General features: G+C 38.0%; 1 protein-coding gene across 1 annotated transcript; it reads left to right on the top strand.

Annotated features, from left to right (window-relative positions):
- The first annotated feature begins 61,112 nt into the window (after positions 1 to 61,112).
- LOC128016938 (leucine-rich repeat-containing G-protein coupled receptor 4-like) lies at positions 61,113 to 110,471 on the top strand. Its single transcript, XM_052601901.1, has 19 exons — positions 61,113 to 61,424; positions 61,593 to 61,875; positions 83,793 to 83,864; positions 90,026 to 90,097; positions 90,954 to 91,025; positions 97,871 to 98,086; positions 100,336 to 100,407; positions 101,693 to 101,761; positions 102,577 to 102,648; positions 102,754 to 102,825; positions 103,236 to 103,304; positions 103,533 to 103,604; positions 104,232 to 104,297; positions 104,423 to 104,494; positions 105,115 to 105,186; positions 105,441 to 105,566; positions 105,859 to 105,956; positions 106,111 to 106,167; positions 106,875 to 110,471. Exons 2-19 carry the CDS (start codon positions 61,685 to 61,687, stop codon positions 108,245 to 108,247), a joined length of 2,913 nt encoding a protein of 970 aa, XP_052457861.1. The 5' UTR covers positions 61,113 to 61,424; positions 61,593 to 61,684; the 3' UTR covers positions 108,248 to 110,471.
- Positions 110,472 to 144,179: the final 33,708 nt, after the last annotated feature.

The following is a 144,179-nucleotide window of genomic DNA, read 5'->3' as shown; positions in this document are numbered from 1 at the left end:
AACGTTTGGTGCAAAATGAAAATGAAAATGAAATTACATCATTTTCATTTGCCATTTCCTACACCAGTTTTAATATGTTAAATGAATATTAATTTTTAACGCTTTATAAGTTGCAAAATGAAAATGAAAATGTATTACAGAAACGATTAGATATGTCTAACACGTTCAAGCAAAAACTGTGGCAAAATGATCATTTAAATGCTATTTTTCTTAAATGCATTAACACTCACAGTCAAGACACTTGCGATTGCATTTTCATTCAATGTCCCGCAATGAATGTAGCAAAACTCAATGTGCACATTGAAAATGCATTCCGAGCCGATCACATCTCCGCCCCCTCCCGCCATGTCAATCAATGCGTGAACAAGGCGGGGTTTACAGAAGGTCAGAGACTCACATCTCAAGAAGATGATTCAAGTGAGAGAACATGGACAAGACAGTGGCCTGTGTACGTTTTGATCATTTCGGTTTATGGCTTCAATATTTCATTCGCACTTGTGGGCGGAGCTGAAACGCTGCTTTCATCTGATTGGTCGAATCGCTCCGCTTTCAGCCAGGTCTTTTTATTATTTAAGGCAGAATAAGAGTCAGTGCGAGTGAAGCACTGTAATGTCTGAAACCACCGCTCACTGTTAATTAGCATAATATTTGAATCAGATATAGTAGCTGGGCACATAATTCGTGCTGTCGAGACCTGCAAATTATTTCTATGTTGTAGTATTGTATGAATATTGTCCCACTGATAAATACAGTGCAAATATTTCTATCTCTTTGGATAAAAGTTAAGTGGAAATAAAAATCAATAATAGACTGAACAGTTCCATGTCTGTAACATTTACCACTCTCATCTTTTAAGTCATAAGGAACTATGTGTATGTGTGACAATAATAAATAATTGTAAAAATTAATATAGTTAAATTTCTAAATAAAAATAGTAAAATTAGCTCTATGCTGCTCATTGCTCTTGTAGCCTACCTCAGAGCGCCCTCTCGCGGCTGTAGTCGGTAATGTTTTCTCTTGGTCCTGAATAAATGCGACTTATAGTCCAGTGCGACTTATATGTGTTTTTTTACTCGTCATGACGTATTTTTGGACTGATGCAACTTATAACATTTCGCCATAAACCGAAATGATCAAAACATACACGGGCCACTGTCTTGTCCATGTTCTAAAAAGACCTAGCTGAAAGCGGAGTGATTCGACCAATCAGATGAAAGCAGCGTTTCAGCTCCGCCCACAAGTGCGAATGAAATATTGAAGCCATAAACCGAAATGATCAAAACGTACACGGGCCACTGTCTTGTCCATGTTCTCTCACTTGAATCATCTTCTTGAGATGTGAGTCTCTGACCTTCTGTAAGCCCCGCCTTGTTCACGCAGTGCTTGACATGTCGTGAGGGGGCGGAGATGTGATCGGCTCGGAATGCATTTTCAATGTGCACATTGAATTTTGCTACATTCATTGCGGGACATTGAATGAAAATGCAATCGTAAGTGTCTTGACTGTGAGTGTTAATGCATTTAAGAAAAATAGCATTTAAATTATCATTTTGCCACAGTTTTTGCTTGAACGTGTTAGACATATCTAATCATTTCTGTAATACATTTTAATTTAAATTTTGCAACTTATAAAGCGTTAAAATTAGTATTCATTTTACATATTAAAACTGGTGTATGAAATGGCAAATTCAACTTATGTAATTTAATTTTCATTTTCATTTTGCACCAAACGTTGCACAAATGTATTGGAAAATGTAAATGTAAATACAGAAATGCATTGCCATTTTACATATTGCATTGTCATTTTGCATATTACATTCCAAATTGAATAATGCTACCCCTATGCTTCCATAGTCGCGGACATCCCACTCCCGAGTCGAATGCACAAAGTCTGAACTACCGAGGATGCACGTCCAAAATCTGCATACTTTGTGCAGACCTACGTCACCAGTCTATTTGCCTAATATTCCCGGTACTTTACACCGCGGTGGAAACGATAAAAGCAAAAAGTCTGGGGGAAAAAAAGTTCATGGGGAAAAAGTTTCTGGTTCAAATGTTCCGGGTAATTTTGGTAGAAACGCAGCATATTTGTCCATCTCATTCTGCACCAGTACAAATACATGCACGCATTGCACGTGTTTTGCTTGGTCGAGTGTTACTGCATTATATGAGTGGTTTAGGAATATAAATCGCAGCACGTTTCAGATAAAAAATAAATAAATAAATGCAACTTCTATTTGTGAAAATAATACAGTTAGGAGATTTATAACGAGTGATTCCCTGCATTAAAAGCACATGATTACAGCACTAAGCCGCTGCAGTGGAACAGCTCTAATGCTATTAAATTAAAGATGATGAACCATAGAGCTAAAGAATGAACAAAGACTTGTAAAATTCATTTTAATGGGCATAATTAAGTGTGAAAATAGCAGAAGGGTATACATTCAAACCAAAAACAATATTCAGAGATATGTATTTTTTTAAATATATATTTTTTTCAAGGCACTATAGTTATGTAAGTGAGGATAGCAAAATAAAGTAAACTGTGACAGATAATACACAAGAATTCTTCACACTAGAGTGGACTACCAGTAAAACTGATACAAATTTGGGACCAAAAATTATTCAGATAGAGTCTGGTAAAAAAAAAAAAAAAAAGAGCAAGAGTGAGACCGCAAAACTGCACAGGACTTGCTTGAGAAGAATGTCTCCAATGAAATGTGTTTTTGAATGTGAGAGAAAGATAACCTTGTTTAGCTTTCCAAAGAACCCAGCGATAAGGGAACAGTGGATGCAGTTTGTTTTTCCGGGACAGCAACGGAGTTTCGACTAGGTATGTTTGTTTCCGTCATTTAGGTGACAAATGTTTTATAAACAAGGACCAGTTCGACGCTGGATTTACAGACCGTTTAATACTGAAAGATGTAATGTCCCAGTAATAGAATATCCCGGTCATGAGCTTGAATCACAGGCAGAGAGTAAAACCCAGCGTAACACACCATGTTTACACAAACATTGATGGAGCTTACATTGCGACCCCCTCCCCGATCTGGGACAGTCTGATCACCTTTCTTTGTTTCTCACACCTAAGTATTCACCCCTCATCAGCCGTGTGAGGCCATCAGTGAGGACCATCAAAGTGTGGCCAACTGGAGCAGACTCTTTACTTCAGGACAGATTACAATACACAAACTGAAGTACGTTTGTTTCTTAGGCTGCCTGTTGCTCACACACAGACATTGATATCTATACCTTCTCTGTACTGGATTACATCAACATCACCACTGACAGTGTTACAACAGACAAACAGATCACAACTTACCCTAATCAGAAGCCATGGACGAACAAGGATGTGCGAGCCGTCAGATCAGATGGCACTCAGGCCTGCAGCAAACCCAGGGCTAACCTGAGGAGGGGCATCAAAAAGTCCAAGTACTGCGACAAGCTAGAAGGTAGAGGAACGCTTTTCCAACTATGAACCCTGATGCATATGGTAGGGTATCCAGGTCATTAACTTCCTCATGCACAAAATAAAAAGCAAACATAAAATATTGCCCAGGCCTGGTCCTCTCTCGTCCTTCACGGTCATCACTCCAGTTTTATATCCTTCCATCTCCTACGTGGGACTTGAGACAGGTGGTGGGTCGCAGGTGTAGCTCATCTCCAATCACTACACCTGGCCTCACTCCTTGTTCCCATGTCTCTTGGCCCCGCCCACTCGTCACATACCCCCATCGCCCCTTGCAGGCCGGGGGGTACCCTCGAGACTGCGCTCTACTCCCCCCCCCCTTCCCTTCGGGGGGGCCGCTCACGGGGACCTGCGGGAACCTGGGGGTAGGACAGACGAGGCGAGAGAAAAGGAGATGGAAGGAGGAGCGACAGGGACGAGAGAGGGGAGAGAGGAAAAAAAAAATTTTCGGTTCCCAGACGCACTGCTGCTCGGCCCTCCACCAACTGGGTGATCTCTTCCGCGGTGCCTGGCGGTGGCACTGGATGGCCCTCGGCGGACGGCACGACACTCCTCCGCCGCCCGGTGGACGGCGACGGCTCCTCCGGTTTTGGGCAGCCTGCAGGAGTCCCCCGTTCCCTGCTCCTCCGGATTCCTTCACGGAGGCAGCAGGTTCCGGCCCCCTGGCGAATGGCGCCGACTCCTCGCTCCCTCACGGACGGCAGCCGCCCCTCCATATCGTGGGCGGCCGGCAGCGAGCTCGCCCGTCCCCGGCAACTCGCTCCAGCCCACCGCCTCGAGCGTCCATGGCGGCACACTCCTCGCCAGCTCGATGGCACCGTGGATTCACCATAGCGGCGAGGGATCTTCAGCAGCACGTCCCTCCTTCTCCTGGGTTTCGGCACCACTGTAATAATATTAACTTCCTAATCATCCGGAAGAAGGAGGCGGGAACCGGCGCACAATCAAAATGAAACTTTAATAATCACAAATAAACAAAACAGCGCACCAGCCCCTCACGGACGACTGGTGCGCACAAAATAAAAAGCAAACATAAAATATTGCCCAGGCCTGGTCCTCTCTCGTCCTTCACGGTCGTCGCTCCAGTTTTATATCCTTCCATCTCTTACGTGGGACTCGAGACAGGTGGTGGGTCGCAGGTGTAGCTCATCTTCAATCACTACACCTGGCCTCACTCCTTGTTCCCTTGTCTCTCGGCCCCGCCCCACTCGTCACATACCCTATTGTTAATTACTGGACTATTTAGCTCCGCCCACAGCATGAGTCCAGAAACTCAGCTGTTTTCAGAGAGAACTGTATCTTCCTTTTAAAAATCTGATAAAAACTAGAGGCTTCAGAGATATGAAGGATGCATTATTACTGCACAGCATTCAGCATTCAATACTTAAGTGCATCTGCTACTTCAAATTATTACTTGAGTATGACTGTACTTTATTCGATTATACACTAAATATTATGGAGATATAACCAAACAGTGAAACACAAAAGACTAACATCACTGCACAATCACTCCAAATTCTAGCCTGGTAATACCAAACCAAACCAAAGAGTTTAAAAGGATTGGAATAATTTACAAATTTCATGAATTTATGTTTTATTCATAATAGAATATATATAACAAATCAAATGTTGAAAGTGAGACATTTCGTCCCCTTGGAATTATAAGGTTCTATCTGACATTTTTGTCAAAATTGAGTTATTCCCCTATTGTTATTCTGTGACAATTTATTTACATTATGTGATAGATTATTTTATGTTGTATAAATTATGGGATTTTTATTTAAAAAAAAAAAACCAATAAGGTTCTATCTACACAGTCGAATGGAATGCAAAAACTTTGAAGCTCAATATCTCAAAACTACTAGGAATGCAGATAGAACCTTATTATTCCAAGGGGACGATTTTGAAATGTCATGCCAAATATAGGCTCATTTTGGATTTCATAGAAAAAAAGAAGCTACACATTCCAAAAACGTTTGGGACAGGTAGCAATAAGAGGCCAGAAAAGTGAAATGTACATAAAAGGAACAGCTGGAGGACCAATTTGCAACTTAATAGGTCAACTGGCAACATGATTGGGGAAGTCGTGGCCTAATGGTTAGAGGGTTGGACTCCCAATCGAAGGGTTGTGAGTTCTAGTCTCGGGCCGGACGGAATTGTGGGTGGGGGTAGTGCATGTACAGTTCTCTCTCTCCACCTTCAATACCACGACTTAGGTGCCCTTGAGCAAGGCATCGAACCCCCAACTGCTCCCCGGGCGCCGCAGCATAAATGGCTGCCCACTGCTCCAGGTGTGTGCTCACAGTGTGTGTGTGTGTGTGTGTGTTCACTGCTCTGTGTGTGTGCATTTCGGATGGGTTAAATGCAGAGCACAAATTCTGAGTATGGGTCACCATACTTGGCTGAATGTCACTTCACTATAAAAAGAGCCTCTCAGAGTGGCAGTGTCTCTCAGAAGTCAAGATGGGCAGAGGATCACCAATTCCCCCAATGCTGTGGCGAAAAATAGTGGAGCAATATCAGGAAGGAGTTTCTCAGAGAAACATTGCAAAGAGTTCGAAGTTATCATCATCTACAGTACATAATATCATAGAAAGATTCAGAGAATCTGGAACAATCTCGGTGCGTAAGGGTGAAGGCCGGAAAACCATACTGGATGCCTGTGATCTTCGGGCCCTTAGATGGCACTGCATCACATACAGGAATGCTACTGTAATGGAAATTACAACATGCTCTAAGGAATACTTCCAGAAAACATTGTCTGTGAACACAATCCACCGTGCCTTTAGGTCAAAAAAGAAGCCATATCTAAATGTGATCCAGAAGCACAGGCATTTTCTCTGGGCCAAGGCTTATTTAAAATGGACTGTGACCAAGTGGAAAACTGTTCTGTGGTTAGACTAATCAAAATTTGAAGTTCTTTTTGGAAAACTGGGATGATCCAGACTAAAGAGGACAAGGACAACCCAAGTTGTTATCAGTGCTCAGTTCACAAGCCTGCATCTCTGATGGTATTACACATCTGGATAGGCACCATCAATGCTGAAAGGTATATTCAAGTTCTAGAATAACATACTGTATGCTCCCACCCAGACATCGTCTCTTTCAGAGAAGACCTTGCATTTTTCCAAAAATAACAATGCCAGACCACATAATGCATTAATTACAACATCATGGCTGCATAGAAGAAGGATCTGTGTACTGAACTGGCCAGCCTGCAGTCCAGATCTTTCACCCATAGAAAACATTTGGCGCATCATAAAGAGGAAGATACGACAAAGATGACCCAAGACAGTGGAGCAACTAGAAGTCTGTATTAGACAAGAATGGGACAACATTTCTATTCCTAAACTTGAGCCACTCGTCGCCTCAGTCCCCAGACATTTGCAGACTGTTATAAAAAGAAGAGGGGATGCCACACAGTGGTAAACATGGCCTTGGCTCAACTTTTTTGAGATGTGTTGATGCCATGAAATTTAAAATCAACTTATTTATCCTTTTAAATTATACATTTTCTCAGTTTAAACATTTGATATGTTATCTATGTTGTATTCTGAATAAAATATTGACATTTGAAACTTCCACATCATTGCATTCTGTTTTTATTCACAATTTGTATGGTTTCCCAACTTTTTTGGAATCGGGTTTGTATGTGCAGGTAAAGATGTCTTTGTTGATGTAGTGTTCCCATGTCTGTTTCGCTGCCCTCAAGGCAAGGAGCTTATGTTGTGTGTTGTGTAAGTCCACTATGTATTAAAGAGGCTCTGATAAAATCCTCATTTGTCCGTCTGTAACCAGCATCAGCCTAAGATAGCTTTTATTACCATACCTTCTCTCTGTCTCATCTGTCAATCTTATGTGTAATTGAGCTTGAAGGGGAGAGAATGGAACACAGAAAGAGAGAGAGCACATGTGGTGATTAAAGTTCTTTAATGCATTACTTATATACATCAGCCTTAGGCTTTTATCCTGAAACTAATTTAGTCCTCTCTCACACACAGACCTACCTGTAGGGACCTACCTGAACCACTTCAGATGCAAATAAAGGCAGTCATCCATCATTGAGTTTATAAACGTGAGACTTTTCACTATTCCTTTCACCCAGTTTGGGTATTAGTGGTGGGTATTAATCACAGACTGTAAAAAAAATAAAAATAAAAAATAATACACATGAATGTAGTGTTCTTGTCGCCCCCCATAGGATTCTGAAAAGCATTTTATCTTTAAGTGGGCAGAGCCAGCCGTTGCCGTCTTGGATAATCAAAGACTTCAGGATAATTGGAAATGGGCAAAGAGGCGGGACATGGGTGAAGCTGGTTGCTAGCTAGCTAAACTATGCCAGCTTATAGCTCGACTGGTGGTCGTAAACATTGTAAACATTCTTTGCTGCTGTAAAGTTAGCCATTTTAACTTGGGGGTCTATGGGATTGACTAAGACAGTCTCTAGCAGCCAGGCGATGAATTGAAGTTTAAGTAATTTCCGTGTTGGATTCAAGAGAGAGACCAAAAGGTTGCTGCTTGGTATTAATCTGCAGACACTTTCAGCAGGTTACATGAGAAGCGATTCATTCAAAATCACAGGTTCATTTAGGAATGTTTTTATGAATAAGTTATTGAATCTTTCCCTCAAGCATTTTGTTCAAAAGCTGAATCATACAGGAATGAAATACATCGCCATAATAAGTCATTAAATCATTCATTCAACTGATTCCTTCAAAAATACTGATTCATTAAAAAAAAAAAGAAAGGTCCTTGGTCACTAAAATATTAGCTTTCTAAACTTCAAAATCCAAATATTGCCCAGCTTTTTAATTTACAATTTTCTGACCAAGAGTGGCAATCTCTCAGCACATATTTCAGATTTGTATATATTAGCTGTATATTAGATTTGTATATCTCTGTTATAAGTTATAAGAGGTTTACCTTTTTTTCCCAGAATTAATTGTTGAGTTGCTCAGTGAAGTTATTCATGTATAACGCAACAATACATTTAATTTTAGAAACACAATTTTTTTTCTAAAAATAATTATAGAAGCAATTCTGAGTGCATACTTCTGAAAATACCTGCAAGTTGAGTGATTTTATTTAGGTTTTACCATGATACTGTGCAAGGTAATTTATAAAAAGTTGATTATAGGGAACAATATGGTGGGAACATGATGCCTCTTCATTGCAAATAGTAAGCCACACCTACCTACTTTTTCATTCCCCTTTATGGATTATATAAACAAGGAATCACACACCTGGTAAAAGTGACCATAATAGTAATCACATCATATTATTTGTAACAAACGGTTTTATTGTAATGATGATGATGTCATTTCACGGCTCTGCTAGAAGGCCGGGCTTTCCTCTCAGATCTACCTGACACTGTGTAATGAGTCATATTGGGCTTGCTTGCAACACTGCATGCAGAAGGGGTGGTCCTGGCTCTCACCAGCTAAAGAACATCCACCCACACAGAACATTTCCAGGCATTTCAGATATTCACATATATATTCCCAGAACCTGGCACGCAACGCCATTTTTCAAAGATATCATTAAAAAAGCTACATAGGAAATAAAGAGTTTTTTTTAACACTCAGTGAATGACTAAGACATCCAGACGAGCACAAAGAAATATGTTATTTTAAGCTTGAACATGCTGTATAACTTGATAAATAGGAAGTTTTAACCAGTGTGATTTTACAAACCCATTTTTGATAAATACAAATTTGAGAGTAAAAAAAAAAAAAAAATTAAACACGGATTCTAACTGAAAGAAATAGAAAATGACTTTTACACACTGACTTTTAATAAGGTGAATGGTTTCTGCTTCTTTTCCACACTCCCCCAAAACATTTGATGATGTGATCAACATAACAGAGCCGATCTTTCAGTCTAGACCAAAACCCAGTAAAAAATGTGGATAAAGACTCTGCTGACCCTTCTTTATACAGGTAGGTCTTTTGAGTCAGTTGTTACCTTCTCCATAATCTGCTGGTATGGGTCCATCACTGTACAACAACAACAACAACAAAAAAACTCCCTTACGAGGTTGATTAAGGTGCAGCAGTATCACAGGTTATACGCAAAAAGGTCTGGAGGAACTTTATCAGAAGTAGATGTTAAGAAGGGTTGAATCTATACTGCTAGATAATTCTTTAAATTTCATATGTTGCCATCGGGATTACACTTTAAACTCCCCAAATTCAGAACCAACAGATATAAACACTCTTTTGTGCCTCAATTCAATAAAGAACCACAGATAACAGGGATTTTCTATTTATTGATTGTTTATTGTTTTTATTATTTTAACCATGCCTGCATGGTAGGCAATTTTTGCAATTGGTTTTGTGTGTGTTATTGTGTGTTTTTTGTTATACTATCTGTTGCACAACAAATTGCCCCATTGGAGGACAAATAAAGAATTTGAACTATTGAACTTGAACTAAAAGAATTTCTGATAAAAGCTATCTTAAATTTGCCTTGATATGTGAATGTATAAATTTAATTAATTAATTAATTTTATGCATTTAGCAGACACTTTTATCCAAAGCGACTTACAGTGCATTCAGGCTATCAATTTTACCTATCATGTGTTCCCAGGGTATCAAACCCCCAATCTTGCACTTGATACCACAATGCTCTACCAATTGAGCTACAGGAACACTATATGAATTGTGAAAATGACTCACTGAGTGTACTTATGCATATGAACTTGTTGAATATACGATCCTCATTCAGAAGTGGGATTGGGGAAATGAGTCATGTTGTATTGTTTTATTTATTTGTTTCCATGTACATTTTCCAAAAACATTTTAAATTATTTTCATTAATGTTTTCGTCTATTATAAAAAAACCTGTTACACCTTAAATAACCAATACAGTATTGCACTCCATCTGCAGCACACTGTTTTTTTTCCCTCTTTCTGTTGAAGGTTATCCAGTGACCTGCTGATGCATTATTCTTGTACTGCTCAAATCCAGAGAAGGATTTCTGATGCCCTGACTTGACGTCATAGCTTTCAAAGCTTTGAATCAGTGGCAGGCGGGTCTTGATGGAGAGATACGTGTCTGAGGAAAGAAGCAGTGCTGAGGAAAGAAGCGGAGGCCATCCAGACTAGACAATAAAAGGCAGCAGCTGCTGTGAGTTTGGAGTGCACTTCAGTGACCCATCAAGAATGGTGGCCTGCTCCTGGCTTGTAATTACCTGTGCTCTCTGCAATGCTAGCGTGAAGCTGGGCTGCCCCCGTGGGGTGCAGTGAGACTTTTTCATCTGAAGAGAGCATGACTGTGTGAGTGTGTGTGACATCTATTTTCTTTGTTCCAGCTGCCATAGCAGATGGGAGTTGGTGCTGATGCAGAGTTCAGGCGAAGTCTCAGATGTGCTGCCAACTTCTGATCTTAACTTGGTGAATGATAATTTTACCCTCTTGTGATCATTTCCACAACTGTGTTTGATTGTGGAAATGTAGCAGCTGCCTTCAGGGCCAAACTTCAAATGGTTAATTTATTAATAGCTACTCAATTAACATCCTGCATTCCACATTATATGTGAAGTGTGGCGTTACAATGACTGAACACATTTATAAGGAAACATTACACCAGTACCATCAAAGTGAAGTGCGTTGCTGTAAATAAGTGAGGTGCCTTAAATAATGTTAAGATTTTGTCATTTACTTACCCTCACATTCTTACAAAATCATAAAGTTTTCTGTGAATGTTCCAGGTCATTAGTACTATTCTTCTCATTTGTGTGTTGCTTTGAATAAAAGCATCTTCTCAACAAATAAATGTAAATGTAAAATGTAAACATGGGAAGAACAGACCGACTGCACTGAAAATAATCCCCGTCCACTCAAAATCCCATTTGTAGTTCATATTCATTCAAAACATGTCACTTCAAGGTTTGATTCCATTGATGGCCAATACCATAGGCTCTTGCTTGTTTTTGACACAAAGTTAGAATGTATATTTCTAAATGAGTCATTGAATAAATAACAAAATGATGTCTACAAGATGACTGAATAAGTCTTTTGAATCAGTTCTTGCAAAGAAATTGGTAGATTCAGTCTGAATTATTCAGATGGCTTACACATACACTGAATCATTAGGAGCGGATTCAATAATAGGGCAGAGAACAAAACATTGCTTGATGATGTAGCTATTTAATATAATAAAAACAATGAAACTATTCATATGTGTCTGTGCATTTATGTATGTATTTATACATGTATTCCATCACAATACTTCAAAATGTTTGATTAGCTGTCAATAAGGATGCTTTCTGCAGCCGGACGGTGCAGTTATAACATCTAGCAGCAAGGAGGGGGGTGATTGTTATTATAGATTAACATAATAATAATAATAATAATAATAATAGCATTCTATTATATTTGAGTATAATATAAATAAGTCAAATATATTGTTTAGCATTATTCAAAGATGGTATTACAAAGGATTGTTACTAATTTCACCAACATGACCTTTTAGTGGTGCATTGAGAAAAAAAAAAAAACCTAGACCACCACATTTCCATTATGAGACTGCACTTATTCATTGCACATCATTTCAATGTGTTTGATTCTCCACCTTCATACAAGGTCAGTCTGCCCAAGGTACTTATTTGGCCTATCTCTTCAGAAGCAAGCCAGGCAGCCTGTGGAGATCCCCATCATTCCTTCCAAACAGTGACAAAAGGCTCCTGTCCCTGCTGAGAGCATTCTTCTGTCTGCAAACTAACTATTACGTCAGGTTGATGATTTAACCTATAGTAACTTGACTAGCATTATCCACATTCCCTTCTTTGACTAAAAATAGCCACAAATTGGAGGAGAGCCATTTTACTTAAAAAAAAAAGAAAAAAAAAAAAAAAAACTGGAGAAAGTTAGCACATGAATCATAGCTGAGCTGCCAGATCATTGCCCAAAAACAGGCATGGAAAAAGGTGTCATAGCTAGTGACTTCAGGGGAGATGCATATCGAGCATTCCTGAGCCAGCGATAGCTCTTCCATAGTTAGGAAGAGGAACAGTTGAGGACATTGTGGACCAATATAGGCCTACACTTCCCAGTTTCACTCAGTTCTACATCAATACCTCACACTAATGTTGACAGGGGTGCGTGTGTCAGGCCACGAACCACATACCTCACCTTGTTCTCACAATGCTCAACATGCCATAACAAAATGTAATGAGAACACACACATACTGTACACACACTCTCTATTTCTCATCCACATCCTGTACTTCTCTCCCTCACACACAGACAAAAGCGTAAAAAAAAAAAAAAATTCCATGCTGGATGTATTTATTCTGACTAAGAATTTTGTCAATATTTACTATTTTTTTATGCAATTCACTTCTGCCTCCACTTTTTAAAGTATGTTCCATACGTAGGCTACAACATCTCATTAGGAAGAACCGATTGTGAATATATGAGTAAGCTGAAATAATTCAATAGAACCAGTTTTTAGGCATGCTTTGCAATCGGGCAGACTACCTTGTCTACTTTGTTTGATCAAAGAGAGTATAATATTGTATGATGCTCCACGACCCAAATCTTAAGTCACATGGTGAGCAGCCAATAGAAATCAAGCGTATGGAGCCACAATCCCTAAAGGGAGAGCACCCAAAAATAAAAGAATGAAAGAAAGCTGAAAGGGCATCATAAAGTTATTGTCTTTCTTAAAAAAAAAAAAAAAAGTCTGTCTACACTGTCTAAGTGGACATCCTGCAAAAACTTTAACCCCCCTCAAATGCTGAAGCTCGTTTGTGTGGATAACATGTCAACAAGCCTGGGATTTCTGTGAAAGTAAATTTGGTTTATTTTCACTTCCAAAGGATGAGGCTGTGAAGAATCTTTGGTTAAAATTCATCTTTACTTTGAGACCACAGTAGTATAATCACAACCTTTTTCTGTGTTCCCATCATTTCTCTGACGACTGCTTCCCCAATCTCCATGAGTTTAATATGGGATTCGTAAACCTGTAGTCTTTGAAAGATTGGTCAGTGCCCAGTTTGTTTGGACCAGCCTACACCTACCCAAACACTAAACCTACTCTTACAGTAATGCAAATACAGTAATTATGTGTTGTTCAGCGTGTGAAAATTGACACAATATTGATGTGTAAGTCCTGGTAGGACAATCTGATGGGTAAGATGAAATGTCAGATCAGATCATGGAAACTGAAGTGTAAATGGGTCCTAAGAAGCAATGTGAAGCAGATGTGTCAGAGGATTAAAGAACTAAACTGAATTATTATTAGGCTATTTTTTTTTATTTTATTGTAACGTTTATTATCCAAAACCCACGATCTGACCCGAATGTTTTAGCCTATTTAATAAAATGTTATTTAAATCATTTTGAATTTTGTTGCTGCCTTTAGTTTGTGTAAAACATCTAGCCTATAATTCATTTGGCGTATTTGCACAATAAAATCTTTACTGTTTTAACGGTGTTCATTGAACAGTTTTGAATGTAATTTGTATTGTGATTAGGAACAACTTTATTATGTTATTATTAAGTAATCAGGAAAAAATATATATAATAATTTGAGGCATCTGAAAATCTGGAAATTGAAAGCATGCATTTCACTGAGCAATATTTTATTATTAAATAAAATATTTTTTGGAGGTGTATTGGTGAGGGTCAAGGGGAATGATGATGCCAGCGCAACATTGTGATGTCTGTCAGCCATCGGCAATGGATGATGGCATCATCTGTAGGCCCAACCCTAGTATCCACTCAGTGCAGCTCCGGCTAACTCACATTATTGTTCTGCTAAACAGCAGCCATGATAAAGGATGGAGCAATACATTGGTTTACAAACTGCAGTGAGTTTTCCAAACTCATGTCTGTAATTAGTTAACACATAAACCACTATTGTTTGGGTTTTTATTAACCCCCAGACTGCAAGACCTGAAATGAGTGTGTCAGATATAGGGAGATATACAAAATGTGAGGTGCTGGGGTGCTTGCAGGACAGATTTGAAAACCACTGCAGACTGGGTCACACCAGACTGGGTCATCCAATCAGAGCAGAGTAGCGTCACACAAAGGAGAGGTTTGGAATTAAAATTATTTGCACAAATTGTTTTGGAATCATAGAGAAATAACTTAAAATTAAATGCATATTATAAAAAAGACACAGTGTTTTGAGAATGAGGAGAAATGATTGCAAAGCTCCTTTGTAACAACACTTCTCAACTTTGCTCTCACTCCATTTCGCTCAGATACTCTGCTCCCAAAACCAAATTATGAACCTCTCAATTGGCATAATAGTGGCACTTTAAATTCAAGTGTCCTACTGCATGTCCCTCTAGTTATAAACTTTAGTCAATAAGTGTGTAATACTAAACTGATCATATGATGCTATTTTCAAAGTTCATTATTTTGTGTATTAGGTTCAAAATATGCATCATTTTTCATGTACTGTTCATTATTGCAGATCTTCTATGCATAGTCTTTTTAAAATGTGTCAATTTCTACAAAGCCTGTAGGGAAGTTTAAACTAAAGTACAAAAAGAAACACAAGGAAATAAACAGACTTACATTTACACACGAACGCACACAAAAACAGAGTTCTGGCATGAAACTCTGATGGTGCAGTCTGATAGGTCTAACTCAGTCTGTTGAAATGACATCATCACATGGCATAGCTGATTGGTTCTCTCCTGTATTAGTAACCAATGAGCTCGCTGCCCAACATTCAACTATATGAATAGAGCTTGCCGTAGTAGTGCAACTTGTTTCAGAAACCCTCCACCTTCCCCAGCTCCACCTGTACACCTGTCCGCTCCACATCTGCTAAGAGGTGATTCATGTATGCTGTGGGGTTATTTCATGTATGTAACAGCATGTTAATTAAATTAATAATAATTCTTTACATTTATATAGTGCTTTTCTAGACACTCAAAGCGCTTACATAGTCAAGGGGTATCTCCTCATCCACCACCAGTGTTGTGGATGTATTGGCAGTAGCAAGTTTAGGTACTTGCTCTGCTGCAGCAGCGTAGCAGATCTATTCTGCCAAGACCAAATACATTAACATTGTCATGTGTACATTACCATGCCAATCCCTCCTAGAGTTATTACAGAAATATGTAAAAAGGTTAAGATCAGGACTTGACTGATACACATTCATTCTCTTTTCTCTCCTTACTGACAGGAGATATTGGAACTTTCTAGCTCACCATGCTCTGTGATTGGTTAAATTTCCTTAACATCGCCACTCCCAAACTGGGCATATTTGTTTCTGAATCTAAGTTGGCAGGCTGAGCCTGTTGGTTTGATCAATCTCCAGTATGTTAATGAGATGGGAAACAGGCCGTGTATATATTCAACATTTAAAGTTAACCTCTTCAGACCTTACAAGACCATCCGCTCCAGGGAAGCTCCTGACTACTCTCCTGATCAACCAGAGGGCACATGGTAGCTGGGAGTCAGCCAAAATTACATCAGATCCAACTGCAACAGTTTTAGTCTCTGCATCCCATTTCTGTCGCAACTGGAAGTTAGGCAAGTAGTGTATTATGAAGCTTGCCCAGAATTGATAGGTGAGAGCTTGGCTCTCCATCTGTGTCGTCCTATGAGCTCATTGACAGGATGTGTCACTTGAGGCAGAGTGCTGTCTTGCCGCCCTATGGGCAGGAGATTTGGGGTAATTGGATCCAAGTTAGCTACGCTGGAGGAGACTTATCCTAGGGGCTTACTACTGAGAATTCGCTCTCAATAAGCAATGTCTGAAGCACTTCTTCTGTCACTGTTTGTGCACCTATTACTGTACGGAAAGCACTTTTTAGGGATCAGATCTCCCTTTCCCAAAGCGGCAAAGTGGGGAGCATTAGGAGGGTTGAAGAGGAATGTGATTTTTTTTGTTGGGTGAGATGTTGTGGAAGCTCTTTTCTACAATTTGTTAAGACCTCTCTCAGCTCTCTCTCTCTACCCTGGAAGTTTGTGCCCTGGTCAGACAGCAGTTCAGATGGGGTGCCTCTGTGTGCAATAAATATTTTCAGAGCCATAAGGAAGGAATGTCTACAGTGTCTGCAGCTGTGAGGAGCTCAATGTGTACACATCGAGTCATGAGACACTTGAAGATTACACCCTATCTTTTTTTCCAAGCATCTGCCTATTTTGATTTGGAAGGGCACAAAACAATCCAATAAAATATGTTTTCAACATTGTTTTAAAAGTTACAATAGAAGGTACAGTGACAGCTGATTCCAAAGACAAGGGTGGCAACTGTGTGTGAATGAGGGAGGACTAAGAAAAGCCCTGTGAGAAGATCTTAAAAATCAGGAGGATGAAAGAGTAGTAAGAAGATCTGTGAGATAAGATGGGGCTTGACCATTAAGAGCTTTAAAAACAAATGCAAAATTTTTAATTTAAATCTTTAATGGACGGTGTAACACTATAAACGTTCGTAGTCATGGGAAGAAGGAGGCGGGAACCGGTGATTATTTCAAATGAAACATTAATAATTAAATAAACACAAAACTGCGCACAAACAAAATCAAAACACAAAATAAAATCCAGGCCTGGTCCTCTCTCATCCTTCACTTGTAACTCCTCACTTTCATCCTTCCAGAGTTCCTCCATGGGACTCGAGACCGGTGAGTGGCCAGGTGTCGCTAATTTCCAGTTACTCCACCGGCCTTGCTTCGTTCCCACTCATCACAGACAGGCAGCTAGTTTATGGAGGCCAAAATTTGTGTAATATGATCAATTTTCTTTGGCCTTGTCAACAGCCTTGCAGCAGCATTTTGTACCATCTGTAAGTGTGCAATGGATGACTGAGGGAGACCCAAATACAGTGAGTTACAATAATCAAGCTGAAAAGTAATAAAAGCATGAATGACCTTGTATAAGTCAAGAAAAGACAAAAATTATTTCAGTCTTGAGTTATCCGTAATTAATAAAAACTACTGGATAATCCACAAGGCAGGCTAATAAGACTTCAATGGTAGGTATCATCAGCATGTAAATGAAATTAAATAGTACGCCTCCTAATAATATCTCCCAAAGGTTGCATATATAAATTAAAAAGATGTGAACCTACGATGGATCCTTGAGGTACTCCACAGATAATAAGAGCAATAGGTGAAAGATGATTACAGGCAGCTGTACGATCGAGAAGCACCAGAACTGCATTTTTACCACCATCAGCAGTGAGTAAAATGTCATTAAGTAAGACAGACACAGTATTATTATGGGCAGAGAAGCCAGTTTGGAGAGTTTGTGTTAATTTAGCTACTTTCTAAAATGAAATCAATTGTGAGTATGCAGCATTTTCTAAAAGTTTTCATAAAAACGAAAGCTTAGAGGCTGGCCGATAATTATTAAGGCAAACTTCATCCATACCCTGTTTCTTAAGCAGAGGTTGAACAAGAGCATGCTTAAAACATTTTGGGAATACCCCATCAGCAAGAGATTAATTAATCAATGACTTCATGGCAGTAACAATTTCAGAAAAATATGCATAAAAAATCTCTGCAGGAATTACATCAAGAAAAGAGGCAGATGTCTTAATCTTGCTGACCAAATCACTGAGCTCCTTTAGAGAAATGTTTTGAAAGCAAGAAAATAAGCCGAACTGGTCAGCAAAAACAGTGACAGATCTGATAACTTCAAGGTAAAAGAGGAGTGAATAGCTAACACTTTATCAGAAAAAAATACAAACCTTAACCCTTTTTCAGTTGAGGGTTCCACATGAAACTGACAACTTGGATTAATTGTTGAGTTAATTGTGGAAACTAAATCCTAGCTCTATGAGAGTGCATAGTTATCAAATCTGAAAAATACTTTGAACTATCTGAATTTGCAGCATTCTGAAAGTTAGTCAAACAGTCTTTAAAGAATTATGCTTGCCTGCCTAAGACAGCAAACATTATCATCCAACCAGTAATACTATTTCTGGTTGGGCAATTTCAATTTAAAAGGTGCAATGGAATCTAAAATATTAGAACAGGATAAATAAAAAAGAGAAGTCAGTTCATCAGGCCTAGTGGAAAACTCAACAGCATTCAAAATGAAAACTTCAACAGCATTAGCAAGATAAATTTCACTAAACTGAGAAGATCGACGTAGACAAATTTATGCAATGTATAATAATAAAAATCGCTCCTTTGTGTCTTCATGGTATCAGACTTGTGACTGGCTTGAATATAGTGTCAAAGCTGATGCAGCATTCTGCTTCCCATGACGAGTGTTCAATAGTGCGCACGCCGTAGTAGAGACGTTGAGATCATACGGTGAAGTATTTTATTTGAATAATTGAACAAAACAAGACTATTGTGGTCTATTTTAGTTATAGCCTAATATGGGTTGTTGTTATGGTCTGTCTCAGATCATTAAAAAAAGTGTGCCTCCCTATGAAAATTAAATGCCCCCCCATTTGGTTTGTTCTGGCGACGACCCTGTAACAGTGCCTCCTTTCGTTTTCATTTAAACATAATAACAGCATAACAGCTGCATAAATGTACTTAGTTCAGGGATATGTGTATATATACAGCCATTACAATGAAACAAAATATTATATAAATTTGCCTTTTTTATTTTAATTTTAACATATAGATAAATTGAATACAGACCAAAGATAATCTGTTAGATTTACCCAAAAACTAATGATATTTTATGTTTAACCACTAAAGACACATCAAAGCCAGCGGCACATATCACAAGGTCTAGCCGAGGTGAGGCTGCTCTCTCTGGATACATGAGCACTGAGCTCTCGCTGATCGTGTGGAGCTCACCGTCTCCGAGAAACACATTTTTAAATAGGCGCTGTCTTTATAAATAAACCACAGATTTGAGTTTTAAACAACTACATTCTCGCCTGAAATACTTTTAAAATTACATTTCATGACACAATAACAGTAATAATTTGAAAATGATCTGCGTGACCTTGGATGTTTAGCGCCTAAGTCCAGCCCCCAAAAGTTCCGGAACATTGAAAAAATACCACCTCGTCAGCAGGGACTTTCTGAGGGGCATTTTTTTACCCGGAACTTTATTCTGTTCCTTGTTCCTGTGGTGGAAACACACCGAGTACCGGGCCAAAGTCCCTAGTTCCTGGGTAAAGTTCCTGCGGTGGAAACGTGGCATTAGTAACAGCCTAGTGCTGTACAAGCCGCTAGATTTACTTTCGCCAGGAAGTCGTGTATGGCTAAGGTTGAAAATAAATTATCTTTATAGTGAATGCCCCTATGGTCTTATTTTTAGGATATAGTTTAAATCCAAATGATATATGTGCTAAGTGAGTGAACATCAAAGATCTCACAACAGAAGCTCTCTGTCTCAGCTCTCTCTCTCTCTTTCTCTCTCTCTCCCTCCCTCCCTCCCTCCCTCCCTACCGTTAAGTAACTTGTGTATTGTTTTACTTACTTGTTTTTGACGTATCCGACCAAACTAAAAATCTTCCAGGCATGAACGGTATATTCACTCAACAGGCTTGCGCATTTCTGTCGCTGCATGCTCAATCCACTCAGCGTGCCTTATCAGTTCAGGCATGTCAGCTCTACAGGCGTTAATACTGTATGTTTATCATTAGATTTATTGCATACATATACTTCGTAGACATCCTTTATCTCTAATAACTCCATTCTGCTGTCCGGGTCCTAATTAAGAAATAAAATCCTTTCTCTCAAAAAAGGCAAAACGCAATATGTCATACCAGCAGCCTGATGTCCTGTGGCGGTTGTCTGGATAATAGCTGAAGATAAATAGGGTTGATCCTTGCCAGTACAGATGGGAGACCACTGTGGATTTTTTTTTTAAAATAATGCAATCTCAGGACTACAAATCAAAAAAATAAAAATAAAATAGCATTCTACTAAGCTGGTTTGCTATTAAGCTGATTGGTCCAGGACCATGATAAATCTTCAACAATAATGGCTGAGAAATGTGAAGTGGAAAAATTCTACTTTAGTACTTTTCCTAACCAACACATATGCTTCCAATAATTTAATAGAAGAACAAACCAAACATCAGCAGCTTGATGATTGACAGATACACAGCAGTGCTTAACACATACCATTATTATTTCAAAGTACCAAAGCTACAAACTGACAGAACTAATATAATACTCTTCTAAAAGCTACCAGTAATAAAAGCTATCAAATGTTTTGGACGGTCTACCACAACAGAAGCAAGAAAAATCCATTCTCTAAACAGTACATCACTACTTTTACTCTCGGGAAGCCACTGCTTGCTTTTATGGACTCCCTTAAAAACACATGGAAGAACCCTGCTTTGGCCAATAGTAAAAGTAGTGAAAATAAACTGTACATGATGCATTTCAACAGCAATGGTACAATCAAATCCATCACATCTAGAATTCCAAGGACATTGTTGACAAAGTCTGGGACCCAGAATGGAAACAGATGAGACAGATGGTGTTCTACAATGTCACATCACTGTTTATATGCATTCCAGCAAAAGAGGCGGTGAAAATCATGAAAAACAGCTGTGACAAGACAGCACCCTGAGAAACATAGCATCCTGTAACTCAGGCTTAACTCTCTGGCTATGTTTAAACTCTAAAATATAGTTTCTGCAGATAGACATGAAGGTTTGAAATTGAATTACTAGTGTCTTTGCATTGCCCTCTGTAGGATTACAATGAAAGAATTGGAATGGAACAGCCTAAAAACCTGGGGAATAAAACATTGCCATCAGTAATGGGACTCAACACAGAAGGCCGAACCCCATGTAGGCAAGACTAAGCCATATTCCTTCAAGGACAAGAATCACATATTTATGGTCAGTATTGTGAAGATGATGGATGAGGTTTTTCATTTATTTCAGTAATTCAACTAAAATTGTGAAACTCATATTGAATAAATTAAATGCACACAGACTAAAGTAGTTTAAGTCTATGGTTCTTTTAATTGTGATGATTTTGGCTCTCATTTAACAAAAACCCACCAACCCTCACCAAATCAATCTCAACAAATTAGAATATGGTGACATGCCAGTCAGTTAATCAACATAAAACAACTGCAAAGATTTCCTGAGCCTTCAAAATGGTCTCTCAATTTGGTTCACTAGGCTACACAATCATGTGGAAGACTGCTGATTTGACAGTTGTCCAGGAGACAATCATTGACACCCTTCACAAGGAGGGTAAGCCACAAATATCCATTGCCAAAGAAGCTGGCTGTTCACAGAGTGCTGTATCCAAGCATGTTAACAGAAAGTTGAGTGGAAGGAAAACGTGTGGAAGAAAAAGATGCACAACCAGCGAACCGCAGCCTTATGAGGATTGTCAAGTGAACTTCAGAAGGAATGGACTGAGGTTGGGGTCAATGCATACAGATGCGTCAAGGAACTCGGCTTCAGTTGTCGTATTCCTCGTTAAGCCACTCCTGAACTACAGACAATGTCAGAGGCGTCTTACCTGGGCTAAGGAGAAGAAGAACTGGACTGTTGCCCAGCGGTCCAAAGACCTTTTTTAGATGAGAGCAAGTTTTGTATTTCATTTGGAAACAAAGGTCCTAGAGTCTAGAGGAAGGGTGGAGAAGGTCATAGCCCAAGCTGCTTGAAGTCCAGTGTTAAGTTTCCACAGTCTGTGATGATTTGGGGTGTAATGTCATCTGCTGGTATTGGTCCATTCTGTTTTTGAAAACCAAAGTCACTGCACCCGTTTACCAAGAAATTTTTGAGCATTTCATGCTTCCTTCTGCTGACCAGTTTTTTTTGAAGATGCTGACTTCATTTTCCAGCAGGATTTGGCACCTGCCCACACTGCCAAAAGCACCAAAAGTTTGTTAAATGACCATGGTGTTGGTGTGCTTGACTGGCCAGCAAACTCACCAGACCTGAACCCCATAGAGAATTTATGGGCTATTGTCAAAAGGAAAATGAGAAACAAGAGACCAAAAAATGCAGATGAACTGAAGGCCACTGTCAAAGAAACCTGGGCTTCCATACCACCTCAGCAGTGCCACAAACTGATCACCCCCATGCCACGCCGAATTGAGGCAGAAATTAAATCAAAAGGAGCCCCAACCAAGTATTGAGTTCATGTACAGTAAATTATCATACTTTCCAAAAGGCCAAACAATTCACCCATATATTTTTTTTTTTTTATTATTATTGGTCTTATGAAGTATTCTGATTTGTTGAGATACTGAATTCATGTTTTTTTTTTTTAACTGTGAGCCAAAATAATCACAGTTAAAAGCACCAAAGACTTAAACTACTTCAGTCTATGTGCACTGAATTTATTTAAAACACAAGTTTCACAATTTGAGTTGAATTACTGAAATAAATTAACTTTTCCATGACATTCTAATTTATTGAGATACACCTGTACATACCTATTGATACAAAACTCTGAAAGCTGCTGGTCATCATCTAGTAAACAGCAGATATTTAGCATGATTTGCTATAAATAATACTATACATATACATCCAATATAATCTTACTATATTCTCTCTGTGTTTTTCTGTTCATACAACACACAGACTGACTTGGGTTGAAAACTCATCTTGCAGTTTAAAAAAAAATAAAAATCAGCCATCATCTCTGTGTCCGACTTTGACGCAGGGTCTGTGCAATCTCTTTTAGAGAAGGGCATGAAGGATGATTGACAACTGCTGAAAAGCTGCATCTAGGGAAATGTTGCTCACTTTTACATTTGGTTCTTGGCGGACATTCAAGAAGGTGGATATAATAATGTGGAGAGAAATAAATTCTGTCAATCAGAAAATGGTCTGCACCAGGTCTAAATTCAGTCATGGGCACCTTGTCTTCCTTCTGGTTCCCTTCCCATTCCAAGTTAATTAGAGTCTAACAGTAATTCTGTGGCCTGAATGGCCTCACAAGCCAGATTATTTCAATTTCACCAATGTTCTGCTGCCGATGCTACTGTATTATTGGCTTTTATCATTGGCTCTTTGATGCTGAGCAGTTTTAGGGTGCTTTTACATTTGGTTCACTTGCCTGGTCCGAACCCGAGTTCAGTTGCTCCCCCCTCCCCCTGCCCCCGCTGGACTGTGTTCATATTATAATATTTGAGTCCGAACCACGGTTCGCTTGTGTCATCAAGCCAGCAGCTGTTTACCCCATTGCTTGGTAAAGACAGCGCAGGAGAAGACAGCAAATGCACAACAGTACTCTCTGCACTTGTATGTATTATGTTTTTGAACTGTTTGCTTTGTTTATAAAGTTTCAGTACATAACAGCGCTTGCGTCTGTCTTACGAATGTACTGAAAATGCTCTAAAGAACATTGAAGGCATACAGCTCTCTGCTTGCAGCGCGTCAGTCACACTCATCAGGAAAGTGAGAGAAACACACACACAAACACACATTTTCATCAAATAATTTGTCATTAAAAGCGATCCGCGATTTGGTACGATTGCATTCACATAAGCAGTGAACCGTACCAGAGTTCACATGAAGCGTACCCCAGACCACCATTTTTAAGCGGACTCGGGTACGGTTCGCGGGTACGCAGCCGAGTACGGAAGACAGCATTCACATAATCCAAATGAACTGAACTCTGGCGTCAATCGAACCCGGGTGTGCACCAAAAGTGCTAGTGTGAAAGCACCCTTAAAGTACTCTGACAGAACTGGCATATCATTTAGAGGTTCCAAAGTGTTCCTAGTTTGGAATTAACTTGAGTGCATTTGGCCTTGCTTCCATAGTTACCAGATGTTTCTAGGAAGTGATACATGATGTGTCTAAGACTGCAGGTGATGTTGTAAAAATGGAAATGACCCTCTTGACATTATTCTGGACTGTGGCATGACAAGGCAACATCTGTTTAGCAAACAAAACCATGTGATTTTATTAGCATATCAGATGTGCTATACAAGGAACACAGACAAGAGCTTTGAAAGACTCATCAAAGTATCAGAAAACGGTCTTGTGTCTCAGTGAATAATCGGTGTAAGCGATCTCAGAGCAGGTCGATATGGTTCTGATCTTATCGCGGGACTTTCTCCTGGTGCTGTAGTTTGAATTGTCCTCTACTGATTGTTTTATGTAAAGGTTCTTTTATCTCTGAGTGCCACAGAACGATTTTGTCTCTATTTTACGCACACATCATGAACATACAAGGGTCATTCACATTTGCCAGTTAACAAGCATCATTTCCTTGTTTAGGGTCAGGGACTATCTATGCCTTTAATTTGAGCCAATCAATATGTTTCCAAGTGCTTTAATCTTATCTCGTTAATGCAGTAATGAATCTAACTTGCGTTAAGGTTCACAGACAATACAGGCCAGTCTGTTGATTGGTTGGTGTGGGGGTGGGGGGGTTCGTCTAATATCTATTGATTTTGTGTCTCTAATGTTAGTCCTAGAGATAGCTTTGTACACTTGTAAAGGGTCGAAAATGTCAGCATGGATGTTCACTTCCTGACACCACAAAGACAAACATATACAAACAAAATATTGCAGTGACAAGTACATATAATATGCGCTCAAATTCACACATACATTTTTTAAATGCATGCACACTGAAAAGAATGCACTCACATTTCCTCAAGCACACCCACACACGCTCACTAATGGAACAGTCTTCAAATGTTAGTCTTCAGTGCCAACTAGTGGTAGTCTGTGAGAATGCAGTCCAGTACTTTAGGCCTGAGGTTGAAGATGCATTGAAACCTTTGCCCAGAAATCTTTGCTCGGTTCTCAAACTAGCCAAATTAAACCTCTACCTTAAACCTAACTCTTACACAGACCAGTAGATATCAGTCAAACTGAAGCAAAATGATGAGCCTTTGAAATAGTGAGGAGCACTTCAAATGTCAGGTTTTGACTGAAATCACTATATTTTTGCAGACGTTTAAAACATCTAACTCCCAAAATATAATCAGACCTTTACACACTGAGAGAGAGAGAGATAGAAAGAGAGAAATGTCCACAATATGGCTAAACAAGAGAAAAAGTTCCTGTTTGACATGAACGAAATTGCAAATTATTGCAATTTACACTCTCATTTGTCATAGTGTAGCTCTAAGCATGAAAAAATTAAGCAAATATGTACTGAATTATTACAACCTGAATAAATGACACTGTTAATATGGACCTTCTTAGGAGAGAGAGTACTGCTTCCATAATTAATTGCAACAGTGAGCACAGAGACAGCTGGTGACAGCAGCTTGGCCAGGCTTATAATGCTTTAGTCAGTGTTGTGCTGTTTTTCATTGTGTTTGCTTGTTTGTCATATGCGTACTTGCTTTTCTGTCTCTGATAAAAGTGTGGAAATGTTTCCATTCAGCGGCTGAATCATTGCCTTAGTTCAAACTACATTTTCATTCAGTGTCATTGTGTCCTTACTTTAACTAACATTAGCCTGATATCCAGTAAAAAGCTTTAGACGAGACAGTTTATACAAAGGCCTTATATTTATGGTTATGTTTGAGAAAGAGTGGAGAAAGTACATAGTAGAAAGTAAAATGTGGCATGTCAGAGTAACTCAAACTAAACTTATCTGGTTCTACCTAGCAATTTTTAGTTTTCATGTGACGTTACACACTTAGAACCTTATTGATGATGCAGACTTGGTACTGGAAAGCAGATGAACCAAGAATATAAACACAACGCATGAGTTTCCAATGTAAACATGAAACATATGCCATTACCTATATTGTAGTACAGTTATGGAGGCCCTTCATAATGCAGAGGTCAACTGCTTGTAGTTAGCACTGGCCCTAAAGTATGTAGTGTTTCGTAGCTTTCTTAGCTTTGTTTTCAAGCTTTCTGAAAACACTTTTGTATTGTTCAATTATTTATTTTGTAAACCAATACACCATGAGTAAAAGCAGCACACCATGAATCTCCTCCATACTGCTTATTGTGTTGCACAAGAATGATCCTGTCTGTCACTGACAGAAAGAAGCAGTCACCAGACAGATTTGCCCAATCCTCACGGTACTTTAAACTGGAATGATAAAGAACAACATATTATACAGTTGTTTACTTTGTTAGGAAAATTCCATATACATAAGAAAAAGTGGACTCAATGTAAACCAAATTTTGCACATTTTATAAATGACTTTAAATTGTATGTTAATCTCTTGAAACAAACAAACAACAAAAAAGCATACAAACATACTGTAAGTATAATTCAGCCTTAATGGACCTTTTATTTTCTACGTGGACTGTAGAGAGCACCTCAATAGGAAAGCAACACAAACACAAATGGATAAAGTAAACCTTTGTTTTTCAAATCTAATTGGATTGCACTGAGTTAAACTGAGTTATGAACATGAACTGTGAACTTGCATTAGATCTTATTAATATTTAATGTAAACTGAACAAGCAGCACTTTTTGTGTCCCATTTTCCATTTCTTCATAAATATAATTATCTCAAATGGATGTTTTCTTCATCTCATCTCATTTCTGTGTCTCGAGAAGGTGATTGAGTATTTTGTGTCTAAATCACACACACACACACACACGCACACACACACACGCACACGCACACACACACACGCACACACACACACACACACAAAAGAGTTTCAATGATTGCTCACAGGCAAGAACCAGGGTCAAGAGGAAAAGGAGGATGGAAGAGCAGGATTTCAAGAGGGTCTCAGTGAGCAGAGGCCAGAGACGGAGGCACTCACTAGGCCAAGAAATATCTCACATGTCACATGTGTTTGTGTTTATTCAAACAAATTGATTTCCTAAAATAAATAAAGAGGGAAAAAAATAGATGTTGCTGCTTTTTCCAAGATATAAGAAAAACTGTTGCATCAGCATTATATGGATATGCAATAAGTGCTGTAAGTCTCAGCATATAAGAAGTTTGAAAAAGCATGCCACAGCAATAAGACAAGGAAGGAAGTCAATATAAAAGTCAATTTAGGGGGAGGAAAACTCAAATGCAGTCTGTTTTTCTGTATTGTCTTCTTATCAGTTTCCTATCCAACAGACTTTTTGTGGGATCTGTAAAGACAGACAAATGCAAATCATTTTCAGTTGGAGAGCACTGTAAACGAAACTTTCTGGGTTTGTTGTTGTTGTTACTGTTCTTTCTGAATAAGTTTTCAACCAGAAATCCTCTGTAAGCTTGTACAGCTCAGGCAGGCTTGTGCTTTATGGGGTCAGGGTTTTGGAAGCCACAATCAAAAAAGAAAAAAAAAGTTTTGTTGGCTTATATGGTTCATGTCAACACTGACTGAGTGTGACAATGTTACATTGACCACTGGATGAAGCTAGGTGCAGTTTGACTTGACAGGCAAGTGTTGAGGTTCTTAGAGGTCAGGTTATAAAAAAATAAACATAAAATTGAAACAAGAGGACTTCCTAAATTATCTTTAGAATCAAAAAGGATGGCAGTCTTTAAGCTATAGCCTCGACATTTTATTGCTACAGGTAACTAGACACTATTTGAACAAAAAAACTCTCTACCTTACCTACATTTCATTGGGGTTTGTTCCTACAGGCATACAGGTAAACCAGGATCTTATGAGTGATGTGTTATTGACTGTTTTACCGACATTTTGACAAGCTTTCAAGACAGCAGTATCACAGCAACTGCAAGACACTAGATTTTCAAAACCTTCAAGTGAAAGCAGCATTGTCTGAATCACAGAAGATGGAGGGCAGGCTGTTCAGTTTCACAATGCCAGAAATACGAAAAACTGATGCAACTTTAATCTTCAGAGAAGTCCCAACCAGTGGCAAGTTTGACAAATGACTGCAGAACCCAGAATAAATGAATAAATAAATAAATAAACACTGAGAAAGGGTCTACAGCAGAGGAATAGGCTAGAGGGAATAAAAGCTGCAGACAGACACAAGACACACTGCTAACTGTAAGGAATGGATTTATTTATATTAGAAAAGATCAAGTGCCATATTCATTATATATATATATATATATATATATATATATATATATATATATATATATATATATATATATTTAAGTGAAACTATTTATTTTTTTATTATTATTTTATTTGATCCATATTTGATATTTGACATTAACATTTAATTATTGTTATTACTTTGCAAGAAGTACCTTATAGAGTTGCTATTGTTCATGTCTTATTATTTGTAAATAAGATTAATAAGTGTCTCAGTATTTTTATTCGTCTTAACTCTGTTATTCTGCTTTTCTCTCTCTCTGTCTTTCCTTCTCTGCATTTCTTTGGAGTAATAGTGCAGCATGCAACATATTGCCAGTGTATGGTTAATTTGGTAATGGTCTCCCATATGGCAAACCGTTAGATTACAGTTTTTCTCAGTCGCTTTGGTACATTTCTCGAATCATCCTTGAGATTTGCAAAACAGTAAGTGCATTTCTCAAAACAACTCGTACAAATAGCAAAACACAATGGATTACCTGCAAAAGCCAGTCTCTTGCTCAAAATCCTTAGTTCATCTCTCAAAAATAAATATCTGTGTCAATAAACATGTCAGTGCCATCAGAATGACAAGTCCTTGTGTCATCGTTTACGGATAAGACAGTCAAATCGCTTAGTCATGTTGTCAATATCACTGATGTATGTTCTGATGTAAACTACTAAACCGTATGCCATCTGCCTATGTATGCCATATATCCATTTCAAAAGTTCAAAAGTTTGTGACAACTAGATTAACCATTTTGCATTTAATGACCTATACGATGAACTTAAGACTAGATGTTTTAAGGGGTAAGACTATTGCACAGAAAACTGTATAATACATTTTGAGCAACATGACTTTAGCAAATGATAATGTAGGAAACCACAGATAAATATGCACAATCAATTGCATGAATGTACAAAAACAATCGCAACTTGTTCAAAAGAATGAGAAACTAGTTTTATGATGTGTATAAATGACTAGATGATGTGGAGGTTGAACGAGTAGTTTTGAGAATTTCATTTCTGATTTGAAAAATGCACCAAAGTGACTGAGAAAAACTGTAATAATCAATAAGGCTTACATGACAAATGCGACATTTTCCTTAACTTTGAAATGTATGCAACACAGAGAAAGATACAGAAAAAAACAAGCATAATTAACTAAAAGGATGAAAGGAGATAAGGTATTATAAAATGATATGTGTTGAAATTAGACTCACATAGCTGAAGATGAATATAGAATTAGGAGTCAAGTCACTCTTTGTGAAAATGCAAAGGTAAAAGAAGGCTGTCTGTTTGCATGTGAGTGGAAAAAGGACAGACGGATGTGCTGTTTTAATGGATCTGTAGATGCGTGTTGGCGTCACAGTGTGGACTCACAGAGTCAACGGGATCAGTTCTGAGCTGCACAATGCTGACCTTGAAACTGGAATTAGTAGGATGACGCACAGGCCACAGGTGTGAGAAAAGAAAGACAGAAAGATAAATAGAGCTAGAGAGACAGACAAAGAGAGAGTGGGATCAGCCATTGACTTTTAATGAACATGCAGCACACAAGCACACACACACACACACACACACATGTCTTTTCCATCTATTCATGTGCATACGTTCTTCAGGGGCTGGATGTAAAACAGAGGGAGGAGGGGTAGATGAGGAGAGAAAGAAAAGGGAGCCATGAGCCTGGTTGAAATACATAAACCAGCCACAACTAATATAAAAGAAAAGAAACGGGACAGAGCATATTTATGCAATTACTGAAAAATTAAGACATAGGATTTAAGGTCCATCTTGTTCCATTTTTCCCATGTTCATATTTTACTGTGTTCATATTAGAGGTTATGAATATTTAATAAGGTCAGCATGGAAGCGTTTTATTATTGGTTGTCTTTAGCTAAATAACTCACCATAAAATTCTAGCACTGTATTGTAAACCTGTTTATTTTATTATATTTGTAAAGTTATGTGTGTAGATGTGATTGTGTGAGTTAACATGTTGTGGTAACAATTTATTTTGTGTTTCACATTTCTAGTTCATTAAAATTTCATTTTGGCAGATCCTTTTTTTTTTTACCAAACTAACCAACATGGATGCTATGAAAATTTAATTTCTGCCAAACTTGGCACACACAAACGCAACACAAACCACTAAGCAAATTACCTAAGTTACTAAACTAATTTTGCCATGCTCTGAGAAATCAAATACCATCAAAGCTTGTTTCCACCATGGATCTCGCAATTCTAAGTTTACATCTCAGAATTCTGACATTTTTCTCAGAATTGTCTGAGATTGTATTTTTTACCTTATTTTGCTCATATTACTAAAACAGCTATATAAATTCCCATCTCAATCATCATTACACGAAATGTCAGATGAATTTTAAATCGCAGATTGAACATTGCCTAAAAAATGCATCTTGACTGCATGTATGCATGTCTAAAAAATGCATCTTGACTGCATGTCTGCACAATATCTGCCTCTTTCTCTGTCTATATTTATATGCCATTTAATCTGTCATGACCCCTCACTCAAGTCTGTTTAGAATGCCATATCTAAGCACAGCCTGTGCTTGTTTTGTGCTTTACCCTTTCATCTTTTTGTCCTGTCATGCTGGACAACACCTCCTTGTTTGTAGTGAATTAGTCTCTGGATTTTTATCTGAAAATTTGGATCTGGGAGAGTTTGAAAACATCCCCCACCTCCAGCATTCACATTGCTCTTCAGCTATCTGTCAATAGATGAGTCACCGAACCTGCACAGACACAGAGGGAGGCTGTGGAAAGTGAGGGAGACAGAAAGAGAGTCAGCTAGACAAAGTGAGAGATAGATGAGAGAAAGCAGAGAAAAAAACGATGATCATTATATATCCATCCGAAAAGCCTGTTCACACAAAGGATGATAACTATAAAGTTAGAATAATCATTCTAATTGTATGTCAATAGTGAAGTCAACACAACAGCTATAATAGAGAGGAACAATATTATTGGAATCACTTTCAGAAAGAATATATATATATATATATTTTTTTTTTTGAGGTGATAAATGATCGAAACATGGCCATTCAGAGCTAAAGCATTTAAAGTGGCCCGTGGCATAACTGCACCAAGCGCTTTTAATAAACAAAGCATTATCGTCCATTGGTGTGGATGCTAATATAGTTATCGTTCTTGATGAGAATGGATCTTAAGAGAGGGACATTTGCTCTCACAGCCTCATTTTGGTCATCTCCTTCCTTTGCTCTGTCTTTTCATGTATTGTTCTTCATCAGTCTCAAGTAAAATGTGCCCTCAATAGACTAAAAGTTTGATACCTCCAACTTTTTCTCGGACTCACGCACACACATAAATGAAATTAAATGAATAAAAAGCAAAACAACAGTCATAAATCCCACTTAAAGTGTGGCTTTAAATATTGTATCTTTCAAAATTAGCTGATATATCTTTCAGAATGTTAGGGCTCAGCCTTCCTTTCATAACCTTTTGAAATTTGCTTTTAAAACTATGCACAAGCACTAATATAATTAACAAAGGCTATGTTCAAGGCTGTTTTTATTGGCTTATAAAGAATAAAAATATTCAGAAATAAAAGACATGCAAAATGAGAAATCTGAATAAAATGAAGAGTACATGAAGTTAAAATTAAGCTCACATAGTCGGTAAAAAAATAATAACTTGGAATAGATAATTGAATGGAGTTTACTGAGCTACGTTCACTAGAGAGTTCTACATTTCAATGGATCTGAAACATTCAATTCACAGTCAGTAGTCTAGCCAACGTCATTTGAAGCCCACACATAGGCACGTAGTATTAACAAATTCATAATATCTCATAACTCTCCAGCCCTTGCAAGCACTCTAAATGAAAATAAGATTTCAAATGCACGTCAGCCTGCTACTTTGGCAGGGTCTCACTGCAGAAATGAGAGTGTCAGCAAGTCCCTGCAAACCTACACACACACACACACAATCATTTAAAACAAACACGTGTTCTGCTCTTTCTGTTATCCCCATTCGATTTTGACACACTGCAGAAAGTTAAATTTTTTGAAACATTTTTAAAGACTAGCAAGATTTCTAAACTGTCATTTCATCTTTGATTTTACACCAGTCACAGGAACTGAGCCTTTGCCAATTTATTTGCACTCCTTCAAAGTCCCTCTAAGGTGAGTCATTTTACTCAATTGCCATCTTGGTAACACCCCACGGGCAACTGTTCTCTATGTAGGCACTAGGCAGCATGCATCTGCGTGAATGGAAACAGTTTGTTAATATTGTGTTTAATTCCTTAATTCCAGTTGTTATTGCTAAACTTGATTAAAAAAAAAAATTGTGAATAGAAAGAAAGCCAAAATAAAACAAAATATAAACATTAGATTAAAAAAATATATAAGCTTAAAAATTTAACAAATTAGAAATGTGGCATTTGTTACGTAATGTGCTATATAAAGTGCACAAAGGAGATTCTTCCAAAATAGTACTTTTATTACAAATCCACAGGGAATAAACACAGGAGTTCCACAGCATTACACATACTGTAGCACAAACACAAAGGTAAATCAAATAACTGGCAGAGAACAGAACCAAACTGGGAGTATATATAATGGGTGAATTAATAAGACACACCTGAAACTAATTCTTAGCCAAGGAAACTAATAATGACAAGTTCATGCTGGAAATAAACAGATGTGTGTTTCCCAAAAGCTTTGTTAGCTAACTATGGTCGCAAGTTTATGAATGAATGAACTCCTTTGGTGATGACGGAACTTGCATCCACATGGATATCATGGGGCCAGATGTGGGCCGGTTCTGGGCAGAAACTGCTTGCTGTCTGGGTAGTTGCTTTTGGGAAATGCACCCCAGGGCAAGAGAACAAGGAACAAGAAAACTAACTAACGGAAAAAAAGTGTAAGTACTAATGAATCTTGCCGATATTTGACTGAAAGTGTAATCATATGTTTGGGGGCGGGGCAAAATACATTAACAAGAGTCAAGTCAGACATTGGACTAAAATAATTACTGATGTTAACACACAGGGAAAATGTGTAACAAACACCTTGTGGATATAAATGGGGTAAATAATGTTTTATGTTTTGATTAACAGCCCACATAGCAAATGTCTTCTGGCCCAGATCCGGGCCACACAATGACTTTTCCTTCGACCCAAGTACTGCAAGAATGCATTTCAGTTGCAGTCCACTCAGGCAGAATATAATAGAATCGTGAGGAGCAGGGTATAATTTAAGTTGTTAAATGCTGAAAATACTATCCCCATTCACTCCCTCAAAAGGCGCGCATTTCTCATTCAAAACACGCATCACCAGAAACACGGCATGTCGCAATCTCTGACAAAATCGACAAAAGCCAAAATGAGCATTTGATATCGCTGCCGTAAAACTTGTTGTAAAACTTCTTAACAGCACATTTTTAAATAGTTACAATAGCTACAGAGGAAGGAGATAAATATCGCCAATGAATGAGATTTTAATTTGGATCTGTTCCTCACGCCAAGCATCAAATAGATACAGGATTTAAATAAAAATACTTTCATTCTGTTTTGACTTGACATTTCAAAGACTACATTTTAACAATACTGTACATTAAAATGTATGTGATCATTTAACCATTATCATGCAATATTGTATTTATCTTGTTTATCATGGGTCACATAATATGCTGGCAAATCATAGCCTGATTTGGGCCACATATCACCTGACTGATCTGGGCCACACTCCTCCCATCAACAATCGGCCCTCATGTTGTTTGCCGGTGTGGTGAGAAATCCAGTCCCCCCGCGAAATGACACCGGATCCCCGCCGTGCCGTCATTGCCACACATGGCCCAGCTCAATGGCTTGAAGATGAGTGTCCCAGCAAACATTGGTCCGACGGCAACGTCGTGTGGCCGGCCAAAAATAGTCGCGGTAGGACGGCATAAATCGGTAGAAATATGTAACACAGAACATTTCCTAAAAATGCATTCAGATATGTTTGTACACGTTTATAGTTATATGGGGTTTCATGTATAATTGTTTCTTTGACTTTTAGATACGTGTAGTTCAATATTTACCCGCGTTGTGAATCGGTTGTGAGAGGACGTCACCTAGTGACGTCATTTACACGTGCGTTACACGTCCATCATGACCCTCTGTGAAATCCTTGTGGAATATGCAAAAGCTGTGCTTACACCTTGATTAATACTGGAATAATTAATTAAAGTGCACCAAGTAGTTTTAAAGAGGTTGTGAATAGACGTCCACTGACTTCTTTTACACGTCTCGTCATGGTTTGTGAAAAGATGTCCAAGCAAGACTAGCAGGAAAAAAAAATAATATATAAAGTAAATATATTCACTTTATCTTGTTTAAAAAATATATAATCACAAGAGCCCAGTGTAGTTAAGTGGTTGCAAAGCAATGCTGCAATTTAGTCATTATTTCAACCTGTTTTATGTATTTGTTGTTATTATTTTTATTGAATCTATGCATATACATGTAAAACAGATATATACCCGGTCACAATATCGGTCTGAGTTGAATGTAATTGCCAAAACGCTGCTGCCAAGATGTAGACACAAAATATACTAATATATTTCGTGTAATTACAAAATCCCGCGATAGTATAGATTATCTCGCGAGATCTCGCTTTCCGGAAGTTCCGGTATATTGAGCAGGCAACCACGAGGAGGAGAGGACTCGAAGAGGACTGAGATGTATCGATATAAATTATATAAAATCTACTGTTGTGTAAGTACATTTTGTATTATTTGATTGACTTGCTTGGGTTTTACTTGTTTGACAAAAAGGAACCGAGAGAAATGATGCCTACATTGTCAACTGAAATTCACTGAGTATGGCTAAAATTAGCTAACGTTAGAAGGCTAAAAGTTACTTATATTGATGTAATTTTTATTGGTACGCTTTAATTAATTATTCAGGGGACATCACAGCTCTCCTGTCTTATCAGAAATGTCCTGTTCACTTTCTCACAGTTACACTGTGAGTGTTTCTCAAGGGTATCACATTAAAGCATTACACCTTTTGTACAATACAAATAAAATTTAATGCTTGCTGATTACCTTTTTTTCTAATGTTTCATTCATGATTCATTCATCTTGGTCAAAGGTTTTTTTTTTTAGCTGTAGACTATAAAGATATTTTGAAAATAAGTGCATGTCATTTATCTCAAATGTTTTATTTTATTTATTTTAAAAAGAAATGTATTCTCTTCCCTCAGATGCAGTGAAGAGGTGGAGACTCTGATTGGGATGCAGCGATGGCAGAACACCTGAAGCTCGCTCCAGGAAGAGATGGGGGTGGAGGTTACAAGAAATGAGCCAAACAACTGTAGTTTGTTTTTAAGGGATAGTTCATCCAAAAATGAAAATAGTCATAATTTCCTCTAGGGATGCACCGAAATGAAAATTCTTGGCCGAAACCGAAAACCGAAAAAGAGAAAACCAAGGCCGAAAACCGAAACCGAAACACCGAAATAAATTATGCCAATTATTAGTACCATTGCATTTATTGCTATGACCGTGTACTAACTTTACTAAAATTAAGACATTGCAATTGCATAAATTAATATTAAAGTTTCAAAGATAATTACAATTACATAACTTATTAAAAAAAAACCATAAAAATACATAATTACAAATGATGTAAATATTTATTAAGCACATTGCAACAATGCACAGTATAAAATAAAATTCAAACTAAAAATTTATCCCACTCATGTGTATATTTAATAATAATGTACAGGCCTACTGGCCTGCAGAAAGGTTTTAAAATGAACTGTTCTCTCATAAAAACAAAGTGCATTTAGGTGAAGTGCATTTGAAATTTTTCTATGTAGGACTAGAAAGTGCATCACTTCTCCAGTATAGGCAAGACTGTTATCACTTCTGGGGATGGGGACTTCAGACAGATAACCATCTAGCTGTTGAGCAGTTGAGCTTGTCATCTGCCTGACATTTGAGCCATATTTGAGAGAGTGTATTTAAATAGGGCCAGGGCATAAATAAACATTTTTATCAAATTAAAGCAGAAATCTAGCAGAAAATCTAGCATAAATATGGCTACAATCTGATATTATGTATGTATATATGTTTGTGTGTGTGTATAAGAACAAAATACCCAACGTATTATTATTATTTGAGGCACTTTCTTGCAGAATTCCACTGAACATATCAGACAGCGATGGTGCATGCCACTCGTCTGGTGCAGAGACGAGTCTTTTTTTTCTGCGCTCTGATCTGTCTCCTGCGCTTGGCGCTTCTCCGTCTCATCGCGGGTTCTCCGCATCCAGCGCGGCCTGGATCATTTCTCGTGCGCGCTGCCTTATTTCCGCATCCAAGTAATGTTCTTTATAACGCGGATTAAGCACATTCGCGATGAAGTGCAGAGGATCCGAAAAGATCTCAATGAGACGTGTGCTAACAAACTCTATAAGACTGTACTTTTCTTTGTTTTTACTTCGTGGTCCGTCTTAATCTCTTTGTTAGGAGACGTTTTAGTGCTGCGAATAAAGGAATACGAAGAGAGACAATGTTCTCACTGGTGTTAAATGAATGTCGCGTGGAGCTCGTGGTCTTTGCTATGCAGGTGCACGTGCAGGTCGCGGTTTCTGTTTGCGTCATCACAACATTTCGGCCGTGTTGTTTCGGTGATAAAAGTCTATCGGCCGAAAACCGAAAAGGCCATTTTCGGCCGAAAATTTTCGGCCGCCGAAATTTCGGTGCATCCCTAATTTCCTCACCCTCATGTTACGATCATAATAATTTTTCCTACAGTGGCAGTTAATGGATTGTGAGATCTGCTTGGTTACAAACATTCTTCCAAATATCTCTGTGTTTATAAGACAACTGTGTAAGTCAATGACAAGATTAAAAAAGAATTTATAAAAAGAAACCATCTTTTAACATTCTAGTAGAAAACATTCTCAGAAATGTAATATTTTAATTCATGTCGGTTCTATACAGTTTAAAATCATTTACACCACTTTGATTTCATAAATAGAAATGATTTCAAACATATTTTATGATGAGGGTCTTATGTTTTATGATTTTCTTGTCACATGACAACAATGGCTCCTGAAAGGTGTTTATGCCACATGTTCAAATATTAATAATATTCTTAATATTATAAGATTAAAGTATTTTAAAATAAATGCAATTAATATTGATTTATAATATTATATATTAAAAACATTAATAAACAAACACTGTGCAAATATACATTTTTAACAATAATAATGGACTTTAAGATTGAGTATTTCAGCACTTTTTATTCAGTGATGCCCCTCATTAAATCATATTTCTGATGAAAAAAATGGTAGGCCTGTAAACTTATTTCAGAAATCCAAAATGGATACAAAGATAACATTGAAAAACACATTTTTAAATAGATTATCATCTTGAAGATTCTTATTTGTCATTGTCCCAGTTAGGGATGTCAAATTTCGATTATTTCCATGATCGATCGTCGTTTAAATTAACGATCAATTAATCGATTAATCGTTAACCATAATACTGCAAAATGAGTCTATTGTAGGCACGCAGTCAGCGGTATGACAGGATGTGCAAAAGCCACACACACACACAAAACGCTTTCTCACTTGAATTAAAGAGGTTTTAGTCTGAATAAAATGCTAGTAGCAGGATTATAAAATGAATAGATGCGATTATGATCATTTGATAAAATGAAGAGAGCGCGCCATACTTTTGAGGTCATTTTACTTTGTTGACAGTTTCCAATCCTGCACGGAGAACGCTGAACGCGCCTCTTTAAATGGTTTTGTGGTGCTCGTTGTTGTATTTTAAAGCACAATTGCAATGTTTTCAACTGACATTATTGTATAAAATTATCCACCAAAACACAGTTGCTCACATTAATTTGATCCTGCTGGATTCTGTCCTAGAAAATGTCAGATTTTTAAAAATCCGGCATACAGCGCATTAGATCGTCACAGTGCATGCGTGCAGACGAGGATGAGCGAGCGCGGCTTTGGCTAGATTTATTTGGAGGTTATTGCTCATGTCTCATTCGGCACAAATCGAAATGTTTCCATATTCGCAATGTATTTGAATGTTAAACTATTATTTATAATGTAAACTAGGCTTGTACTTAAAACGCATTCGCATATAGACGGAAAAGATGATCCTCTTCATATGAGCAAAAACGTCCTTGGCATAACAGCAGAGTGGACCGGTATACTACGGTCTATTTAAATTGACCAGTGTAACCTTTTAATGTTTAGTTGACTATTTTATTTTGATAATGAACAGACTGCGATGTAAGTTTGAATCGCTAGAATATACGTGTGCAGCAGGCTCCGGGGCGATCGAAACAGCTGAGACATTAAAAAAAATATATATTTTCCGCAAAAGTGTTTACTTTCATTTGTGCACACTCACAATAAAAACAGAAGATTTGTGCTCTTGTAAAATAAAGCAAACAAACAGAATGCGTTGTCATCCTTTTTTTTTTTTTGTGAACTTATGGAGCGCCCACACTTCTGTTTTAAATCCGTTAATCTTAATTAGCCTATTTAAGTCGGATATATTTCGCATAGCCTATTTAAAAAAAAAAAAAAACATGAAAACAAATTGTTCTTTTTATGTTGGGCCTATTACTTAGTAGGCTATAAATTTTCCTTAAAGCATCCCATTTTGTCCCAGGGCTTAGAACCTGTGCCCTAGTCAGGTCCATGCAGAAACTTGTGAACGATGCTCGGCGTCACCGTTTAGTGACAGCAGTGAATGCTCCAGGAATGTGTCGGTCACAGCGCCTATTAATCGCTGTTTTGAATCCAGCAATTATTTATTTAGAAATGATAAGATCTGATTATGACAAGTGTGGTATAAAAGCTTTGTTTATTAGAGGAATAATGGGTTAACTGGAAAATGTTAGATCACGACCATGCTTTTGGACCCCATAGTCTTCATTTACGCGGCTTTGTTCTGGTTTGCCGGTTGGTCACGAATTTCCACAAATTCAGTATATTTAGGCATTGTTTCTTTTCCTAAATCTTCATAGTCTAACCCTCTAATTTCCCAGGTTTATTTTATTATCTTTCGCTTTTAATAACTGTTTTCGCATCTCTTACTGTGGTAAACATGGGAAGGGAAATTAAAGATTTCATGAATTAAGAATTCGTTCGATTTATTAATTTGTTCCCTTATTTCACTTAAATCATGGGTTATTTAGGGAACAAAATTAATGAAACATGGACAATTGCCACATTAATAATTCGTAGGAATGAATTAACAAGTTGTAGGAATGAATAGACTACCTGTTCTGTCACTGTGTCCCGCAGCCCTGCAAAGCGCACGATATAAAACAGTTATCTGATGAAATGATTAGTAACTACATTTCTATTGCATTTAATGTTTAAGAACTTTTATGTTGTTTCTATTTTAATGTACTTTAAAGTTTAAATCACATTAAAAGCTTAATTTGTACATTGTGAATGAATGATGATGCTTTTATATATCGTCACCGTCACTCACAGCCGCTCGCACGTGTTGAGTGCGCATGAGCCGCACGCAGCCCAACATTGAATCGGTTAACCGACCATCGATAGCCTTGATCGATTGCATCTCTTATCGACAATTAATCGATCATCGATTAATCGTTGACATCCCTAGTCCCAGTAAAGCAAACATGAAAACAATATGGTCAGAACACAGAAAGGTATACAGGTTTGAAACATGAGTGTGAGTAAATGAAAGAATTTTCCCTTTATATAATAATTCAGTATTTTGTAATTAGTATTTTAGTTTGGTTAACAGATGCTAAACTGTTCAAAAACAATAAAATGTGCTAAATCAGAACATGCTTCATTTTTTGGATATGTCCACAAATAATGTGTTATTGTTAGTGATGTACACGTGATTGAGATGTTTTATGGACGTTCATGTCTGACTGGACCGATCTTGAACTTTTGTCAAGATGTTTTAAACCTTTAAGACATAATTGATTGCCTTGCACCATGTTATACAGTGGGTGTGTGATTATTTTATATGCAGGCTTATATATATTTACACTTAAACTATGCAGCAACGCATTTAAAAATCCAGAAGACAACGACGTCCAGAAATAGGCGCATTTAGACGTCCAGAAGACGACACATTTAGACGTGCAGTTCACGTCTAGAAGACGTCAAAGACGTCGGTTCAACTTTCATTTTGGAACTATTTTTCAACCATGACGGGACGTCTCGGATGGACGTCTTTTCAACGGTCAAAAGACGTCCGAATGTTTGCTGGGTAATAATATATTATAGCGCTCATTATAACGTTAGTATAAAACGTTAGCAGTTAAAGTTCTGCATTGCTGTTTTGAGCTGCGTTCGCTGAAGATTATGGAGGAATTATTGAGTCAGATTATAAACTAAAAGTCTAAAACTAAAAGTCTAAATTTGAAACTTAAAGTCCAAGTCGAAAATTAATGGAGGCGTAGCCCAAATACTGGAGGCTGGGTTTGAAATTGCTGGTGCGCAGAGGCACCTTATGGACAGCAGAGGGAGCTCCCAGTGCTAAGGAGCACACTGTAATGAAAGTAATGTAATTGTAATGTAATTCTCTTTCTTTAATGAAACCGAGCGAGTGAGCGGCTTGAGCGAGGACTGTTTGATAACTTCAACTTAATGACAGCTTTGTAACATTTGTGGCCTCAAACACAAAATCACCAGTGAAAGGAGGGCTATTGGTCTGACGACGAGAAAGCAGCAGACAGTGCAGCAGGTAAGATGCTAAGATTAGTTACTAGTTATAGAAGCTGATATTGCTAACATGCTTTAGTAGGGTATTATTATATTGGGACATGCTGTTTTGTTTTTTAAACTGCGGTTAACCCCTCTGACATTAGTAGATACACTTCTTTCACATTGCCACTAGATGGTCTTGTTTCTGTTTTTTTGTTTTGCTATATAGCCTATATATATTTTATAAAGATTGTGAGAGAAAATAAATTAGGCTTGTTCGACTTGAACCAGCGCTGCACACTGCAAGACTGAACGATTTATGACATCAAAGTACTGTGAGAACGATTCAAAAGCATAAGGAACGTCTACTCTCTTTGATGTCATATGTCGTGTGTGTATGTCAGACCGGCCCGTCTGGCACCAAAAACCATGCCATGCTCAAAATTGCTTAAATCACCTTTCCATGGGGCTAGGTGCACAAGATGGCGCCGGTGAGCTTCAGCGACGCGAGTGTGTGCGTACTTATTTCCGGTCTTGCGACGCTCGCATTGACTGTATAATGGAAACTTGCACACGGATCTTGGCTAGATGTATATAATTAATGATTTTCAAATTTAACAGCCGATAGTGGTATATCAAAAACATGGGGACACATCCTCCCTATATTTTGCGTACCTCTGTGTGGAAATTCATCAAGATACAACGCGGAGATTGCTTTATTCTTCTGTTGATTATGTGGATCAGCGTCAGGTCAGGACCACAGGGATTTCTTCTTTCAAACACAAACCTCTCAAATATGCAATACTTTTCATTTTGAAGAGCAGGTTTTGTTCTGTTATGTAAGATAAATGTTTCTGACTGTCAAACAAGACGCACAGAGATTTCTGTTAAAGCATGTTTTATTAACTTTATTTGATAACATAATTTATAACTAACTGTACAATTAAACGTAATATAATTATGGTATGTTTGCATTAAATAAAAGATCGCTGTTTGCATTCATGTGTGTTTTTATTTGTTTTGTGAAAGATCTGTAGCATAAATCATTATCTGTCTATGTATATTGTTATTGTTTTGCATTAATTATCAGATTAAAAATATTAAAATTAGTCACGTATTTTTTACTGTGTAAAATAATAAAATATGTTGTGAAAATGAAACAGACTGATGTATGTGTACAATTGAGAAATAGATATTTCTGAAGATAAATCGCAGACCACGTCTCACGAGGTAAATATTTAATATAAAAATAATAATAATAATGCAAACATTTTCGAGAAATAAGTAATTTGTACATTTACATATTTGGTAAGATAAAATACATTATATAGCTGTGTATACACGCCATGAGTTCAACTTTCATTTCGTGAACAGTAGTGAACATTAGTGTATTTAATTCATTCACCGGACCGAAACATACAGGTTTCAAATCCACTGGCTCAGTTAACATTTGTAGTATAGTGATAATAGCAGTGTATATCTTATTTGCATATGAAGTGATATTATAAATCCTGTAAACATATAGAAGGTAATATTTGGACTTCTCCGGTTCTCTGCACTGACTTTAAGCACAACCGGAAATACCTACGCACACACTCGCAAGACCGGAAATCCAAGATGGCGGAGATATGCAACTAGCCCATTCTGACATTCAGTTTGGAGTTCAGGAGATTGTCTTGACCAGGACCACACACACCTAAATGCATTGAAGCAACTGCCATGTGATTGGTTGATTAGATAATTGCATTAATGAGAAATTGAACAGGTGTTCCTAATAATCCTTTAGGTGAGTGTATAAATACAACATATGACATCAAAGAGAGTAGACGCTCCTTATGCTTTTGAATCGCTTTCACAGTACTTTGATGTCATAAATCGTTCAGTCTTGCAGTGTGCAGCGCCGGTTCAAGTCGAACAAGCCTAATTTATTTTTTCTCACAATCTTTATAAAATATATATAGGCTATATAGCAAAAAAACAAAAACAAAAAAAAAACACAGAAACAAGACCATCTAGTGGCAATGTGAAAGGAGTGTATCTACTAATGTCAGAGGGGTTAACCGCAGTTTAAAAAACAAAACAGCATATCCCAATATAATAATACCCTACTAAAGCATGTTAGCAATATCAGCTTCTATAACTAGTAGCTAATCTTAGCATCTTACCTGCTGCACTGTCTTCTGCTTTCTCGTCGTCAGACCAATAGCCCTCCTTTCACTGGTGATTTTGTGTTTGAGGCCACAAATGTTACAACGCTGTCATTAAGTTGAAGTTATCACACAGTCCTCGCTCAAAGCCGCTCACTCGCTCTGTTTCATTACAGAAACAGAATTACATTACAATTACATTACTTTCATCACAAGTGTTATCCTTAGCACTGGGAGCTCCCTCTGCTGTCCATAATGTGCCTCTGCGCACCAGCCATTTCAAACCCAGCCTCCAGTATTTGGGCTACGCCTCCTAATTTGCATACACTCCTCAATCCTAAATCCCCAAATGCCCAATCCTAAATGGCTAAATGATTAAATGCCCAATCCTAAATATTCCCAATCCTAAATCCTAAATGGCTAAATGACCAAATGCCCAACACTAAATAGAAAATGCCCAATCCTAAATACATAATGCACTATCCTAAATACCAAATGCCCAATCCTAAATACCAAATAAATTTTCGACTTGGAATTTAAGTTTCAAATTTAGATTTTTAGTTTTGGTTTAAGACTTTTAGTTTTAGACTTTTAGTTTATAATCTGACTCAATATTCCTCCATAGAAGATGACCAGTAGAGTGACGCATTTGATAGCAAGTTTTTAATCAATGGGATTCAACTCATAATTTCATATAGAATACGCTTCGTTATTTATACAATATAACGTTAATATTAAGACTTAAAGGCTATTTGCAAAAAGTGCCCGAATGCACATGAACATATCTGCGGGGCAAACTCATATCTGTATGCAAACTCCTTTTGTGGATGCGTTCTTCACGAAACAATGCGCAGAAATACGGCAGCTAAACTCAAAAAATTCACAGCGTTTTAATATAATGGTCTTCTCATTATAATAGTATCTATATAACAGTCATAGTTATTAATAATATTCTGCATTGTAATTTGATCTGCTCGCGTTGTGCGCTGAAGAGATATCACTGTAGTAGTAGGCTACTACAATGAAGCGCTTGACTCAAAACCAAATGCATCTTATATCAGGTAAATAATATATACATGATATATACAGGCCTACACCGGCTGAAATGTTTTGAAATCACTTATACCCTAACTGTTCAAAAAAATCCAGTCTCTGTCTGTGTCAGTTTGAATCTTGGTAAAGTTTGAAATCCCTGCCGCCAATATGCTCTTCTGTCGGTCACGGATTATGCGAGTGAAACAAAAAGCTCACTTTAAAATATTAATTTAAAGCTTCTTTCTTTTCAGATTCTTACAGCTTCATCATTATAGGCTCAATAATAACTTATTGGGATAAAACCGGTAGTTCTATGTGAAATCAGACATCTGAACTCCCCCATATAGTCAAAATCGCATAATCAATAACCCGAATGTTCGACTGTTAGGTTTATAGTCGAATCAGGCTCCTTGAATCACAGCATCAATTCGTCGAATATTCAGGGTCACCCCTAAAAGATACTAATAAAGACGATAAAATAAATAAAAAAATTAAAGTGTACTATATTAGTACATAAATAATATTAAACTAAATTAGAAATGTAAAATATCTTTAACTTAAATAACACTAACATTTTCATTTTTTTTTTATATTTTATATTCAATTTTATTATTGTTATAACAATGACAGCAATGGTAGCATAACATTATGGTAACTGAGGAAGTCATAAGCAACAGTGAACCCTGGGAGCTTTTTAAGTGGCTCTGCTGGAAGTGACACCACAAGCTTCGAATGCAGTGAAGAGAGAATATACAACAAGGCAGTAATCAAGAACCTTTGTCGTCTTGCTTTTTTTTTTTCATACAAGGATAACAGAATGTACTGAGAATTACAGTCTCACAGCGGCTATTAAAGGTTACAGTTTCAATAATATTCATACATTTTGCTGATGCTGTTTGCTTCTATGTATCCTTTCAATCAGATATATAAACCACATTTCCCAAAGCCCCACATTCTCATTCCAGCTTGGAATATGTGTGGCAGAACATGATGTATAGAACTGATCTTCGTGTTCTCTCTCTCTCTATTCTCCCCTCTGAATTTTCATTATACCTCAACAGTGTATGTTGTGAATGGAAGCAGAGTGAGCGTGATGTGGTGAGAGAGAATGAAATAAAGCATTTGGAAGGTGAGTCATACTCAAACTCAATAGCCTTATACGAGTGCAGCATGGTGGGTGAGAATGACGTGCAGACTCTATTCTAGAATCAGCTGTGGCCATGAAAATAACATTCCAGGGTCCCTGACTAAACTGGTCCTCTGCTCTTAAAGATTCACACCTCGAAGTGATAAATTGTTGGGCTCAGATTAAGATGTTGCTTTCCTTTCATTGGATACACATACACACACACACTCTCTCTCTCTCTCGATTGCATTGTGCATCTGCTGTTATTATTGCCTTCAGTTTGGGTATACAGTTTTCCTGGGCCTGAGATCCTGAACCAGGCCCATGAACCAGAACATGGTTGCATTCCAATTGTATTAGGGGCAATGATGTGATGCTTATTTGTTTTGTTCCATCTATTCAATAATGCATTAAACACTATTAAATCACACATGCAATGACCTCTTTTAAAATTCTTATATGATAAGAAGAATTTATTTTGGGTTTTCATTTTATTATTAAAAAATGTTGGGTAATATTGTCCTGATTGGTTATTTTAATGACAACAACAACAAAAATCTGTCCTCATTAAAAGGACAAAATTCTTAGAAAAAGATTGTACAGGCTATATTTTACCAAAAATCATGTGGAGCAATCTACATTCAGAATGCAGAAAAAAAAAACAGGAAATGATATCATTGAGAGCACCTCTGTAGACCCTGACTGTGAGCCAAGGTTTGATGAGGTAAAGTGTAATGCGCTTCAACTCCCAAAACAATAATTATAATATTTAATCCTGTAATACCCAAATATAGAAAAAATGAGCAATATTTTTTTTACCTCTCAGATAATGTTTTAGGAGCCCTCTGGTGTAGAAATTAAAGATTTTTTTTTTTTTTTTTACATTTGAGTAAGTTTTTAGGGGAAATATTATTCCAGCGTTGACCCTAGTTAGGAGCAGAATTTCTGTTTTTGTACTCCCTTTGTCAGAACAGATATACAGAGCATTTAAGCACACATTTGCAGGGTTGTTTGCTTATTTAGCCCCATAACAGTATATATCATGAGTAATAATGGCACAAAAATCATATTTTATTATGAATAAACATTCATTAATACAAATATTGAAAACAAATGTATTTATAAAACTTTTTCTTCTATCACTTTCAATGTGGTTTGAATGAAGCCTGTGTTTACATGCAGTGATAGTACCTAAGAGGCACAGGCAAACATTGCACTTGCTACAGTGTGTTTGTGTATCCATTATTGCAGTGTCTGCGGCATCCTCTCTTCATCTTTACTGTGAAATGTGCAATCATGTCTTTGCGTACATCCAGTGGGGGGTGGTTCCCTAGAGCTCTTGGCTGGGGGACTCACATCTGTTGAGGATGGTCTGTTCTGAGGATCCAAAGGGCTCCCTGATGTCTCCTTCTGTGTGCATGTGTTTGTCTTCCCTGAAGATGGTCACCCTTCTTGGGTGTTGTGTTGTGTGTGTTCACCAGGATGAGAGAGAGGTTGCAAGTTGTGCCTGAAACTGTCTCCTGTTCAGTATCTCTTTCTTAGTCATCTTCAGAGCTTTACAGTCCAGCTTGTAGAGGAGCCAGGCATTAATCACAGCAAGGATGATGGTGCGCCAGAAGATGTAAATGTACCAGCGGTGGCATTTCATGGGGAACTTGTACTTGGCAGAAAAATGATTCCAACAAATCCACACCTCCCATGTGTTTGTTGTAGGTACCAACAATGTAAGGCCTCTCAACATCACTGATGGTTTTGGTGGCTTTGTCCCAGCGCTTAATCTTCTGCACAGATTCTGGTCCAGCAAAGGATGACACAAGTGTGACCGCTTTGTTGTCATACCATTTGACAGTGCAGATGTTGTGGTTTCCTTCCACTCCGACATCAAAGCTTCCTCTCCCCTTTTTCTTCAAGCTCTTCTCCTCTTCAAGGTTGCAGTTGGGTAGGTGTACCTGCTTCACTGCTCCCACATGATGGGTTCCACGCTCAAGGAACTTGACTACCACTGGGACACCGGTGAAGTAGTTGTCTGCGTAGATCTTGTAGTTTTGACGCTCTGGAAGTGTGGAGGCGAGCTTCATCATCACAACATCACCTGACGGTCCAAGTTCAGATTTGGCTTGTCGTATTACATCTACACACCCTTGGTACACAACAAAGTCACAAAGCATGCCAGAGATTCCAGTTCTCACGCACAGTTTGAACCCCCATGGGTGTGGTTTTCCCCCCAAAAATCCAAAACATTCAGAGCCTGTTTTTCTATCTTTTAATGCTCTAAACTGCTACTTGGGCAACACTCATAAAAAAATCTCAGGATCATTTAGAAGTTAAAAAAACAAACAAAACAAAAAAAGCTACAAAGAGACAGTGAGTTTCAGATACTGCTCTAGATGGAGTTTCAAATGCCACATACAATTCATTCCTGTGTTTAATTATGGTCTAAGCTAAATTAAGTACAAATTTAACAGAAAAGCACATTTATAACTTATCATCTAACAGTTTAAATTTATATTTCTGACCATGTGAGAAGTGCAGTGTCCTTATGTAATGTGTAAGGAGCACAGGCTATTTTGACTACCACTCTGGCCCAACGTTGTAAAATCATAACATAGACTTAACAAGTTCTAAATCAAATTTGATTAATGTTTTCCAAAATAACTAAATATGTGTGTGTTCTAGACATTATATATATATGTGTGTGTGTGTGTGTGTGTGTGTGTGCGTGTGTGTGTGTGTGCGTGTGTGTGAGAGGAATTTCTCTTACTTGAATCTTGACAAATCCAGTCATGCCAAACAAGGAGATGAGCTCAATGCAAAGATTGCAGTTAAGGCAAGGCAAGGCAAGTTTATTTATATAGCACATTTCGTACACAATTGAATTTCAAAGTGCTTTACATAAAAGAAAAGAAAATAATCATGAAGAAAAATAATAACAAAAATAAAAACAACCAATTTTAAAACTTTGGAAATGATTTAAAAATGTACTTATTTAAAATGAATTTAAAACAGAATAGAAAAGGTTGAGTGAGTTCATGGCCAGATGAAACACTTCTATCCTGTGAGGACAAACAATAGAACACATTAACTATGTAAATTTGGTCTTGAGAGAGAGAAAAAAAAAAAAAACATTTTAAGGCCTTTTTTTTAAAATTGATAATTAGAAAGTGATATTGTAATTCTGCAAAAGTGGCCTTTACAGGCAGGGTTAAATAAATACATTTAATAAGTTTTATTGTCATGTTTCAACATTATATATATATATATTTACATCTCACCTGTGTTGGTGAGATGTAAATGTGATCTCTTTGCTGTGAAATGACTGGGGAGGTCAGTCCAGATTTATTCTGTTTCTGTTGAGTCGAGGAGCTGTTAGGCTGTCTCTGTGCATTAATGAGCAGGATTTGGCCAAAGCCCTAAAGATCTCACCCTTCTGCTGGTTAGTCAAAATGATTACCATGATATCTTCGTAAATTACAAAGGCACAGCACTCACTCACAAAGCAATATATGGCACTGTAATATAGTAGAAAGAAATCTAATGGAAATGAAATTTCAGATTCAAAATCTGAAGAAACATTATAGATGTTATGCTGCTGCCCTTTCTTCTTTAGCCCATAATGGGTTATGACTACTACAGACCATACATGTGACATGAAGGACATCTTCTCCTGGTTGGTGACATGCCAAGGCTCCAGTGAACTCCCTCTACTTAAACTTGTTAAAATGAGAATTTAGTGTTGGCTTTCTATAGCCATTGACTCAGGTAGTTTCATGGCAGAACTATCAATTAGTTGCTTCACAGGGTCTTGTTAGCCTGTGTCTTCTCCAGCCATCATTAAAGTTCTGACTCAGAACACTGTGTGTGCCTAGAGAGAAGAACATCAAGAATAAGAGCGCACTGCACTGTAAAACCCAATACGTGAAGGTAACTCACAACATTTGATGAAACCAATTGCCTGAAAACTATTTACACTAACTAATATTTATGAGTCCACAGTATTTCATAAAGTGCCCCTATAATGCTATTTGAAAGGTTCATAATTTGGTTCTAGGAGTCCCCAAAAACAGGTTTATGCAAGGTCAAAAAACACATAAATTCTATTATAATATACATTAAATTTTAAGTGGTTTTTCAACAACTCAAACTCAAACATTTGTTCAAAGATTCATCTTTCCAAACCCCTCCTCTGTGTGACGCTACTCTGCTCTGATTGGTCTGATGACCCAGTCTGTTGTGATTGGTCTACTGTAACGCATGTCAGAAATGTAACATAGTGTAAAGACCCACACATTAATGGTATATGCGTCAGCCAAACACAGAAGTGGAGTACAGATAAATCACTGCAGTTTGTAAACCAATATATTGCTCCATCCTTTCTCTTGACTCCAAGTAATAAGAATGAGAGACATTCTATATTAATCAACGCATTTATAGACAAAAGCTGATTAGCAGCACTATAATGTGAGTTCACAGGAGACCTACAGCTGTACTATACACAACAAAACTACAAATGTTGCACACTCAAAACATTAAAGCAACAATTATTCATCATATTTACTGGTTATGATTCAGAGGAGCAAGATGGGATTCAAATTACAAACGACTCGTTTCAGAGTCAACTCTTTCTTTTGAGAGACAATAACTTCATTTCCAGCTTCCGAATGGAACCCAGGGTATTTTTTTCTGCGATGCCACGCAAGCACACAAAGGAAATGGTTGGGATCTGGATGCAAGGGTGTAGGATGGATGCAAAAATGTGTATCAGCCAAACTGTGACTGTGTTTGTCAGGGTTTTGGTAAGGGAGGAACTCAAGTGCAGACAGGGATCACAACACACAGGGTTTATTGAAGACAAAAGGGGAAAACAAAACCCACGAGGGGGAAAACAATAGCTAGGGAAAAGACTAAATAACCAAACAAGACTGGGCAGACAAGATAAAGACACTTAACACTAACTATAAACAAACACTCACGGTATTACAAAGACTTCTTCAGGGATGACAAGGATTACCTCACGAGGCTGACAGGTAGCAACATATATTTGGAACAGTTTGGGGAAACAATCACAAATCACAGTCACAAATCTCAGATTACAAATCTCAAACGTGGAACAATCATAAATGATGAACAATGAACCGACGAAAGACAGAGCACACTGGGAGATCTAAATAGGGGAACTAATCAAGACACGACAGGTGGCACAGACAGGACAATCACGACAAGACTAGGATAACAAGGGGGGCGGGGCAAGGGAATGAGACAACACAAGCACATGGCCCAAAGACAAGGCCATGTGCTTGAACACAAAACACGGGTCTGCCATGATCCTGCCTCAAGACTAGGAAAAAATCAAGGACACGAGGGCAGAATCATGACAGTGTTGTGTTTTGAGCGCTTCGGTTTGCCCTTCGGAGGAAATTGAATGCACCAATAATGTGCTGCACACAGGACACAGAAAAAAAAAAATTATAATTAGGTGGCAAAGTCATTTGACTGAATTCCAGTAAATGCAAAACAATTGTAATGCTCGGGTTTTCGCCAGTTATAACCAGTGAATGTGGTTTACAGGTTTTATAGAAAGAGAATGATGTGTGCTAAAATGATCACTGTAGAAATCTAATAATTAAATGGTTGCTGACGAAATAGCTCAACACGAGAGCCATCGAAAATGCAATGATGTGAAAGAAAACTTTTGCTCAGCAAGAAATTTATTTTTTAAAATTTTTTTAGCTGCTGTTTAAAAGTAATTGTGCATGTGCTAGGACAGTGTTGCAGGGTGGCTTACCTTGATTAGAAAATACTTTTATGCAGTAAAAATACCTTTTTTTAAATGTCACGTTGAACAGCTGCATGGAAATTGTCAACACTTAGCACCTTAGCGATGTAGTTCAACAGCTTCAGAAGAGGAGCCAGACCACATCATAGAGAGTCAGAGAGTCTCCAAAAAGAAGATGAATGCAATCCCAATAAGGACCCTTACCTTACTGAAAGCTCATGTCACTCATAAAGACGTAAAAGCAGCCACACATTTCCCAACAGAAGAAAATCTGCTGGTTCTTCTAAAGGACTCCAGTGGGAAGTTGTCTGACTTTAATTTGTGATTATTAGATGTCTGAAACATGATGCTAGGTTAAGAGAGTATGGGAAGAGACGGAGCATCTACATAAAATCTAACCTTCATTGCCCTGAACTTGACACACCTCTGCTCGTGTGATCACATGAGGATATCCAGTGCTCCTTATTGCACACCTGGCTCATTTCATATGAATTGGACCCCCAGGAAATTACGATGCACCTGCTCAAACAGGCCATGTGGATTCTTGCTCCCTCTAGACTTGAGAGATGCAGTTGTGCCTGAGGCCCACTGTCACCACACCACTCTTATACCCTTTATTTCTCTGTGCTCTTCTACCCTCACACCAGACATGGTGCTTCACACACATTCTGCTAGCTTAGACATGATTATAGATGTAGTGCATTAGAGAGAAAAGTGTATTATCCACAAACACCTATGAAATCCCCTTGTTGTGATAATTGGTATTAAACTCCTTGCACAGCTATTTCAAAACTCAGAGTACCTTAGGCTTGTTTCTAAAGATTAATGCAATCTAGCTGTCATTATGTCATCAACATAATAGTTTCACATTATTAAAAGGGTAATTTACATCCATTTCTCATCTTAAAAAAAAAAAATGATACAAGCTAATAATTTGTTTTCCAGTGCGTCTTCCTCACAGAATCCTCAGATGGGATAGGTCCTGTCCCCTTGCTTGTTTAGAGTGAAAGCAAAAGTGACATATAAAAAATCTGTAACATAGCTGGGTTTTCGACAACGCAAATCATGCTTTTAAGATCATCTTAACACTCCGTTTCTGAATCCAGTTTGATTTACTTTTTATTAATTAATGGATAATGTGCAGTCAGTCATTATTGCAAAACAACCCAAACAGGTCAGATTATTTTATTTAAAATTTTGATTAAATTAATGAAACAATGTTGATAAAATAAATTAAAATAAAACACACCTGCCTTGTGCAGTTTTGATAAATTAATAAATTGACACAAATTATTGAAATATTTTGTTAGTTTACTTACAGTGTATCATCCCAGAAAATGGTCATGATATCAGACATTTAAACACTAATACTGTGGTTGGCCAATCAAAATAAAGTGTTCCAATGATCTACCTATAGAACTTTTTTTTTTCATTCCATTATGTATTGTGTAATTCCAGTTACTCTGATAATCTATTGAATAATCTGTTTAAATTGCAAATAATAGACTAACAGTTGGTCCTTTGTTATCATTAATTTAAGAACATTCCTGTGTGCTACTTAAAGAATAACACTTATGGGAAACATGCCATTAAGATGAAGTACTGCTTGTGTGTTACTAACATTCTACTTTCAAGTCTTCAGGGAAACAGGTAGGTTATTATCAGACAGAGAATAACAATTCATGCGGGATTATGCAACACAGAAATTCAGGTTTTTGTACACCTCTTACACCACTAAAAAGATTTCTCACAGTCTGGCACAAGGATCGGTCATTTTGATGGATGCGAGAGTTAAAGATAATCCGTTCATGCTCCCACGCCTATTTAGAATGTTTAATCCTTTGTGTTCCCAAAATAGCAATGCGTTTAGTATATTATACACTGCAAAAACTAACTTGCATGGGTTGAGGTACAATGACATAAAGAACAGAAGTGAATTTATTGTACCCACTCAATTTAATGCTGATTGCAAGTTGTTTAAAAAAAAAAAAAAAAATTAAATAAAGTGTTTCACCAAGTGGTGGTGGACAAGAGGTGATGAAGGGCTGCTTTATCTCTCAACAGAGGCATAACTCACAGCACACGTGGTGTCCATGACCGAGTTAAAAATGTAGTTATAAATGTGACAATAAAAGCTATTTATCCAAAGATAATTGACTTCAAAAAGTTCTCTGACATTTCAATCAGTGTTTTATTCCCTTGGAAACCCAATTTATGGTAGTAACATTTACTAATGGTCTTAAGAATGATATAATTGGTAACTTTAGAAACACAAAAGTCACAATATCTCTTTATCATTCAGCCAACAGCAGTTTCTTCAATGGCCTCATTCATTTGTTCTTGGAGGAGAAGAGAAGAGAGAGAGGAAACCAACACGACCACAGTGCCTGATGAAGTATATTTGCATAATGTCTGCTGAGCAATGTGACAAGTGTTCTGCGGTCAGCTACTTTTATGGCCACTCTCCTCCTTTTGAAATTTTTAACAGAGTGATTTGAAAGGCTCTTATGTCTGACATGTAATTGTTCATTTCTGCCTTGCTCTGTCTCTGATACATCCTCAAATTCCCCATCACCAGGCTGGGGACAATGACAGCTCTGTGAGGATATGACATGGTCTGACTGTCTGTCAAATATCTTGCTGTTTCTAGGGTACTTGCATTTGAGAAGTGGATGAGCGCCATCTAGGACCGGATGCTCCTATGCTCCATTAAATGTTCTGCCTTTTCAAACATCATTACATATTTCCTAGCTTTGATCATAAACATCCGCTGTCTTTCGCCAGTAATTCTCTCTTTTTTTTTTGTAGGATTTACAGTACGAACAGTTTTGAGATGTCAGTCACATTTCTAGACACTTGTTTTGCTGTTTTGAGACATTTAGGATGGATGGGCCTGGAGGAGGGAACAATGAAGCAGGATGATGGGGATTAAATGCAGGGAATGGAGACGGGTTTATCTGACTTGATCAGGCCCAGAGAAACTGTGGAAAAAAAATAGAGAGAAAGCCTAAGAGACAGATGAAATGAGAATGAGATTGGCATGAGGTGCTGCAAGACCAGACATGCATACAAATCTCACACTCATCCATGTAAGTTAATGCATGCCAACAAAAATCATGTGCTTGAGTTAAAATGCATTTGCTTAAATGAGATATTATACTACAGCAAAAGAATAATTATCAGTAGCCTATCAAATATACTGATAGTGGAACCTTGTTTATTTCATTGTATTTAATTTGTACATATTTATCTTCTAATATTTAACTTGTCAAAATTCATTTTAAAGGAGAGAGGGTCTAATGTGCTAGAGCACAGAAATGATCAAGTTTAACATGCTTGATATATTACTAATTATTAAAAATAGTAGTCAGCAATGTAAGATTTCATACAATCACTGCTGAAAAAAAAAAAAAAACTGAATCCAGCCTTAGCTGGTAGGCTGGAGTTCAGCTGTCTAAACAGCAGCTCAACATCAGCTTGGCCAGGCTGAAAGACCAGCTTAAAACTAGCTAAGACCAGCCAACCAGCATTGTTTTTATCAGTAGTGATATGCATAAAGACCCTACCATTTTACAGCAACTTTAGTTCACAAAAAATGTAAGTTTTTCATAACATATGATTTTCATTTGCAATAAACAATTCTAAGATTTGTCTTTAGTCACTTACTTTCCAGTCAGTTCCTCAGCAATTCAGTCTTCTGCACTTGCTTCCTGTTCTTGGCTTGAAACTTCTTTTGAATAAGTACTTGCTTGATAACTGTTAAAAAGAAGTATGTTCTCTATAGAATGAATGTGTGCAGTGTGAATGCAGTCCGGATGTTCTACATCTTTCATATTGTTATTGTCATGTGACCTACCCAACACCAGCTGTGTCACTTCACTGCCATACACAAACCCTCTCCTGTAGCCTCACTGTAATTTAGACGGTCACTTCAGAATATCCTCAGAAGTTGTAGCTCATCTACCTTTTGCCTACTTTTTTGGAAAGATAATTTTCTTTAAAATGCAATGTGATGAAGTAAAAGATCACTCAAATTTAAATATGTTAATAACGTAGATATACTGTACTTAAAATTTATACTTAGAAATTTATCAGGAGGATACTAAGATGATTTTAAATTTGACAGCTGTTTTTGTCATTGACAGTGGTGCTGGCTCATGCTTTTAGTGCTAGATTTATTATTATTATTATTATTATTATTATTATTATTATTATTATTATTATTATTATTATTATTATTCTTGCTGTGCAAAACTTTTCTCCATTGAGTGGACATTTCGGCCCCTGAGCAAAAACATTCTTTATGCCAGACATGTACAGCGCACACACAAAATGTGAAACTTTCAACTTTAAAGTGACAATTATATTTAATTTGACCCTTGATGTTATTAAATGATGCACATGTTAAATTACCTGAGTAAACTTTTTTGACAGTGCTGTGTTGCCAATAAATTATATATATATATATATATATATATATATATATATATATATATATATATATATATATATATACATACATACATATATATATATATATATATATATATATATATATATATATATATATACATATATATATATATATATATATATATATATATATATATATGTGTGTGTGTGTGTGTGTATATATATCATCCAATCTCACTCAGAACAGTTAAATTCTTTAATTTTAATATAATATAAAAGTAAACTGAAAAATTTAAGCTGTTAGAACTGAACTGAATTGAACAGAAAACAAACTGAAACATTTAAACTGGGATCTGTAAGATAAACATAATATATAAACATAATATACAACTTGAACAATGTAAATTCTTACAGTTATCTACATTACATTTAGCTGACACTTTTATCCAAAGCACCTTACAATTGCTATATAGGTCAGAGGTCACACGCCTCTGGAGCAACTAGGGGTTAAGTGTCTTGCTCAGGGACACACTGGTGTCTCACAGTGGATTCAAACCCAGGTCTTTCACACCAAAGGCATGTGTCTTATCCACTGCACCACCAACACCCTAAACATCTAAACATCTAAACATCTAAACATCTCTATGTAGCCGGCTAGAGTTTGCACACTACCTGTGTGTGACTGTAAATGTTTACCATGCATCTTGAGACAAAACAAAGGCACTGATATATTTTAAGATCAGTCAGAGCAAGTTTATTTCAGTTTAAATAGCTAAAATTTACATTTTGTATCTGGGACTAGGCTTAAGCCTCATCTGAGAAACTGGGGGCAAATGTGGCTACTGAGTGTGGGTTTGTGTCTCAGTGACATGTAGTGTCTTGCAGTTGACTGTAATTATGGGCGGTACACTGTCTGTGATCAGTAACTCATCACAAATTCATTATAATCTGTAGTTGCCCTGACACTCAGAGCATGTAGTGGTTTGTTGTTTGGTATGGATAATGCCCGGTTTGCCAGAAGAACATTATGTGGTGGCTCTGTGGGCATCTGCTGTGTCTTTTGAGGATCTGGGTTTTAGGAAATGTATTTGTTAGTATTTGAGTAGTGGTTGTGGTGTACTATGCACTCCGTTGCAATTTCATTGATACTGGTGGGTATTTCTGCATTTTGATTAAGTGCTTGTAGAAACTGCTTGTGTGGGTAGGAAAAGCATGACGGTGTGCATGTACAAACAAAATTATGTGTATACAATGTGCAGAGCCAAATTATAATGTGTTGAGAGAACTCTGAGACTTGTTTTCATTTCCTACTCAAATTGGCAGAATACTCAGGTGGTTTATGTTTGCACCTTGCCTATAAGTTAAAAGGCACAATTCTCTGTAAAGCTCTTTTTTTGGAAATATATCTTATATATATAGTGAAAAGTTACAAATAAATTTGAATTTAATATAAAACGTGTTTTACCTGTTTGCATGTCATTACTGTTGCATTACTGTAATACTGACTAGACAAAAGACACGATGTGATATTAATACAATGTAAATACTTACTATGCAGGTATTAATTGAATATCTTCTGTTGGCTTTAAACCAATGACAATTTAATAACCAGTTGTTTGTTAAAGGGTATTGCCTTTTTAGTTAAATAACAGGCATCTGATATCTCTGTTATCCTTAGCATTAAAAGGTTTGAAAAACCCTGTCTTGTGAGACCACCAAGTGTGAGTGTTTCCACTTCTGCTGCCTTTAAACGACGAATCAAACGTCTGTACAGTCCCAAGATGCAGTTCTGAATTTACACAAAAGATGGCGGTAAGTGATCGCTTTATAACCTGATCTCCTGTTTTCGCTTGCTATATTGAAGGATCAGTGACATTACTTTCAACTAGGCCGTCTGTTTCTTAGCATTACACGTATTTTGAATATGATCCATTCTACAGTAATTGTTGCAAACCACTGCCAGGGCAGCTTAACACGCTCAAAACTGTGGAGATGATTGTGGACTTCAGGAGAAACCCCCCTGCACTCCCCCCACTCACCATCATGAAAAGCACTGTGACTGCAGTGGAGTTATTCAGGTTTCTGGGCACCACTATCTTTTAGGAACTGAAGTGGGCCATTCACACTGACTCCATTGTAAAAATGCCCATCAGAGGTTGTACTTCCTTCACCAGCTGAGGAAGTTTAACCTGCCACAGGAGCTGCTGAAACAGTTCTACTCCACCATCATTGAATCCATCCTTTGCACTTCAGTAACTGTCTGGTTCAGCTTCTAAATCTGACCTCAGAAAACTAAAGAGGGTAGTCCTGTACTTATCCAGAGTGAGCAAAAGGGCTGGCAATTTCACTCTGGACCCCTCACATCCAGCACACTCTCTCTTTGAACTGTTGCCATCTGGTCGACGCTACAGAGCTCTGAACACCAGAAAAACAGAGACAAGAACAGTTTTTTCCCTCAGGCAATCCATCTCATGAACATTTAACAATAAACACAACTTATACACTTATTTATCTAACACACATACTTAGTGTACACTTACATTTTGCACATAATATACCTGTACATACATAACTGCTTTTTTTTAATATACTGGTCACACAATTGTCAATTTGTATATTGTCACTCCTTACCTACAGTACTTATTTGTATGTATATATATATATATATTTTTTTTTTTTTTGTATTTTTTATTATTTTATTATGTGTTTTTTGTTCTGTTGCTGTCATTCTGTTGCATTGCGGAGCTTCTATCAAAATATATATATTTATATTTTGCACATTGCACTTCTTTTCTTTTTTTTTTTTTTTTGTCCAGGAAATTTAAATTTGTGATTTGATTCTGCTATGAGGGTTTGTTGTGAATTGTGTATTTTCCTCAACAATTTGCATTGGATAAAAATTTCAGCTTAATTGATAAAATTAAATAAGATTAAGATTAAATTTTGACTCTTGTTTACTTATCATTTTCATCATTTATATAATATGAAGTCTGAATAATAGTCAGGAGAGAAGTAGTTTTTTCAACTATTATCTTTAAGAATTTTAATTATTTAATTCATGATTTTATTTTATTTTTTATTTTATTGATTACTTAAAAAAAATTCATAAATAATAGTAAAATTGTGTATTTTATAATTCCACATGCTGTCTGTGGAATTGTGTGGAACGTGGTCTTTTTAGAAGACTGTAATTTAGGCCTTCGCTGTTTGCTAGTTCTGTATGATCTTTGGTGATTATTGGTTCTACCTTCTTTTACCACCACTTGTGTTAATTACAGTGTTTGGGTTTCTTGCAACAACACATAGTTTCTGATTTGTTTTAATGTATTTTTACATTGTAATGTCATGTATTTTTAATCATTAAGCTCTTAAAATTATGACAAGAATGATGGTCATATAATGCCAAATGTAGTACCGTTAAATTAATCTCAAATTTTCTACATTTAATTTTTAACAAGGAATCTCGTTTTTTATCTGTTACTAAATCAGATTCTGTCTTTCTTTTCCCCCCTCATTATCAGTTTTCTTTTTTATAATAAATCGTTATAACAATAGTTGATACTGTATTTTGTGTCTATATCTCCCTCTCCCCATTCACTACTTTGATAACCCTGTTTTGATAGTCACTGTCTATTTGCCGTGGGATCTTGATATGTGCCATTCAAATGTGCTCTCACCCATGTCATTTCCTCTTTGGGTCCTCTATCACAACAGGCTGCACAAGTGCCTTTTCACTGGTTAGTTGTCACTTTTGCTAATGCAAATAGTATTTGCATGAAAACTCATTGCCTCGTGGGCCTTTCCTGCCCTTGAGACTGAGACTGTTGCTGCTGCTGCACATTCCAACAATCAGATCGAACCCCTGAATCAAAATGATGGTCCAGGCCATCAATTATACTATGCATGTCATATTTCCACACTCACACAATCACTTAAAGAAAGTGATGACAGGTTTTGACAAAGGAGCTGGAGGAGCTCCAATGCTCATCTGTTTCCCAAACATGCAAACTTGATGGTGGCTGCTGACATACAGAGCATATGAATTCAACATACCTTATAATTATTCACAGACCCAAAGCAGACATAGCTCTATTAGCGACTAAATCAGAAGAACATCAAAACAATATACTAAAACAAAACATTAATTTGCCAGGGTAACGTCATAAGTTTGACAATGTTAACAATATGGGAAGATTTAATTTTACCCTGAGAGGAGTGCCAGTTCAGTTCAGACCATTTGTAGTTTACTTTTGGTCAACCTAAGGTTAAATGCAGCTCCATAGAAAACTATGTCCCTGTAGGTATCTGGGCATTACAGAAATTGTGATAAAAACACTGCAGAATAACATAGTCAAATGCAATAGGATGATAATGGTGTGAGGCGTAGGGTTTGGCAGATAAGATAAAGAGCTACAGTCTGGACAAATATCTGCCTATAAAAGCAAGCTTTAGTGATTTCAGATAAACCTGACGTCAGTGGAGCTTGTATCAAGGAGGTAACATGGAAGAACTTACAAAGCACTCTGGCCAAAAAATTTAACTATATTTTTTTCTCTGTCTCTCTCCTTTTACCCTCTTTAGTTTATGAGTCAGCGCCATGTAATGCCATGGGTGGTGCTGCAATGTGTGTAACTGTGCAGACATTTATGAAAACTTTATTATGGCTTATAATGCTGAGAAATACAGGAATATTGGCAGACTAAGATAGTTTTTCTCTTATGTTATCACAGACAGTTTGGGCTATTATGCAGGCAGAATGGGTAAAGTGTATATTGAATTCTCTTAGCCTTTTCAAATGCGACTTAGAAGACTAAACTTTGAAAAGTTCAAGTGGTGAAATATACTGTTAATATCTGCAAAAGATGGTTTTAAATATACAATACCTTGCAAAGGTATTTAGACCCTTTTCATTTCACTAAATTATAGATTCTGCATCTGATTCATTATTCTCTTAAAGCTCTTTCACATAAAGCTTTGAATTCTTATTATATCTTAACATTTTATACTAATTCTAATATTTCTCTATTTTTATATACATATGCTCTAACTTTTGTACTCGTCTTTGCTTCTGAAAAGCAAAACAGGCCAGTGTTATGTAGTGCTGTCAGTATGGTTGGTTGGTGCATCTTTTCTTTCTGTGGCTCAAATAGTATAATAGAGCATGCCACCATAGCAACGTCATGGGTTTGATTCCCAGGGAAAGCAAGCACTGATCAAATGTGTATCTTGAGTGTAATGTAAGTCCCTTTGGATAAAAGCATATGCCAAATGCATAAATGCCAGTTTACCTATACTCTGTTCTCAGCAGAACTGTTTGCGTTTGTACAGCCTTTATTCCTTTTAGATGTATTTTGGTTAAACTACCTTGAGATGGTAACTTTCTGAAATTGAACAAATAAGACCAGCTGAAATTGGAACTGGAACATTCTGATTGTGTACTCTTCTCTTGAATAATAACAGTTTTTATTATTATTGTTATTATTATTATTATTATTTAATCTGTTTCTTGTCACCGTATATAAATAAAGCTTTTGAATATTTTACAGTCATAAGTTTTCTTGCCTTCAGTTTCATACCATACAGATGAAAAATCATTAATATGTAGGTTCGTATTAACATATTCAGCACCTCACTGGCTGTCCTGCAGAGTGAAAGAGAGAGACAGAGAGAGAGAGAGAGAGAGAGAGAGAGAGAGAGACGTGTTTTCTACAGGAAACAAACCAGAGAGGGAGAGAGTGAAAATACTGTTGTAAGCGCCGTGTTTCGTCGCGGTTTTGTGAGTGTTTTCCTGGAAGCCGACGCTTAGCGAATCAGGACAGTCTGGGGCCCCGTTTGTTTAGACCCGGGAATCCAAGCTAAAGGTGTTTATTTGGTGTGTTTTTGGAGGCGCGAGGCTCGATACTCCGCGCAGAATGACCGTTGACTGGCCCAATCTGCTCATCGTTCGCGGGCATTAGGTAAGAGCACTTATTTACACCGATCAAGACTGAAAGAAAAGCAGGTAGCATAACGTTTCCTTTGGGGCACTATCAACAATAAAAAGTGCTGTAGCTTCATTAAAGTCCGTTAGCTCGCCCACATCACGTCTAAGTCTTCCGAGAGTCTGATATCATACTTGTTTTTAGGTAAAAAAGCAACTATCAACACCTCGGTGTGCTGGCGAAACAAACACCACGCATTTGTTTCGAGGGTCTTTTGGGTGGAAAGGAGGAGAGTAATGGCATTGCTGGCCGCCCGGATGCTTATGCTGGGGTTGTGGTGTTGTGCTGCTGCTGCTGCGGGAGAGGGACCGTCCACTCCGGCCACATGCTCTCCGCTGTGCCGCTGCGACGAGGACGGAGGAGCGGACTGCTCCGGACGAGGACTGACCAGCGTCCCCACCGGTCTCAGCACGTTCACATATTACCTGTAAGTCACCACAGTAACGTTTAACAATCAAGTGCATGCTGGGAACAAGTGCATACTGTTTGTATAAGCCTAGAAATGTTTGGCTCCCTTTTCAAAACGGGTTTCAGTGTCCATTATGTTACACGCTTCTATAACGAATTACTGCAGAAACATCATGTAGCAATCCCCCAAAATAATGACACATGCACTTCATGCAGTTACACAAACTAACAACAACTTGTCTTCAACAAGTTTAAAATTGTTTTCCAAAGTCAAGTAAGATCATTGATCATGTAATATCAAACCACGAGAAACTGTCCTGTGACTCAGAAACACACCTGTTTAGACTACACTTTCATACACATGTTTCATACACATCATAGCTGTAAGAAAGAATGTAACCAAATATTAAGGATTAGAGGCGGAAATCCACATTGAGAAGTACGATTGTTGCATTTAGATAAACGTCTTCTATATGAAAAGTCTGGCATTTGTTTTCAGACTGAAATTCATTTGAGAGATTTTTGGCTTTGTAGCTCAAAGTCCATCTTGGGCTGCTTTTGGGTACTTTGTGTGAGCGTAGCAGACTGAATGAGGTATGACCCAGACTGGTAATATAGAGAGGGCTGTTCATCCATTATTAACTACTGGCAGCCTTTAAAACCTCACCAGCCTGCTTTTAAACCCATGCAATATAAAACGGTAGATATTGTGCCAGTTATTTATATTTTGAGGTGAGTTGGGGTGCTTTTCTAGTGCTGTCCACAAATGACTTTCTCAGCAGTCTGAGTTTATTTTATATAAAATAAAACACAGCAAAGAACAAGTGTCTTATCATTTATTATACTTCACAGCATTAAATTAAAATTAAATTAAATGTATGCATTTAGCAGATGCTTTTATCCAAAGTGACTTACAGTGTATTCAGGCTATCAATTTTTACCTATCATGTGTTCCTGGGGAATCGAACCCACAACCATGCACTTGATAGCACAATGCTCTACCAATTGAGCTACAGGAACACGATTATACAGCATTATACATCACCATTTATCCGTGACCAACAAAGTTGATCTGCCGTGGTACAAGTCATTGTGGAGATTGAAAGAATTCCATCTTCTCTTGTTCCATTTTAATCTCCTTTTTGTAGTTTTAAATAATGATTTAATGATTTGATATTTATTTGCCGCCGTCAAGGCTATAATGTTTCTCTGACGAGCGGCTTCTTATTTGGCTTTTGTCTTGGTACTGCAGGTTACATTAGCAACATGACTAGCGGTCTGCATGTGTGCTGCACGTCAACGTGGACAACGACGCAGAAGTATAAATGAAAACTGATTCATAGCCTACGGCGTAGGTCAGACACAGAAGTATAAATCATCCTTTAAGGTTTAATTCACACACGATAACTATAATGCTAACTGTATTAGCGTCCACATAAATGCATGGTAACATTCTTTTTGATAGTATAAGCATTTGTGCCATCTGCAGTTGTGCCATCTGCCAAATTAATTGCTCAAACTCATTAAACTCATTAAAGGTGGATTCTTTCTGATTGGTTGTCGTGTGTTCATCAGCAGGACAAAAATTGGTATGAAACTCAGTGGCATCGTTTTTCTGTGTTGTTATTATTACAGCTGGAGTGTTGACTTCTCTATTCTTATAGAATTAGAATGATTTTTAAAACTTTGTAGTTATCATTATAGTTATCATCCTTGGTGAAATGTTCAGATTGCGTTTGAGAGGGGTGTCTTTTCACTGTTGCACTGTGGCGAGGACACAGCTGTACGTGTCACTAAGTGTGAAAGTTCCGAAACTGAAGCTGTAGAACTAGTAGAACGTGATGAGACAGAACTCGTCCACAATATCCACTGACCACCACACATATCCACCGTCTGCTGCCATCAGCTCCCATGCCTCACACACATGAGAGCGACTTCAGCGCTAGATTTAGCAACTTTCAGATGCTTTTAGTGGCTTTTTTCCATATAATGTATATACTGACAAACCTAGTGACTTTTTTGGATAAACCTTATCTATGATTCAGTTAGAAGATGTCATGATTAATAATATGATCAATAAATTAGTACAAAACACCGACTGACTGTTTGGAATTATAAATATGAGCATAGATTGTCTGTTAAGCATAGCTTGTCTGTTGTCTGTTTTTTTTTTGTTACTCAGACTCAGGCAGTGTGCTGCATGAGACAAAAAGTAATATAGCCAAAACCACCACCGCTCAACATGCATCTACTGTATATGCATGTTGATTTTATCAGACAATGCCACGATTATAAATGAGGTTAACATGTAATAATGGGTCGTATTTTGTCACTATTTAGAGTGGAATTTTTAAATGATATTCACAGTAAAATAGGGCATTCTAAGTAAATCTACTGCAGTAGACTATTTCCTCTCAGTCAGTAGAAAATGTGGTTTACACCTGGTCATGCACGGAAAAAATAAATAAATACCGTCATATACAGTGAAACTGGTATAATTTTGAAAAATGCCTTGATAATAATTTTTGGTCATACCGCCCACCATTAGTTTGATGTCTCCCTGGTTGACTTTGAGAACTTTTTTATCAGAATTATTCTTATCAGTTTTTTCATCTGTCTTTATACAAAAAGACTGGTTTATTGCTGGGCTGAGCCAGGGCCGCTGTCTGTGGCATGCGTGAATCACATCCCTCATTACACTTTACCAGCATTTATTGTGTTTTCACTCTGTTGTCATTAAGTGTGGTACTTCTCTGCCAAAGAAAGAAACGCGTCTGGAGGCAAGTGTTTACTCTGCAGCTCTCTCTTGGAGCCCGTACATTTTCAAAACAGCTTGACCGGGCTCTTGAAATATCTCTGCCAAGCTGCAGCATGTAACCCAATGCCAAGCTAAGTCCAGTCTGGAGAAGCGATAAAGCCAGAAATAAAGCCACAGAGTTAACACTAGTGGTGGCAGTGGCCATCCTTGATATCAGTGAATTATATGCAAATGGGGACTGCATTAATAGGCATCAGCAGGATGCTAACCCTCCGGGTTTTTTTTTTTTTTTAAACCTGTGAAACATTATCATTATTAAAATCACGTTGGTGTGCTTATTGACCAATATGAAATATGAGGCCACATACATTATTGTATTGTTTAGAGTTGGCATGAAATTAATTTATTTTTCTTTTTTGGATTAATTTGTTACACAGATGTGTCACAATGTGGAAAAAAATCTGTCACTACTTCTGCTTCATCATGATTTGGTATGAGAGTTTATTCTGAAAGCTATTTTAGTGATGAACATTGTCTGTATGTGAACAGTTTGTGTTTTAGCAGAGCCCTGTTTTTCATTAAACGCACATTACTGATCAATCCATGGGTGATGTTGAGCAGATGACAGGACATCTGTCAGTCAGTCTATGCAGTAATAGTCATGAGCTGTGAAATGTGCTGCCACCGTTCCAGCCGCATTTCTGCATCCGGCTGCATGGGCCCACTGCACGCTTAACTGCATTTCTGGTATTTATTTCTGTAATTTATAATAGTAGGGCAGTTCTCTCTGCCCGTCCTCTGGGTTGCTTTCAGCTGTCCCCACACTGTCTCTCCCCGCAGAGAAGAACAGAACTGGAGAATTAGCGAGAGAAAGGACAATAGAGGGAGGGAGTTGAAGTTTCAAGTTTATAAAAGTGTTAGAGAAAGAGTGTAGACACAGTCTGGTTGATCATTATTCTCCTAGTCCTGATAGCAGCCCTCAGTCTTGTGGGGTTAGTGTAGTTTGCTCACTTCAACAGGTTGTTGCGCAATGCTTCAGGTTAATCATACTCTGTTCAGGCAGAGTATCGAAGCAGGGCAAGCGAGAGACTTAGCACCAGCTTAAGAAACAAATATGCACTGTAGTATCGCTCCACACCAGAGAAACTTTGACCTTGACTGAGCTGTATGGGCGGATGTAACTATATACTTAACTCCCAATGCAAGTGGTTCGTAGCTTATTACACTCTACTTTCGATCAAATGGCCTTCATAATGTTTTAACAAGCACCTCATAAACATTTATCTTATGTTGTATAGGGAGAGAGGAGATATGCGTATCTGATGTTGTTGAAAACGTATTACTTGAATTTATTTGATAATTTTTGTCTTTTTATTTTATCACACCCTTAAAAATGAAAATTCTTGATTGCTATTTATGGTTCCTTAAGGAACCTTTAACATCGATGGAACCTTTTCATTCTACAGAAGGTATTTTACAGTGGAAAAGGTTCTTTAGATTATTAATATGTTATTTTAAGAACTGAAAGGTTCAGTAGATGTTAAAGTTTCTTCATGGCGCTATCAATGCCAATCAGGAACCTTTATTTTTAGGAGTGTATATGGCATCATTGCAAAAACCCCTTCTGAAACCTTTATTTCTAAGGTTGTAAATGTCTTAATTTTTGTAATGGTTGTTAGTTTTTTGACCTCTGTTATTTACTTTATCGGCATAAAGATACAGTAACCTTGTTACTGACTAAAATGATCATAAAAAATAAATACAAATATTTTTCCTAGCTTTTTCACTTCTTCCATTACTTGTCTTGTCCTTAGGAATTGTGGGTGGGGGTAGTGCATGAACAGTTCTCTCTCCACCTTCAATACCATGACTTAGGTGCCCTTGAGCAAGGCACCGAACCCCCAACTGCTCCCCGGGCGCCGCAGCATAAATGGCTGCCCACTGCTCCGGGTGTGTGCTCACAGTGTGTGTGTGTGTTCACTGCTCTGTGTGTGTGCATTTCGGATGGGTTAAATGCAGAGCACAAATTCTGAGTATGGGTCACCATACTTGGCTGAATGTCACTTCACTTATCTAGTAAGTTTAAGCTATGTATTTTTTTTTGTTCAGATTCAATGGCATGTCCTTCGTAGTTCTTTACTTTTGGTCCTTGATACTTTTCAGTCTACCTTGCCTGTTTTTGGTGTCCCCTCACCCTGGCTGAAAGAATTTCCATTGTGTATGTGTGTATGTGTGTGTGTGTGTGTGTGTGTGTGCACACTGGTTTAGTGCAGTGGGGATATCCCCCCTTAAACTGTCCACACGGCATTAGCCCACTCTTGTCTCAGCCTCAGTAAAGCCCTTCAGCATTGAGGAGCTGGAATGTGCCTTTGTGTCCCATTAACAAAACAGAGACGCCATGTTCTTTTCCATCTTAAAGGCTGTGAGAAGGGTTGCATGTCTACAAGCTCAGTCAGATGGAACCGGCTGCCCAATTTTTCCACACCTTTCCCTGTCTGAATGTATAGAGCGATTAGTGATAGCTTTTTTTCACATTCACCTCCAAAGACAATACATTTCTGTGCAGTCGGGGTACGTGACAGTAAGCGACTGTAAGGTTTTTTGAGAGATTTAATATGAAACAGAGGATAAAAGTTTGTCTATGGTCTTTCTTTTTTTTTTTTTTTTTTGAGAACACCACCAAAGAAAGTCACACAGTTTTGTCGAATCTGTCAGATAAAATTACTTGGTGAAAATGTTTAGTTGAACCAGAGCAATGCTTTATCTGAAGATGTATGCCTCAGTGATGCACAGATGATTTACAGCACTGATGTTATGAGATGAATTGGGATAGTTCAGGATAAAGGTTGTTTTATGTACATGAACACAGGCAGCCTTCAGTCATACCTGCCGCGCACACACACACACACACACACACACACACAGGTAATGAGAAAAACTCTGGAGGAGAAGAGGGCCCTCTGTGTTCAGAGTTCTGGCAAATAATCCCTCAGCCGTTAAAAGTGAAGCCTCATGAATGTCTGTGACTGCATTTTTTCAAGAACAACGTTGTGTATCCATTTCGAGTTCCAGACATTTAACTTACCAGGGCTTGAATTTCGGCGCAGGATTGTGGGGATTGCACTTAATTCTACTGATTCCCACAGTTTCCATTCTTGTCAGATCAGAACCAGAAAGAGCTTTATTGCCAAGTATGCTTGCACATACAAGGAATTTATTTTAGTGACATAAGGTTCCAGTACACAGAGATAACAGCAACACACAGAAAAAAAAATTACAAATATGTAAATATAAAGATAAATATTGCTAAATCTAGACAGGCTGGTGTAACCCCATCTGGGCCTTGTGCCTTTCTTCTTTTGTTGTTCCTGAAGACCTTTCGCACATCATCCTCGCAGATTTGAAGAGCAGGAGGTGGGGAGAGGGGGATTGCAGGAGATGTTAACGGTTGTGTAGAGAGATGGTCAGAACGGGTATGAGGGGTTTCAAATCTACAATAAAACTCATTCAGGTTGTTAGCAAGTTGTTGATTTGCCTTGATTGTGCAGGGGTATGGTGTCTTGTAGTTTGTGATGGTTCTCAGACCTTTCCACACTTGATTCATTGGAAGTGAACTGATCTTCCAACTTTTTAGCGTAGGTCCTTTTAGCAACTCTGATCTCTTTATTCATTGTGTTCCTGGCCTGATTGTACAAGACTCTGTTCCCATTTCTGTAGGCATCTTTTTTGGCCTGACGCAGATGTCTGAGTTTTGCTGTAAACCATGGCTTATCATTGTTGAATGTTAATTGTACGTCATTGATACGCTACAAACGCCATAATTATGCGTTGAAGTAGGCGGGAACGAGAAGAGCCTCTCACATCAGTATCCCGACGCCATGGCCAAAAACCTTCTTTTTAATTTTCTTCTTAAAACGAGAAGATTGTAATTTTGCTGGCTCCGTTGGTGAAATAACTTTAATATTGCAAAAAGAGCTCCGGTGTTGACTACACTGTTGTTGACATCTATGTTTAACGTTAACTACTTCCGCTAACAACGAGTGACGTCGTTCACCGTTGAGTACTCTTCTGCGCATGCGGGTCACTTCTGGGTCATTTCACGTTCACACAGGAGATCACAAAAGGTCGCATTTAATTGGAAATGTGAACGGCCTTGCAAAAAAATCAAATTTTTTCAAAAAATCGGAATTGAGCATTAAGCCCTGCGGTGTGAACGTAGCCAAAAACACTCAAATCAGTGAGGTCGAAACAGGCTTTTAATGCCCACTCTGTTTCGTTGGTCCATCTCTTTACAGTCTTTACTACAGGTTTAGCAGATTTAAGTTTTTGCCTGTAGGTTGGTATAAGATGAACCAGGCAGTGATCAGAACGTCAGAAAGCTGCTTGTGGAACAGAGTGAAATGCATTCTTTAGTCTAGTATATTACTGTCTCTGATGGGACATGTACCATGCTGTCTGTATTTTGCCAGTTCACTGGAAAGATTTGCTTTATTAAAGTACCTAAGAATGATTAAAACGGAGTCTGAGTGTTGTTGTTCTGTCTCTGTGATCTGATCAGCGAGTTTCTGTAAGGCTGAGCTCACGTGCGCTTGCGGAGGAATGTAAACACTCACAAGACTGAATAAGTGAAACTCCTGCAGAAAATAGTACGGCTTGCAGTTAATGAATAGCACTTCTACATCAGGACAGCACATCATCTTTAACACAGTTACATCTGTAAACCACCGTTCACTGATGTCAAAGCATGTCCCGCCGCCGCGCGATTTCCCTGCTGATTCTGCATTGTGATCTTCTCTAAACAGCTGAAAGCTGGGCAGATGGAGCGCGCTGTCCAGAATGGTGTCATTTAGCCAGGTTTCTGTAAACACAGAGCAGCAGACTGTGAGAAATCTTAATTTATCGGAGAGAGCAGCAGAAGTTTGTTTATTTTGTTGGGTAGAGAGTGGAGATTTGGCAAAGGGATTGTTGAAAATCCTTAGAAATTTGTGTCAGCAGCTCATAAATAGAAGGCGGCAGCAGTTTATTGTCAGGGATTTTTTGTGTCATGTCATGCCACATCCAGTGTAGACAGCATCACTGACTATAGTGAGTTCTATTGACTGATCTATATAATGAATCTCTATTATAGATCAGTGATTCTATATTATTTTATTGCACCGTGCTGTTCGCATTTGGTGCAGACATGGTTTTAGGAATCATTAGTTGTTTTCCCTAAGGATTCACACTTCGGACACACCTCCCCCCTCACCCCCACTCGCCACTGCCGATGTCATCATCCGTCATTCATTTCCAATGGAGAGTACGGGAGCTGCATGGATGACAAACTGTAGCATCATGCTACATAAGACAATATGATTTATATTCCGCTTTTACTCAAAACTCACTTTAAAAAAAAACACTATCGAGGGTTTGCAACAAAAATCAGTAGAAAATAAATAGAAATCATGATTCTGACATCTGAGCAATGCGTTTTAAAATTAACATGCAAAAGTGTAAAATGTAGCCTAACAGATGTGTAAACTGAAGACTTTTTAAGCTTTATTAAAAATATTTGCACAGATGTATTGTGCTGGTTACATTTTGTTCCTTTGTGCACGGGCTCAGGAGGTGGGTCTTTTGAGTTTGTGTAAACATCAACAAACATTTTTTTTTTTTTGATAATGTAATTTTGTTAAAATTGATTTCATAAAATTGGTATTGAAAAAAAGTATAGTTCAAAGTCAAGGTATGGGTATCAGTTTTGATATCGAAACATTTTGAACGATACCCAGCCCTACTCCAGTGCACTGCGCCAGTCTGTAACATCATAACTGATCGCTGCTCGATCGCTCTGTTTGGCCGGAGCAGCATCTCAACCCTGAAAGCCGACTAACCCCAAATAAATAAACAAACACCCAAAAAAAAAAAACAAGACAAAGACAGCACATCAAAATAAGTGCAGTGTGAATGTGTGAAATGTCCAGGGTTATAAATACTGACAGAAGGACAGAAGGGAAGAAATGTTTCAATATGTCCATGTGTCATCGGGATCACCTGCTCCTCCAAAAGCAGAAACAGCAGCAGGGGAAATGAGAGTGGATGGTGAATTGTGTGTGATAAGGCCAGCTTTGTTATAACCCCATTGCTTAGTAATGACAGTGCAGAAGAAGGCGGCAAAATTGCTAGCATTGCTCTTTTCACTTTTATATTTATGTCTGCCTTATGAATGTACAGTGAATGCTCTAAAGAACGCTAAAAGTGAACATAAATGAGATGTACAGCTCTCTGCTTGCACCGTGTCAGTCACACTCGTCAGAAAAGGTACCCCAGACCACCCATTTTAAGCAGACTCCGGTATAATAATTCCAGAGTTTGAAAGACAGCATTCACATAATACGAACGTACCAAACTCTGTCATCAATCAAACCCAGGTGCGCACAAAATTGAAATCACCCTATTAGAACTGAAAACTTTAAGTGGAATTGAAGCTGAAATGGTTGATCTTTGTGATTGACATACCTAATAAAATCTGTCGCTCTCTGTCTTTTCCTTCTTGGTGCCTTGGTGGTTTTCTTTCTCTTCCCTCTATGTTTGATGAGCATGAACGATGACTTATGATGATTAGAGAGACTCGTTACTGCTTTTCTCTCACTCAGAAACGGTGGGTGTGGGACAAAGAGAGAGACTGTTAGGCTGCCAGAATTTCTTAAAGCATTGGGAATGTTTACACATGCAGCACTCAGACCTCAAATCAGGCCTTATTGGCCATGTCCTTGTTCCGTGGATTTCGTCCCATGTGGAGAAAATATCCACCAAATGTCCGCTCTGCTGTGAGGAATGATGAGGACTGGATTAGTGGACTGACAAGTAGTCCTCAGTAGGAGTCAGACCGGAGATGAGCTCTAATCCAAGGTTTGAATGTGTTGTGTTCGCCGGTGGTTATACTCCTTGAGAAGAGTCCAGCAGCTGAAGAAGTGTGGATGTCTTTTCTTTCCAGCTATTCCAAGGAGTATTTAACATGGCACCTCTCCTCCTCGCCGAAAGTTTGAATGTGTGTGGTCCTACGCAGTGCCACTTGGCTGGCATTTCCTCTCTGTCCTGTGCATGACTCACAGTGATCTTGAGTCACAGGGTCCATCATTGCTCTATAGCCGCACACTTCCTGACCTGTAGATGACCCCCTCGGGTCCCCTGCATCTGTCCACACGCTGCCCCTGCCAATGATTTGTGTGTGTTTATGAGTGTGAGAGAGACAGAAAAGCAGAACGTGTTGAATTTATTTATACTGAGCTGATGATACATTATTTCTAGAGGGCAGTAAAATAAACATTTATTCCAAGTTCATCATTTTCTTCCTCATTTCAAAAACCTCTGCTGTCTCCTTGTCTGTGTGGCATGTCATATTTAAGCCAGTCATGCTTCATTTTGTGTTGCTATTTTTAAGAGTTTGCAATATTGTGTGTGTGTGTGTGTGTGTGTGTGTGAGAGAGAGAGAGAGAGAGTTATGTCAGGACTTTAAAACTTTTTTGTCAGAGTTTAAAACGCTTAAGGTATGTTCACGCTGACAACAGCCAGCGTGCAATAATAAAACAGTCATTATTTTGTATGAGATTTAAGTTGCAAATCTACACACCACACAGAGGGGGAGATGAATGAGCAACATACTACTGCAAGAATTATATCAGCTACACACAGAAAATATATTTTCTTCAAAAAAAAAAAAAAAACTGTGTGCACAGTCAGTATTTCACAGATTTATTTATTTATTTTCAGTTGACCATGTCCATTCAGCAGCTCTTTATAATTACAGGATGATTAACTGAGAAAAGTACAAAATACAATTCCATACAGAAGTCTGAAATCAGTACTGAATTTTCTATCAAAAACAGTAATATTTTAAAATGTTAGTACAATAAAAATATCTATTTTAAATTTTTTATAAATTGTAAAATGTCATTTATTTCTGCGATGGTAAAGCTGAATTTTCAGCAGCTTTACGCTGCTGTGTCACATGAAATCATTCTTCAATGCTCAAGTAACATTTCTAATTAATATAAATTTGAAAACCTTGATATTTTTACAGTAACTTTGGTGTATTTTTTTTTAAGATTCTTCTGTTCAAAAAACATAATTTATTTGAAAATTCTTTTTTTTATTTGAATTATAAATGTCTTTCACCCGATCAGTGTAATACATTATTGCTAAATGAAAGCATTAATTCCTTTAAAAAAATATATTTTAGAAGGATAGTGTATATTGGTAACATTTTATGAAACTTTGAATTGTCATTAAAAAAAAAATTTTTTTAATGCTTAACATAAGTGGTTTATAAAAAATCAAATACATTAAATTTTCAAGGCATTTATAACTTGAATGCATTTTAACTTATCATATGTGGTGGCTCATGAATATTTATTAAGCTGCTTAGTAATTTTCACTTTCAATCACTCACACTTAGTTTAATAGTTTTAGACTTGTCAAAGGGTCCTAGAGAGTATGTGTAGAGAAGGCAGGACAGAGCATGTAGTAAGGCAGTGAAGAGGCCCCTCTGTAATTGATTGAAGTGCTGAATTCTAGCCAAAGCCAGTCTGATTCACTGTGTTTGGTCTAAACCAGGTGAGAGACCTGCAAGGACAGCCGGACACTCCCTCCGACTCACTCCATTCACACGCTTGAATTCATCTCCCTCTTCCAGAAATGAAAGGTTGTAGGTGTTCGGAGAGATGGTCATGTGATTATTTAGAGATCGTTCATGGTCGATAGTGTTGTTGGGATGCAGGGAGGTTGTCTTGGCAGTTAATGGGTTTGTTTAATGTGAGCTTCCCGGTGAAGCCTCGAAGAAGGCCATCTGCTGCGTCAGAAACGCCTGTCTCCCATCACATCGTCTTTTTCCAATGGATACCAGACAAATGACAGGATGGGGATCAGTGGAAAGAAATGAAGTGGAAGGATGGACAGAGAAATAGAGGGAGAAAGATGGGCCGAACGATAAACAGAAGGGTATACTGAGTGATATGAACTGGGAAAGCACTGAGTCACGCACACACAGGCCTACACATTCTGTCTCTTAGTGTCACAACACACACAGACACGCAAATAGGTGCAGCCATAGACAGGTCTGTACACACACTCTCACTGGAATGTGAAATGGCTTCCCAGAAAACTGGTTTTATTTGGGTTTTGTTCCCATCAAGCTTCCATCCGGCTCAGCTCACCTCTCCAGAGAGAAAGAGAGGGAAGGCATGGACCAGTTTGTGTTGGAGTACTGTGAAAATGAACTGGCTGGCCATAAGATGTGCTGGTTTTTCTAAATGGTGTCAGTATCCAACCCTTATGAGAGGCAACTTACATTAAGGTGGTGCTGTCAAATTCTGTCTTTGACATCTGGACAGCACTAACTGCCAAACATTAGCAAGCATTTTATATTAAACAACTGCTATTTTAAGCGGCTTGAGTTATCAGCTGATTAATGTCAGAAATTGGCAAATATTCTGATAGCTTATCCTTCGTTAGTGGAGGTTTCCTTCTCACCCGTTTGTTTGTTTTTGTAAATGTAAAAGTACATTTTAAATTTTTGTAGCAGACTGACGTAGACTGTTAACTTGTTTTGATCGTACATACAATGAACTTGCATAATTTAGATCATTGCAGATTATTATGTTTTAATAAGAGTACTGGAAAATTGCGGGATTTACAGTCAGGAAAAGTTTTGAATGTTTTATGTTCATTTTTGAGATTGAAGAATTCCTAATTTACTTTGGAGACTATAGTAAAGAAATAGGTCACCCAATAACTCTGTTATCATTTACCACCTTCATCTCAATCCAATCCAAAATGTTTTTTTTCCATCTGGATGTGGACGTAAAAACATGAGCTGTTTTATTATCACTGCTGGTTTGGTGTTCAAGGAACATTTCTAATTATTATCATTGTTGCAAACGTTTGTGCTGCTTGTGAAAACCAGAATTTTCACCATTCTTTGAGAATCCTCCTCAGGATCCTTTCTAAATAATAATGTTCGCATTTATTATTTATCACTGGTGTATTGTTTTTTATTTTTACTTTTTTTATGATGGTGCTTTTTTGTTATTTTTGGAGCCATTTATAACCAATGTCATTAAATGGAAAAGAGCAGCCTGGATATTCTGCAAAACAATTTAAATGGTGTTTCTAACAATAAAGAAATTGAAATGGGCTCAGATTAAAATGAGGGCGAGTATATTATGACATAATTTGGATTTTTGTGTGGAATATGCTGTTAAGTCTGTTTAGTTAATTCTGATTGGAAAATGTAATGTATTTGAGAACACTTTAGTTTGCATTTGAGTAAAAGTGAAGAGTTTACATTTGGATGGTTTCCTCTTGGCAAACTTTGCAGTCTGACTCCAGTGTGGATCAGTGGTGTGTTCAGCCTTGTCCATATCTCCTTACAGATAAACTATCAGCACAGCCCCAACACACTTACGGCCATGGTGTTCCTGTGGAATTAGCGGCTTAATACACTTCCTTTCTCGCATTCCTGCTGTCTTTCTCTTTCTGTAAATCCGTTGCTTTCCCTCAGACTCAGAATTGTTTTTATGGGTTGACATGTTTGCTCTCAAGGCTGAGTGTTTGTGTTAGAGCTCACGTGAGGGAATTGGCTTCTTGCTCTGCAACTCCAGAACTGTAGCGCTTCTTTGAGCTGCCTGTGTGTTAATGAATATATTTAATTTTTTCTGTTTTGATTTATTTATTTATTTACTTATTTGTAGGCTATAAGTTATGCATGCCTGTGTGTGGTCATCTTCTCTTCTTTTAGTATTGGGCAAGTCTGTAGTTTTTTAGGATCTCAGGTAGTTTAGTTCGAAGAGGGTTTAGACTGGAACTCATTACTCAGAGTTTAAATCTCATGCTCTGCGTCAGACGGCACTCTTTTCCCAAACATTTTAACAAAAACATTTAAGTGCTGTTTTCCCAAACATTTAAAGATCCAAATGCAGTGTTTGAATTCATATACAGCTTATATGAGGCCATCACGCCTGTCTTTCTTAAAGAAAAAGTCCCTTTCACTGACCTTGTGGACCAATCTGTTCACTTATCTTCCCGCTTTTATTTTTTGTAGCTTCATGGTTCAAACCATACAGTTGTCTACTTGAATGGCAGACAGTTTGCCGGAGCTTAAATATGACTCAGACTTCTCTCTTGTGTAGAGAAGGAGAGGAATTTGTCAGGCATGACCTCATCCAGTGTTTAGTGTTCATTCTCTACTGTATGTAATGCTGAAGGAAAAACAAATCATCAGGCTTGTGAGAAGAGACTATTGTGCTTCAAATTTAGGGTGGGGGTCCTGCTTGAAAGAACAAAACCCTATAACTATAAACAACTCAGGCCTTGCAGGATAGAAAGTATTGCACACAATTTTAATCAATCCCACAAGCTGGGCATTCAGAGGCATTCTAGCCAAGCAATCTGTCTTATTTGGATTATATTACATTTCTATTGAATTATATACAAGTGAATAAATAGAAAGAACCCTATGAATTGGTTGAATAAAATGAGATGTACTGTAGTTCCTTGTGAGAAACATTTAGATAAACTAGGACAGAAAGTGTCTTTATTTCATGAGCACACGTCCATGTTTAATGCACACACCCTTTTTAGGCTTGAGCCTTAAGAGACGTTTGCAGGGCTGTCAATCAAAATGGAGTTGTCACAGAAAGCCTCGCCTTTCTTGGCCTGAAAGCCAGCCGGTGAATGAGACCCACCCATGCCCCGACACACACACACCACATCTACAGGCCTCATCATGGGGCAGGCTGTGGCTGGGAGCGGGCTGGCCCTGCTGTGATGTGGGGCCCTGTGGGCAGCTGCGGCCACCGAAAGGCCTGCTGCGGTGCTGGTGTGGTTTGCCGACACGCGGATGCTCCCATGTTTCACTGATGCAGTGGAAATGTAAAAGTTACCCCTCAGAATCTTAGCAGAGGAGTTTAGGAGCCCACGGAGAGCAGCTACATTTGAATACTTTCCTGCAAATGCTCAGAAACAGGCTTTGCTTGACCATTTAACTCACTGGAAGTTGTGGCCTAATGGTTAGAGGGTTGGACTTCCAATCGAAGGGTTGTGGGTTCTAGTCTCGGGCCGGACGGAATTGTGGGTGGGGGGAGTGCATAAACTGCTCTCTCTCCACCTTCAATACCATGACTTAGGTGCCCTTGAGCAAGGCATCGAACCCCCCTAACTGCTCCCCGGGCGCCGCAGCATAAATGGCTGCCCACTGCTCCGGGTGTGTGCTCACAGTGTGTGTGTGTGTGTTCACTGCTCTGTGTGTGTGCATTTCGGATGGGTTAAATGCAGAGCACAAATTCTGAGTATGGGTCACCATACTTGGCTGAATGTCACTTCACTTTCTAATTACTGATCTTGTCGGTTGTTACTAAGTAGAGATATCAGTAATCCTTTTTAATGATAATTTCGTATGCTATTTAAATGTTGTTGTTTTTTTACATAATCATTTTCATATAAATATGTTCTCTAAAGAATAAACCCAAAATATTTGTAATATTCATTAACTGAGAATAAATGTTTATTCAAATTAATTGGTATATTATTAATTAATACACTGATTAACTGAAGAGTATTGGGTAAATTATTATATACACACACACACACACTAGTGCTGTCAATCTATTAAAACATTTACTAATTGAACACACTTTTTTTGTGATTAATCCCACCTAACATAATTTTTTTTTAATATACATTTATATTGCAATACTTTTACATTCACTCTTCAAATTAATGAAGAAACGACATGAAGAAAGTATATATTTAATATTTGTTTAATGCCATTTTTTTATGATCGAAGGCGAGTATCCCTCATAGCAATACTACTGATGTCTACAGATCCATTGACTATACCCATTCAGAGAGCTATACATTCGAACATTTATTAGACTTTACAAAATAACAACTTTTAATTTAAGTAAACTTAAAACAGTCTTCACATAAATCAGTTATAATAAATTTCATATTTAGCTATCTGTGACCTTCAGCAAGTAGGAAATAGACAGAAATTAAATAAGGTTATCCAACACTAAATCCTAAATTAAATATAGACGAATCCTTAAAGCTACAAAAGTTATTGATTTCCTCTCTTTTCTTTTCTTTTGTTCTTTGATGAACAGACATCTCAGCAGCTGGTTATTAGGTTATTATGGCTACTTTAAGAGCCGCCCCTGCCGAACATGACCCGGCTCTGACACTCATTGTATTTTCTCACAACTCTTTACCTTTTCTGACCCACCTCAGGTCTTAAAGTCTCTACTCTTGAGCTGAAGAGTTGAATCGGGTGTGTTAGATGAGAGAGACCGTTCTGAGCTGCTCCAGGACAGTTTTGAAAACCACTGCATTTCAGACACATGTTTTTAAATGTGACTCGTAGATAACAGATACATGCATGCATGCTTTTAAGACCGCTTTAATCACCTTTTTGGTAACTTACTGATTTAACTGACGACATAATTAAGACATTGCATGCTCGTAGTTTCTTTTAATATGAAATGATATAGACATACATTGCCGCATTTGTGTGTGCAATTGAAGAGCACATTTGCCCCTGAGTGTTCAGTCAAAGACAGACAGGCTTGTTGTGCTTCTTTCAGAGCGATAAAGACAGAGCATTTCAGGTTAAGCTCTGAAATAATACATGTTGTTTTAGAAAAAGGGAAGGAATCTATCCTGATAGAAAATAAGGCTGTCATTCATAAATCAATGTTCTCTGTCCTATAGCATGAGTTTAACTAGGCTTCTGTCTCTTTCCTGCTCTATTTCTGTTACTCTTGCTGACAGGAAGAAAATCTGCAGTGCTCTGTTGAGACTTGACATGTTCCTGAGCTCTCCTAAAACAAGGCTTTTCTTCTTCCTTCCATGTTTGTAGTATGCATTTTCCATTCAGTCACGCTCCATCTGTAGCGCTTAGGGTGGTCCTTATTTGTAGTCCTCAAGTTAGCATTTTAATGACAATGCCAAATTGTATCTGCCTTTGCTAGCTGAGATCTTCGACTGTTTGAGCATGTTGCAGGATTTCACCTTCACAATACCGAAAATGTATATTACATTATATTTCTGTCCTTCAGCTTTAAAACAAGAGTAGAACTTGTCTCACACAGTCACAAACACACAACTCTTTAAGAGCACAGGCTATCAGACTCCTAGGATAGAGTTTCCATCGGTAACGGCTCCAGTAGGCCTCTGTCTCCATCCCTGTCTTTGTCACTGCAGTGCGGCCCCTGGCCCCTAATGAGGAAACCTGCTACTCGGGGATAGAGATCACATTTGCAGACCCAAACACACATACACATAGTCTTCTTTCTCTCTCTCTATCTCTCTCTCTCTCGCTCTCTCATCCTGCTCCCAGGCACCTCAGCCAAAAGACTGAGAGAGTTTGTAGCAGGGTGTAAGGCTGCAGGCATGGAAGAGTGTGTGTGTGTGTGTGTGTGTGTGTGTGTGTGTGTGAGTGCGTACAGGAGGAACAGGACTGTCAGTAATACATAATGTATCCAGAGGACCACCGGGACCGCTGCACAAATAGGGGCCCAGGGACACCACCAAGAGTGAAAGAGAGGGAGAAAGAGTGAGTGATAAGGAGGAGTGTTCTGGTGGTACATGGTCCATTGAAAGCTGCCTGAAGGGTAATTGGATAGGGCAGGTAACCTGTGGATGCCCAAAAAAAGTTAGCGGAGCGATGGAAGGTCATAGCTGCAGGGGGGCAGGGAGGCCCCTTTCGGTGTGTGTGTTTGGGGGGTATTCTGATACACATGTGGCCAGAGGCCCTCGTGCTCATATATACGCTCTCAAAACTCAACAACAGCACTTGCTTTGAAATCCAAGATGGCGAACGATATCTTCTCCTTGTTTTTCTTTTCCTCAAGGGGTGGGTATTTGCCTCATTAGCTATTGTAGCATGTTTGTTGGGCTCCATCGTACCCAGTCTCCACATCTACTGTTTGTGGCCCGGCTTTTGAAGCCGCGTATAATGGATTCCTAATCAAGATCTCAGCCTCAGCTGAAAAAACCTGCCCAGGCTTCAGTGCATCTCCAGAACAAAGAACAGAAACATGCACACACAATTCTGGCTGGAATACGGTACAATAAATAAACAAGAGGGCTGAGCTGTATAACAAGCAGAATGCCACATAAAAACATACTTATTATGATTTACATGCACTGGTTCTCATTTCCTCTCTGCGTGTTTGTGTTGTGGCGTCTCTAACGGCGGGGTGTTTTAAGGTCAGTGTTCTGACCTCTCTCGCTGTGGATCTACCATTTGCTTTTCTAGCTGCCCACACACTTCACCTTTCAGCCCCAATGGAAAAGAGAAAGAGAGAGAGAGAGGAAAACACTTTGTGTACTGCCTGCATTTTTGTCATGCTGCTACATGCTATCTCTCTGTCTCCTTGACAGCCTCCGCTCTCTCTCTCTCTCTCTCTCTCTCTCTCTCTCTGTCTTTCTCTCTATGCTCAGAGCTTCGGAGCCTTAGGGAGAAAAGGAGGGACCTATATAGTTTTAAAGAGAAGAAAAATTGAATGAGGTAAAAACTTTGAGATTTTAACTTCATTAAAGAAATAGTTCACCATTCTTTACTCACACCAAACTCACTCACTCACTGAATGATGTTCATTTTTCTGTAGCAGTTTAGCAGAAAATGTATGTTACTCTTTTCCATTCAATCAAAGTGAATGAAGATAAGCGATCAACCTTGACAAATAGCCCATACAATTCTTTTGAAGCCCCTGGATCACCTTAAACTTTCATTGTATAGATAAGAGCAACATTACCATTTTCCCTAACATCTCTAAAAAAATTAAAAAAAGCTTTGTGAAAATATTTGTCCACCTGTCTATGCTATACACATTTGTGAAGCCACATGATAGCATGATATTTGTAACGTACAACACTGTTTTAAAAATAAATCAGTCAGGCTTGACATATGCGCAGTGACAGACATACAAACAGCACTTTGTTCAGAAATCTGACTAAATTCAGATTGTTTAGCTGTATATAATGTACATTTTGAAGTGTCTGTGTAAATACATTTCAGTGTGAATTTGAATCACCTCATTAGATGTAAATTAGGTTTCATGATGATCAAGTTTGTAATAGTTTTCAATAACCGTTTTATAATTCAAGGATGTTATTAAAGGGATATACCTAATGTGGTAATACTCAATGTTTAACTTAATTATCCAGATATCACTGGCAATAAACAGCTGGGGTCGCACAAAATATGTGCACAATGTAAATAGATTGTGTGTTATTTAATTTGGCAGTAAATGACAGTAGTGTAGATCAGAGGTTACAGAGGATGATGGGTGAAAATTGATTTGTAGGTGGAAATTCGTACATTTCCTGCTTTTTAAATCACCATCTCCGAGAAAACACTTGTAAGCCTCTGATGTCATACTTGCACGATGAGAAGTAAATCACCATAGTGCAGTGCTGATGACATTAAATAGATTTAGCTTTCTTCTGTTACTGTTGTACGATGCTTGATCTCACTGTCTGATCTGAATTCAGGTCTTATCAGTTGTCACAGACATACAGATCTCTGTTTGGACTTGTAAAGCATGGACATCAGCTGTGAGAGGGACCACTCAAAGAAATGTATCAAATGTAAATACTGTATGTTGCTTCATGACGGGATTTTGAGTAGTTATATTTATAAGTTGTGTTAGAGGGATTTCTACTCTTTCTTTTCCATTTGTTGCCAACTATATTTTATACATTTACAGCACTATAATAATATACTTAAAGAGGAGGTCTAAGGCTATTCTGATTTATTCTGACTTATTCAGAATTCTAAGGAGTTGGATTCTCATGCTAAACATGACCAAAGTCTCAAATAACAAGTTGGACATATGGAGTATTTCTGTTCCAAATACACTCCTTCAGGGTTTGTATAAGGTTTGGAAAGATTTTTAATTTTTTTATGTAGTATGGCCTTGTATTACTTCATAAAGGGTGGAATTCTATGGATGGGCGCTTCTCCCGGAAGAGCGCAAGCACACATCAACCAGAGCAAGAGCAAGAGCAAGAGCAAGAGCAAGAGAAAGAGCAGCCCATCAACGTGTTTCATTCAGGTTACAGAAGTCATCGGCGGCCCTGCGCAAGACTCGCTCGAGATGGGTTTTACATTTTGCTTTTGATCACAAATTCAACAGTCACCAAAGAAGTCTGTTTTTGGTGTTGATGGAAAGATAACCTTGTTCAGCTTCCCAAAGAACCCAGTGTTAAGGGAATTATTTATGTCGATCTCAAAGCTTGCAGGCGGTGCCTACCCAAAAGCTGCATTTGTTTGTGATTCTTTAGCTCTGCCCACAGCACGCTTCCAGGAACTTGACTGTTTTCGGAAAGAATCGTAAAGCTGTATTTTTCTTAAACGAACTTTGTAAAACCAAAGACTCTTCTTCGATATGAACGCTTTACTACTATATAGGTACTCGAGATTAAAGAGCCAGTAAGATGAAAATTCTTAGCTTCCTATCACTGTTTATAAGTCCTGTACATTAGTTTTAAATCCATCCAAGGTTAAAAAACATTGTCATTTTGTCAAAATATCATTTTAAAATTACCTCAATCCTCAGAGATCCCCAAACGGTTCGCGCGAAGCTGTTCAAAAGATTCAGTTTCCTTAAACCCCACCTTTCGGTAGCATACTGTGTTCTGATTGGTCAACTAACATAAGCAGTTTGGATTGGTTGTTCCGCACACAACTTCATGGTGAACAATGCGTTAGCATCTGTTTGGGGTGAATTATGTCTTATTCCTTTCACCGCGGAGCATACAGTAAAATAAAAAATTTGAACAGTCTCGCTGCTTTTTCTTCTGTGGGTGTATTCAAGCCGCGAGCTTCAGTTTGAATCTGAATAGCGCGTTCAGCGCGGGGGCGTGGTCACATTAGAAATAACGAAGGGAGACATGAAAAACAGACATCGCGTTGTTTCATATGGATTACTTTATCACAGAATATCTGTTTTCGGCAGCACTTGTTTAGTTTTAAAGTAGACATGTCAAGCTTTCTATAGATATCTCTCTCATGTCTCTTCGTTGAGTATTCAGGGAGTTACACTTCATTTTAATGACGTGTTTGTACATGACGATCAGCGCAGACAGCACACATACTGCTAAGACGCTCGGGAGAAAACAGACACATAACTTCATAATCATACTTCGCGTTGTGATTCGGAGATGCTCGTTGTTCTAAATAAAGTTGGTAATTAACCATCTTTTATGGCCAAACGCTTTGAAAATCCCGCTGTACTCACCGAGTACTGATTTTCATTCTTTGGCAGTGAAAATAAAACAAACTTGCCTTTACAATTAAAATCACACTGTCTCCTTGACATGATGCTATCACACCAACCAGAGCGTCTGTGTGGGGGGTGGGGCAGCTCAGAGTTCCGTTTCTCTCAAGATGGTAGGCGGAGATTATTATGCAAAGTGTTCCTAGTGACGTACATTGAGATGGGCAAAAGATTTGAAATCTATAACGACTCGTTTCAGCGATTCAGAGTTGACTCCTTACTTTAGAAGCCAATAACTTTATAAATCGTGTACTTTTTGGTTTAATTATTTGCACATTGTTTACACTGATGGACAGCTATATCATACACTGTAATTCAGGTAATTTTTGATTTCCCATCTGTGTGGCTCTTTAACATGAGATTAGCAGAATCTGTGTTATGCCCCTTTAAAAAAAAAAAAAAGAAAAGAAAACTAGAAAGCTTTTAATTTTTGTGGAGGTTTCAGATACTACATGTATGTTTTCTGCAGTTTCACATGCCCATTTTTTACAGTTTTAGTTTTAATAAATTGTCTTTTTGGATTGGAGAGGGAGCACCTTTGAATAAATCATATGACCATCAAATCTAGAAAATAGAAAGCTGTGGCTGAAATGAGTGTCTGCACATGGCCAGTTTTAGTTATGTTGGTAAGTCAACTCAAACCCAAAGCAAGCAAAATCACAATATGAAATCCTCCATGATCTCTTCTCTTCCATGCGAAATGGAGATGCAGTCAATGTAAACAATGTGAACCAGAAATGTGAATCCAAACAGAAGTGCATCCAAACAGCTCTTTTCTATAGGTTTATCTTGTGTAAACCTATAGAAAAGGTACTACTCAACCACTGACTATGAGCATTTGTTCTTCTGTTTCCGTAGGGACATCAGCATGAACAACATCACTGAGCTGCCTGCTAATGTCTTCAGAAACCTGCCCTATCTGGAAGAACTGTGAGGATGATTTCAGTTTTCTCTATCTTTCACTATTTCCCCTCATGCTCTGTCTTCTTCTTCTTCTATATGCTCTCCATGATGATTTGAGCTGATCTTTTGCTCTGTAATCATTCTTGAATATTCTTGTCTATTTTGAGATTTGAAAATGTTTATAGAACTGCAGAAACAACTTTAAAGCTAAATCCACATGGCATCCATTAAATCACTGCTGGTCTCATCACCAGCTTGTTGGATAATGTGAGCTCCATTGTCTTCATTCTTTTAATAGTCACTACACTGTGTCACTGTCCATTTTCATAAATTAAAGTCTGCTAAACAGTGTTGCTCATGTCACCTCAGATTGCCAGCTTTCATTAAAAAAGGATTGATTTCCAGAAACTTGAACTCTGCGATCATTTAGTGCTGTTCTATGAGGCTTCAGGCTCATTGCCATAGAAAATCCACTCAGGTCAATATTCAGTACAACGGCACTATTGCAAGAAGAACACAACTTATTTTTCTGTATCAATAAAGCCATATACAATACTGGCACAAAATAATGTTTATTATTTAAAATACATCAACATTAAAATAAAAGATGAACTTAAAAACTTAGATACAATAATTTACAGACAAACAATCTACACACTGCCTATAAGAGCTTGAAAGTTCCCTTAAAAAAAAAGTGCCTTATTAGAGAGAATAAGCCAGGACCAGATATGGCCACCCACAGCACCATCAGTGTGGTGCAGCACATCTGGCACTGTCTCATAGCTTACAAAGTATTGTTAGTCACAGCATCTCAGGATGCTTTTGAAGCTACGTCTAACTCGATCAGAGCATGCTAATGACATTAAAGGAACAAACACAGGCTGTTTTAGACCAATTTGGAGTGGCTGAATCAGTATATCTGAAGCACATTCTGAACTCTCCTTGGGTTGGGTGTGACAGTCCTTTTTCTTTGTGTTTGTCTTTTCTTTACTCCTTCACTCATCCCCCGTCTGCCCATCTGCGGGAAGGGCAGATAACATCTGTCTAAGTGATATCAGGTACCAGCGCTTCCAGACGGCTGAAATGACCAGCTCCCAAAGTCGCCTCCCCCTTGCTGTTCGCTCTTGTCCTTTTTTTTTTCTTTTTTCGTTTGATTGGAGTGTGTTTTCTTACCCTCTGTGTCTTTCATCCACTCCAATCTCCTCAGCTCTCGTTCCCAAACAGTCCTCCAGTTCTTTGTCAAAGGCCAATTTGCTTTTCAACGCATTGTGAGAAGGAATGCATGGCAGGAAGAAGGAGGGCAAAACAATGGTTTCCGTGACAACTGGAGTTTTCAGAAGCGTGTGCTATCTGGGAATGGGGTGAGGGGTGCGCGAGGTCCCCGGGACCTGTACAGCACTGTATTGAGCCAGATGCTCTTTGTCAGGTTGCTCATGGTTCAGTGGTCACAATGGGTGTGGTTAATCAGAAGGGTCAGGAGTTCACTTACTGGGCTTAAATGTATTTGTAAACACATCCTGGACGGTTTTAACCACTCAGCAGTAACATTTACATTGCAAGATCTTCAACTAGACTGTATCCATACATACAAGAGGAAAACAATACTGGGTGAAATAGTAAAAGTTATAAGCCTGCAAAGGAAAAATACTTTTGTAATCATAAAAGTAACTCAACTTGCTAATTAAAAACCTAATATTTTTCCTAAAGAAAACATTTCATTTGAATGAAAAATGTGCACGCACAATTTGGAGGGGGAATTTTTTTTTATTATTTTAATTTTCAAATATTAAACCAACAGACATTTACCCTGACAGTGCAGCAGCAGTGATGTGCATCTGTGCGCGCGTGTGCGAGTGTGTGTGTGTGTGTGTGTGTATTGGTGTTGGTGTGACCTGTGGGTGCTGTCTGCCAAGAGGAACATTCTCTGCCTCAGAGTCATGCAGTCTTCTATCACAACCACACACACCCTCACCTCTCTCTTCAAACATATCCACCCCCACTGACAGATATAGAGCTGTCAAATATTAATCTTCTCTAGATATGTGTGTGTCTCTGGCTTAACAAGTACTGTACGTGTGAGCATGCCAGAGATTGTGTTTGATAGATATTTTTTTATTTTGTTTATAATAGTTCACCCAAAAATGAACATTCTGTCATCATTTACATCATCCTTCACTTGTTTCAAACCTGTATGTGTTTCTTTCTTCTGTTGAACACAAAAGAAGATATTTTGAAGAGTGTTGGTAACTAAATAGTTGACGATAGCCATTGACTTCAACTGTAATTTTTGTTCGCAGCATTCTTCAAAATACCATATTTTGTGTTCTGCAGCTGAAATAAATTCATACAGGTTTGGAACAACTTGAAACGAACTAAATGATGACAGCATTTTCATTTTTGGGTGAACTATCTCTTTAAAGGTCCACTTAAAATATGTATATTATCATTTTGTATGCCTGTGGCCAAAACAGCTGCTTTATGATAATATATTAGGCATTTCTATCAGTGGCCTGCAGTACAATTGCAAAGACTGCAATTATTTGTAATTAACTTAGTTTTGAACCTAAGGAAATGTGTTAAACTTGAGCTAAAAGTGCACCATTAAAGCTCTTGACCTGGGAAACATTTCTGCATTCAGAGTCTGTGGTTTCCAAATGATGTCACTTGGAACAATCTGAATCCAGCCTCGCTGGATGTGTCCTAAACAATACAGTAGGAAAATTTGACAGTGCCATATTGGATATATTGCACTGCATTGACTTATTAGTTCATTTGTAATTTGTTTTATATAGGTAATTCTGTCTTGGCTGAACCCTTCAGAAGGTCACATGACCGTTGCCGTGCTCACTGAAGTGGTTGCTAAAGCAACATGCCGGAGAAGTGCTACACAGCTTTGGCAACACACTGACCACAGAATGAGACTTAGATTAGTTCCAGACAAATAAAGATCAGGGGTGACATCTCCCCCCTCAGTGCATCAGACTGCTGAGTTGTGACGCTGAGTGTGTGCTTAAGAATCAACCCATGGAAGTCTGGACAAATCTGGTGGCTTTGAGACACAGCCAAACCAGAACGACATAGAGAGAGAGAGCGAGAGAGACATAGATCGAGAAGTCGTCTGTTTTTCCCGCAGGCTAACTCAACCACATTGGTGTGCCACAACAAATGTGTTGATGTAAACTAGACACAGTTAGATGGCAGTTGATTGTGTAATTTGGGGTTTGTGTCGTGGTTGTAGAGAGACAGATACTCTTGTCAAAGCCTGTGTGTCGGTTCATAATTTGTAACTTTTTAGTATCCCAGCCGTCCTTTTCAGCATCTTCATTCTCCCTGTGTTTTTTCTCTCCATCCATCTCGTTGTGTGTGGCAATATTTCAGCACTTAGAAGCTGAACCCCTATGATCCTGCAGACTGATAAGCCGCCCCTGTCATGTCCTCACCAGCATAATTCCAGCTGTATTATCCAGTGTCACATGTTGTTTTTCCCCTCTCTTTCCTTTTCTGTATGTTTGTCTTTCTCCAGGTTTGTGGGAGAGTAATGGAGACACGGTGCCATAAGTTATCCAGAGACTTTCATATATACTTTGGTATTATGGAGAATGTAAAGGGGCTTTCACACTAGCATTTCTGGTGCGATCCCGGGTTCGATTAACGTCATAGTTCAGTTTGTTTGTATAATGTCTTCTGAACTCTGGTGCGCACCTGTGAACAGTACCCGAGTCCACCTAAGAAGGGTACTTCTCCAGTGCGGTGTGCTTCTGATGTGAACACAATCGTACTAAATCACAGAAGCAAACCGCTATTAATGATGTATGAATTGGTGAAACTGTATATTTGTGTTTACTCACTCAAACTCTGTGCCGTGCTCCGTTTCACATCCAGTTTTGTTTTGTTTCTGTTTTTTTGTATTGTTTTGTTTGTCATTGTTTTTGTTTTGACATCAAAAGCAGCAGCCAAGAAAGCATGGAATATTTCAAGCTATCAAGTCCTCTAAAAATAGCACTCGCAAACCATCTGCTTTAATATAATAAAAAATTCTGTTTAAGTGTTGCTTGCAAGATTTTGAAGCTTTCAAATATGTCAATGGAAAATGAGTCTAGATGATATCGTCATGGAGAATTCAGTGACAAAAACTAAATTATTTAATGCACCTTTATATTGGCAGAAGTAATAACAGAAGTTGAAAGAGAGCTGGATCCCAAACATCACACCGTTATTTTTGTTGATCATTGCATATCAAACTTCCTTATAAACTCTAAAAAGTTTGGTTGCTTCCACACACAGGTGGTGCTATAGTGAGGATGGAGATTGCATAGGTTTCTTTGTATTGAAAAAATCACAATGCAAATGTTTTATTTGTATGTAATATTTTAGATTTGATTTATTTATTTGGGGCCACCAAGGGGCAGTTATCACATCCTGATGCTGTAAACATCTAGATAAATGTGTGCAGTCCAGTACTTCCTGTGATGAGAGGGCCAAATGGAAGGCTTTCTGTTCTTTCTGAACCTCTGTGGCCTATTTCTGCTCTTTACAGAGAGAGAGAGAGAGAGAGAGAGAGAGACATGATGATAAGAGAGTTCTCTGACTCCAGTTTCAATGAGTGATAAATCTGGTGTTAATCTCTCAGGCCTGATTTGGTGAAGTTATGTGAACCCTTTGCCTACCTTACCACACACAAACACTCCAGCACATGCAGCATTGAAAAACGCATGTATGAAAACAGTGTACATCCTAGCATGTATCGTGCGGTACAGCTTAACCTGTGAACATGCCTTCACATGCCATGCGAGATTCAGATTCAAGCTGTCCACTTGATTCTCTGAATAGAAGTTATCAGGCTGTGTGTTGTCCAGCAAAGGACATATCTGTACAATCAGAGCTCAGCAACTTCATTCCAACCATCACATTCTGACACGTCCTTAGGTATTTGAGCTGTCCATTCAGACAGAGTCTGGAGAGGCTTTTGCCTACAAAGAGCAAGTTAGCACTTGGAGAGAGCAGCGCTTATCAAACACACTACTGTCAGCAGCACAGATATCAGCTGCTGTATATATTGTACTCCCGCTCCAAGTCTGTAGGCTGTTTATAGTTGCCAAGCCACATAGCAGTAGACCCTTTGCTAAGCTATGCCCTGCTTAGTTATGTTGCTAATTTAAACAAGGTTTACAGAATGTCTCCTAGACAAGAACCTGGAGAATTCTTTATGTTGTGAAATAGAATTACAGCTCTTATCTAATTTAATATATTTTAAAATGTAATTTATTCCTGTATGGGCAAAGCTGAATTTTCAGCAGCTGTTAACTCCAATTTTGTCACATGATCCTTGAAATCAATATGCTGATTTAGTTCTCAAGAACTCTTATCAATTTATAATTATAAACATATATGTACTTTATATGTGTGTTTATGTTTATTAAATATTTGTATATTAGTTGCTAATTATAAGTGACATAGCAACAGTGTTGTTCTCTGTTGTGGGATTGTTTCCTTAAAATTGTTTAATTTCATTTAATTTAAACTACAATTAAACTTAGGTTTACATTGGAAAAAAGCTCCATGAGCAACACGCTGATCATTCATTTCAGCGGAGTACTGTGCGTTTGCTCAGTTTGTCTAAAATGCAGCACTCATCACTGTCAATCAGCTAATCAAAGGGGAGGAGGGGTGGGACTAATACCACACCGACCAACCACCACGCCCTGCTTGTATTATGATGGAATAACAATGGAGAAGTTAATATCGTTTGTCTCAAGATTATTCATGTCTTCACCAAATGGAATTCCCCAGCTACCACAAAATTAAGAAAATAATGCTTGGAGAAATATTTAATTTGCAATGTGTCATACTACTGTAGCGGATATTCTGTATCATAGCAACCAATGTGTCTCAAGAGCATCTGGTGTTTTCTGTTGGCTGAAAATGCTTTGGTGGAGACACAGCCACCAAAAACAGCCAGGTGTTTAGTGAAGGCTGTTAAAAAATGAATGTAAAAAAACAAAGTCCCAGGTGTGCGTTTCTCTGCATTTTACAAATGCTCATCCAGCTTAGTATTTTAAATCACTCTATCTTCACTGTTCCTTCCCACTCATAACTTGACTTTCACTCCCTCTGACACCCAGCTTTCCATCAGAATATCTGACATTTTTGCAGTCTAGCTGAAATGAAGTATCTCTCTCTCTCCATAGACGTTTGGCTGGTAATGACCTTGCATTCATCCACCCAGAGGCTCTGTCTGGCCTCCATCAGCTGAAAGTCCTGTAAGTATTCAACACACACACACACACCTCTATTTGATCCAGGCTTACTCGTTCACCCAGTGAGCAGATCTTGTACAGTGCAGTGAGAAGTAGATCCTGCTGTGTGTTTTGTTGAGTTGTCAAGTGGTGTTGTGTTACAGGAATTTCGCTGCTACTGGATCAGCAAGTCTGTCGGTGTCTGATGGAGTAGCTTTCATCGTGATGCAGCATGATGCATTCTCTTTCTCTCTCTCCCTCTCTCTCTTTTTTGTAACTCATATTCTGTCCTTCAGGTATTTGTAAGCCCATTCAAATGCAGCTTATCAGCAGCCTTATCCCCTCAGCCATGCTTTACATAAAGCTAATTTTTCCTCTTCCTGTCCTCATCCAGGGCTATTTTAAAGCCCCATGGTGCTCTTTCAGCTCATCCAGACACTGTTGTGGGAAATGAGTTAGAGAAACTGATTGTGGACCAAACGCTGTTGGCTTTGGAACTATAGATATTGGAGATGATTTGAGGCCAGTTTTTATTTACTGTGGTCATGCGTTTGTGAATGCCTCTTGGCTGGGCCGTGTGTATGTAACTGTATGTGTGTGTGTAAGTGTGTAGTTGTGTGTGCTGTGGTTTGGCACTGAGTGGGAAAAGCTGTCCTCGCGGCCTATGCCATTTGAGTGACGCCAGAGAGCTGATAGGGTAGAGGAAGCAAGATATGCACCATGATTAGCTCGGAAAGAGACACACACACAAACACATTAAATCAATATTAGAGCTTATACAGTAGTTATATTTGTGGAGAAATCGTGAAGAGCAGTGTATATGTGTTGGATTGTGTTGTGTTGTGCTTTGATGTGTCACTAATGTAATCTTCTTTTTCAGGATGCTTCAGAACAATCAGTTGAAGACTGTCCCAAGCACAGCCCTCAAGAATCTCCATGCCCTGCAGTCTTTGTAAGCATCCCAGCATTTTTCTCTTTCCCATTATTAAAGAAGTACTTTAAACTACTGTTCTATAAACTATTGTTGAAAAAAATGTGGTAAGATTCAGTAAAATAGAAATCAATGCTTTTATTTAGAAAAGTAACCAAGAGTGACAATATTTTTTTATTTTTTAAATAAATGTTTTTTTTTTTTACTTTCTATTCTTTAAAGAATCCTGAAAAAAGTATTATGGTTCCACAAAAAATATTAAACATTGATATGATGTATCTTGAGCACCAAATCAGCATATTAGAATGATTTCTGAAGGAACATGTGACATTGAAGACTGGAGTAAGGATGCTATAAATAAAGCTTTTACATGTATCCACATAAAAAGTAAAATAAAAAAGTATTTCACAATATTACAATAATTATTATTTCTACTGATTAGATTCAGATAAATGTAGCCTTGTTGAGCATAATACACTTCTTTCAAATTGATTAGAGTCTTACTGACCTTAAACTGTTTTTATGATGACAAAAGGGTTATTATAGAGGTAAAAAATATATAAATGGTGACCAGTTACCTAAAATGTTTTCCCTTATAGCACTTTTGGTCTTTTTTACTCAATCCTGCCCAATGCTTTTTTCCAGAACCTTCTGATTGATATGTCATAATTGTCTCAGATAGGGATGTCAACGATTAATCGATGATCGATTAATTGTCGATAAGAGATGCAATCGATTAAGGCTGTCGATGGTCGGTTAACCCATTCAATGTTGGGCTGCGTGCGGCTCATGCGCACTCAACACGTGCGAGCGGCTGTGAGTGACGGTGACGATATATAAAAGCATCATCATTCATTCACAATGTACAAATTAAGCTTTTAATGTGATTTAAACTTTAAAGTACATTAAAATAGAAACAACATAAAAGTTCTTCAACATTAAATGCAATAGAAATGTAGTTACTAATCATTTCATCAGATAACTGTTTTATATCGTGCGCTTTGCAGGGCTGCGGGACACAGTGACAGGACAGGTAGTCTATTCATTCCTACAACTTGTTAATTCATTCCTACGAATTATTAATGTGGCAATTGTCCATGTTTCATTAATTTTGTTCCCTAAATAACCCATGATTTAAGTGAAATAAGGGAACAAATTAATAAATCGAACGAATTCTTAATTCATGAAATCTTTAATTTCCCTTCCCATGTTTACCACAGTAAGAGATGCGAAAACAGTTATTAAAAGCGAAAGATAATAAAATAAACCTGGGAAATTAGAGGGTTAGACTATGAAGATTTAGGAAAAGAAACAATGCCTAAATATAGCTACTGAATTTGTGGAAATTCGTGACCAACCGGCAAACCAGAACAAAGCCGCGTAAATGAAGACTATGGGGTCCAAAAGCATGGTCGCGATCTAACATTTTCCAGTTAACCTATTATTCCTCTAATAAAAAAAGCTTTTATACCACACTTGTCATAATCAGATCTTATCATTTCTAAATAAATAATTGCTGGATTCAAAACAGCGATTAATAGGCGCTGTGACCGACACATTCCTGGAGCATTCACTGCTGTCACTAAACGGTGACGCCGAGCATCGTTCACAAGTTTCTGCATGGACCTGACTAGGGCACAGGTTCTAAGCCCTGGGACAAAATGGGATGCTTTAAGGAAAATTTATAGCCTACTAAGTAATAGGCCCAACATAAAAATAACAATTTGTTTTCATGTTTTTTTTTTATTTTTATTTTTAAATAGGCTATGCGAAATATATCCGACTTAAATAATTAAGATTAACGGATTTAAAACAGAAGTGTGGGCGCTCCATAAGTTCACAAAAAAAAAACAAAAAAAAAAAGGATGACAACGCATTCTGTTTGTTTGCTTTATTTTACAGGAGCACAAATCTTCTGTTTTTATTGTGAGTGTGCACAAATGAAAGTAAACACTTTTGCGGAAAATATATATTTTTTTTAATGTCTCAGCTGTTTCGATCGCCCCGGAGCCTGCTGCACACGTATATTCTAGCGATTCAAACTTACATCGCAGTCTGTTCATTATCAAAATAAAATAGTCAACTAAACATTAAAAGGTTACACTGGTCAGTTTAAATAGACCGTAGTATACCGGTCCACTCTGCTGTTATGCCAAGGACGTTTTTGCTCATATGAAGAGGATCATCTTTTCCGTCTATATGCGAATGCGTGTTAAGTACAAGCCTAGTTTACATTATAAATAATAGTTTAACATTCAAATACATTGCGAATATGGAAACATTTCGATTTGTGCCGAATGAGACATGAGCAATAACCTCAAATAAATCTAGCCAAAGCCGCGCTCGCTCATCCTCGTCTGCACGCATGCACTGTCACGATCTAATGCGCTGTATGCCGGATTTTTAAAAATCTGACATTTTCTAGGACAGAATCCAGCAGGATCAAATTAATGTGAGCAACAGTGTTTTGGTGCATCAGCGCCGATGTAGTTCACTTAATGCGCAGCGCAGTCACACGCGCTCCACATTTCGGATAATTTTATTTTAAATACAATAATGTCAGTTGAAAACATTGCAATTGTGCTTTAAAATACAACAACGAGCACCACAAAACCATTTAAAGAGGCGTGTTCAGCGTTCTCCGTGCGGGATTGGAAACTGTCAACAAAGTAAAATGACCTCAAAAGTATGGCGCGCTCTCTTCATTTTATCAAATGATCATAATCGCATCTATTCATTTTATAATCCTGCTACTAGCATTTTATTCAGACTAAAACCTCTTTAATTCAAGTGAGAAAGCGTTTTGTGTGTGTGTGTGGCTTTTGCACATCCTGTCATACCGCTGACTGCGTGCCTGCAATAGACGCATTTTGCAGTATTATGGTTAACGATTAATCGATTAATTGATCGTTAATTTAAACGACGATCGATCATGGAAATAATCGAAATTTGACATCCCTAGTCTCAGATCATTGGCTTTTTGGCTGATCATTGCTTGCCAATGTCTGATAATCACTTTTACTAGCCAATACAGATGATTGGCTTATACTGTACACAACTCCAATCCATCTCATTTTGTCAATTACCTGTATAATGTTATGATGAGAGTAATGATCTTATGTATTTCAAGAAATGTTTACATGGTAATGTCTCAGATGCATTAGAATGTCTGTAACTGTGCATTGTTTGTTTGTGTGTCTGTCCTTTAACTTTGTCTCAATGATTTAGATTTAGTCCAGCTTCTGTTTCTGCTGTGGGACAATGTGTTTAAAAAATCAGCTCTCAGCCATTATCACCTCTCCCGATCTCTTCGTCTCTCTCTATCTCACCCCCTCACATTGCGTGTTTTTCCTCTCTTTTTCCCTGTTGTACTGAAGTAATGCATTTTGGCACAGTCCACCTGCTTTTGGATAAGGCCTTAGAGAATGACCTGTCAATCAACATGCCTTCTGCACCTCAGCATGGATGATGAGAGAAAGAGCAGGAGTATAGTCAGAGCAGATGCCAAAGACGAGAGACACATGAGAGAGAGGGAAGGGGACAGTCCTCCAGGAATGTGCTCACCCTGCAAGCTTTCTGCACAGGTTCTTCAGCTGCACTAATCAGGCTACCAAAAAAAAAAAAACACACCTCCTAATTACAGTAACATTGCTGTGGGAATCAAGGCTGAGACTTAGCCTGTAGAAAACACCCCAAATAAATCTTTTACTTCAACCTTTACAGCTATCAATTCTGTTTGATAGCTCGACTAATTCATTTTTTTTTTTTTTTTTTTGTGAAAGCTGAAAATGTAAACCAAAAAAAACATTTATTTATATATAATTTGTTGTTTTTTACTTTTTTTTGAAAGAAGTCTCATGCTTACCAAAACTGTATGTATTTGATAAAAAAATACAGTAAATACAATCATATTCCAAAATATGAAAATAATTTTGTTTCATTAATTATTTAATTTATTTTAATTTATTCCTGTGATGACAATGCTGAAATTTCAGCATCAGTTACATTTAATCGTATTATTATTAGTGTTGAAGACCCTATTTTTGTTTAAATCATGATACATTTTTTATAGGATTTTTATTTATTTATTTATAAATCGAATGTTTAAACAGCATTTATATATATGAACATTATAAATGTCTTTAGTGTCACTTCAAAATATTATGACCCCAAGCTTTTGAACAATAGTATAACAACTCAGCCTCTTGCCTATAAATATACATCCTATTTATTCCGTGTTTATATTTAATCTCATTAAACCTTGATCGTTTCTTTTGCACACTGCTTTTTCCTCCATGTCAATCATTGTTATTGAATTTAAATTTGAAAGGAATGTTTCTTTTTCCTTCTTTCTTTTTAATAACGTAAAAACATTTCAGCTGGCCAACATTCTTTGCGTCTCTAGTTAGAACAGTTGATGCTTGGATATACTCTGGAAGTATGACTGCCGCTCTCACTCAAACAGTTTCCAAAACCACAATTATAATCTTGCATCCATCTATAATTCCAAGTGCCCGTCTATGCCACAGTTTGCAGTGATCCGGTGAAGATCTGTGCTTTCTAACCTCAAAAGTCAATTCTGTGCTTCCTAGTTAACAGACCAAAGAGCAGTTCATTATCATGAACAATTATCCTTCATCCTTCTTGAGTGTTGAAGCTATGATCTGAAAATGCTTACAAAGTAATAATTGTATTATGTTACAACAGCTCCTGTGGCCAGATGTTTCCTTGTAGATATGCATCTTAAATTAATATCCTCTCTGTCTCTCTCGTCTATGCCACCCAACCCTTTTGAATCTCAGTGAGTCTTGTACTATATGTGTTTGTCAGTGTGTGCATGCTCAGGTTTGGCAGTGGCTGATATGGACATGCCCAGATCTGTACGTTCAAAACAAGCAGCATGCACAGTCTTCAGCTGCAGCTGACAGATCCGTATCTCCATAGATAAGAGTCCAATCCTGAATTGTGATTCAGTTCAAGTCACAAATTAACCATCCATTTTGGGATAGAACTATAAGGGTTTGTAAATGCCAAATTGTGTCATTCATTCACTGATTTCAGTTTACTTTCCACTCACTGACCCCACATTATGCCTTTTGTGTGAGCTCCATGTCTGTGTAGAGCAGAGAATTAAACATTCTTAAACGTGCCAAAGCCAAAAGTGAGCCAGAGTTCATATCCAAAGCACACGTCAGTTTAGATGATCTCTCACTCTAGTTCACAAATGCCTCGCAGTGCTAAAAAGTTTCCCTAAAGACTTGCACTGAGACACAAAAAGAGAACAGTACATGCATGAAGTGTTCATTCACAAATCTTGCAATCTTTATTTCTACTTTCTCAGAATGGCCTGAGAGAACACGAAAAGTTTATTTAACAAGTGAGACTAAGCTTAAAGGACACTGTATGCACTATTCCAGGCAAGGCTATTGTGAACAATTATGAGTTGTTTATATTTTCATTTGGTAGATCTACAAGACCTATGTAATATATTTCCAGTACACAGAGGAATTCATAAACATAAGAACATTTTAAGGCATCATGTTTCTGGACTGTCTGTGATATACAGACCTCCTTTCTTTTTAAGATTATGGTAAACTGGTGTTGTGGTAAATGTAATTGGGATTATACTAGGTTAGTGAATGGAGAGTTGTTCGTTCCATTTCCCAGAAGCCAGCCAGCAATCTCAAATAATGTAAGTGCTGGATCAGGTTATAGAACACATGAATAATTTATTTTGCAAATATTGAATGATCATCTCTACATTTGTTCAAAGAAACTATATTTTACCCGAGAGTTAGTTACACATTTATCCTTGGTGTTAATGTCAAAGTTGAAGACATGATGACTGTTCGACTTCTACTATTATATTGCGTTTTTCAACATAACCTGGTACAAAGGTTTGGGCTTAGTTTTTTTTTATTTATTGCATGATGATACATTTGAAGTAATTTATACCAAATTCATCAGACACACCACCAAACGAGTAGACTTGTGATATCATATTATTAGATGGACACAGATACAGCCTTTGAAAATTGGTCAGTGTGGTTAAGTAATTGCTGTCGTGAGGTCAGTTCAGTCATTTCTGAGGTTCTGTTTGAATTTGGAAATCTAGGTAGGCATTAGACAGCTTAACTAAATCTGGTGATAGAGCATGTGTGTGTGAGTGTGTGTCTGTTTGTGTCTGTATTCCCATACTTAATGGCAAGGTCATAAATCGTAGTTCTTGTTCTAACTGAGACCTACACCTACGCATGCTCTAGTCTTTTGTGTTTGTAATTGTACAATCTTCAAGGGAGGGAGAATACAGCTTAGTCAGTGTCAGCCATTCATAAACAGGAAGTCACCACCCCACAAGTATTACCCATCAAACCTTCCTCCCTGTGATTGGCTCCCATTCCAAATCTCAGTGCCCTAATTTAGATTAGAAAATAGAAATAGAACATTATCCAGCATGTGACTCGTGCGCTTTATTCATAGTCTTCTGAGGTCATGTGCAACTCACACTTGTTGATAAGTATATCCATTCTGAGTCAATCTTTTAACCCTCAGGCCGGAAAGGTGTGGTCCTCTTTTCTCATAAACCTATTGAAAGGGCCCCTTAGTGGGGCCAGTTTTGAGGTTCCCACCTGGACTGTGTGAAAAGGGAGGCCAGTGCAGTGAGATCATGGAAATGTCTTGTGTATCTTTAACAGCACAGTGTTCAGAAACTGAGTGCTAACTGATGTTTTAGCACCTACTTGATAGCACACTGTTATTCCCAATATGCACGCTCACCCGGTGGCGTATTTGTAGAAGCGTCTGTTTCGACTCATCTTTGCTCTATCCACATCAAGTTTAATGAACTTCTTACATGATCTATGCAGGCGGTTGGATGCTAACCACATCACGTCCGTGCCTGAGGACAGTTTCGAGGGTCTGCAGCAGCTCAGGCACCTCTGGTTGGATGACAACAGCCTGACCGAGGTTCCCATTGGGCCCCTACGGCACCAGACTAACCTGCAGGCTCTGACGTTGGCCCTCAACAGGATCACACACATCCCCGACGATGCCTTTGCCAACCTCTCCAGCCTGGTTGTATTGTGAGTACTTTGCAATACTTTACAATTTTGGACTCACACACTAGAGGAACACACTAGATCCAGCTTTTAACACTGATAAATGTACCTTCCCTTGTTGCCCTGTAACACACGTCAGTTAAATCCATCAATGCGCTACACTAACTGTAGTCCTATGTGGCCAGTAAAACACTCATACACATACACTTGCCCATGCAAGTAAACAGTGGCGTGGAAGGGAGATTTTAGAGAGAGCAAACAGGGAAAAGCAAAATGGACCCTTGTGTCTTGCAAAGTCAAACAGAGGCTATAGACACCCCCTCCCCCCTCCCCCCTCTCTCGCTCCATGCCTAACTTCTGGAAGCTTCTTATGTGGGTCTGATTTACCAATTACATTCCAGCTGCTGGAAAATATTTGTCTTAGGAGTGGAGGCCAATTAATCCGTTAAGTAGACTGAACAAACACACAGACCTGTGCGGTGAAGAGTTATCTGTTCAGAGACTTCCAGGGACAGATTATGTTTGTGTCGGTGTTCTGCTGACAAGTGCATCTTTTTAAAGACTGGAAAAATTCACAAGCAAAATGGACATCCCTTGTCATCTGAACAGTTATAAATTGAGAAACGTAATTCCGCATAGATGAGATGTATTCTTTTACAGGGTTTCTGCTGGTCTTAAAGTCTTAATTCGCCCTTCCACAAATTATGGCCTAAAAAGGTCTTTAATCGGAGCAGAAAGTCTTACATTTATAAAGTCAAGGCATTAAGTGCCAACATTCAACATTTTGTTTTCCAACACAAATATCTTAACATCCTTAAACCTATATACATTAACTTGAGATGCAAATTGAACATCTGATATCTTGTTTTCTGAGAAATTGAGTTTATACTTAAAGAGCAGACATCAGTGGGATATGAATGTTTCCCTTTGAATTAAACACTGGCAGATATTTGTTCTTGTTTTAATCATTAACTCACTTCATTTTAATGTTTCTCATAAAACAAGACTTGTTTTATGTCATTTTGCTTCTTGAGTAAATAAACCTTTAATCAAAAAGTAATGAAGATTTCTTGTATTCTCATCAGTTTATTATATGTGGTTGTGTTCCATTCAATCTATTGCTTAAATTTTCTTCACTTGGTCATAAAGAGTCTTATATTTACCTGCATAAAACATGCAGAAACTTGTTTTACATCTCAGATTATATTCAGTATGCTTATTAGGGATGCACTGATACCACTTTTTCCAGAACAAGTCCGATACGATACTTTTATTTTTTGTACTTGCTGATACGATACTTCTATTTTCATAGCATTTGTAATTTTTTACTTTTTTTTTAAATTCTGGATACAGCAACCTAAAACTAAAACAAAAATAAAAAAATCATGTTAGATGGCTTCATTTAGCAAACAGATTTCCTTCAGTTATTTTCACACCTAATTATACCAGTTAAAATGTATTTTAGCTTTTGTTACTTTCACTGGTCATTTTATCGCTCTATGGTATTTCATCTTTAATTTAATAGTGCATTACAGCTGCTCCGTTGCAGTGGCTCAGTACTGTAATTACAAGAATTTTTCCTGTAATAATGCAGAGAACAACTCATTATAAATAAATGCGTGAGCGAACAGCAATTAAGATCATGAAATAGAAGTGCTCGCTCTCTCCTTACCGTCAAGTAGCTTTATTAACTCGTGCATTTTTTTACTTGCTTCTGACATATGACCAAACTAAAACATTTGTGTCTGTGATAAACGTATATTTGCTCTCGACAAGCTCTATTTCATCTATTCGGTGTGCTTTGCTTATCAGCTCGTGTAAATCAGCTATACAGGCATTAACATTTAATGTTTAACATTATATTAATTACAAGCATGTACTTCGTAGACATACTTGATTTCTAATGACATCATTCTGCTCTCTGTTTGTTCAATTTGTGGCCTATGCTTACAAGCTTGCTTGATTTATATTAGTTACACATTACGTTAAGCGTTTTGCGCGTGAGGTACTTTGTCTTGTATGTTGCCATGACTTTCAAACCCCTTGATTATTACCCTGGTTTGAGAGTATAGTTCCTAGACATATCGGCCTAGAAAATCGCAACTTTTAATTTCCCTTCGGTCTTAGTACACGAAAAGGGTAAAACTCTAGGAGAGTTGGAAAATGAGCCTTTTTTTTTTTTTTTTTTTAAAGTGGAGTGTTCCTTTAAAATGATTGTGTGTAATGAATCTCTAAGTATAGCTTCTAAAATCTTGTTTGTCCGTGTTGTGCAGGCACCTTCACAACAATCGGATCCAGGAGATTGGAAAAAACTGCTTTCATGGGCTGGACAACTTAGAGACATTGTGAGTTCCCCTTCACCTACATACAGTATGTAGCCACACTTCCTGTCATTAAAGAGATTGTAACCGCATGTAACGCTACATTTACATCTGCTGCAGTGGGTCTGTCTTCAGTAGCATCACTCTACATCATTTTATAAGAGATTGTATGTGAGTACAAGTACAGTTATACATGTATAGCGTTTGGTAGGATATTTATCTGCTGCTCTAGCGCCCTCTTCTGCAAAATTCAAGAGTTGCAGAGAATGTTGGGAGCTTTCTGTAAGGATGCTTTAGTTGACATTTATTTTGAATAACAGCGTACAGTGAGTGTAGTAGACTTGAAATACATGTAATCATTGAACAGAGATCCCTAACCTTGAGCCTGAAATGTTATCGCATGCTTTTCATCATGAATAAAAAGCATGTTTTACACAAAATAGACATGGACGTGCAAAGGTTTTGATTCTGTGAGCATTGAGCATTGTCTCTCACGTAACATAGCTGAGTCTCTCTCTGACACTCAGTATTTGCCAGTTGTTATTCTGAAAGTTATTGTAGAGAGTAAAACGCACTAGTTGACTTATAAAAGTTAAGATGTGTTTTCTCTATGTATTTTGATGTGATTGGAGTCATTACTGCTACGCTTGAATTGATTTAATCAGGATTTACAGTATACCGATAAAGGACAAAGGAGTCTTTTCCTTATTGCCCCCGTTCTCTCTCTCTCAACTGACCACAGTTCATTTAGCAAGCATCCACCGCATCAGGGAGGAAGAGGCAAGGGGAAGGGGAAAGCAGATAGCCATCGCTGATTCTGCTTTATTTACTTATTCTGACCATAATTAGGACAGGATGAGGACACGCCAACGTCCTGTGCCCCTGGAGAGGAGAGCGGGACATGGGACAGGGGCATTAGTGGGTAGAGAGGAAGTATCATGCCAGGCTGTGTATCGTGTGGCAGCTGAGACAAACAATAACACACTGAAGAAATCAGCAGACTGGCTGTCCCGACTAGCTTCTTTCTGTAAACAGCGCAGTCGATTTCTCTCAACAGATTTTCTTTTTTCTCCTTTTCTAAGGTTGTTCCTTAGAAAAAAATTATCTTCAGTTGTGATTCTCTTGTTCTTATTTAAATATAGATTGCCAAAAGAGATGGACCTTATATTATAATGCTTTATTAAATATACAGTATAAAGTACAATAAGATGTATGCTATAGTGATAGTAGTTTCACTCAAGTGTTAAATTCACACAAGGGTGGTTTTATTCTAATGTGAATAACTTTCATCTGCCTTCTGTCCTTTTAGGGATCTAAACTTCAATAATCTGAAGACCTTCCCAGAGGCCATTCAGACGCTGCCCAAGCTGAAAGAACTGTGAGTATCTTCACACACACACACACACACACACACACCCACACACTCCAACACTCAGTTACAGTCATTCCAATAGTTCCTCTCAGACACTTGCTTTGGGGTTGGCTTTTGATGAGGAGGTTGGTGTTATAATATCATTGTTTGAAATTTCGGATTGCTGAACCTGATCTATTTCAGAGAGGAAAGGAAATAAAATTGGTGTGAATTTTCAGGTTCTTTTTCCAGCATTTTAAATTCATTCTAAAAAGTTATTCCTTTTAAAAGAATGGAAGACTACAAGTCTGTTAGCCGCTTCAGATAGGGATGCATGATAAATTGCATGCAATATTTAATGTGCTTCTTGTCAGTAAAGCCGGTTCTGTAATCAGTGGTAAATCTCCATCACCTGCGCACTTTCACATGGAGCAGCATTACCTACACAAATCCTTTGTTCAGTGACGAGCTGTGCAAAACCACGTTCATATTTTGCGCATGTTTTGCGCAGCTTGTCAGTGAACAACGGCTCTGTGTAGTTAATGCTGCTCCGTGTGATGTAGATTTACCACTGATTATAGAACCAAATTTACTGACATGATGTGCATTAAATATCTCATGTTATTTATTGTGCAGCCCTATCTTCAGCACTGTCTTTTGAAATCCAGAGAGCTTTAAAAAAAATCATCACTTGTGCCCAGCTGCCATCTAGCGGCGAGAATTAGAACTGCTTCATAATTTTGAGTTGTGATCAGTAATGTAGCAGAAATCCTGAGGGAGAATATCTCAGAGTGCTCATCTCACTGATTTCATAATGATTTTAATATTTCCCTGTTTGCCAGTGGATTTCATAGCAACAACATTGCATCCATCCCTGAGGGAGCTTTCCAAAGAAATTCCCTGCTACGCACAATGTAAGCAAACGCTGATCCCACTGTCATGAAAAACACACACACAAATACTGTGATTCATTTATTCATTTTGTTGGCTATAAACATCCATTATATCTGTGTCTGCAGCCATCTTTTTGACAACCCGCTCTCCTTCGTGGGAACCACTGCTTTCCAGAACCTGTCAGACTTGCACTCTTTGTAAGCAGAGCCATTATTCAGTCATTGATCTGGAACCGAATTACACTCACATTGAACATGTCAGTCACTCATACTGACACCTGTCAGTTAAATGCTCTATTGCCTATTACTGTGTTTACTTGGTTTTATATGTTCATTTCTGTGTATTCCACCTTATAGCAATAAGTTGCACCAAAATCACAGTGTTGTTGTTCCAGACCAGTAGGATTTAATTTAATTCCATGAAGTTTTTTTTTTTTTTTTTTGTATATTGTATTTTTACATTTTTACAAGTGTTTTTTCTTTCATTCAGAGCTTGACAGCATTCCTATTTACTTTCATTATATGGAAAGTTTCTGCTAAGCTTTTCTTTTCATGTTGAATTAATGAACACGTTGTTTTCATTTCCTTTCATTTGTTATATACTTCAGGATGCTGCGTGGTGCCAGTATGATGCAAGATTTCCCCAGCCTGACTGGAACAATAAATCTAGAAAGCCTGTGAGTTTATTTTACACAGCATAAACATACAAAAGAACAGCGTCAGTTACTATAAAATCAACAGCGAACCATTCATTTAGAAGTTTCCAAACACTGAAACGTCACACAGCACGCCCTGAAATGATAATAAGCGACAAAAAATAAAGGGCAGCTGTATATTAAAGTTTGAAATCAAGTGTAAATTAAGCAAAAACACACGTCACATTTCACGTCTCTTGTGTTGCCCAGGACTTTAACAGGAACTAAAATCAGAAGCATCCCAGCAGACCTGTGTGAGGATCTGACGGTGCTACGCACACTGTAAGTCACAGTTTATAATTCAGTCCCACTCTTATATTGCTGACACAACAGCATAATACATCAGAGACACACACAAGGATAATAACACTAAATACCACATTGTAACCACACACTAATGTGTCATCATACACATTAGCATGTTTTTAAGCAGTGATATATTACTCATAATAGTTTGTAACACATGTCAGTCAAATGTCCATGAGTGCCCAATGATGTGCCAGTAACAGCCTGAAGCGCTCTGTAATTAATTATCAGTCACACACTCAGAACACTCGCACACGGTCACAGAAAAGCCTTCGAGCCAGTGCTGTCATTCAAGAGACTAACATATGCTCGGCATGTCAGTCATAACCGTACACTGTCCTTTCCATCTCAGCTTCAAATACACACAGACACACTCCATCGCACACAAGCACAGTGTGCGTCAGTCAAGGCTTGTGCGCAGTGGCCTGTCAGAGGCACAGCTGCAGGGGGACGTTTTAAAGTGATGTCTAATGACCTCCCGGAGGAGAGCAAGCCAGAGGCTGGAACACATGACAGATCCTTTAGTTCCTGTCTAAACTTCATCAAAACAGTTCAATTCCTGTCTCAACAATGGTGTGTGTGTGTGTGTGTGTGTTCTGACAGAGATCTTTCCTATAATGAGATTGAAGTCCTGGCGTCCTTTCAGGGCTGTGTTAGACTGCAGGACATGTAAGTTTTGTTATCATGTTACATTTTCCTACTGTTTAGACAACTTTGAGTTCTTGACATTTTAATTCATTATGTGTATGCAGTGGCACTGATGTTGTTGTTGTTTTTAATTCTGTGTTCTGCAGAAGTCTACAGCATAACCAAATCCAGCAGATAGACAGAGGAACTTTCCAGGGCATGACCAGCCTTCGAGTGTTGTAAGTAATCACAATTACCATAAATGAGCCATGCATGATGAAATTAATCAATAAGATTCTGAAATAATGCTAATTTGTTGGCCGATAGAAACATTTCCTCTTTTTATCACTGTTGAAAAGTTATGTTGCTTAAAAAAAAAATTTCACATAAAAATTTGAACATTTTGTCAGTATTTTTCAGGATATTGAGGAATAGAAAGCATTTATTTTAAATATAAATATTTTGTCACATTATAAATTTCTTTACCATCTTGTTTGATAAATGTGTCCTTGCTGAATACAAGTATTAATAAAATAAAACCCTTAATGACCTCAATTCTTTGAACTGTCATGTGTATTGCTTTTGTCACTGTTTTATAAAAGCAATAAGTTACAAGAGGCCATAGATTACTGTATTTTTGACCATGGTTAAGAGGGCTTCAAGGCAATGATAAAATTAAGGTAAAATGACCAACTTATGACTTTTTTAATGAAATGAACAACAGCAGTTCGGTAATCACACTCTGACTGAACTTCTCATAGTGAATTGCACAAGGCTTGCCCTGAATTCTGAATCTTTACCCAGAGTTATCTGTATATGTTTAGCTTGTTTATCTGTTTGTTTTCTTATCGCTCTATAGAGACCTGAGCAGAAACCAGATCAAGTTCATCCACAGAGATGCTTTCCTTTCTCTCAGCGCTCTCACCAACCTGTGAGTGTTCTGTCATAGAGTCTTCTCTCATAGTTATTCACATTCATAGCATTTCAGTGGAAAAACTGCCGGGGAATTGAAAATATAATCTTGATTTAATTGATCATACATTGCTGTTTAGAGATATCAAAAGTACTGTGATGCAGTTTCTCAACCAGGGCATCTCTGATTAAACAATGAAGGCATTTCTTGTGTGTGTGTGTGTGTGTGTGTGTACATGAATATAATTGTCTTTTTTTCCGTCATGTCATTAGGGATCTCAGTCTGAACTCCCTAGCTAGTGTTCCTACTACAGGACTGAGTGCACTGAACCAGCTTAAACTGACCGGAAACATGGAGCTGAGGAACGGTCTGATGTCTAAGAGTCTGCCTAAACTCCGGTAAGAGCTCTTCACAGCCCCTGCTCAGGAGCCGTGACTGATTACGGGTCATTAAGGTTGCTCCTGTGTCCCAGTTCAGTTTATATGAATAATGACGTGACATCCCTACCTTCACCTGGACTCCGTAATCACACTCACAGTGTTCTCAAGAAATCAGAGAGACCTTGAGCCTTTCTTTGATCAAAACCCAGATAATTCAGTAACTCTTTGGGTCTTCCCAAGGAGTTTGTCTCTCTCTCTCTCTCTCTCTCTCTCTTGCTCACTCACTTTCTCTCTCTCTTTGTCCCCACAGGTCCATAACGGTTCCCTATGCCTACCAGTGTTGTGCTTTTGTGGCTTGTGACAGTGCAGTTAACCCAGCGCAGGATGACGAGCGGAAAAGTGCATTTGGTATGACTTTTTGGTGTGCACTTTAATGCAGTTAAGCTAAGCAGCTTGCTGCTTGGTGTTTGTGGCCGCATTTGACTGAATGAAGTGGTCTGGCCATATTTATGTGTGGTACTATGATTCTCGTAACTGACATTCATATAAATATACATGTTAGGTGGTGAGGAGGAGATGGAAACGATTCCTCTGGTCATGCACTGCTCACCTTCACCTGGTAAATACAAAATAAAACCCTATATTTCTCTTCTTTTGCTACAGCCAGTGAATGTTATGAGATACAGATTAGTGCCACATAACCCATCTATACTGTGTAATAGAGATGTACATGCATGCATTATTCTTTGTTTTATAAATTGGTATGAAACAATATTGGATATACAGGGGTTTATTCTTGATACTGGATGTTTAAATTCTAATTTCCATTATTTAAGCATTTTGATTACATTTGCCATCATCTAACGGTCACAAAAATCTTTAAAAACATGAATAATTTAATGATTATTGTAAATGTTCTTATGAACTTCCTATTCATCAAAGACTATTTTCAAACATCTGATATGTTATATTAATAAGAAAGGTTTTTAAGCACCAAATCAGCATATTAGAATGATTTCTGAAGGATCATGTGACAGAAGACTGGAGTTATAATGCTGAAAATTCAGCTTTGCATCACAGGAATAAATTACTTTTTAAAATATATTTTACATTGTAATATTATTTCCCAATATTACTGTTTTCCCGTGTTGATTTATGAAATAAATTCAGCCTTGGGGAGCATATAAGAGACTTCTTTCCAAAATATCAACCATGCCCAAAACCTTTTGACGTGTTTTTTTTTTTTTTAGCATTGTGATTTAGTCTCTTTTGCACCTCTCATACTTTGGATTGATGTGTCTCTCTCTGTATGTTTTTGTCTTTCAGGGGCATTTAAACCTTGTGAACACTTGTTGGGAAGCTGGATGATTCGATTGACCGTGTGGTTTATCTGCCTGGTGGCGCTCCTCTTCAACTGCCTGGTCCTTGCAGCCACCTTCTCCCCACGCACTTCCCCTCACTCCCCGGCCCGCCTCCTGGTGGCACTCCTGGCCTCTGCTAACTTGCTGACAGGGGTCTACGTGGCAGCACTGACACTCCTGGACGCGGTCACCTGGGGCTCATTTGCCGAGTATGGTGTGTGGTGGGAAACAGGCGCTGGGTGTCAGGTTGTGGGTTTCCTCGCTGTGTTTTCCTCCGAGTGGGCCGTCCTGCTGCTGGCATTAGCTGCGGTGGAGCGTTGCTTGGCTGTGAGGGCTCTAATGGGGAAGGCAGGAGCTCTGAGATCCAGTGGCCAAAGGAGGGAAAGACGAAGGAGATTTGGTATCACAGCACTCTTGTTGGGATTGGTATCTGTTGCAGCGGCCTGCCTCAGTCTGTATCACGGATCAGCCATGGGCTCTCCTCTCTGCTTGCCCTTCTCTGGAGGTCCCGGACCAGGCCTGGGGTTCACAGTGGCCCTGGTGCTAATGAACACATTAGCGTACCTGCTGAGTGTGGTGGTCTATACGCGGTTATACTGCAGGTTGGGCCGTGCCCAGCTGGCTGACCCTGAGCAGGCTGGATCTGTCAGGCACATCGCCTGGCTGATCTTCACCAACTGCATCTTCTTCTGTCCGGTGGCGGCTTTCTCTTTCGCTCCCCTGCTGGCCGGGACCAGTAATGCAGTAGGCGGACCAGAGATGGCCAAATCTGTGACGCTCATATTCTTTCCTCTCTCTGCCTGCTTGAACCCCGTGCTCTACGTCTGCTTCAGTCCCTCCTTCAGATACGACTGGCTTCGCCTTAGAGGACAGGGGAGGGCTGGAGGTTGTGGCGGGCTGGTTGGTAAAGCTGTTACTAAAGGGACCGTAGCAGGGGGTTCAGCAGTATCTGATAATGTTGAAGGCCTGTCTAGCGACTGTGGCATGTACACAAAGCTCCACGGCGACAATCAGGGAATGTGCGAACACTGTGACGCCGCTCTCCACATCAGCACATCTTCTTCTTCTGCTTCCTCCTCTTCCTCAGCCTGCAGACATTTAGTTAAGTCCCACAGCTGCCCGGCTTTGATGGCGAACGCACCGGAGTGCTTGAGCTCAGAGGGGTACTGGCCAGACAACGGGACGCTTTCCGCTCAGTCGGAATATGGAGACGAGGGCGACTCATTTGTGTCGGACAGTTCGGAGCAGGTGCAGGCGTGCGGCCGAGCCTGTTTCTGTCAGAGCCGTGGCCTCCCTCTAGTGCACTACTCTTATAACATCCCCCACATGACAGACTGAGCTCACAGCCCGGAGCATCACACACTCACTTCCTCACACAGCCCTCCAGGGTGTGGAGTGTCCCTGCTCCTCAAGGACAGAGGACAGGGAGGGGCTGGACACATGGCTGCAGAGCCTTGGAAACACAAACAGACCAGAAGCACTTTCTCTCTTTTCACACTTGTGTGTGTGTGTGTGTGTGGGAGAGAGAGAGAGAGAGAGAGAGAGAGAGTGAATGTAATCTGAATTCATGAAAAGGGAAGCTGACAATACAGAAAGACTCACTGAGCCAAATGTTGTCAACATACAACACGTCTTGTTTTCTGTTTCATGTCCCCCAAATTCGGTTGCATTAGCACCCAGGGCTGATTGACAGTTGATGGACACCATTGATCTTATCTCCCAGTGCCTGCCTTTTAAGTTAGCAAGAAAGTAGAACGGTTCAGTTTCTCGGGGCATTTTTAGAAAAGAAAAATATATATTTTCACTTTTATTCTTCCAAATGTTTGTCCTTTTGATTTAAAGCAGGGATGTATGTGCCACTGTTTTTAGTGATGTTGATTGTTTTTCTCTCATAAATCCTGACTGTGGCGGGCGATCCCGTTCTATGTAGCAAAGTTTCTCCTTAAACTGGAGTTCCAGTACGCCGATGAGAATGTAATGTACAAGTTTTATGTTCACACTGTCTTGTGTTTCCTCAAAGTTTATGGTGGCTGTTATTTCTGAAAAGCATTCATTCCTTCCTTGTTGATTCTACAGGTGATACTAAAAATCATAATCTTTTCCACAATGCCCTCCGTTCAGCTGAGTGATCCAGTTATGCCAGTACTTTACCAACTGTTTATTAAAAGAAATTGTCTTTAATTTATCTTCTAAAATGACATTTGGATGTCTTGACCAGAACGCTTCCTTAATCACTAGTAAGTTTCTAATAATTTATTGTAAGACATGGAAATGCTTGGATGAATGAATGGCAAACTACACTTGTTTTATTCCTGACAAGAATGTCACTAGATCATTTCGATATGTATTTTGTACACTGGGTAGAGTAAAAAAGGGTTTTCAAATTATTATAATCCTGTCCAAATAATCTGACTATACATCTTACTATATGTAACACAAAAAAGGGGATGCGACGGTATTAATATTCTAACAAATGTAGGATGATGATGATTAAGTTATGGTTGATAAACTATAAATGGCTGATATTAATGTTTGTACAATTGACTAAATAAATGAAAATACCAAAACACTCTTCAACAGAATTTAAGGATCAAACATTATAATACAACACTAAGATTTGCTAAAGATTGCATATAACAATGTTACTTAATTATTAGTGTTTTGTTGTTGTTTTTTTTAGATAAACTGCAAGTGAAAATTAGATGGTGGCAAAAGTAATCTAAATGTAAAAATAGATAGAATAGCATGCACAAGTATCCAATATTGTTCAGTCCTAATTTAATACATTTTCAAAATCTTGAATGCTGTGCATCCCTACACAAACACTACCATTCTTTGTACAAAGGTCTTTAACATTTAAAACTGTCCTTATGAAAACCCTTTTTTTCTTCTCTCTCTCTGCACTTTACATCCATACAGTAACATTTGAGTATATCTGTATGATATATTGATGTTCAAGTTGCCATTGAGCTATGTTATGTGAGATGGACAAGGGGACCAGTGTGTCTTTGTGTTCAGGAATATATCATCATGATTTCATTTGTACACCTTTGTCCATGTATGTTCAGGAATTTAAGTGAAAGGAAATGTGGGTTTGTTTGCCTTAGATACCAAGTGTCAACACCATCCTTTGGTCTTCTAATATGTTTGCAGAGTGGATGCCATATTGTCATATAAGCTCTGGCATCAACTGACAAGCCTTGCAGGTCTTAGCTAATAGAACTGACAGAATTCCAAATTGTGTGTGTGTGTGTGTGTGTGACGTTTAGGGATGACAGTTTGTTGTAAATTATTTTTGTAGGACACACCTAATCAAAAATGGGATGTGTTGTCTAACTGTGGAAGCTACCTCTTGAACCGTAGCGGCTGCCAGTAGTGAGTAGTACATGTTTGTTACGTTTTCATGTTTGTTTTGTTGGAATGATTGCTTGGCGCTGTAAATACGTCTAGTTGTACGTTCTCACTGAATGAGTCACGCGTTAGTATGTACTGGGAGAAAATGAAATACTGTACTGTATACAGACATTTTTTAAACCAAACTAAACTGATTCGCTTTAAACTACGGGAGTGTTTGTCATTTGTTATTAAGTTTCCCTCAGATAGTTTAGTCCTCTTCTGGTTGACGGGTTACATTTGCTTTTCATTCCATCGGAGCTGAAAGGTCCTGGCACGGTTCATTTAGGGTGCTTTCACACTAGCACTTTTGGTGCTCACCCGGTGTCGATTGACGTCAGAATTCGGTTTGTTTGGATGATGTGAATGCTGTCTTCCGTACTCGGATGCGCACCAGTAAACCGTACCAGAGTCCGCTTAAAAACGGTGGTCTGGGGTACACTTCATGTGAACTCTGGTACGGTTCACTGCTTATGTGAATGCAATCGTACCAAATTGCAGAAGTGAACCGCTTTTAATGACAAATTATTTGATGAAAATGTGTGTTTGTGTGTGTGTTTCTCTCACTTTCCTGATGAGTGTGACTGACGAGCTGCAAGCAGAGAGCTGTACATCTCATTTATGTTCGCCTTCAACGTTCTTTAGAGCATTTTCAGTAAATTCGTAGGACAGACGCAAGTGCCGTTATGTACTGAAGCTTTATGAACAAAACGAATAGTTCAAAAACGTAATACATAAAAGTGCACAGAGTAATGTTTTGCATTTGCCGCCTTCTCCTGTGCTGTCGTTATCAAGCAATGGGGTAAACAGCTGCTGGCTTGATGACGCAAGCGAACCGCGGTTCGGACTCAAATATTATAATATGGACACAGTCCAGCAGGGGCAGGGGGAGGGGGGAGCAAACAAACTCGGGTTCGGACCGAGCAAGTGAACCAAGTGTGAAAGCACACTTAATTAATGGGGGGGGGGGGGGGGTGAATGCTCATTTTCAGTCAATCTCCTGTTAATCTTGAGTACCTATAGAGTAGTACTGCATCCTTCATATCTCCAAAAAGTCTTTAGTTTTATTATATTTATAAGAGAAAAATAGTCTGTGCCGATTTTTTTCGGAAAAACACGAGCAGCTGGAAGCGTGACGTGTGGGCGGAGCTAAAGAATCACGAAAACATAATCCAAAACAAACCATGGCTAACGGTCAGATTCAGCGTATATTTATGATCCAGAATCAGATCCCTAGGCTGAAACTGAACGAGAGCAGCAGCATCAATGACTACAGCAGGACATCTCTATGTGGTATGTATTGAAACTGTATATATTTGCTTATGTAACCCCTCTCTCCCGGGTCTCCTCTAACAAGGAGGCTAAATGTCTACAGCCACTAGCGTCTGTTGCTAGTGCGTCTCTTGAGATCGGTGAGGTTTACCTGCACAGCACTACTTGCTGGCCTCCGTTACACTTAGCGGTTTTGGAAAATGACTAAGTTCCACTTTTATGTCGTCTTTTTCTTTTCTTTAAAGGTGTACAAGAGGTTTACTTGATGTGCTTATGCACCGATAGCTAAGTTAACAACACAAAGATATTTTAAGCAGTTTTACTCACCGCCTGCGGTTCCAACACACGATCGTTACCCTTTTTCGTTGGGACTGCATTATCCGGCGTCAAACTGGGCCTTGTTTGTAAAACAAGCATCTTTGAAATGCAGGGAACAAACAAAAACACTTGCACAACTCCGTTGATGCTCTTTAAAAATAAACTCCGTCCACTGGTCCCTTGATGTTTTTTTTTTTTTTTTTTTTTGGTAATCTGTGCAGGGTTGTCTTGCCCTCGCAACCAAAAACACACTTCTTTTGTGACATTTCGCTCTCGCTCTGATCAGTGAATGTCTCTGCTCTGCTCTACGGGAGCGCATGCTCTTCAGGCAGAAGTGTCCTCAGGACCCATATATGGAAATTCCGCTCCATCTAACGTCACACAGACCCATACTCGAAAAAAAAACTTTCCAAAACTTGTGACAAACCGGAAGGAGTATTTTTGGAACAGAAATACTCCTTCAAACGTACAACTTAATTTTTGAAACTTTGTCCATGTTTAGCATGGGAATCCAACTCTTTAACAGTGTAAAAACTCAGTATGCATTAAATAGCATTTCACCCCCCCTTTAACGTTAGCGTCTCAGTTGATAGATTTAACGTTTTAACCTTGCAGCATTATGACTGTCATCCTAAACAGGCTCATCTTCTTTATACTAGGCCTACTAACTGCAGCTCCTTCACCTTCATGTCATAACAATGAACATTAGCTCTTTCATCCAAAACTACTGTAGTAGCTATCTGTTCAATATTAAAACTTTAAAGTGGTTAATGAATTAATTATTCTTTAACCTGTCGTGCAATGCTAATGCTTGACAAGATTAGTAATTCAATTAATGGAGCATTAGTAAGTTTTTATAAAGAGAGAATAGTGTCTATAAAACAATCGTCTGCTCCACCCATGGGAATTATCTGTTCCCTAAAACAAAAGGAATAAACATCACAGCCGGTGCTGTGGGAAAACGGCTCGGGCAGTCACACAGACAGGGCTGAGGAGTGTGGAACCACCAGACACTGCCAGAAAGCACGGGGAGGGATTCTTCTCTTTTGCCTCCTCATAATTTTCCTGTTATCAGTCTCCCGATGCTTAACCGGAGGGGCATAATAAGAGAATTTCAAGTAGAGACCCCCTGGAGCTCATCGTCGAGTTGCAAAAACATCTCAGTGGGAATCTTTCCTAAGGTGGCCGTGATTGTACCAACCACTTTAGCGTGAACGCTTTCTGCAATCAACTTTATTACAGCTAGTCACGCTGGTTAACACTGGGTAAACTGCCATCTTTTCTCCAAACTTGTGTAATGTTAGTTGTACAGATCTGCGCACACTGAACCTCCACGACTAAAGATTCTGAAGGCTGATCTAACCTGACTTACGGTCCACAGTTTGGTGTTTGAGGAGATCTGTGGTGTTCGTTGCACACCTCACTGCGTGTGTTGAATGGATAGCTTTGATTAGGCAGGAGTGACAAGCGGTAGCCTGCTAGGATTTGTTATTACCTTAATGTTCCTGGTGATAGACTAAAACCATCCAGGCTGAGAAAAAGACTCATTACTATGACTAATATCACCGTCAGTACTAAATATACTGCTCGTGACAATTCACCATGTAATTAGTGATTCTGACAAGAGGTAGGCCTCGTATGCTCCGGTCGTGCCTCTAGATGGCAGTGCAGTTCAGCTGACGCTTTCTCAGCTCCGTGCAGCTGCAGCTTTACATTAAACACAGGAGATTTTCCCCCCAGCTGCTTATAGCCTCTGATCTTTAGAAATGTCTTCCTGTAAACTTCATATGTAAGTGCACACTGCAAATGGACCATAGCCATCACATAAGCCTAGACATATAAAACACCTCCTAACTAACATATCAACTTGAGGTGGGCTAATGTAAATACTTCTTAACATTAGGCTGATATCGGCTTGGCCTAATATACATGAGCATAAATGTTTAAAAAGGTCAGAAAAATCTTTACAGCTTATGCCACCTTCTAGCTTTAAGAGCCGTGTAAATGTGTTCTAGATTTATGAGCTGTTGTGTAGTTTTGTTGTCTCCAGTATATCTGGTACTTAGGCCTGTCACAATAACAACTTTTTGTTGTACGATATATTGCCCTAGAAATAGTTGCGATACGCAACGTTATTATCATTTTAACGACCATTTTATGCCACTGAATATATAATCATAATGTAACAGCATTTATAATGCAAGAAGGCCTACACACTTGACTAAATGACAACAAACTTTTAATTTTTAATAATATTTAGAAAAAGTAAAAAGTGAAAAAAAAAAAAAAGAAAAATGCACAAAGAAAACATGTATGGAGATTTTCCATCTACATATTTTTCCCTGACCTGGGTGCACACACTATTGCTGAAAAACACAATCACTGTCCATGCACAAAGGCACAGATTTTTTTTTGACACAGGTGCAAGTGGAATGTTAAAAACAAGGTGACATAAATTTTTAAGTAATGGCTGATATATTTAGTCAAAAACATTATTGCGGTCACATACATATACTGCATAAGTCGATATATTGATTATTGCGACAGGCCGACTTGTATTGCTGCAGCAATCAATCTACCATACAAAGATGTATGACATTGCCATTATAAAGTTATTAGTCTCGAGGACTAAAGGGTTGCTTTGGTGATACTGTGAACTAGAAAAGCTAGTATGTGACCCTGGACCACAAAACCAGTCATAAGTCGAAATTGATATTTATACATCACCTGAAAGCTGAATGATTAAGCTTTCCATTTAAGTATGGTTTGTAATGATTGGACAATATTTGGCCGTGATACAGCTATTGAAAATCTGGAACCTGAGGGTGTAATAAAATCTAAATACTGAGAAAATCGCCTTTGAATATCTCCAAATGAAGTTCTCCGTAATGCATACTAATAAAAAATTTAGTTTTGATATATTTGCGGTATGACATTTTCTAAATATCTTAACTGAACATGATCTTTACTTAAAGTCCTAATGATTTTTGGGATAAAAGAAAAATCAATAATTTTGACCCATTCAATGTATTTTTGGCTATTGCTACAAATAAACCCCAGCGACTTGAGACTGGTTTGTGCTCCAGGGTCACATATAGCTTTACCTGTTCTCTTGGATACATTTTCAGTTTGCATCTTTAAAAATGACAGTATTTACTGTACCTAATGATCTAAAGTTCATAATCATTTGAGTGAGATTAAATGCAAATTGGGTATCTCGGTTGAGAGGTCTGTGACGGATATTTCCATACAGGAATTTTTTATATTTTGCACATTACCTGTTTATCAGATATCTATCTTGCTTTGCACACCGGAAAGCTTGAATCAGTAAGGAAGTATGGAGAAAGGCCCAAACAGAGCCGTCAGTTCTGCACTTTAGTGAGCTAGAAATCTCCAAGCCTTTAAATTAGGCTTCCTTCACCATGTGCAGAATTTTACAAGGTTTCATTAAACAGAGTCATTAGCACATAAAAGTCATTCAGAACACAGTACCAAAAGATCAGCTGAGAGACAAATCTCTCCTAGTGCAGTTTCCGGATAAAGGAGACTTAGGTCTCTGCAGAGCAAAAGTGGGCGTATATCACCATGTGGGTGTTTTGAAACTGCTGGGTGTTTCTGAATCATGCAATCTAAATGATCAACCTTACCCAACCCCACCCCTAAACCTAACGTCACTATTAGATAAACCAATCAAGTATCATGGTGTAAAAACACCTTGATCTCGTAACTCCCATTACTTTCCTGCAGAGACCTATACTTGGGATAAAGGACAAACTGGGAGGACGTGATGCTGGACCGGAACCAGTGAAAAGAGAAAAGTGCTCAAAGAAAAAACATATATTGGCATTCATAATGTTTATTCTATCTGGCATTAAATGAATAAGCAAGGGTATCAGTAGAGCTGTCCATCTGGACCTGGAAGAGACAACATAAGCTGAGTTTGTCAAGAAACTTAAGCAGTTAAAAATAATGACCCTCCTCGTCCACTGCCCCCCAGTCTGCAGGCTACAAATTCAGTCAAATTTCACACACAGAAATATAGTGTATATACCTTACCTTCCACCCTACCTATAACACACTAACACTGTATGAATGCAATATAAGCTGTGTTGTTTTTGTATTGTTTATATACTATTATTAGCATTAATATTTTGAATTAGCTTTTATATTTATATTTTCATTTTAAGTTATAGTAATTTTGTTATGTGCTTTAGTCATTATGAATAGCTTTTTATGCATTTGTATTATTGTTATTATTTTCAGTAGTTATAATATTCAGCTTCAACTTAAGTTAGTTGTCAAGGCAGCATTTCTAATTTTAAGTTGCCATCTAATTTTTACATGTAATTCTAATTTGATTCAGTTTAAATTAAAATTATACCTTATGTTAATTAATCAGATATTTTTTTATGGCTTTACTTTTAGCTAACAATAACAGGACAATGTAATCCAAATAAAACAAATATTTTAAAAAATCTATAAATACATCAAATAAAAACATATAATCCAAGTAATCAGCCATAGTATCATCATCTTACTTTAACTTTATAAATAACCATTTGCTCAGAAACTACTCAGATAAAGTAGCAGTACTAAAACACCAGTATATTAGATGCTGTGCTTAAAATAATTTTGAGTAAAAACTAGTATGATGGAAGGTCTCCATCAACAAAGGCAATACATAACCAAACCAAAATAACATTTAGACACACCATAGATTTATTGTCGTTTGTTAAATGGAGTCAAATGTGTTTACTCAAGTACAGTCGGACAGCATGTAAACTGCAAGTTAATTCCAGCTGAATTTTAATGTCACCACTGTAACAATGTTTCAGTACAAAATTAGCATGGCTAGGCTGCTGATAGCACAGTTCATCTCCCCATGGCCTTGTCTGTGGTATCTCTGACAACACGCTCTGCTCATAAAAAATTGATAAAGGGAGCAAAGGGCACGAATGTGCCGAGGGATTAGTGTTCGCTAACATTACAAGGTAATTCATAGTGGCACATCTGCCATCTTGATTGTACAGAAAGCACGCACCTAATCACACTCAGTTGCCCGTTTTCATCTACCTCTGGCTTTCCTCTCTCAGCGGCTGAAGGTGATCGCTGCCTCATTGGGGAACGGCTTCAGCTTAGCCACATCCTGCTTATGCAAGCTTATCTCTTGCTGTCAAACATCTCACACAGGTGCACTGTGGCAAGGCTAATTTATAAACCCCTGTGTTGATGAGGAAAGCTTATTTTAAAATACAGGAGGTAATGTTTTCCCATGCCAAGTTATTTATATCCATATCATTTTACTAGATACCGTATACTACATTGTACATATTTAAAGGATGCTGTGTGTCTATACAAATAGAAACCATTGGGAGCTTATTATACTCTATCGTGATTGGCCAAGCAGGCCCCCCAGTGGTCAGATATTTCTTTAAAATCATTATCTCTCATTGGAAATGTTGTATATTAGACCAATAACTGAAACCAGTGTCTTGATGAACAACTGCACAAATAGATCGGCCTTGCAATTCCATTGGCTGAATAGCCATTTATTGTGTGCCATATCAGTGCCTGATTAGAAAACCTATGTACTCTGCTTATAATGTCATTTTAACTTTATAAATACAGTTTTATATTTGTTACAAATAATGGTAAATAAACAAAGCTAGATTGTGAAATCAAATACGTCTTGTTCTTTAACAGCGCAGCGTACTAGCTTTATCTTCAATAGGCTGCTTATTAAATCTGTGCTTTTTATTTTTTTCATAATTAATATATTATTAAGTAAATTTTAAAACATATTTAATAATCACCTGTTGTACAATACATAGGTGACAGTAGTGTTAACACATTATGCTGATAGCATACAAGCAAGAGTTCCAAATGGCTATTTCCAGTTTGCAGTCCCATTTGTCTGGGAGACCTAAATGTTCTCAAGACTGGCATTGTGAGAAATTGGGTCCTCCCATTGGTTCTCCTTTGGATCCCTAAGCAATCCCTTTGGCTTAAAGAGTTTTTAATGGCTTCTCTCTTTAGTGCTTGATTACTATTGACATACTATTGATACAAAATCACATATGTCATTTTAACTATAATGACCATTAATGTCCATATAATGAGCATTTATGTGTGTTTTAGATGTACTACAATACATATTAGCTTGATAGATTAGCATTGACACTTGCCCTACAACAATCTTCACAACAATCTTTAATGCACTGTTTTAATGTACGTTAAATGTCCAGATTTCTCAGTTATAAAAATAGCTTCGTAAAGATGCATTGTTTAATTTGTTTTATTATGCACTGTATAGTATGTAAATGTACATATAACTACTTGCTGGAAAACGGATCTCAATTTTTATTTGTTGAGTGGCTGTGTAATGGGATATTTACAGCCAACTGTATAGTAAGTGAATAGTATGCTATATATTATGAAGGTGCATGAAATCAACACTGTAAACTCCTTGTCATGGTCTTTCTAGGTCCAGTGAAAAGTCATACCGTGATCATATGATCTGACATTGACCGCGCAGGTGGGTTTGTTGTGATGTCATGAAATGGGTGTCAGATAATCCATTACGACCCCTCACTCTGTCATCCACACATGTCAACCCTGCCATCCCACAGGGCTGCTGTAATTCTCTCTGACACTGCGGAGTTCCTCGGAGTAACTGGTTGTTTTAAGGGTAGCTGGGCCCAAGTGACCATTTGTCCTCTTCATCACAACTGTATCTCTCAGCATCTACTTTCTCCAGCCACCAATTTAAGAATACGTTGCAATAAGCTGTAAAACACATCATAACGCAGCCTCACTGAAACATTTCTGACTCTAAACTCTTGTCCACTTGTCTTTTATCCTCGGGCTCAGTCTTAAGTATTCATCCGTGTTGATAGGTGATAGAACGCTGGGTTGAATGGTGCAGCATGTATCATTATTGTACATGTTTAAGCCCGATTGTACTTTATGTTAAACGTGTGGTCAGTTTTCAAATGCTACACCATACTAGGCTGTTGAGCCACTGTTCCTGCTGGTACCCAACCAAGGCTGTAAAATAAATGAGAAGTTGAGTATGAAGGAGGAAAGGAAGGAAGTGGAATAAAAGGAAACAAGCTGCATGCTGCTTGACTCTGGAGGGGGAAACGTGATTTTCATGGCTGTTCTTGAGAACTTTAGTGTTATTATGTATAAACTTCTGTTTGTCTTATTATTATTACATATTTTGGTAGCGGTTTAATGTTCCATTTGTTAATATTATTTAAGTACAATACATTAGTTAACATGAATTAAAAAATGTATATGCATTTAATCAATTTAATGTTAATTTATACATTTACTGATAGAATACATTACAAAAATTCTGTAGACCTGATCTGACATGATCTAACAATGAACAGTTGTATTTTCTGTTAACTAGTGTTAACAGAGAGCAATAAGTACAATACCAAACAAATTGCTTATTATTACATTAGCTAATTTTAGTTAATGCATTAATTAAAGTCCTCAAAGGTGTCATAAATGGTTGTCTTGACTTGTCTTGAGTAAAATATGTACCTACATTTTACATTAATCTTCAAACATTGTGCTTGCATGGATGAGTTCGGGCACAGTAATAGATCCATAAAGAAATGAGATTGGTCATGGATAATAAAACATTACTTGATGGAGAGTTTCAGTAGAACAGACACCGGTCGCTGATTCAACCCAAGTCTGGCTACATTACCAGGCAAGACTTTTGTAAGCATGAGAGTCCATTGCCTTCATTGGAATTACTTGACGCAATTTTTAGGAAAAGCTTTTATTTTATTTTATTTTTTCCCATTTGCAGCTACTGTAGTACCCGCAAAGACACTCTACTGGCTATATACCAAGTACTTGATTGATTATTCATGGACAATTGCTCATCGAAAGGAGAGCATATATCAAGTAGTCACAAAAGATTAGCAGCAAACCAAATTTAACGATGCAACTGAGACAGAAGCTCCAAAGTCAAAGTCGAGTTCTACCCAGCCAAATATCCTGACTGGCCGGTCCCTTATTCCCAATCACCTGATCATCAGGGCACTTTCACAGCTCTCCAGATGTGAAAATGACTTTGAAATACAAGGCAGATAATGACTGAGAAATACAAGGCAGATATAATAGTGATGCTGTGAATGTAGAAGTCTCTACATATTTGTTTTTACTCTGCTGACATCTTTTAGTTTATGAATGCTATGTATGAGTTGTTTGTTTCTCTTTATATTATTTTATTTGAATAAATCTGAGCTGTCCCCCTCTCTGCTGTGTGTCATTGCAGGAGGATGTGACAAGAGGGCCGGCAGGGCAGAACATGTCCGCTTCCATTTGTCATAATGAAGCACTGTCATGCAAGGTGTGTGCGTTGAAACACATTTACATCGGCATGTGTTTGTCACCCTGGGATGGATCCATGTCCATCCTCTGGATTTTGTAAGGAAATTGTGCACGCAAACATGGCACACGTGCAATTTAGTCTTCATCACATGAGCACTTAAATGAACACGCATAGACATGGATGTTCAAGCAACATGTATAGGAGTAGAAGTATGACATTTTGCTCAGCCACACATTCATACATGGTTATGCATGGCTAACTTTACCCACATACCCCCCCACACACATACACACACACACACATAAACAGACTCGTGTGGTAACTATAGCGAGATGGGGCTGTGAGGGTCGGATGAGCCGCTCCAGGCCAGATCCTCCTTTCCACATGAGTGTGTCCAGTCTCTAGTACACACCCCTCCCCTTATTTTCCAACATGACTCTGAATACTCCAAAGACACACTAAATCATATCCTCATCGCAAGCTGTGTCTTTTATTAGCATTATATAAGTGTGTATGATGGATAGGAAGAGAGCGAGGGAGTCACTCCTGTTTCTTAGCTTTGTTCTGAGGGATGCCAGGTAGAAAATTGAGGTTTCAGAATTTTATTGTCATGATTTAATCCACCAGACTTTAAAATAGTGCTTTAAGATTTTTAAGCCGTTGTCTTACCTGTTAAGAATTCGACTTGATTCCTGCTGGCCTTTGGCTTACGTAACGTAAAGCCTAATACAGCACAGATACATGGGGATTTTAAACGGTGGCACTCTATCTTAATTGGTCTCATGCGTTAAAGTTGGGGGGGGGGTCTAATAGCCTGAAGGCTTCGGGGGGCTGTCACACATATTTGATGTAATGTGGAGGCCAGATGCACAGTGGTACCACAATCAGGCTCAGTTGGTCCATTCATGCGGTCTCATACAGACATTAACACACACATGCCTCTCACAGCCATTTAAAGGTTGTTTTGAACAAAAGCAATGTAATTTTATGAATGCATTAGTTCCGAGTACTATATTGTTTTCTTTAAAAAGGCAAGCTCGTACACACAAAGTTAAAGGATGGCAAGTGAGGCAGGAGTTCTTCAAAACAGAAAAGTAAAGAGAAAAATAAATAAATGAATAAGTGAATAAAAAAAATACATTTATTTTAAAATCTCAATTTATTTTAAAAATTGAACTCAATTTTAATATGTAACTAAGATTAAATAAAGCTTATAATATCAGAGCCATATCACAATGAATTAAATTTTAAAATCCATTTAAATTGGTTTACTTTTCAGTTTAGACTTCATTCAAAAACATTTAAAATATCCCCAAAAGTTTTGAACAGAACGTCTTTGTGTGTGTGTGTGTGTGCGCGCACGTGTGCGTATACAGTCAAGATCAAAGTTATTGTTGGTAATCTGGAACCTGGTGCTAATTTCCTTAAATACTGTATATGACAAACCGTGTTTAACTGGAAGCTTTCTTCTAATTTTCACTGAGATTGCAAGATTGCGAGCTGCTTTATGGTGACTGAAGCCCTGCGAAAGGTGGTGGTCCAGATGAAGACCAAAGGAAGGACCCTTTCAGCCACTGTGAGAGAAGCTGGTCATTCCAAATCTGTGATTTCTAGATAATTGCAGCTTAACAATCACACTATTTCATTCAAGTCACCCAAAAAGGCTCGTCATCCATTAAAGATAAATGCACAAAAACACAAGATAATGCAGAGAGACTGAATAGGGAATCGGTTCAACACTGCAGCTGGAATTGCTCACCAGTTCAGCGATGAACAGGGTATGGATCTGTCTCGGCACGTTTAAGAGAAGTCAGACTGAAAACGCACTCTGCAGTGACCAAGCCTTTCATCAGCTGAAAGAATCAAAAGCCTACGCTCACCTTTGCTGAGGACCATGTTGTGTATGTTTATCAGCAACGAGCGGTACCTTCCCTGCAAGCATCTCCCAATCAGTCAGTTATTTTCATCCAAGATAATGGTAAGTATTCTGATTAATTATCTGCCTTGACTTTATACCTCCACGCCCCCCGATAGCCTCATAGACCATAAAAGATTGCCTGCGAGCTTCTCCTCCTGTCCATACGGTAATTTATTTATTGTGCGATCGAAAGGGGGTCGCTGGTTATGACGCAAACGTTAGCCTATTTTTTACAAAAACTGCTTCTACAGGAATATAACGTAAGATACAAGGTAATGGAGCCTTTTATACATTTTCGTGTTTCTTTAGAAATAATTAATGGACGAATGGAGTCTTTAAACGCCTCAGATGTAAAGTTATTCACTGTCAAAGTGACGCCAAAATGAATGGGAGTAAATGGAATGCTAATCGCAGATGGGGGTCCGCTAGCCAATGGCGGCGCCCAGGGGTGCTTCAAAAAAAATATGAAATCCTACCCCTCTGATTAGAATGACCCGATGGCAGCTGTTCTAGAGTCGAGAACTCACTGATTCAAATGAACCGTTTAGTGTTTGTCTCCAGTGAACTGAGTTCACAAGTAAGAACCGGGAGATTCTGCGCACGTCTGATGCTGTTAAAAGTAAATTATTAATGTTGAAATTTAGGATTAATTATTATAACTGAAAATCATATTTAGGTCAAAAATATTGTTGTTTGTGAACTAAATCTGCTGTAAAGAGTGATCTATTTAAGCCCACTGAAATGCTTGAATGCAGACGATGCAGACAAATCAATCTGTGTCTCTATGTTTTAGGTGGAAAAAAACCTTTAAAATTAAAATAACACAGATTAAATAAAATTTAAAAAAAACTCATGCATTTTCACATTCCCTGCTTCCGTAATGTAAACAGTTTTATTGAAATGTTACGCAGGCCCTTTGTGACGTCTGATTTAGATTGTTTATCAACAGTATACATTTTTATATTTTTGGATTAACTAGCTGAGTAGACAAATATGAATGTTTATTCATAACCATACTGGAAATTAGTAAATATTGTTAGCTTAGCTAACTGTCTACCTAACAAGCTTGCTGGTGCTGAGGTAAGTTGAGGAAATTAAATAGTAAAATAAAGTCCAAATATGTTTATTCAACTACAGTAATTATCAAAGTGTTTTGATAATTTGGCCAGGGGGTGTTTTTACACCACAGACAAGGTTTGAGAAGAAAAAAAATCATTATGGAAATATAATTATATTTTCCTTAAAATGTTCTTCCTAACTTCAGGCCATATTCTCATGTCATATATAACTGTGATGTTCTGCAAAACAACAAACTTTAAAACCCCTTTTTTTTCCTGTGAAAATCAGATGGTCAACTCTGTTTTCTCTCAGGTACATCGCAGTGTAAGCTTCATAGTGAACATTACTTTCGTCAACGTATCAACAACAAAAATATATCTTGACTCCATATAGTGGTTATTTTGGGAAAATCCCAGGTATTTTAAGCAGTTAGATTATTAAAAAAATAAAATAAAAATGTGCTAATACAAAATTAAATTAAGTAGCCTATATAAAATAGCAAAATCTATCTTCGGTTCTTTTTTACTTAAGTACATAAAAATGTTAGTACTTTTGTACTTTCACTTGAGTATAATTGAAAATTGAGTACATTTACTTTAACTGGAGTAATATTTAATTATTTGTATCTATACTTTTACTCAAGTACTTGATTTGTGTACTTCATCCACCACTGGCTGGAACCCTCCAAAATTTTAGTTGTAATCTTCTTTCGTGCTACAGTGATAACTGTTCTCTATTTTTTTTTTTTCTCTAAACAAAGGTTTTAGTTGAAATGCTTAGGTTAATTTTTCAAACATGTTAGTATAATGGTGGTATACCCACAGCTTATTTTCCTTAAACTTTTGAGTGATGAAAAATAACAATATATAATATTTATAGTGTTCTCTCATTTTGATCTCCACTGTACATGTGTGTGTTTATATATAAAGTGAATTCCATAATGTGATTTAATGACATACATCAGTTAAATATAAGCTTTCCTCCAGTATTTTTGTCTGCTATATCTGTGCTCAATAACTCTCATTACAATATCTTAGGTTGCAGATGGAGGCTGATTTGCCGACTTGCAAGCGTTTGCATCATGGCAGTGTCTCAGTCAGACATCCGTGAAGCCCCTCCTAAGCACAAATCATAACAAATCATGGTGCTCATTTGAAAGTCTAATGTGCTAATATCTCGGTTAAACATGAGTTTATTTATTTAGCAAGTAATATGCAATGAAAACCACTAAATCAGATTTATTCTGCTGTTTCAGTAAAAAACCTGGGTTTGTCTCTGTATGAGAATATTGCACAACCAACTGTGTTTGTAATTGCCTGCACTTATTTTTGTTTGAGCATGGTTTTGAGTGTTAGCTCGTGCTGAGTGAGTGTTCTGCTATGACAGTGTTGGTGACACACGCTGTCCCGTTGCAGGGGAGCATGCCTGATGAAAGGACTAGCAAACGCGTGACTAGCTCTACCCTTCTCCCTGCACTGTTGCATCATCTGCCTCCAGGACATCTCACAGCAAACGGATTCTCTCGGACTGAAACATCTCCATGTGATTGTTCCACCCAGCTCTAACAGGGCCATAGATCACTCTCATTGTCATTACATCTTAAATGTTTATGGACTCTTCAAATCTACGGCACACAGAATCAGTTTGGAATTTACTTGCGTTACTTTTCATCATTGTGTTGTAGTTGACTGACAGACATTGACAGTGAGATGTGGGAGGGCCAGTGAAAGGAATGGATAAGAGCGAGTCCGTTGGTACCACAGTTTTCTCCAGCTCTCATTTAAATATAAAGCAAATGCATCATGGACCGTCAGACAGGCTTTCTGTACTTTATGTTCCTGATTGTTGATTTCCAGGGATTCTTTTCATTTCTAAACTTTACAACTTGAATACTAACGTCCGATGGCAAAAAAAAAAAAAAAAAAAAAAAAAAACCACAATGGACATGGACATCCTATTTTCAGTTTGCTTTCAACACCAGTATAGTGGAACATCACTGTAGTGACCAATGGGTGAATGAAGACAGGTTTCTTTCTTTTCTCTTGTGTTTCTGGCAGTTTATGATTGTCACTATTCAGATGAAGATGAGGGCAGACTGTGTCAGAACTCTTTATGTCAAACACACTTATGGTCTCTGTTTGTAACCCAAATATACCAATGGCAGAGTACAGAAAATGAGTCAGTGGTGTGGTGCACTTTGAGATAATCATGCGGAGATTTACGCATGAATGCAGACCAGAGCAGGAGTTTGTTTATTTCTTGGTTTGGTTTCTTAGTGGGTTTTTTTTTCTTCTCACTTTTCTTCCCACTTTTCTCTCTATTTTTTTAACTATTCTCTTATTCTCTTCTCTCCTCCAAACCCTTGACAACCTGCTTCTGATGAGTCGGTTATTTTCCAATTTGTTTGCTGGGTTTAGGCTGGGGTGTGTCAGTCTTTGAGGGGAGAACAGAAACACTTTCAAGGGTGTGGGAAAATTCTGCAGCTTTTCTATTTTCTAGTGTTTTGATTGGGCAATTTACTGGTTACTCTACAAGGGCACACGTATTTTGAAATCAGTCAATTTCTACAGATGCACCGGTTTTGTCTGCACAATGAAATTGCCTGGTGCAGCTGATCAGGTGTTCTTGTTTCAAAAGAGTATTTATATGTCTGCTACCTTTTGTACAATGAGGTCAAAATGTCCAAAAATTTAATGAAAATAGACTGGAATTTACTGGGCTGATTTTACTCAAAGGGGGATGTCAAAATGGTTCTTTACTGTGTCATTTATTTTTATTGACCCCAGCTCTTGTGTTTCCAACTCTTCCGTGTTTTCTGTATCTTTTCTGTTCTGTTCTTTAAGAGAGAAGTGGTAGTTCTACCAAATGATGTACAAGCATACATTTATTGACAGCTCAGCAAGCACAATTATACATTTCTTTGGCGGAAGGCCCCGTCCATGGTTCGTAATCCGAGGGTAGCGAATCTGCATTTCCTGCCTGAAGACGTAGGCAGGGGCGCAGCTGACCCCCCTGGAAGGTAAGGACAGGACCATCCTGGTGGTGGTGGGGAGGGTGGAGGTTGTTGTCACTTCGGCATCTGCGAACTCAAACATGTGTAAGTATGATCTTTTATACAGGACGAAGTGATTGAGTCTTCCTGGCAGAACTTAGGCTAAAGCTTCCATTTCAGTGAAATACTGAATTGTTCTCTGGAAATAAAGGATGCATCAGACCTGACAAGTCTGGTGGGGGTCAGCGAAGAAGCCTCCGACAAAAGAATGACTTTCCATCTAAACAACCTGTTCAATCGAGCATTCAATGACAAAACTGCTGAATTTCCCGTTTTATGGTATTCTGCAGAGATAACAAGAATGTACCTAAGGATGGCATTTTTTGCCATCCTTTATGTTTGATCATTTCCTAGTTTCAGATCAGTTTGAAAGTGTGAGTATTAGATTCTTACCCACAGAAGATCACATTTGTGATGAATCTATAAAGGCAACCCTTGCTCTGAATGGAGTCGAGCCCAGTTGGCCGGACTCTTTTATCCTCTCTTAGAAAACACCAGCTCTGGAGGGATTTGCACTGGGCCATCATTTTTTTCTTCTTCTTTTTTTTCAGTCCACCGAGGGAAGCTTTATCTATTTTTGGCATCACATGACAGACTACCACAGCGTACCAAAGAGCCAAAACTCACACAATATCCTCCAGGCCTACAGGCATACAGCCAGGTGACATAAGGGCCCGCACTGTGAACAAATAAATCCAGGCTGCTGTTGTCAAACACAACTTTTGGATTTTTGAAAGCCTTATTATTGCATGTCTACCCACTCTAATGCCACATGAAGCAGTTTATGGAGAAAATTTGGTCTGAGAGCCAGACTTCAGAAATGAAAGAATTAAGGATGATAATAAAAAAAAAAAGGAGAGAGTCCATTTTGGTGAGCTTAGCTCAGTCTGTGAACCCACAGCGAGATTCAGCCTGAGATTCAATCAACAGAGTTTCAGCTATAAACCTCTTATCAGCAGAATGTATCACTGGAATTAATTCTGATAATTGACTAAATTCATTAAAATCTAAGTTCAGGATTATGTTCTTCAGTCAAGTGAAGATAAGTCCAGAAATCTAGAAAAGCTCGGAAAGTTCTTGGCGGATCTACTTTTTGACCTCACCTGAAAAGTACAGTGAATATTACAGCCTGAGGCATCATTGCACATTTATAAAAATAAAAAATGTACCTGTTAATGTAACTTCCCTAACCTCCCTAAGAAGAGATTGTAATTTTCCCATAATTCGCTGTGAATGCAGGTCTTTCTTGCCATTTACTGTACACATCAACTGGGCGAACCCAGCAAGGAAATGGCAGCTAGGAAACTAGCCAACTGCCAGGAAATATTTACAGAGTTTCTGCACCTAACTAGAGCCTAGCAATCAAACATGATTCTCAGTCATCACTGCTCTTATCAACACACATTTACAGAGGAAAGGGAGAACACTTCTGGTCCTTACTGGAACCAGAGAAAAAATGAGTCCAAGCCAAACTAATTATTCAGCACCACAGAGAGGTATTGATACAAAAAAAATATTTACTTGCGTCATTGAAAGGATACGTGTATAGGATAGTCTCATCTAGCCAGGTCTTTGGCAATAATCTGGTACACATTGCAGCTTAAAATTTTGGCCAAGAACCATCTGCTTACACAGGAAGATGTCTGACACGCTTGATCCCTCGGGATGAGTTACATCCACCATGCTGCCATTGTCCTTTTGACCTTGTATGCTCTTTTAAACTGTTTCACTAACATTCATTTCTTTGTTTTATATGATTTGGTCATTTCCTTTTTTTTATTACTCAGTACATCTCTATTATTCTATATATCTGAGTGTCTTTTCTTATTCTCTGTATAAAGATCAGAGATTTATAATTGTAATAGGCACAGACTTCATCTTAGCCAGTTTTGGTTGCATTAGTCTAAGCAAAACAAAATGCTAGTGCTTTATATATATATATATATATATATATATATATATATATATATATATATATATATATATATATATATATATATATATATATAAATTAAAATACAATTAAATTATGCACGTATATCATCTGTAATGTACCATTCAAAAGTTAGTATGTCAGTACAAATTAAAAAAGAGATGAATACTTTTATTTAGAAAAGATAGTATTAAATTGATCAAAGGTGACAATAAAGACATTTATAAAGTTACCTAAGATTTTTCAAGATATTTCAAATAAATCACACAGAAATCTTGAAAAAGAAAGTATCCACACAATATGAAGCAACTGTTTTTAACTAATGATAATAAATGTTTCTTTCTGAAGGATCATGTGACACTGGAGTAATGATGCTGAAAATTTAGCTTTGCCATCACAGGAAAATTTTTTGATCAAATACATACACCCTTGATGAGCACAAGATACTTCTTTTAAAAATATTTTAAAAATCTTACTAACAAACTTTTACTTTATAACAAATGCAAAATGACAATTAAGAATTTAGTCAATAAACTGCAAGTCAGTTTTTGTGAAATTATACTCCATCAGCCTCACAAACAGAGTCTTACATCATTCTCAAGCACAGTTGAGTTCATTCAGGCACATGTAATGGTACGTAATTGTTTGTGTTCACATTCAGTCGACATGACTGCTTACTATTGTAGTGAGCGACCCACTTATTTAGTGATACTTTACCTTCATAGATTTTATCTAAATGACTTACATTTAGTTCATGCATTCCCTGAAAATCAAACCCATTTTCTAGTGCCATGCTTTTCTGACAAATATATCAAACATTTAGTGAAAACTCCAGTGATCAACAGATGATACACAACAGCTCTGCTGATGAAAAGTGAAACAATACCATTTTCACTGCACAAATTTTAAATGCATTGTTTATTCTCAGCTGAACAACTGTGGAATAATTTATTCAGCACCCTTTGGAGGGCTGTATGAAAACTGTGATGTCATGCCACATATTGGCTGGATAATGATGACTCATACGTGCGTTTGTATGCTCACTGAAGAGTTGGTGTTCAGCTGAAGTGACTCAGTGGCTCGTTTCATTGGCAGCTTACAGAGTCTGTAGTTGCTGAGCGAGGTTGTAAAAAGGATAATGTGCACTGCTGCAATAGACTGAATGAACCTGCTCTTTTAACAGGCCAGCAGCTTTGCCTTTGAAATCACGATTTTTATCAAGTGATCAACACAGTGTTCCTGTGCATAAGTTAGTGCTAACATGAACGCAAGGGAGCGATAGAGAGATAGGTCTGTGGTGGGCGTTTGACTGCTCTTGAGGAGCCAACGTTGTGGGAGGGATCCTAAAGTGCACACACGCTCCTCGAACACAGGCAAAAAAATGTACCCAATATCCAAGCAATGTCTGTGATGATTGCATAAGAACAAGTTAGCTAGATGTTGCTGGATACATTTTAAGTTTAAGCAATGTGGGACATATCCGCTCAAGCCTTTTCGCTTAATCAGATTGGTTAGATCATGGCTCTGCTGCTGCTTTGAACCACTTGAATATCAGACACGACTATAACCAAGCTAAGTGCTGCCTAAGGCTCAACCTAACCTGAGACGGACTACTGGGAGCTCAACAGAGAGGAAGAGCGACCCAGTCATTTACACAAATTGAAGTGGACCAGTAAAAGAGGGCCCGATACACAGTAGAGGGCCGTTTGTACTGACAAAACCTATTACAGTCTGGAGATTTCTTTCAAGCTTTCTTCAAGAAGTATACAACTCATTAACATAGTTATATGTTATGTTATGTAATTATTAGTTTCAAAATATCGGAATACAGTCCAGATCAATCAAAACATGATTTTTCATATAAAGTTTACAACTATAGAACAAATGCTTCATGTTTATTCTGGAAGTTTTTCTGAATTATAAATCAGTGCAGGTGTATTCCTCTTCTCTGAGCGATACGGGAGAAGGTCAGAATACACCTCTGCTATATGTCATTATTAAGAGTCAGCAAAAGAGTTCATCGCCCACAAACTCATCCACATCTCAGCGATGACTGTGTGGTTATGAAACGGTTGGCGTGGCGCTCATGTGCTTTGGCTGGTGGCTGCAGGGAGTGAAGGATTGCTGGCTCAGACTATCTGAGCAGAACAGTGCCAAAATGTTACAACAAAACAAAAGAATAATGTGGAATAGGTCCATGCAGAGAGGTCAGATAAATGTATTGTTCAGACATGGGACTTGGATGATGGCCATATCAAAATGACACAACTCACGGTGACATATTTAAATGAACACCATAGAATAAAATCTAATAGTATTTCAATTATTATAATAACACTGTAGTTCAAAAGTTCAAGATTTTCTTTAAACAAGTCTGATTTTCACCAATGGCTGCAAACAGTAAAAACTATAATATTGTGAAATGTTATTCATTTAAATGCTACTTTCTTTTTTAAAGGTAATTTACTTTTGTAATGGCAAAGCTGAATTTTCAGCAGTCATAACTCCAGTCTTCAGTGTTGCATGATCCTTCAGAAATCATTGTAATGTTCTGATGTGGTCTCAAATCAAACAGTATAATGAGATAGTATGATAAACAGTTGTGCTACATACAGTCATATTCTTTTGGAAAGCATGATACATTATTTTTTTTATTTTTTTAGGAAAAGAACAGCATTTATTTAAAATAGAAATTTAATGTAACATTATAAATGTACCCTAGCTTTAAAAAAATATTACTATTGATTAAAACGTATTGATTGCAAACTTTTAAACGGTTGCATGAATTAAGGATATTTTCATATTAACATATCTGTTCTGCACTCAAACCCTATAACTTCAGAAGATTAAGTATTGTCTGGTTGTGAGTCATGGGGACTAAACCTGTGTTTAGTGTTCCTGTCGCGCAATTGGTAGAGCATTGCATTGTCAAGCGCAATGTTGGGGGTTTGATTCCCCGGGAACACATGATAGGTAAAAATTGATAGCATGAATGCACTGTAAGTCACTTTGGATAAAAGTGTCTACTAAATGCATAATTTAAAATTGTAATTTTTTTATTTAAACCCTTTTTTTTTAGTTACAAAATAAAAAGGCATGAGGGTGAGAAAGAAAAATGACACAGTTTTCATTTTCAAGTGAACTAACCTTTTAAGTGAATTGATAAGACCTTTATTAGCTTTGAATCCTTGTTCCACTCAGAGATTAGGTGATGTATGAGAAAGGGCAAGTGGGATACATATGTCACTGCAGGTCTGAAGTGGGTAAGACTAGGATGCTGGCTTTTATTCCGATACTGGCTGGGATGTGGCCTGGATTTGGATGTGCTTCAAACTGTGCATTTACTGAATGAGCACTGTGCTACGTTTGAATGGTCACACTGTATTTTATGTATCCTCTTTTTATTATTATTATTCTTAACTGCTTTAATTCATTTTAAATCAATGTTTTAATCATTTTTAAAATGTTTATTCTCTGCTTTTATTGTTGTGGTTATTTTTTTATGATTATTTTAACTCCTTTTTATGTAAAGCACTTCAAATTACCATTGTGTACGAAATGTGCTATATAAATAAACTTGCCTTGACAGGGGATCAGTTTATCACAAAGAGACACGTTGGCAGTATTCTGGAAAGGGCAAGTGAATGGCAAACTCGAAGCTTTTTGGGCCGCTGCATTACATTTGCAGAAAATAATAGATTGTAATATTGCACACTTAAAACCCTGCCAGCGATTTTACAAGAACTGTTTTTGATTGAGCCAAGACAGCCTAAGTGAAGCCTACTACACTAAATGACAAGCATTATATTTGAAAGTCAAGGCATTGCAGTGATTTTTTTTTTTTTTTTTTGACATTCAAAAGTTACCCTTTTATGATTCACTGGAGCCAGATAAGATACATTCTGCCCAGATGTGATGCAATGACAGCGTAACACCAACCACTGGAGACACCTGCCTTGGCCAAAGAGTAAAAATCATAGACCCACTAAAACAAAAAACTGCTGCATACACTGTGTTAATATGGTTTAATGATAAAAATGTGAGAAGCATCTCTAGGACAAATGTGCCATCTGTTTGTAGCATGTTTGAGTCCATTTTCTGCCACCCAGCACAATGTCAGGGCACCATTCCTTGTTTACTTGTCTCCTAGAAATCACTGGACATAATATTCCACCCTTTCTTTTTGTTAAAGTGATTCTAAGTGTTGTTTTAGTATGACTGAGATTCACATTAATATTTTAAATTCGTTTTCTGTTTTCATTATAATTGTACTTAAAGTTTTTGCAGTTTTGTTTGTTTTGTTCTTTTTATTACTTTGTATGTCTGATTTAATTACGTGTATTTCAGTTTTATTTATTTTAATGCATGAAGATAACTAGCTGAAGTAAAATAAGTTTAAGTTTTTTATTATTATTTTTTTTTTATTTCAGGTAAATGTAATTTTATTTCAAGTAACAATTTTTGAATGGTTTTAGTTTTAACTATATAACCCTGATACTAAGTAAGGTCTAATAATAAACACTACTGTTTAAATGTTTGTGATAAAGTTGATGATGCATTAAGTTAAAGTGACAGTTATAATGTTAAAAAAAGATTTATATTTCAATGTATTTCTTACAGGCGTTTTACCTGTATTTTGAATTTTTGCACTTCATTGCGTTGCGTTTTAGAGTTAGTCTGTAAAATTACTGGACACTGTCCTGACAGAAAATTGCTGGATAATTACACACATTCTCTTTTTCTTTGTGAAATCTCAGTTTCACTGCCTGGTGTGGAGCTGCTGGCATCTTTGTGTTGTCCTAGCAGCCTCCTGAGGGAAGACCACTGGGTACGAGACAACTCTCCATCTGCCTCCTGCGCCAAAGCTTGCAGGGCTTCTCCATCTCGATCGGTCCTGCCGAGTTTACAGTCTTGGTGACTGGCGCCAAGTAGCAGTCTCACGCTGCTACTGAATCATGAAGCCGTTTCGCACCGAAGCAAGAGAGCGTCTGTGAGACTGAAGACAGATTGAATGATTGTAGTGGTGTAGAGTCACGCCGGTTCATGACCGCTGCCCTGTTTAAAAACACTTAGCAGAGTCTTAGAAGCGATTACAGTGACTTCTCAAGTGGCAGATATCAGATTCTCCTTTAGTTTTTAAATGAGTGCTTACAGGAGTTTAGCAGTCTTTCCTTTAACCTGGTTGTTTGGGGCTCTGTTTTGTTTCTAATGAAATAATCGAGATCTAAAGTAAATTCAAAAAAAGATTCCATCATGAATACATTGATAGCATGAATAAATATAATAAAATAAACATACAGTATAAGCAGTCTGTATTCTATTTTGTGATTTATTTATAGGCCTTTCCTTTTTTTATTTAGTAGCTAGTTTCCTTATTCCCTGCCCTATAATGACCAGACAATGTGACCCAGGGTTTGTCATGCCTCGATCTGAAGTGTCAGATGAACCTTGACTTTTTCAGGGTCTTCTGAATCAGATAAACATTGTACTGTATAAAATAGGATGACAAAAAAGCATCACAGAAAATCCATATGCTGTAAGACCATTAGAACACAGGAAAATAGCACAGGTCAGTTCACTTGCAGTGACTGAAGGGATTTTAAGCTGTATTATAGTATGATGGTGAGATCAGATCTTTCTGTGGAGCACTGGCTGTTGTCAGACAGACTCCTTGTGCATACAAAAATCACACTTTATTACAATTATTACAGGATTATTAAAATGAATGGCAAAAGGAATGTTTGGAAACGTAAACTGATATTTACTACTGACACACATACAGCAAAATAATGAAATAAGCAACTTTAAACCTTTCTGTGGTTGTTGTTGTTATAAAAATACTAATGACCTAAGACTTTTTGCACAGTAGGATGTATATTTATGCAGTATAGAAAGAGATGAATGGATGGATTTTTTAATTTTTGCTTAACTTGCTGGTTTATTTGTTTTCTGTAATTAAAAAACATTGCTTCTGTACAATATATCCCAGTTATTATTCCTCTGGCTCCTGATAACACATGCACACTTTATCACCACAAGTCAACTGTTCTTACATTCCTAAATTTGAGATATATGAGCTAGCGCAGGCACTATGACAGAAAAGCTGAAGAGCACATTAAGATCCCATATTATGTTCCTGGGAGTGACGGCAGCAGAGGCAGAGAGGGTGAGTTATGCACACACACCTTGTACACATTCATAAGATAAGTAGACCCTGGAACAGCTCTGGGTGAGTAGCCACAGGATGGATGTTTTAGAGGGATTTATAGCAGTGATGGCTTGTAAACATTTTTAGGCGTGATGCCAATAAGAAATAGATGTAGCTGCAGTGAAGATGGAGAGAGAGTTCCTCTGATCTAACCTAATCGTGATCTTCTTGCTTCACCCTGAGGAATCGCCTGGTCTGAGCATCTTTTATTATTTTTTATTTTTTTTTACCAGCAATTACCTAGGATTAGAATGTTAGAATGCTCGTTTACAAATCTCTGCAAATGCGAGACAATAAACAGATGTTCAGGCGGCATTTTAGTGTGTGCGCTGTGTGTTACCTTGCACGTCACTGCATCACTTTCACACTCGAGTATTCCAGATGGAGTTAGAAGTCAGCACGACTGAGGAAAAATGTTTGGAGCCAAAACAGTGAATGCAGATCTCAACCCAGCTTGTAAATTATTTTTATAAGAATTTATTTATTTATTTCCATGAGCATTCCACGGCCAAGCAGCAGACCCTCTGCAGGTAGTCCTGCTCATCACAGAGACAGCATTCGGATCTGAGCTTAGCCAAGTCCAATCCCAAGCCCTCTCCGCCTGTCACTTAGCCAGCCCAGTGTGACACATTCAAAGCCTCTCCACTATTCATTAGCATAGAAGCGTTGTAGAATGAAATAAATATCTTTCCCTGCCTCATCAGTTTGAATTTGAGGAAGGAATGGTTACGTAAGTCTGCTAAATATATCTATGCTCATTTTATGCAAAGCCCAAGCTTACAGGCGGAGCTTGTGTGGTATTCCAACAGGAGGATGCCTTTCATTTCCCCCCAAGCCATGTTATTCTATTTCTGTCCATGAAAAAGGAGGAAAAGATGCGAGATCTTTAAAAAAAAGTCAGGCCATTTTTAGCAAAGAATTCTTGGTTTGGGGGCCAAAATGAGCTTGTGTTGCAGTCTATAAAATAAAAGTGCACATATTATGCCATTTCAAGTATTGCCTTTCATGCAGTGTGTAATGTAGCTGTATGTGAATGTACATTATCTACAAAGCTGTAAAGGCGAAAGTACACCATAAATAATGTTACTGTCTCCCAAAGAAAGAATTGACTCTGAACAGCCTAAACGAGTCGTCTGCAATTCGAATCCCACTTCCGTAATGGCTACACATCCTGGGGATATACATTTGCATAATGCCCGCCTACTGTACCATAGAAACGTGTAAAAATAATCTATAAAAAAAAAAAAAAAACTGAAGCGGCAAACTTTGCAAAACATAAATTTGTCACTGCCAAAACTTTTGGCCATGACTCTATGTTCTACGTTAGCCAGCTAGGAACAACTTCACAGTAGCTTGTTTGTGGTTAACATCATGTCTTGAAGACACTGTGTCCTACATTTTGATAGTAAATTTGATTTATTTTCACTACCAAAAGATGAGGCTGCAAAGAATCAGTGGTAAATATTTGTATTTATTTATTTATTTATTTTTATTAATATATATATTTTATTTATTTATTTATTTATTTATTTTGCTGTACCACAGCAGTACAACCCCAATCTTTTTTGTGTTCCTGTCATTTTGCTGACAACTGCTTCCATAATCTCGGGAAGTTCAACACGGGATAAGCCATCTTGCTTTTGAAAGATGGCTCAGTACCCAGTTTATTTGGACCAGCTGGCCCCACTGAATCATAACCTGTAAGTATGATACTGTAAATAATAGATGTTTATATTTTTTATCGAGCGTTCAAAATACGGAACAATGTTTCTGGCACCTGCTGTATGCGATAGACCAATCACAACAGACTAGGCCATCTGACCAATCAGAGCAGAGTAGGCTCACGGAAAAGAGTGGTTTGGAGAGACTAAATGTAAGAACGTCTTCAAACGAATCATTTGAGAATTACGGGAAAATTAGGTGATAATAAATGCACATTTTTTGAAAATGAAAGCCTTTATTTGACCTTGCATGCATACAAACCTACTGCAGGAGACTCCCAAAACATTAGAAACCCTAAAAAAATGACATAATAGGGGCAATTTAAACATCCATAAGACATAAGAAATTCAGTTGTGACTTGACACACTGTTTGGAGGCAATAGTCTATGTCATTAAAATAGCTTTGTACATGGGAAAGTGTGTGTGTGTGTGTGTGTGTGTGTGGTTGAAGTCTTTGATGAATGAATTTGTATTCTAACAGTGCGAGGCTGGAAGTGAACTGCTCTGCTCCCACAGGAAACTGTTAGTGTCCCTCTTTCTTTCTGTCTTTCTCTTCTCTTCTCTTTCACTTACTCTCTGTGTAAGGCTGAATGACATGCCCCATGCCTGTGAGCTGCTCAGCCATATACAGAGCTGACTGACAGCTCCCTCAGAGCAAAGAAGGCACAGTGAAACATAGATCAACACAGCTCAGCTCAACACTACACTGCACACCACTTGCCTGCATGCTTCAAAATTAGATTTGCACTAATCGAGACGCAGGACAACAATTCCACATTTGGGAGTTAAACCAACAAGTTACACCTTTAGGTGTGTGGCAGAGTGGAATTAAGTGACACACAAGTTTTTTAATGCATTCATGTCATTCCAAAATACGAACATTTTTATTAAAGATTCATTTAACATGTTTGTTGGTGGGCATAGTATTTCTGAAAAGACATATCATTGTTTCATAAACCACATTTCAGTTGCACTACTCTATTAAAAAGGTAACTAAAAAAATGCATTTATGATCATATTTCACTCTGAAACGTTTTTGGTAGGCCTTAAGATTCATTACCTCAAATAGCACCAAATAGTTTGGGAACCTCTGTTATTCAACACACTTCATCACTGAATGCTGCAGTTATATTCACCACAAATGCTAAATAGGAATTCTAAAAAAGAGCTCCACAGCATGTCTCAACATAGAGGGCAAATCTCGACATGGCATAACTTCAGAAGGAAACTATGACGCTCATTCAGATAATCCTTAAACTGTCCTGCCAATCAATCCACACGCCTGCATAAAACGCTCACATCACTTGCATTGCAGCCTCTCCAAGAGATGTTCTCTGCATGCAGTCTGTTACTTCATTGTTATTTCATCCAAAATTACCACACACTTCTGTCCTCATTGTAATCAGCTAGTGACTCACTGTAGGATCAAAACACTTGCAAAGATTCCCATTTTCTCCACATCATCCCCATGCACGGTCTCAACCTCCTCCGAACATTCCTCATTGAAATCCAAATCCACAGCTGACCTCCTTCAATACGAAATGTTTATGCTACAGCCCTCATAAATGCCTGCCCACTGTTAATCATATCAAGTTTACAAGAGAGAAGGTTTTTACACTTCATGAAATGATCACATGACCACTGCTTATGGTTAGCATGGCTATAAACAAGATTCAAATTTGATATCTGTTTTAAATAGTACATAGTGTTTTAAATAGTAGGTTTTTTAATCCAAAGTGACTTTTAAGGTAAGCATGACTGTGACTGGTTGTAATACATTTTTGTGTGCTGTCTTTTCATATAATGTTCCCTAAAAATGAAATACATTTCAAACTTACATTTCAAACACAAACACATTGCATATATATTATACTTTTCACTCAAACACATGTTTTGCCATAATACTTTTTCATTATTTTGGTTATTTATTATTATATTAATGTGTAAATGTTTAAATAATTCTAACATATAAATGCAATTATAATAAATATATGCTAAATTAAATTATTTATTATTATTATTATATTAATATGTAAATATTTAAATCATAATTCTTCTGATGTATTTGAATGCATTTAATTATCATTTATATACTAAATCAAATTAAAGTTTTAAGAGTACTTTTGATAGAAATCCAGTATATTTGTATTCAAAAACTGAAAAAAAAGTTTTAATTACAGTATATGCCCTTATTTATAATCCATTTTTCATCATATATATATATATATATACTGTACACACACAGAGACAGATTTTGTCAATATTATGATGTTAATATGTAATTTTTTGTCATTTAATGTATTTGGATGATAAAATATTTAATATTAGATATTAAATATTATTTACATTTATGTGAAAGGTTTGAGATCTGCTGTTATGGCCAACAAACTGGCACTGTTATGGATGACCAACATGATTTGGGAATTCTGTGACATTGTTTCAAGGTAATTTCTAAACAGTAATAGAGCTATGTAGCGTGACTTTTATTCCTATTTGGTCTGAAACTTAATTTGTATCTCTAATCCCCAGTCTCACGCACACACATGCATGCATACATGCATGGCCACCTAGGATGATGAGGGCACTGGCAGGTCAGGGGTGTCACAGCTGAAAATATCAGGCCGACTCCTGCTGCTCAAGTTCAGCTCAGGCCTCCAATGAGTGGCAGAAGCCTTAGAAAGTGTGTGCGTCTATGTGTCCGTGGTGTGTTTGTGCATCAGTCAGAGGACTTTCCAAAAGTACCCGGCGCATTGTGTGCTCCGAAAGGTTGAGCTGGCGAATGGAAATATCCATTGTAGATGATTGCCAATGCCTGACACCCTTATATATCACTCTGCTGAGCACTCATTGAAAATATACATCCCACCCCCAAGTCTAAATCCTCTGAGATAGAGCCGCTTAAGCACAGCGCTTCTGCATGACTGTGTTCGTGCACTATTCAGAGGCATGAATGTACCATTGAGTCGCTCACAATCGGAATAAACATAACCCGACGCCTATTCTGCTGTGAGAAGAAGGCCTCAGAATACACATCCTATTTGAATATCTGCAACTAGACATGAGTACAATATCATATCATATTCAGAAACTCGACAAATCCAGTTATTCATGTTTGTATAGTGCATGTTTAAAAGCTTTGGCTTTGAGAAAAAAAGAGGGAGCTTTTTGCAATAACAGTTTGTATTTAATAGTGAAAGAGTGCACCTCAGCCCTAAAGTGCATTCATTTCTAAAAATATGAATATCTTTCTCATCTCACAATGAAAAGGGTTCCCCCCTGAATAGATCTACCACTTCTCTTCTCTTCTCTTCTCTTCTCTTCTCTTCTCTTCTCTTCTCTTCTATTTTCTTCTCTGTTATCCTCTCCTCCACTTGTATTTATGCTCCAGACAATTCACACTGGCAGTTTCCATGACAACAAATAGAAATTTCCCTTCACACCTCATGCGGGTGCATTTCACCGCCAGTGCATCACAGACAGCGCCCGCCTTCCATGTCACAAACTGTCTGTGCCATGCTCTTGTGCTCCAACAAACAAAGCACCCCCCCCCCCCCCCCCAAAAAAAAAAGAGACCCCTCTGCCTCCCTCCTCCTCTACCCATGTCACTAAGCCTTAGCTCCAAGCTACAACCCACTAGCCTCTTCAAGGCCTCACGCTGGCTGCGAGGGCATGAGTGTCATATAGAATCACGCTCTCTGGTTCTCATTTCCCCATCCCTCGGAGGCTGGTTTGGTATTATGGGTGAGTTAAGATGAGTCCCATGTATGGAGTTATCAGAGCTGAGGATGATGTCAGTAATTGCACAGAGCGGCTGAGGATGTGCCGTGTGCCCTTGGCGGTGTGTGTGTGTTACGGATGGCTGAGTATGTGCAGTCTTATGTGTTCTGTTCTCTTACAATTCAATTGTTTCTGCATCAACTGTCTTCTCTCTCACTGCCAGAGCGTTACTTCTATTCACTCTGTCATGCTTCTATTCTTGTACATACATTTTTTTATGCACTCTTTCACAATTTTATCTTTCTCTCATTCCTGTGGAACTGTCCCTTGACTGTAACTCTGCTCTGTCATCCACTGTCCTGCTCATTTATTTGAGTCTTTTTTCACTCTCTGCACCTCTCCTGCTCTCTTATCTCACTCTCTTTGTTTCACATAGTTCTGCAGTGCTACTAGACTGGTCTAACATATATTCATAGCTGCAGAAGGGACCCATTTCAAAAGAGACTACTGTTGCCAAGACAGCAGGTTTTCTCCCTGCAAATATTATCTGGGATGTAGTCACAGTGGTGTTTTCAGCCCTTTGTACACCTTACTGTGAAGTAACTCAGTTTGATTCCTATCTTCCATCATCCTAAGTCAAAGTTCCGAATGATTGGCTGCCTTCAAATTCATGAGCTGGAACTGAATTGGCCACATCCCAGAGGAAGCTGAATCAGAATATCAGAAAGAGGATTTTATTGAATTGTAATTCAGAAAGATTCATCAAGAGTAATGCATTCTGAGAGTGCCTCTTCACTGGTCAGCAAAAAAAAACTAAAAAAAACTAAAAAAAAATAGTGCTGTCAATCTGTCAGTAGTGTCAATAAGCGCTGTCAATTATTAATTGCACATTTTTTCTGCAATTAATCTTGTTTAATCCCACCTAACTTTAAAGTTTTTAAATATGCTTTTTTATTGCAATAATTTCACATTCAGTATTCAAATTAATGTAAAGACAACATAAAGACAGTATATTTTAAATATACTTAAATACAAAAATATTTACCTAATATTTAACGGTTGACTATAGCCATTTAACATTACAGAATAATTGAGAGCTATACATTTTTACATTTACTAAACTTCAGAAAATAACTTCTAATTTAGGTGAACTTCAGTCTTCACATAAATCCATTATAATAAATGTTCTTTCTGTACACTTCAGCAAGTAGAAAATATACAGAAATGGAATAAAGTTATCAAACACTAAATCCTAAATTAAATATAGATCAATCCGTAAAGTAACACTTCACTATTTTTGAAAATAGGCTCAATTTTTAACTCACCTAGAGTTAAAGAGTTCAGTTTTTCCAATTTGGAATTCATTCAGCTGATCGGGTCTGGCAGTAGCACTTTTAGCTTAGCTTAGCATAGATCATTGAATCTGATTAGACCGTTAGCAGCTCACTCAAAAATGACTAAAGAGTTTCAATAATTTTCCTATTTAAAACTTGACTTTTCTATTATTACATTGTGTACTAAGACTGACGGAAAATGAAAAGTTGCTATTTCCTAGGCCCATATGGCTGGGAACTATACTCTCATTCCAGCGTAATAATCAAGGAACATTGCTACCATACCATGGGTGCAGCAAGCGCAGAAAATAGTCCCCACTAACTCCAAAACTTTTCATTTTCCGTCGGTCTTAGTACATGATGTAACTACAGAAGAATCAAGTTTTAAATAGGAAAAATATCGAAACTTTTTAGTCATTTTTGAGTACGATGCTAACAGTCCAATCAGATTCAATGATCTATGCTAAGCTAAGCTAAAAGTGCTACTGCCAGACAGGGACATCAGCTGAATGGATTCGAAAACGATAAAACTCAACTAGGGAAGTTGGAAATTGAGCCTATTTTCAAAAATAGTGGAGTGTTCCTGTTCCCGCATTGTATTGCCTTACAACTTTTTACCTTTTCTGACCCACATTATGTCTCTACTCATGAGCTGATGAGTTAAATCGGATGTGTTAGATGAGAGAGACAGTGCTGAGCTGCCCAAGGACAGTTTTGAAAATCATTGCATTTCAGACACGTTCTTAAATATGACTCATATATAGCAATTATATGCATGCATGCACAGTTTTATATAGTAAAAGGCAGCTTTAATAATCTTTTTCGTAATGTCATGACTTACCTGACGACATAACTACAACATTGCATACTCATTCTCTTGATATACAGGGCCCATCTCCACATTTGTGTTTGCAATTAAAGAGCACATGCTTCGAGCTCAGTATAACGGCTGACAGGACAGGAAAATTCAATTAGAAGTTGTTCTACTGAAGTTCTCTCATCACCTGTACATTTTCTGTGCTTGTTTGACTAGCGCCTGGAGCAGAGGTGAAGTTGGAGTGCATGTCTGAAAAGTCTTCCGTTTGGTGTGGTCATAAAGATGTTCTGTGTCTAAATAAACACAATTTTTGTCAAGAAAAAAAGAAGAGGCAGCAGTTGTGAGTGAGGTGGCCAACCTTAGCTCCACCCCTTCGTTAATTAATTTAAATATCCACACATCACCCATCATGCCAGTGAAAAAATTTCCATTCAGCCTAAAATCTTTAAAATAAAGAACCTAATGTCAACATTTAAAGTTTACCTTAATACACTTTTTCTAGTTAAAGTTAGTTGTCTACTTCAAATTGCAATTATGCATACTGTTTGATAAATAAATTCAAATGAAATTAACTGGATTGGATTGGAATTTAAAAGTTGTTCTCAATTCATTTGTCAGCAAGTAATCAAACTTTGATGTTACTCTAAAAAGTAAGCAGAAAGCCATGACTTTAGAACTTAACCTCTCCAAAAACACCAAACATTCAAAGCTTTCCAATTAAAAGATTTGCATCATAATCATTTAACAGTTGCATAAGAACTGATCACAGACAATATAATTTATAACACACGCATCTCATAAATGATGTAAAAACACAATTGATCTCTTCTTCAGTTGCTGTCCAAAGGGGGAAAATAATCTGCTTAAATATTCCTCGGACCATGACCGGCAATTATTTTTGGGCAAATTTACATTTTGAATATCGCTTGATTACTTTAATTGGTTGTGAATCAAACGCCATCTGAAGAGGACCTGGGGGAAAAAAGCTTATAATTAGGGTACTGAAGAAAGCACGATAGCATAGCTGGAGAGAGATTAGACATTATCTGAGGATCGGTTGGGGGAACTTAAGAATGGGGAATTAGAATGAAAAAAGAGAGGGACCAAGGGTACGGCACAGAGGGAATCAGGTTAAAGGAAACTCTTGGAGCGTAAAATGGTGTAGAATTTCCAGGAACAGTAACGGGCCGGGCATTATGTTTCCAGCAGTGTTAGGGATAAGGATAGCTGTTTATTGCCTTGTTCCCTCGTAGTGTGAATGCTACAGAATGCCCACCATGTGCTTGGCTATTGTCCTGTGTCAGGTTTAATGTTACACCTTTGAGTGATGTGGCCTATTCCTGGAAGACAGCCACAAGCCCCAACCCAAAGCCAGCAAGACTGACTCCAAACCAAATATAATACTACTCTGCAAAGGACATTCATGGCCTGTTTCATTCAATGACCTTGCATGAGTATGATCCATAAAGTATCATTCTCCTCAGACCAAACATAACTAGCTCATTGGCGAGTCAGTCAACATAAATGAGCGTATGCACCCTGACTGTTCCAGCCAATGGTAACAAACATCCTCGGACACAGCTAATGCGAATGTGACAGCTGACATTCCACGTCAGAAATGTTACGTAAGTGTGGCGAAGCAGATGCGGCGAGAGTTTGCGAGCTGGAGAGGAAACGAAGATGGGAAGACCTCAGAGATTGTTCTGGGTTCTGTTTCACCCCTGTTCTACAGACGGCAATGATGGGCGCTTGTCTATAAATATCAGCACCCCAGTGCTGATTTACACCCTGTGGCTGTAGCCCAGAGGCCACATTGGCATTGACCTTCAAGGCGGAATGCAAACACACAAAGACAAATTTGTCTCTTTCCATGTCCGCTTTCTCCAGTTTACAGTAAATAAAGAAGCCCACAGAAAGCGGGTCGATCTATAACTAAAGTAGAAAAGTCACCTGTATCCTAGTACCTGTTGACTCTCACCCTCCAGCCACTGGTAACTTTTCCCTGAAGTCATGCAATGGCAGAAGATAAGACTGGGACTAATTAACACCTCATTTATTTTGGTGCACTGGTGTGGACAAGTAAATGTGTGTTAAAGGGGAAGGAACACAACAGCATTCAAGTGATATTGTTTTTACATTGCTGCATTTGAGCGTATGCGTGTGACCCCTGG

Source organism: Carassius gibelio, chromosome A7 (genome assembly GCF_023724105.1).
Source record: "Carassius gibelio isolate Cgi1373 ecotype wild population from Czech Republic chromosome A7, carGib1.2-hapl.c, whole genome shotgun sequence".
In the NCBI taxonomy this organism is placed as follows: Eukaryota; Metazoa; Chordata; class Actinopteri; order Cypriniformes; family Cyprinidae; genus Carassius; species Carassius gibelio.
This window is presented reverse-complemented; position numbering and strand designations above follow the sequence as displayed.

What these genes read in the sequence shown, in the direction of transcription:
- LOC128016938 (XM_052601901.1), top strand. Translation starts at nt 61,685, where the DNA reads ATGGCATTGCTGGCCGCCCGGATGCTTATGCTGGGGTTGTGGTGTTGT. An exon ending in CTGCCCAAGCTGAAAGAACT is followed by an intron (nt 101,762 to 102,576) that starts GTGAGTATCTTC and finishes CCTGTTTGCCAG; the next exon opens with TGGATTTCATAGCAACAACA. An exon ending in ATGACCAGCCTTCGAGTGTT is followed by an intron (nt 104,495 to 105,114) that starts GTAAGTAATCAC and finishes ATCGCTCTATAG; the next exon opens with AGACCTGAGCAGAAACCAGA.